Genomic DNA, 112,684 nt, shown 5'->3' with positions numbered 1-112,684 from the left:
ATATATTAAAAAATAATAATCTTAAATCACCATTTTTTTCTAAATTATTTACAAGTATGTAGTTTTCTCATTTTTGTCTGAAATAGATAGGTAGATATATTTTAATCTGACTATACCTATTGACATAAAAGCTCCATAAGTGAAAATGAATGTATGTTATTTTTTTAAATATATTTTTAATAATTTCAGAGAATAAGGGAGAGGGAGAGAGAGATAGAAACATCAATAATGAGAAAGAATCATTGATCGGCTGCCTCCTGCACCCCCCACACTGGGGATCGAGCCCGCAACCTCCTGGTTCATAGGTCAATGCTCAACCACTGAGCCACACCGGCCAGGCAAATGTATGTTATTTTAAACGTGCTTCCTTATAAAACATCGGGTTATTGAACTTCAGCTGTTTGCAATTAATGAAAAATAATTTTGAAACTTCCCATTAATATGCTTGTGCAAAAAAGAAACATGTACTGCAATGCAAGATGCCTGCCAAACGGGAAAAAATAAAGCTAAAGAATGTTCCATTGTTGTACAATTAGTAAGAGAGAGGGATAGAGAGTTAGAAACATAGATGAGAGAGAAACATCCATCAGCTGCCTCCTGCACACCCCCTACTGGGGATGTGCCAGCAACCAAGGTACATGCCCTCGACCCGAATCAAACCTGGGACCTTTCAGTCCGCAAGCCGACGCTCTATCCACTGAGCAACACCGGTTTCGGCTCAATTCAGACTTCTGCCTGCTCAGCAAATCTTTCTTAAATGCATTTGGTCATTTCCCGGAAGCCCTCTTCTACTACCTCCATTTGGGCCTTTATTCGTTCTGTCCTCCACAGTAATAAGTGGCTCCCTGCAGTTCATGCCCCACGGGCTTCGACAGTCATCTTTCCAGAATACAGTTCTAATGACATAACAACTCCCCTGCTACAGCTCTTCAGTGCCAATTGCCTACAGGAGGAAGTTCAAATGCTCTGTCTGGCTTCAACACTTTTCGCAAGCTGACCTGAGCCTTCTTTTTCTCACGCAGCTCCAATGAATCCTCCAAAGACACAGGATCTACCCCTGCTAAGTTTCTGCAAGGCTCATTCACACCATGGTTTTTCCCTACCCAGTGATGTTAAGAAAATTACCCAAAATTTGGGATTAAGATTTTTTTTTATCAAATAATAAAAGGATTACTCCATGCTCTTTCCTCGTTGTACTGGAATATTCTCAAATAAGTACTCCTATGTGACATAATGCAGAGCACTGATGTCCAATAGAGCCATATAAACAATTTTAAATTTTCTAGTAGCCACATTAAAAAATGAAATAAAAGCCCTGACCGGTTTAACTCAGTGGATAGAGCGTCAGCCTGTGGACTGAAAGGTCCCAGGTTCGATTCCGGTCAAGGGCATGTACCTTGGTTGCGGGCACATCCCCAGTACGAGGTGAGCAGGAGGCAGCCAATCAATGATTCTCTCTCATCATTGATGTTTCTCTCTCTCTCTCTCTCTCTCTCTCTCTCTCTCTCTCTCTCTCTCTCTCTCTCCTTCCTCTATGAAATCAATAAAAATATAAAAAAAGAACTAGATTTAAAAAATAAACAAATAAAAAATAAAAGAATTGATTTGACTTTGAAGCAAAACAGGTCAGTTTCAAAACCACATCTGTACAAGTTAAATTCACTAATTTAGTCAACTCAGTATTCTTAATGTTAATTCAAAGAAGCATTGTCTTATTTGAAAAGCATTTCTAGATTGATCACTATAAACAAAGCATTCTTCAAAGTTTACTTACAATATTTACAGCCAATATACCTAATGCCATCTATTATAATTAGTTTTCTGCATATTGTTTCATGTTAGAAAAATGTATAAAATCAATATTATTGATTTTATTTTATTTTTTTAAAATATATTTTATTGATTTTGTACAGAGAGGAAGGGAGAGAGATACAGAGTTAGAAACATCGATGAGAGTCATCAGTCAGCTGCCTCTTGCACACCCCCTACTAGGGATATGCCCGTAACCAAGGTACATGCCCTTGACCGGAATTGAACCCGGAACCTTTCAGTCCCCAAGCCGACGCTCTATCCATTGAGTCAAACCGGCCATCGGCCAATATTATTGATTTTTAAAAATATATTTTATTTATTTTTTACAGAGAGGAAAGGAGAGGGATAGTTAGAAACATCAGTCAGCTGCCTCCTGCACACCCCCTACTGGGGATGTGCCCACAACCAAGGTGTATACCCCTGACCAGAATCAAACCTGGGACCCTTCAGTCCGCAGGCTGACACTCCATCCACTGAGTCAAACCAGTTAGGGCTCAATATTATTGATTAAAATCATGCAATGTTTCAATTTCAACATAAACTCTTATGCCTGTCTAGCTAAATCATAAATATGCTTTTCCTTTCTGTATAGCTCACATCTATCTTTTTCATATGCAGTGTTCTATCCTTAAGAAAAGGTAAATCACATTACCAGCTTTTTAAATTAATGGGTATTTGGCAAGCACTCCTTTTGTTATTATTCACAGCATAGTCCAACTTTGTAAAGCTTTTTGTTTGGCAATAAACGAAAGATCATTACATTCACTGACTACTGCTTTCAACAGTTCCATAAATTGGTGATGAGTCATAAAATGTGTATATATACACTGACCAGTTTTAGCCATCATTTCCATGATACCTTTCAGAAAAGGGAGCACAAATGTTTTCAGTGTGTGTCACAAGCGGCACGAAGTCGCCAGAAAAACATCAGTCTCTTGTTTTTAACATTTCAACAGATCCAAAATCTTGACCTCACAGCTGGAGCACCATCTGTCAGGATATATTGTTTTATATCCAACGAAGGTTCTTCTTTGACAGATGTAAAATCTCTCACAGCATAGACTCCCACGTGCGGAGGGGGAAGGGTCCGCTCCTGTGAATAATATTTTGTTGTGCCTAAATTGTGAACAAACTGAGGACACCCCTTTCTTTCCAATCCGGGCCTGGCATAAAGGCTCCCTCAAAGGAGGGTGGTGATACAGAAGTGGGCCATTCTGCCATCAATGAGGTAGTGACCAGCTAACACACCATGATCATTCACAAGCGCATCCATAGAATGGGTTTCAAGAAGCGGGTGGTCAAAAAAGATCCCAACATTTGCCATAGAGAAGTTAGGAACTCTCGACATGGGCATTGATACCAAGCTCAACAAAGCTGTCTGGGCCAAAGGAATAGGGATGCCCCACACCATATCCAGGTGCAGTTGTTCAGAAAATGTACTGAAGAGGAAGAGTCACCGAACGAGCTCTATGTGTTGGTCACCTACGTACCTGTCACCACTTTCAAAAATCTACTAACAGTTTGTGTGGATGAGAACTAACTGCTGATGGTCAAATAAAGTCATTAAAACTGCAAAAAGCACTGACAATGCCTTATAAAGAGGATGAGAACAAACCCAGCGCATATTTCTCTCTATCTGTGCCTGCCACCCACCCTGAGTTTTAGAATTCATTGTGTATCCTTCTCTTTCCCTCTAGCCTGTGAGCCCTGGAAGCTAGAGCTGTTTTATTAACATCTGTGGTTCACTGCCTAGGATGAGACTGGCATAGGACAGGAAGAGTGGGCAGGCTACTATAAATATGTGAGGAATGAATGGGAATCCCGCCGAAACCGGTTTGGCTCAGTGGTAGAGCGTCGGCCTGTGGACTGAAAGGTCCCAGGTTCGATTCTGGTCAAGGGCATGAATATTGGCTGCGGGCACATCCCCGGTAGGGGGTGTGCAAGAGGCAGGTGGTCGATGTTTCTCTCTCATGGACATTTCTAGCTCTCTATCTCTCTCCCTTCCTCTTCTCTATAAAATATCAATAAAAAATATATTAAAAAAAAAAGAATGGGAATCCCATTTGATCTTTTCTTTTTTTCCATGCATGTACAGACTTAGGCCCCTGCTATGTGACATTTATCCTAGAACATCTATAAGCTTGGGATATAAGGGGACTATGACTTTATTGGATATCATGAAAGCAGAATTTAAAAGACATGGAAACCAAGAAGACAATCTAAACCAAACCAGCTATAGCCATACTGTAGTTATTTATATGATCCCCACGTACCGTATTTTTCGGACCATAAGACGCACTTTTTTCCCCCCAGAAGTCGGGGGAAAAAGTCCCTGCGTCTTATGGCCCAAATATAGCCTACACATATACTTTAAAAAAAAAGTTTTTTTACTTGCCTAGCTCTGTGTGGTCTCTGTGTGCTTGCCCGGCTCTAAAATGGTTCTAAATGCTGCTGTTTACTTTACAGGGTTGATTACATGTGTTTATGACCGTGATGTTGGGTTTTAATGCACATAAAATATTTTAGGACACTATTTGTTTCAGAATCTTTTTTTCTTCATTTCCCTTCTCTAAAAACTGGTGCGTCTTATGGTCCGGAGCGTCTTATGGTCCGAAAAATATGGTATATCATAGAATCCTCAGGGTTCATCCAGCCTAGTGTTTATTAAACTACTAGGGGCCCAGTGCACGAATTCGTGCACCTTGAAAGGAACTGTGGGCCGTGAGGCTGCGGTAGGCACTGGGGCAGATCTCAGTTTAGACCTGACTAGTTTTATACAGTGGGACATTCATCCTAACTATGAAACAATCACATTACTGTGAAATTGAGAAGCAGTGTCCTTAGTAGATTTCTTTCTCAGTGGGCACCGGATCCTAACTTCATCCGAAAAGCTTAAAAGAAAAAAACTGCTCTTTGCTTTTTTCTTTTTCCAAATCCCATGAGTTGAAGATCAGAATCACGAGTTGGCAAACCTACAGAGTTTGCAGCATTCTGTTTCAAGCAAAGATGCTGTTAAACTACAAATAGAAGCAAGTGTTTTCATCACAGCTGGGTTTCCAGCTTGCCTATCATCTGTGGAGCCCACCCGCTGGGTAATCAGCCAATAAGTGCTCACTTTCTCTCTGTATTCTTGTGGCATTAAGGCAGGTACTTCAATGGAGAAAATGTAACTCTGAAAAAAATCAATAAAATATATTTTTTTTGAACCTCGGAAGCAGGGTTCTTCTATTGTTGTTGCTATGGTGGGCTTAAGTTCATGTAGCAAGAGTCACTAAAGAAAGAAGATGAGCCCTAACCGGTTTGGCTCAGTGGATAGAGCATCGGCCTTTGGACGGAGGGGTCCCAGGTTCGATTCCGGTCGGGAGCATGTGCCTTGGTTGTGGGCACATCCCCAGTGCGGGGTGTGCAAGAGGCAGATGGTTGATGTTTGTCTCTCATCGATGTTTCTAACTCTCTATCCCTCTCCCTTCCTCTCTGTAAGAAAATAAATAAAATATATATTTTTAAAAAACAAACAAACCTGGATTCCATTATACACTATTTACTGATTTGCTTAATCCTAGAATGCATAGGAAGTAGTTTCAGGCTTGCAAACTCAAGCCTATGCAAAACAAGCGTTCTTACTGTAGTTCAATATTTAGTATTAGAATGCTTTAGCCTAAGGGCGTGCAGTCCAAATTCTGGGTATCAAATTACTTGGATTCATGCCGCCTCCCCAATGTGATTGTTATTTGAAAAAACTCTTCAGTTAATGTGTTGGTTTGTATTCAGTTGTAAGGTCCTCTCAATTGTTATTTTAAACCACTGAATTCTACAGTGGCTTATCATGCAGCAGTGGATAAGCCAGACCCCATGATATCACATCACAAGGCACTTGATGTCAGTTTGTCCCATTATCAGTGATGAAAAGTTGGATCATTTGCTTAAGGTTTTATCTATCAGGTCGCTCCATTATAATGAATAAATAATCTGTGAGGTGTCTCATCTTCAGTCGGCCTGGGGACTGAAAGGTCCCAGGTTCGATTCTGGTCAAGGGCATGTACATTGGTTGCGGGCATGTCTCCGGTAGGGGGTGTGCAAGAGGCAGCTGATCGATGATTCTCAATCATCGACGTTTTTAACTCTCTATCCCTCTCTCTTCCTCTCTGTAAAAAAATCAATAAAATATATTTTAAAAAAAGAAGAATATACTCAAGCTGGGTTGGCATGGCTCAGTGTTTGAGCATTGACTATGAACCAGGAGGTCATAGGTTTGACTCCCGGCCAGGGCACATGCTCGATCCCCAGTGGGGGGCATGCAGGAGGCAGCCAATCAATGATTCTCTCTCATCATTGATGTTTCTGTCTTTCCCTCTCCCTTCCTCTCTGAAGTCAATTAAAAAAAAAAACAACCCAAGAATATAGTGAAGTACCCTATATTCACAAAAAAGCAACCTCCCTTTTCTAATTCTTTGTTTTTAAGCCCAAGTTCCTCGAGGAAAGTGTGCTGAGTTGAGAGATGACAATTTTATAGACTCCATCAACGGTTTTCTTTGAAATATTTTACATATTTCAGATAAAAGATTCCTCACCATTAAAATAAAGAGATTAAACTAAGCCAGGGATTCTCAACCCGGCTTTAGGAAATCAGTGAACTTGAAAACCATTTCCTCTCCATTTTCACTGATCTCTAACAGAAACGTTTCCTGCCATTGCAAACGTAAGTATCAAACTACGGTTATGTTAGCAGGACCTATGCCGCCTTGTCACCAATAGAAATCACAAATACTTTCCTATCACATGACAAGTGTTGATACCTTGAAATATAATTCATATTCATTGTCACTTAAAAAGCATGGTAGTTATTAGACTGCTGCTAGATCTTGTTATTTAATAGATCAAATAGAGAAGTATGTGTATCACACATTTATATTTGATACCTTGGTAACCAGGTTTTCATGTAATTGATTTCCTTTGTACTCTTATTTATGATGTTTTATGTATTCAAAAACGATATTTTGAAAAGCCAAACGGAAAGGGCCCGTGGGCGCTTTAAAAAAAAAAAAGTGTTGAGCTCTTGGACTGAACACTATCACGTTGTCAGGGCTCACGCTGGTGAGTACACAGGATTTCTTTCCATCCCTCTGGCAAAACGGCTCACAGCTCAGATAATGATCTCTGTGACAAGGTTACGCTGACATTTTGATCTTTTCTTATCTGCCCTCAAGTACCACCACCTGGCCCACAGCTGAAACAGCCTTTCAACCTTTAACCTCAACCTTTCCAACAAGCCCTTCTTTAGAAATCACTCTTTAATAGTTTCACAGCAAAATGTAAGAAAAAGCACCAGGAACGGAACCAGGAACCCCATTTTACCCCAGCTCTGCCATCTGATCCTGGAAAAGTCATTTAACTTCTCTGAACCTCCTCTGCAAACACAGCTGGAGGATCTTTAAAATCTCAAAGTCCCCTTCTCGGTTGTAAAATGCTACCTTTCTGGAATGTTCTGCTCTCCTGCTGGCTGTGTCCTTTGGGATTCAGTTATTAGTATTTTAATTCACTCATTCAGTTGTCAGAGACTGAGGTGGGAATAACTAAACAACTAAGCTAGAAGGTTCTGGGAACATTTCCCAATGGGTCATGTTGGAATGGTTGTGAAGGCTGAATAGAACTTCACTAAGTAAGGAGAGGACAAGGCCCAGAATGCTCAGGGCCCACAGCACATGGAGGGGCTTAATATGGGTTCAGAGGGGACGAGATCAGCACCGAGTTTGAGCTCTTTGGCTTACAGGAAATGGAAGGAAGTTTATAAACAGAGTGACCTGGTCAAGTTTGTGTCTTGAGAGCAATGTGAACCAAAGGAAAACAAATGAGAGAGCTCAGTGAAAAAGGAACATAATGCAGCATTTGAGATGAGAGATTGTGGAGACGTGAGCCAAGTCTGGCAATGGGAATAGAGAAATGAATGGAAAGAATGGTAGGAGACGGCCTTTATGAGTAATTGGGCGTGGCGATGAAGGAAGAATCTTTGGGGACCCTAGTTTAGGACAACTGAGTGAAGGGTTATATTGAAGGGTGTGCAGTTATTAATAAGAACAGACAATACAAGAAAAAAGAAAAGAGCCCCGGCCCGTTTGGCTCAGTGGATAGAGCGTCAGCCTGAGGACTGAAGGGTCCCAGATTCTATTCCAGTCAAGGGCATGTTCCTTGGTTGCGGGCACATACCCGGTGGGGAGTGTGTGAGAGGCAGCTGATCGATGTCTCTCTCTCTCATCAATGTTTCTAGCTCTCTGTCTCTCTCCATTCCTCTCTCTAAAAAAATCAATAAAATATATTTAAAAAATAAAAATAAAAATAAAAAACTCTCTGGAGAAGAAAGCTGAGTTTTGAAATGTTGAGTTTGAGGGCTTGCTTGATCTACAGAGAGAAATTCTGGCCAGCCTTTAGAAATATGTCCCTGGAATTCTGGAGAAGGGTATGCCTGGAGATACAGAATTATAAACATCACACAAGGTACCTGAAGCCATTTCGTTAGCTTTCCCATTACCACCAATGTCACCACCATCTACCCGATCCTTCTGCACTGCTTCCTCTTACCTAGCCCCTCAAATCCTGACCCCTGACCTTGCTATTAAGGCTTGCAACAACTGCTTCCTCCTCACTCCCACCTTGCCAACTCACCTTTGTGTTACTCCATAACACCTCTGTGCATTAGTTAGGCTACAGGCAAAATTGTTGCAAAGGAACCCCAAAGTACAATAGTTTATATTCCAATATATGATTGGAGCTTCTCTCTTTTTTATGTAACTAGAGGCCTGGTGCACAAATTCGTGCACCAGTGGGGTCCTTTGGCCTGGGATTGGGCCGAAACTGGCTCTCTGACATCCCCCAAAGAATCCTAGATTGCGAGAGGGCACAGGCCAGCCCAAGGGACCCCACTGGTGCATGACTGGGGCCAGGGAGGGACTAAGGGATGGCTCCAGGGTGTGTCTGGCCTGTCAGTCCCGACTGGCTGGACCCCCACAGCAAGCTCACCTATCGGTCGGGGCATCTGCCCACTGGTGGTCAGTGTATGTCATAGTGACTGGTCAGCCAGTTGACTGTCTGCCCCCTGGTGGTCAGTGCACATCATAGTGAGCAGTTGAGCGGCCTTAGCATATCACTAGCATATTACCCTTTGATTGGTTGAATGGATGACCGGACGACCAGACAATTAGCATATTAGGCTTTTATTATATAGGATAGTCCAGGGGCTGCAGGGCAGCTCTGCTATCCTCAGCATCCCTGTTAGGGCCCAAGGAATTGTCCCAATTATTGCCATTTCCAAGCTGGTGGGGGGAAAAATCAAGGCAAACAGCTTCATCTTTAAGGAGATAAGTACACATCAATTCTATTAACATCCCTTTGGTCCAAACTTGATCATAAGACCACACCCACATTCAAGGGAGATTTACTCAGTATCTGGAGTCTGAGTCTGTTTTGTTGTTTATTTTTCCTAGTGGTTCTTGCTTATGGTTTTCTGTCTCTCATTAAGACTTAGTTAACATTGATTGTGTGCTGGACATTATATATGAAAAATATTTGTAGAAATAATTCAATGCCTAGGTTGATGTAATCTTTCTCTCGAGATGTTCTTTGTTTTTGTTTTTTCCAGGATTACTTTAGTCCAAGTTCAAGATTTGAAACTTTCTAAAGAAGCCATTTCTAGTCCACCCTTACTCCTGATAGGTATGTGTATATGAAACTTGGAATGGTTTACCGGGTCTCCGCCCTTGTCATGCCTTGATTTGACTTTTGTCTCCCTAATCTCATGAGGTTGCTAAAAAGACAGCTCACCCTGTCAATGATCTCTTCCAGATTAGCTCATGACTCCAAAGCAAAATGGTCCAGAGTGCCAGGCTCATCCCCTCTGGATTTCCACTCTGGATCTCATCCCAGTCATTTATCAGTTTTTCTGTTCGCTTTTGATACTTTAAAAAAAGATGTTTAATACATTATGTTCAGCAGAAAGGTTGATCTGAACTAGCCTTTACTAAATTGGAAGTGGTAATTCTTTATAGTTCCTAGAACAATGTTTCTCAACATTAGGTTCATGGACCATGTACACCAACATCACATCATACTTGTTAAACATTGGTTCAGTGGATAGAGCGTCAGCCTGCGGACTGAAAGGTCCCAGGTTCGATTCTGGTCAAGGGCATGTATCTTGGTCGCAGGCACATCCCCAGTAGGGGGTGTGCAACAGGCAGCTGGTTGATGTTTCTCTCTCATCGATGTTTCTAGCTCTCTATCCCTCTCCCTTCTTCTCTGTTAAAAAAAAATTAATAAAATATATTTAAAACGAAAACAAGAACATTGAGATTCCAGGGCTTCCGTCTCAGACTTCATTCAGAAACCACAGCACTAAATCCCAGAAATATGTACATTTGATAGGTTCTCAGCCTATAATTATGAAGACTTAAATTTGAGAATTTTTGCCCCAAAGTCTTTAAGGGAATTTGATTTGAATCTTGTCCAAAGGGCAGATGGAAACAGAACCTATGCCTCAGTCAGAATTTGGTCAATGTTTACATCTCCTGTCTCCTCTCCATTTGAAAACAAAAATCCTCCTTAAGAGAAAATTATCCTAACAAACCAAACCCCTATCTAAAGCCAAAGTCTAGCCCTGTCACAGTCACCAGTCTTAGGAGCAGCATTTGTTTTGATCAGTCATGGATGGCAGGTACTTCATGTGCCTGTTAGTCACTAATGAAAGATTTGATTAAAAAAATTGGGCTGAAACTGGTTTGGCTCAGTGGATAGAGCGTCGGCCTGCGGACTGAAAGGTCCCAGGTTTGATTCCGGTCAGGGGCATGTACCTTGGTTGAGGGCACATCCCCAGTGAGGAGTGTGCAGGAGGCAGCTGATCGATGTTTCTAACTCTCTATTCCTTTCCCTTCCTCTCTGTAAAAAAAAAAAAATCAATCAAATATATTAAAAAAAAAAAAAGAAATTAGGTTACTCAAAGGAATCTTGACCCCAAATCCACTGGTAAATCCAATTATGAATTATTTTAAACAAATATGTGAAGCTGGCCCTAACCTGTTTGGCTCAGTGGATAGAGAATCGGCCTGCAGATTGAGGGGGCCCAGGTTCGATTCCAGTCAAGGGCGTGTACCTTGGTTGCGGGCACATCCCCAGTAGGAGGTGTGCAGGAGGCAGCTGATCGATGTTTCTCGCTCATCAGTTTCTAACTCTCTATTCCTCTCCCTTCCTCTCTGTAAAAAACCAATAAAATGTAAAAAAAAAAAAAAAAGGTGAAGCTGTATCTTTTATAAAATGTTGGTTTCCTCCCAATATATATTATTTGGCAAAATAAAGATGCTAACACTCTGTTAGTCTTCAACATGATTTTGACACTTTACTGGTCTGAGAAATCTGTAGACTTCAGAATTATCGACTGCACAGCTACTCAAGCCACTCCAGATGCCAGAATTCAAAACATTCCGCCTGCCGGCTGAAGTCTCTGAAAATAGCTGGCTAATCTGCATTCCACACTGTCAGGGACATGATTAATTATCTATTTGGATTAGCCAACTGAAGCTATGTTCCCATGTTTCTGTGACACGGTTGCTTAAATTTCTTAGCTTTGGTCGAGAAAGCTACAATACTTTCCCGAATGTTTGTCTTTGCTTTCTTGCAGGGGGGAAAAAACGCAGCCAGGCCATGTGAGCAACACTTTTAGATTTCTCCTTCTGCACTCATCATGCAGGGTCTTAGATTTCTTCAACTTCTAAGGACAAGCTTCCTGTGAGTTCTGGTGTTTTCCAAGGCTGAATACCCTTAATGTGGAAACATGCTCATGTTACACAGCATAGACTTCAATAGAGAGGTTCAGAGAAGTGGACCGTTTAAATCAGATGCTCTTGCTCTCGACTCAGAAAATGAAATTCCACGGAGACACGGCTTGTCAGAGCAGGCTTTGTTCCTTTATAATATTCGTTTTCTTTGATTTCTCTCAAACCAAGAGGGTACTTCAAAAACCATTTGAATAGGGAGGATGGCATTACAAATGAGCTGTGATGATGAGATTTATAAAAAATCTGTCTTGGAAAGTACTGTCAGTTGGAAAGTGATTTCCATGCGGACGGTGCCAAATTCCTTAAACTTAAGCCAACCGAGTATGCCTTATCAATGAAATAATGTTTGTCACTGCAGTAACCAAATAGGCTAGGGTACATTTCATGGGTGATGGTAAACTATGTAACCTCTGACGACTGAAAAATAATTATCACATGCCTCTGTGGTTTCATTTAACCAGATTAATTTGCTTTAGTAATGGAATCATTTAGGCCTAATTAAACCTATCTAGATTATGATTCTAAGGAACAGGTATCTCGTGAGTAATAAATATCTCTAAAATCTGTAATTTTGGAACAACATCACAATTTTACATTTTTAAAGAGCCATTCTAGTCAAGGCCGGTTTGGCTCAGTGGATAGAGCGTCGGCCTGCAGACTGGAGGGTCCTGAGTTCGATTCCGGTCAAGGGCATGTACCTTGGTTGTGGGCACATCCCCAGTAGGGGGTGTGCAGGAGGCAGCTGGTCGATGTTTCTCTCTCATCGATGTTTCTAACTCTCTATCCCTCTCTCTTCCTCTCTGTAAAAAAATCAATAAAATAGCCGAAACCGGTTTGGCTCAGTGGTAGAGCGTTGGTCTGCGGACTGAAAGGTCCCAGGTTCGATTCCAGTCCAAGGGCATGTACATTGGTTGGGGGCACATCCCCGGTAGGGAGTGTACAAGAGGCAGCTGGTCGATGTTTCTCTCTCATCAACGTTTCTAGTTCTCTATATCTCTCCCTTCCTCCTCTTTGTAAAATATCACTAAAATATATTTTAAAAATAATAATAAAAAAATAAAGATATAATTTTAAAAATAAATAAATAAATAAATATATTTTTTAAAAAGAACCATTCTAAGGTAGAAACCAGGCCTTGCTTTAAATACTCTCTCTCTTATCTCCCTGGCCTTTTTCCATCACCAGCCTGGCTGTATGACTGTCAAGGTGGGTGGGATATATGCAATGTTTGACTATGGTAAGAAAAATTACCTAACGCTTGAAAACAAGGCAAAAGGGTGATTGCTTGTCCTTTCAACGTTGGACTAAACTTTATTAAAGGCCTTTATCTCACAGGCCCACCCAAGGATTCTTCGGCTCGCTAGGGGAATGCCCTGCTGCCTGATGAAGGCTCCGACATGTTAGCTTGTCCTGTGCAAGGGAAGGGCTAACCCCAGAGGTTCTGTTTTTTTTTTTTTTTTTTTTTTTTTTTTTTAAATATTTTATTGATTTTTTTTACAGAGAGGAAGAGAGAGGGATAGAGTTAGAAACATCAATGAGAGCCGAAACCGGTTTGGCTCAGTGGTGGAGCGTTGGTCTGCGGACTGAGGGGTCCCGGGTTTGATTCTGGTCAAGGGCATGTACCTTGGTTGCGGGCACATCCCCGGTAGGGGGTGTGCAAGAGGCAGCTGGTCGATGTTTCTCTCTCATCAACATTTCTAGCTCTCTATCTCTCTCCCTTTCTCTCTGTAAAAAATCAATAAAATATATTTTAAAAAAAGAAAAAGAAAAGAAACATCGATGAGAGAGAAACATCAATCAGCTGCCTCCTGCACGCCTCCCACTGGGGATGTGCCCTCAACCAAGGTACACGCCCTTGACCAGAATCAAACCTAGGATCCCTGAGTCGGCAGGCCGTTGCTCTATCCACTGAGCCAAACTGGTTAGAGCATGTGCTCCTCTTTTTGCCAAACACACTCAACAAATGCATCATTGCCTTTTGGTTTCACAAACAGCAGTACTTTTTTTGTGTGTGTGATTTCTGATCTCTGACACATCTGTATGCTTCTTATAAAACTTATGTCTAACAAGATCAAGATGGCTACAGACTCCAGTAGCAAGTATCAGAAGTACAACCACTTGGATTATAGATTTGTTTGTTTGTTTGTTTGTTTTAAATATATTTCATTGATTTTTTACAGAGAGGAAGAGAGAGGGATAGAGAGTTAGAAACATCGATGAGAGAGAACCTTGATCAGCTGCCTCCTGCACACATCCCTCCTACTGGGGATGTGCCCGCAACCAAGGTACACGCCTTTGACCAGAATCAAACCCGGGGCCCTTGAGTCCGCAGGCTGACGCTCTATCCACTGAGCCAAACCGGTTAGGGCAGTGGCTCATCTCTTTATATGTAGATGTTTTCTCATAGTAAAAAAAGTAGACAATTAGGTATTAAAGATAAAAAAACGTCAAGGTGAGAGGCAACAATTGTTTATTTGAGGTCCCAAAAAAATAACTATTCTGGAAGCACTGATTCAGACAGAAACACAAATAGTTTCCAATTAGAAAGTGAAGATGAGGGATATTTATGAGAAAGGAAGGGGAATAATTATATGAATAGAAGGAAGGAATTTCTGTGGGTATTAAGGAAGAATTTCTCTAAGTGCAGATAAGCTAATGGGGAGGAAAAATTATTTCACATACTCTTACCTTATAAGTTCTTCTGGTTAACTAGTAATCCATATCTCTACATATGAAAGGCTAATATGCTAAGTATCCCTCCGACCGTCCGACCATTAGCTATAATGTGCACTGACCACCAGGGAGCAGATGCTCAACGCAGGAGCTGCCATGACACATACTAGCCTTTTACAAAGAAACGGCACCTCAGACCTGGTGCTGACAAAGCAACACTCAGCTTCCCCCAAGGGGGTCACAGGCTCCATCACCACTCTGGAGCAACAGTCCACCAAATCGCAGCCAACGCTGCTGAGATACCATGGTGCAAAATGAGGCACATAGCCCAGCCCAGCCAGGAAACAGTTGCTGTGGGTGCCAGGTAATGATGTCATGTAGCAATGCCCAGCTTCCTCTCCCTAGAGCACATGTGTCAAACACAAGGCCCGCGGGCCAAATCCGTCCCGCCAGGCCTTGCAATGTGGCCCGCACCGCGCTGTCATCACTGCACTCCGCTGCGTTTCCATCACAATGACAGTTTATGACTGTTCAGTAAACCATTCGGCCCGCGATTTAGGCTGGATTTTAGATTTTGGCCCCTTCTCTGATTGAGTTCGACACCCCTACCCTAGAGACTAGCCTCCTTAGAGTTTCTTCAGCCCAGGAACATGACTTTCTTTACAGCCAGGTGCAAACATTTTACACTTTAACCAAATGTTTGTGAAGCATTTTGTGTCTCAAATGAGATGAGACACAAAAATGTTTGTGTCTCATCTCATTTGATCCTCACAGAAATCCTGGAGTAGGTAAATAAGAGACTTGGTAGAATCCTAGTTTCTTTTCATTAGCCGGAAAACGGAGATTTAGAAAGTTTAGAAATTTGACCCGAATGAAAAGAAGAAATGGAAGACCTTGAAAATGACTTCAGGTTTTCTCACTGCCCAGAATATAGTCAAACGCTGCTGCAGTTAAATATTTTACCCTTTGTTCTCCCTGCGTGATCTACAACAATAATCTGCTTTGTGTTGATATTTACTGCTGTGTGGATGACAATTACCTGGAAGAGAAGTTTGGGTGCTTCACTGGGCTGGAAAAAGTTTAGCTGCATCAGAAAGCAGGTCTAATTAAGCAAGTTTATTCTAGATCTATAAAAGGCTAAGTTGACTAGTGCATGTGTGATACATATAACGCTTTCACTGGTGCCAATTGCACACCTGTGTTTTGATTTGACATTGTCGATCGTGAATTTGGTTGACACTTCTATTACAGAAAAAGGGTGAATAGCAATATTAAAATATTTCTTCTAATTAATTTCCTTTCAATATGCATGCATCTGTGCACTGGGCCACTAGTTAATCTTCACTTGACAATATTTTTTCAACTGAGTTTTAGAGTGGAAGGGAAGGAGGGAGAGGGAGAGGGAGAGAGAGGGATCCATGTGAGAGAGACACACTGATTGGATGCCTCCTGTACTCACCCCAACTGTAGTAGGGATTGAACCTTTAACCCAGGTACAACCCTTGACCCTTCGGTGCGCAGGCCTATGCTCCAACCACTGGACCACACTGGCCAGGGCATATTCTTCTTTGTTTTAACAGAAATATTTTCCCATGTTATCATGTGTTCTGTAAAAGCATTTTAAAATGCTATTTATTTGTTTGTTTTTGTAAAAGCAATTTTTAATATTTTGGGCATAATACTGAGTAAAGTTAGTTTAATCTATCCATTCCACTATTTTGGTTGTTGGACAGTTAGGTAGTTTGCTGTTATTCAATAGGGTAAAATACTTTAGAAACATGTCTTTGTAGAAAGCCTAGTATATATTTAGAATGTTTACTTTAGGATAAATTCCCAGAAAATAAATTATGGCCTCAAAGGCCATGGAATTTTTGAGGTTAGTTGATAAAATATTGTAAAATTGCTTTCCAAACTAGTTATATCAATCTACAATGCAATGCGTCATGTCTTATCATGACAAATGATAGGCTATATTAGAACAGCCTCATGGACTGCAGAATAATCTTTTCTAGAGATCTTTAAAAAGAACATAAATTTCTTTCTCTATGTTCCAGGGCAGACTTTCAAAGACATAAAACAGGTTTGCCAACTCTCAATAAAAAGAGAAAAGACATTTAAATTACATACCCTAGCTCAGTGGTCAGCAAACTCATTAGTCAACAGAGCCAAATATCAACAGTACAACGATTGAAATTTCTTTTGAGAGCCACATTTTTTAAACTTAAACTTCTTCTAACGGCACTTCTTCAAAATAGACTCACCCAGGCTGTGGTATTTTGTGGAAGAGCCACACTCAAGGGGCAAAGAGCTGCATGTGGCTCGTGAGCTGCAGCTGGTTTGGCTCAGTGGATAGTGCTTTGGCTTGCGGACTGAAGGGTCCTGGGTTCGATTCAGGTCAAGGGCACATGCTCGGGTTGTGGGCTTGATCCCCAGTAATGGTTATGCAGGAGGCAGCTGATCAATGATTCTCTCTTATCATTGATGTTTCTCTCTCTCCCCCTCTCCCTTCCTCGCTGAAATTAATAAAAATATATTTTTAAAAATTACAAGTAACAGAAAGGTTAACCTGAACATTGTGGTCTTTACCTTCTATCTTAGATTTGGATGGTGACTTTCTTTCCAAGTCAAATGTTCTGACATTATCTCTACACACAAAGTAAGTGTCTATTCTATAGACAGGGAAATACTGAGGCACCAAACATTTTTTTAAGTGACTTTCTTATAGCCATATAATTTATATCAAACTCACATATATGATCCACACCTTGCAGAGAACTCTTTGCAATGTGAGTGAAGTTCAGATTCACCACTGGGGCAGGGACAAATTTTCCTCTACCTTTCTAGGTTCTTCTGGCTGGTCTAAAAATCAAATAGACATAAAAGAGATTAGCAAGAGAAAATTACCAAATTTAATTACATATGTATATATAGTGAACCACACATACATGAGAGGTTCATAGGTAGTAAGGAAAAATGAGGTTTATATGACATTCTCAACCAAAGAGGAGAAAGGTTGATACCGGGATGATATTAGATGTTCAATAATTAGAAGTTTTGCCTTCTGCCTGCCAGCCTGATCACCCCCTAACCACTCCCATGCCAGCCTAATTGATGTCTAACTGCTCCCCTGCCAGCCTGTTTGCCCCTAACTTCCCTCCTCTGCCGGCCTGGCCACCCCTAAGTGCCCTCCCCTGCAGAGTTGATCACCCCCAACTGCCCTCCCTTGCAGGCTTGGTGCCTCTCAACTGCCCTCTATCACTAGGTCATAAAATAATTTCTGGTGATAATGTTTATTACGGGTAAAGGTCCACTTTAAATTCTTTAAGGCAGGGGCAAGTTAATCTTGAGCTCACAGGGTCTTGATTCCCTTCAACTCAAATTAATTCACATGTCACAGTGCTATATCCTGGGGAAGCATGTTCTAAACTCCACCTTCAGACAAACCAAATTAATAAAAATTTTGAAAAATATATATTCCTGTTAATTTCAGAGAGGAAGGGAGAGGGAGACATAAAAACATCAATGATGAGAATCACTGATTGGCTGTCTCTTGCATGCCCCCTACTGGGGGATCAAGCCTGAAACCTGGGCATGTGCCCTGACCAAGAATTGAACCATGAACTCCTGGTTCATAGGTCAACACTTAATCACTGAGCCATGGCTGGGCTAAACAACAATTTTAAAAAATATATATTTTATTGATTTTTTTACAGAGAGGAAGGGAGAGAGATAGAGAGCTAGAAACATCGATGAGAGAGAAACATCGACCAGCTGCCTCTTGCACACCCCCTATTGGGGATGTGCCCACAACCAATGTACATGCCCTTGACCGGAATCAAACCTGGGACCTTTCAGTCCGCAGACCGATGCTCTACCGCTGAGCCAAACTGGTTTTGGCTAAACAACAATTTTTTAAAAAGGGAGTTCCAGGAAGCTACTCCATCTAAGTTCTGTCTTTGCATGAAAGAAAATAGTGTAACATTTAAAGAAGGAATTTCTGCCCTAGCTGGTTTGCTCAATGGATAGAGCGTCAGCCTGCAGACTGAGGAATCCCAGGTTCAATTCTGGCCAAGGGCACATGCCTAGGTTTCAGGCTCGATCCCCAGTAGGGGGCGTACAGGAGGCAGCTGATCAATAATTCTCTCTCATCATTGATGTTTCTCTCTCTCTCTTTCTCTCTCTCTCTTTCTCCCTCTCCTTTCCTCTAAAAATCAATAAAATATATATAAAAAATAAAGGATTTTCTAATAGAAAACAAATGATACATACAAGACAGACTTCAACCTAATACGTTGCAGTTTATAGGGATCAATGCTTCTCCTGAGAAATGGTTGAGATGACTTTAAAATGATAATGATCTGCCCTGAACAGTTTGGATCAGTGGATAGAGCGTCGGCCTGCAGACTGAAAGGTCCCAGGTTCGATTCCGGTCAAGGGCATGTACCTTGGTTGCGGGCAAGTTCCCAGTAGGAGGTGTGCAGGAGGCAGCTGATCGATGTTTCTCTCTCATTGATGTTTCTAGCTCTTTATCCCTCTTCCTTCCTCTCTGTGAGAAAAAAATCAATAAAATAAAAAAGTAAAAAACATGATAATGATCTAGTCTTTTCTTTTTATGCATTCTAACGAATGAAGGATCAGTTTGTATTATATTTTAAACATCAAGGTGCTCAGTGTGGATCAGTTTCTCAACCCTGGCACTATTGGCATTTTTCACCGGATCACTCTTTGTTTTGGGGGGCTACGCATTTAGGGATGATTAGTAGCACTGTCAGCCTTTAATTACTAGATGCCAGCGGCACCCCTGCTGTAACACTCACCAGTGTCTCTACTAGACATTGCCCAATGCTCCCTGGGGGATACAGCCATCCCAGTTGAGAACCACTGGTATGTTACATACGGTATGTTTACGGTCATTCTATTTTTAAAAAAATATTTTATTGATTTTTTTTACAGAGAGGAAGGGAGAGGGATAGAGAATTAGAAACATCAATGAGAGAGAAACATTAATCAGCTGCCTCCTGCACACCCCCTACTGGGGATGTGTCCGCCACCAAGGTACATGCCCTTGTCCGGAATCGAACCTGGGACCCCTGAGTCCATACACCCACCGTCTATCCACTGAGCCAAACTGGCCAGGGCTCGGTAATTCTATTTAATAAGCTCCGGTTATACCAAAATGAATGACAGATAGAAAAGAAGGAACACCTGGACACCAACATTCTTTAACATACACTTTTCATATTAATTTCATTTTTCAATAATATTGTAACATTTTGAGAAAAGTGTATTATCTCTGAAAATCAGTGGGAAAGTAAAATGGACATAAATTGCTAAGCACAGCATATCAAATCTGTAAACCAGATGTGTGACTTCCATATATACTGTAGTCAATATAAATTTTAATGATGAAAGTTTTCTAGCAAAACGGGTTTGTTCATTATGTAGTTACAAATAATAACTACAATATTCACTGAGCAGATAACTATATTTTATCACCAAATGGCCTTTTCTGTCTTAAGTAAAATGCAAGGTCACCAATCTGAGTTTTCTAAGGTATTACGGAAACAATTTCAAAGCTGCTTTGCTTATGAATTCTACTTTCAATCTGGAAGATTCACACAGCATTTCAAATAGGACAACTTAAAACCCTCATTACGATCAGAATGAATGCCACATTTGAATTAAAATTCTTAAGAAAAACCTTCACTAGTAAAGATTGGCAGTTTTATCTTTGCCCTTAAATTTAAGCAATTGCCCTGACCGGTTTGGCTCAATGGGTAGGGCGTCGGCCCGCAGACTGAAGGGTCCTTGGGTTCGATTCCGGTCAAGGGCATGTGGCCTGGTTGCGGGCACATCCCCAGTAGGTGGTGTGCAGGATGCAGCTGAATAGATGTTTCTCTCTCATCGATGTTTCTGGCTATCCCTCTCTCATCCTCTCTGTAAAAAAATCAATAAAATAAGCTTTTAAAAAATTTAAGCCAGTTATTTTTGGATTCTATTCTAATAATCATGTCAATAAATCTGTCTGAATCTTCCTCTACCCCCAACATGTATCTGCACTGTTACAGCATGTCCTTCTTACACAAAAATCAACTCTTTCCGACCTTTGGGGTTTTATCCTGGAGCCTCCATTTATCCCAATGTTATTAGGATTTTCTCATATGCTTCTGCTCAGTAACATGCCCTCCCAACACCTGAGGGAAAATCAGTAAATATTTGGCATAAAACAGTTTTCTCCTGGACTGTATTTAAAAATCTCCTTAGGTCAGTTAAGATACTTTTAGTTGTGAATAGCATTCAACTAAAATCAGGGAGTTTTATGGTCTTACTTTCTTTTTTTTAAAAATAAATTTTGATTTTTTTACAGAGAAGGGAGGGATAGAGAGTTAGAAACATGGATCAGCTGCCTCCTGCACACTCCCTACTGGGGATGTACCTGCAACCAAGGTATGTGTCCTTGATCGGAATCAAACCTAGGACCCTTCACTGCAGGCTGACGCTCTATCCACTGACCACACCGGTCAGGGCAGGAGTTTTATGCCGAACAAGAAGTTGAGAGGTAGGTGGTGATCCCTGGCTCACCAGTGGCATTGGTGAGCCAGACTCTTTTCATCCCTATATGTTGCCAGCCTCAACACACTCACCTTTGTCTGCCGCTTCATGGCTGCGATCAGGCCTCCGCAGCTCCCGGAGCCTATGGAAACGACAGGAAGGAAGAGGTGGGAAAGAAAATTCTTGAATAGCTTGCTTTCATGAGGATGGAAAATCTTTCTAGGAGTGTTGCTGAAAGGCTCATTGACCAGACCTGGGCCCAGGGCCAGCCTACATGCCAGGAGAGTGGGAGAGAGAGTATCTGTTTTTTTTAGCATCTGCTATGGGGAACAGACCTTGCTAGAAGGGAAAGGAGAAAGAGAAATGGCTTTTGGGTAGGTAAACCAAAAGTGCATGTCAACTGCTCCTCAGTCTAAAAATCTGTGGGATTACCAATGTGCTAAGAGCACGCTAATAGCTGCCTCTTCTCGGTATTTCCTGTTTTGATTTGAAAACTTTAAATGAGGTTTAAACTCAGCCAGTTTGGCTCAGTTGGTTAAGCATCATACTGTGCACTGAAAGGTTGCTGGTTCGATCCTATCAGGCCACACATGAAAGGCAATTGATTGATGTTTCTCTCTTACATTGATCTCTCTCCCTTCCTCTCTCTAAGCATGCCTTTGGGTGAGGATTAAAAATAAAATAAAATGAGCTTTAAGAAACCCAATTCAGTATGACAAAAATTTTATACTACATAAAACAAATAGGTTGAGGTTATTAAGTAAGTTGTTAAAATAAAAGCCGGCTTAATTTCTACTTAGTAGGGGTAATCTTTTATTTTTTATTTAAAAATATATATTTTATTGATGTTTTTTACAGAGGAAGGGAGAGGGAGAGTTAGAAACATCGATGAGAAACATCAATCAACTGATGTTTTATACGGAGACATAATTTGCCTAAACTCCCAAAAGCAGCTGTCTTTCAAATCCCTCATTCTTCCACTCATAGAAAGTTATGAAATAAAAAGGTTTTGAAATTGGAAATAGAATGAAATAGAAAATAAAGAAGGTGGAGACGACCAATAAATGCAGAAGCTGGTTCTTTTTTAAAAATCATTTTATTATGAAATAATGTCAAACAAAAGTTTCAAGAGTACAAAGAACTCCCTCAGACCTTTCATCCGGATTCAACAATTGGTACCATTTTGACATATCTGCTTTATTTTCTCTCTGAACCACCTGAGAATAAATTTCAAACATGTCTTTACTTTGTCAGAGAGAAAAAAAAAACAAAAAACTTTCCTCTACCCTCTTAAGTTAGCTCAACAAAAGACAGGTTAGCAAAGAGAAAAAACAGATTGAATTCCATACATGGGACAGAAGTTCACCAAGAAATGTGACTCTAGGAGACCTTAGTATTTGGGGCTTATCTACCATGCTAACAGGGGATGGGGAGAGATATGGTGTCCTTCTAACAGAACAAATGACTTCTTAGAAGGCGGGGAAGAAAGGGCACTTACGGGAAAGCAAATAACTGTGGGAAGATAAATGGGCCCTTCGAATAGGTAGGTGGGGAAATATACTCTTAAGGTTTTCTTCATTTTCTGAAGCTTTCTTTCTGTTTCTGCTTCCTTGTACCCCTTTTACCTAAATGCTGGTGTTCCTGAGAGCTCTATCCTAAGACACCTTCTCTTTCCTTTTAATTCATTTTTTTAAAAAAAATATATTTTATTGATCTTTTACAGAGAGGAAGGGAGAAGGATAGAGAGTTAGAAACATCCATGAGAGAGAATCATCGACCAGCTGCCTCTTGCACACCCCCTACTGGGGATGTGCCCGCAACCAAGGTACATGCCCTTGACCGGAATCGAACCCGGGACCCTTGAGTCTGCAGGCCGACGCTCTATCCACTATCCACTGAGCCAAACCAATTTTAGCTCCTTTTAATTCTTCTACATTCTCCCAAGACTACCTATCTATTCCATGAGTTCAATTATGTATTTGGGGTACATGAGCTCATACACCATATAGCCAACTAATTTCTCCCAGGTTTCATATGTCCAATGGCCCACTTGTCCTCCTAGGCATTCCAACTCAAGAGTTTAAAATGGAAATGCTCCTTTACTGATGTCCTCCGTTGATGACACTGCCATCATTTAATTGTCCACTCCTGAAACCGGAAGTCTTCTTGACTCCATCCTGAACAAAAACTACATGTAACCATCAAGTACAGAGGATTCTAATTTTGAGGTTTTCCTCTACTCCCTGTCGATCTCTACTCACTATCCTATTCTGTATCACCACCATTTCTTGCCAAGATAACTGAAATGGTCAGTCTACTAACCCATTTCATTGCCTCCAAACTTTCTCCAGGCTAATCCATTTTTACCCTTGGCCAAGGTGATCTACCCAAAATTCAAGTCTCATTGTGGCCCTCTCTCGCATGAAACGTTCAATGACTTCCTATTTGTGATTAGGCTTAAGTACACACTCTCTTTAATGTATTTCTTTTCTTTCTTTTTTTTTAAACATATATTTTATTGATTTTTTACAGAGAGGAAGGGAGAGGGATAAAGAGTTAGAAACATCAATGAGAAATATCGATCAGCTGCCTCCTGCACAACCCCTACTGGGGATGTGCCCACAACCAAGGTACATGCCCTTGACCGGATTCGAACCCGGGACCCTTCAGTCCACAGGCCAATGCTCTATCCATTGAGCCAAACCGGTTAGGGCTTTAATGTATTTCTAATATACTTGGCCTCTGCTAACATTAGCTTAACTTTTTGCCGCCTATGCCTGCAACACTAAGTAGTACTCAGTGTGTATTTATTATTTAAAAAATAAATGGTATGTTTTCTTTTTCTGATAAAATACAAGAGAAAAATTGTCTTACTTACTGCTATATCCTCAGAAGCCAAAACAGTGCCTGGAACATAGTAGGTATGCAACAAATATTTCTTAAATGAATGAAAAAAATACAAATCAGTTCCAATGACTGTATGGGGATGAGCAATACAATGGATCCTCTTAAATCCAATAAGCATCGCTTAGAGTAGCATATTTACAACAGTCATACGCTAGTATTTGGCAAATGTAAAAACTAACTACAGTGATTGCAGGAAAAAAAACATTTTACTAGTAAATGGGGAGAAAAACACGCTCAACCAACTTATTTGAAACTGATTACTATGAATAGAAAAAGTTGTTAACATTTTATAAGAAAAAATACAAGTTTATAGTACCCTCTTATTTTCATGATTTTAAATCATGAGTAAAAAAGGAATGCGTATATTTAAACAAATAATAAACAAGTACTCAGGGAATGCAGTGTTCCATATTTAATCACTATATAACTAAGAGATGAAGATACTTACTCTAGTCAGGACATCTATTTCAAAAACACTTTTTTTTTAACCTTTAAAGACTAATATTAGACAATACATAGAGAACTAAAGCTTGAAAATCTAGAGAAGCAAAAAAATATTTTAATTAAGATAAAACAGTACCTTTAGATAATGATATATATCAAGGATAATCTTCAGAATGCTCATCTATATTGTTTAGGAATGAGAAATACTATTTCAATAAAAATAAAAATACCTTAAAGAAAAAAATTGTAAGCACTTTTCCAATTAAAATGCATGAGATATAGTCTCAACTCATTGGATTACTGAATTGAAAAAGTAAAGTAATAGTTGCCTTTATAATAAATGTGATTTCTCAAATGAGAGAAATTTCACTTATTATATCTATTCTCCCCAAAGGATATAAATTTACGCCTTCTCCTGGCTTGTATGCAATATGCCTGGCCCTAGTCGGTTTGGCTCAGTGGATAGAGCCTTGGCCTGTGAACCAAAGGGTCCCAAGTTCAGTTCTGGTCAAGGGCATGTACCTTGGTTGCAGGACCTTCCCTGGCCTAGGCCCTGATCAGGGCTCATGCAGGAGGCAACCAATTAATGTGTTTCTCTGCTTTTCCCTCTCTTCTACTCTCCCTAAAAATCAATGGAAAAATATCCTTGGGTGAGGATTAAAAAAAAAAAAAAAAGTCTCTTTAGTTATTTGGAGATAACAAAACACAAGGTTATATCCCTGTTGTGTATCAACTTCAAAATATACTGCATGTAGGTAAAAAATTTGAATGTTTAAAAAATATGAAATCATAAAATTTTCATAAAGTTGTTTGTAAATATTTATAAAATCTTGAGACTTTAAAAATGTATCATCAAAGGCAAACATAAGGCAAAGATGGACAGACCATGATATATAAAAACATAAAAATAAGCATTATATTTAAATAAAGTTTTAATATATTCACATGTAACAAATCAAACAGTAGAGTTCAGAATGATAAAAAGCACTAAGAAGATAATAATCACTTGCATGACAAATGGGCAAAGGTAGGGGATTAACAAAAAGAATACAATGGCCAACACCTTTAAAAATGTTCAACCTTTTTTCTAATCAAAGAAATGCAAATTAAAATGAGATGCCATTTTAACTACCAGAAAAAAAACAGTGTAATGAAGCCATATGTATATAAAACTTTGTGCCCATTTCAAGATAGCAATTTTCCTTTTAGGATTATCTCAAGTATCTAGAATATGTTTTTAAAAATCATAATATACAAAAAATTAAGTTATATATTTCTTATAGCTTTGTTCATAATATTGTGAGATCAGAATAGAGGTTGATTAAAATATGCCATATTTAACACTGCAATATTATATAGCGATTAAATAACACAAGTATATTAATAACATTAAAAATGCTTATAATATATTGTCAAGTTTAAAAAGCAGCTTACCGTGCTGGCAGGTGCTTCTCAATCAGTCTGTGCACAGAAGGGTTGCAGGTTTGATTCCAGGTCAAGGGCACATACCTGGGTTGCAGATTTGATCCAACCCCCGGTGTGTGTGGGAGGCAACCAATCCATTTATCAGTGTGTGTGGGATCAATCCATTTGTCTCTCTCACATTGATGTTGCTGTCCCCCGCCACACTCCTAGTTTACCTAAAATTTGTTTAAACATGTTTTCTATAATAAAAGTATATTTCTTTTCTAGTAAGAATTATTTATCTATACAGGCCAAAAATTACATTATCTATCTCTTTCTGTTCCAATTATATACTTCCCAAGTAAACTTGTGACTACCAACCTTTCTCCTAGGTATCCATAACAGAAAAGGAGTGCCCTGAACTGCAGGTTTCTGGTGATAAAAACCTAGAAATAAAATTAGAAGCCATTTAAGATGGAAGCAAAGTGGTTGAAATGAAAGAAAAGATAAAACAAACAAGAAAGATAGGAATAAAGTATGAAAATCAGGGACCTATAAAAGAAGCCATGGTATGATCAAATACATTTGCAAACTGTAAAAATTATGGGTACTGGATGATGAAAAGATGATTATTACTGCAGGAAAGAATGGATAAAATATACTGATAAAAAGCTACAAAAGGACACATTAAAAAAAGTTTAGCTAAAAATGCAAATTAAAATAAGCATGTTAAAAAGCTTATTTTGAAATGTGATATTCTAAACCAGTGGTCAGCAAACCGCGGCTCTCGAGCCACATGCGGCTCTCTGGCCCCTTGAGTGTGGCTCTTCCACAAAATACCACGGCCTGGGCGAGTCTATTTTGAAGAAGTGGCATTAGGAGAAGTTTAAGTTTAAAACGTTTGGCTCTGTTGACTAGTTTGCTGACCACTGACCAAGACTGTACAGAGCAGAGAGCTTTGTATTGTCTGATTTCGTCCTGAAAGTCCATACTATCCTGAACTCTCTCCTATACTGGTTTGTCATAGTACCTCCCCCTAAATTACTGTTTGGGTCAGACCAGATTTAAATGCCTATATTACTATCAATGACAATACCTATGAACACAAGTTATTTTGAACAAAATCCTTAGCCAACATCTTCGATATTACGATTTTAAGTCCCTTTTGATCGGAGGGAAATGTTTAAAAGGACCAACGCCTGGGAAATCCTCTGGACAACCAGAGCCAGCCTGAAGGCCCAGAAGCCAAGAAGGTATACCAAGAGGAAGCACCATCTAACGAAGTGCAGACTGACATGTCAGGGCAAATTTATGTCATTATTCTGCATTCTGAAAATGTGTCATTTAAGTACATAATAACTAGAGAAAGTGAGTTTATGTTATTGATTTTTACAGAGAGGAAGGGAGGGGGATAGAGAGCTAGAAACATCAATGAGAAATAAACATTAATCAGCTGCCTCTTGCACACCCCCCACTGGGGATTGCCTGCAACCAAGGCTGATGCTCTATCCACTGAGCCTAACCGGTTTCAGCTAGTTTATATAAACTTTTGTTTATCAATCTTACACAGGAAAATACTTGTGTTTATTTTAAAGATCATTTATTCTACACAGAAAAAGGTACCTGGATTTCCTGCCTCTCACCATATAGAGGATGGGGCAAAATCAGGTTTATAGTTGTATGTGCAACAGAATTATTCTTTATTAATATTTATTAATTATTGTATTATTCTCCAAATGAACAACTGTAAACCTACTTTTGCCCCACCCTGTATTCTAGAAATTAGAGATCTCATTGTGGAAGTACAACTCTAAAGCAAATAGAAGAAAGTATAGAGTATTATTATGATTTTGGGACAGGGTAGGGCTTTTATAGTAACACTAGAGGCCCGGTGCACAAAATTCGTGCACTGGAAGTGGTCAGGGGAAGGGCCCTCTGCCCAGCCTGTGTCCTCTCGCAGACCAGGAGTCCTCGAGGGATGTCCGACTGATGTCTTAGGCCCCTTCCCCATGGGGAGTGGGTCTAAGCCCACAGTTGGACATCCTTAGTGCTGCCTTGGAGGTGGGAGAGGATCCTGCCACCACTGCTGCACTCACCAGCTGTGAGTCAGGCTCAGGGCTTCTGGCTGAGTGGTGCTCCCCTTGTATTATAGGAGCACACTGACCACCAGGGGGCAGGCACTCTGGCCCCAGCTTCACCCAGAAGGATGTCTGGTCTAATGAGCATATTATGTAATCATTATTATAAACAATGAAATTAGAAACTAATAGATTTGACTATATCAAACTAAACATATCCTTGTTCAAGAAAGGAAAATTTATAGTTGGATGATGGATTGGAAAAAATCACTTGCAACAGCCCTGGCCAGTTTTGCTCAATAGATAGAGCTTCAGCCTGTGGACTGAAGGGTCCCAGGTTCGATTCCAGCCAAGGGTATATGCCAGGGTTGCAAGTTCCATCCCCGGTGGTGGGCGTTCAGAAGGCAGCTGATCAATGATTCTCTCTCATCACTAATGTTTCTATCTCTCTCTCTCTCCTTTCCTCTCTGAAATCAATAAAGAAATATATTTTAAAAATTACTTGCAGCCGGGACCGGTTTGGCTCAGTGGATAGAGCGTCGGCCCGTGGACTAAAAGGTCCCGGGTTCGATTCCAGTCAAGGGCATGTACCTTGGTTGCGGGCACATCCCCAGTAGGGGGTGTGCAAGAGGCAACTGATCGATGATTCTCTCTCATCGATGTTTCTAACTCTCTATCCCTCTCTCTCTGTGAAAAATCAATAAAAAAAAATTACTTGCAACATCTTAAGTGGGTGAGATAGATATTTAGAACATGGGTTGTTCTGTAACCAGTTAATTAGTAAATATTTTAGGTTTGTGGGTCTCTGTTGTAACTGCTCAAATCTCGTGTTATAGCACAAAAGCAGCCATAGACAATACATAGATGAATGAAAGTGACTGGGTTCCAATAAAACCTTATTTACAAAACAGGTGGTGAGCAGGATTTGGCCTGCAGGCTATTGTTTGTTACCTCCTAATATAGTGTATACAACAAATTCCCATGGATCAGTAAGAGAAATTTGAAACACTCAATGGAAAACCAGGCAAAGGATATCAATAAGCAATTGGAAGGATAAAAAAATCCAATGGCTAAACAAGTTTATGGATGTGCAACTTTATTAATAGTCTGAGAAATGCAAATTAAACAATTCCAGTTTGCATTCAACAGATCTGTCAGAACATTGATGTCAGATAGCTTAGGCGGAGGGAAGGGTGTGGGGAAACATGAAATGCTTATGCCTTGCCAAGGAGTGTGTTATGGAGAGCCATCCTGGAGAGCAATCTGGAAGTGCTAAGTGAAATGAAATCTTTCCGTACTGCAACTTTAAAGCAACACACATACTTTTTTAAAAAAGTACATTTTTATTGATTTCAGAGAGGAAGGGAGGGGGGGAGAGAGAGAAAAACATTAATGATGAGAGAGGGTCAGAGATCAGCTGCCTCTTGCATGCCCTCCACTGGGGATTGAGCCCATAACCCAGGCATATGCCCTTGACCGGAATCGACCCTATGACCCTTCAGTCCACAGGCCGATGTTCTATCCACTAAACCAAGCCAGCTAGGGCACAACACACATACTTTAAAAAAAAATCTGTAATTAGAGACTATCTACATAAACTTTATTTTTCTCATTTCAATAATAAACAAAAACACTATCATAGACTGCCATTAGTCTACAGACCATATGTTATAGACTACTTTCTACCAATGTATTTTAAAAATGTAGAAAATCTTAATATAATTAGCATCTAATTCTTTTATCATTTAGTTTTCTATCTTTAAGAGAACTGGCTTTACAAAGCCTGATTAATGGCATGCAAAACTCACATGAATTAAAAAAAAAAAGAGAGACAGAGACCTACTTGGCCTGTGTGGTTCAGTGGTTGTGTCGACCTACAAACCAGGTCATGGTTCAATTCCCGGTCAGGGCACATGCCCGAGGTATAGGCTTGATCCCCAGAAGGGGTCGTGCAGGAAGCAGCCAATCAACTATTCTCTCTTATCGTTGATGCTTCTATCTCTCCCTCCCTTCCTCTCTGAAATCAACAAAAATATTTTAAAAAATAATAAAATAAAGTGTGACTTGAATTTTGTAGATGGAGAGCCAATTACAGGGTAATATTCTTAGCTCCTTCTGGGTTTTCCCTCCTCTAAAGCAGCGTTTTTCAACCGCTGTTCCGCGGCACACTAGTGTGCCGCGAGATGTTGCCTGGTGTGCCGTAGGTGCAGACAAGACAAGAATTTTATAATTTTTCACTATTTTGTTTACTTAATATTTCATAATAAAGTAATTATAAAATACTTTCTTTGTGTTTATTTGATTCCTATTCAAGAGAATTACTTTATATATAGTCAATATAGGCACAGAGTTAAATTTTTTAACATTTTCTAATGGTGGTGTGCCTCGTGATTTTTTTCATGAAACAAGTGTGCCTTTGCCCAAAAAAGGTTGAAAGACACTGCTCTAAAGTGTCAGGAACACCTCAGCAGAATTTGAGAAAACAGTTAACAAGCAGGGACAATTATTGAATACCTATCAATCTTTAGCTATTGTAAATAAAACTAAGGTATAAGGATGTTTTCCTCTCTCTTTAATGGAAAATTAAATTACACAAACCATATAACCTGCTTGCTAATTAGAAATTGCAACTTCCTTTAGCCATTTTTTTCTACCTCCACCCCGAGTATAATCTATTCTAGCCTTAGGTTCTGAAATTCAGGCTTTCCTTTCATTGAATTAATTTGCCATGGTCTGATAAAATACCATGAATTATTCAATTATTGTTTCAAAGTACATCACATACTTCACCTTAGAAATAAATTTGTTGGCCGGCTGGCATGGCTCAGTAGTTGAGTGTTGACCTATGAACCAGGAGGTCACAGTTCGACTCCCGGTCAGGGCACATGCCTGGGTTGTGTTTGCGGGTTTGATCCCCAGTAGGGGGCATGCAGAAGGCAGCCAATCAATGACTCTCTCTTATCATTGATGTCCCTATCTCTTTCTCCCTTTCCGTTCCTCTCTGAAATAAATAAAAATATATTAAAAAACAACAACTCCGTTTTTTAAAAAAAATAAATTTCTTATTTAAAAAATGCTAGTGCTTAAAATTACTTCAAAGTCGAAATAGCTGTGACATCACAAAAACATTTTTCTTTCCAGTCTTATTACATGTTCATTTAAAGGTTCAATTAGTCCTAACCAGTTTGGCTCAGTGGATAGAGCATTGGCCTGTGGACTGAAGGGTCCCGGGTTCGAATCCGATCAAGGGCCTGTACCTTGGTTGTGTGCACATCCCCAACAGGGGGTATACAGGAGGCAGCTGTTCCAAATGTTTCTAACTCATTATCCCTCTCCTTTTCTCTCTGTAAAAAAAAAAAAAAAAATCCATTACCCGCCCCCTCCACCCCCAAACAACTAAGATCAGCCCTGGCCAGTGTGGTACAATGGCTCAGAGGCAAGGAGGAGGAAAACGAGGCCAACCAATCAGGAATTGGGTTAAATTTTCAGTCTATTTTATCTGGCCCGAAAGAGAATGTGTGCATGCATGTGTGCATGTGTGTGTACATATGAAGTATGGGAGAGGGGTAGACTCTTCGGACAAGCAGAGGACAAAAGGTCAAGAAGAATCAAATGTCATAGTTGAAGCACTTTCCTTTCACGAATTCCTAAAAATATAGACTAATTTAAAAACTTCTGTCAGACACTAATGAAAACACGATAGCAGTCCTCTTTCTTCATCCATAAACAGGCCATTTCCAGAACAGTAGTGAGAGCGCAGGAATCTGAAAGATTTCTTTCCGTGCCTGCAAGGACTTTCACATACAGATCGCTGGAGTAAAAACTGAAGGCTGCTTTTAGAATCAAGCCCTGACTGGTGTTTCCAGTGGTTAGTGTCACCCCACGCACCTAAGGGTCTTGGGTTCAATTCCTGGTCAAGGGCACATATCTGGGTTCAGGTTCAATCCCAGCCCAGTAGGTGGACGTGCAAGGAGGCAACCAATCAATGTGGCTCTCTCATCGATGTTTTCCCCTCCTTCCCTTCCATTCTTTCTAAAAAAACAATGGGAAAAAATATCCTCAGGTGAGGATTAATAAATCAAATAAATTAATTAAAAAAAGAGAGAATTTGAAAACAAATAAGATCAGCCCTGACCAGTGTGGTGCATTTGGCTGCAGAGTCATCCCATATACCAAATTCAACTTACGTACCTAGGTTGTAAGTTGAATCTCTGGTTGGGGTACATGCAGGAGGCAACCGATCAATGTTGCTCTCTCCCCCCCATCCTCTCTCTAAATATAAAAAACATCAACACAACGGCTAAGTTCATACTGTATGTAAACAATTTTGATAGAAAAGAATACAAGTATTTTTTAAAAGAGAACACACAGATGATAAAATATAGACTGCTGATACACATTTATTCTTTTATTGCTAAACATCCAATGCCAGCAACTATGGTATCTTCAAGTTCAGTCCTATGAGTGAATTACAACACAGTCAAAAGATTTAGAGAAAGAAAATCTCTGTGCACCATTAGTATATAGACATTCAATAAATACCATAGGACAGACTGATGACTGAGTGCTACATATCCATGAAGTACAAGTTTACAATTTACTACTAGAACAGACAATGACCTACAAGAGTGATTATCAAAAGGTCAAGTTTAACTGCATATCTTTTCAAACTGAGATGCTGAAAGAAATATATACATTCTTTACAGATCATGGGTGATTTTTGAAGATCCTCAAAAATGTAAACAATGCAGAGGAGGAACACTGAAAATAAAATTTAATTGAACAAAATAACAACACAACAAAAAGTACACTTTTCTTCAAAGCCTCAAAACGAATCAATTTTCCTAATTGCTCTACAGAAATCAAAATGGATTATTTTCAGAGATGATAATCTTCCAGGGACACACAGACCTTCCGAGTTATTTTTTATGTTAACATATATTTACAGTAAATATTCAATAGTTTTTATAGCTTACTTAAATAGATACATGCTTCCCTAATCCATAAATAACACTAATTATCATCCACTCAACCATATTTATTGAGTGTTTATGATGTCACATGCACTGTGTTAGGGATGCAAAGAGGAGTATGACATGGTCCTTGCTCTATAAGTGCCACAATCAAGGTGAAGAGACAACACGTAACATTTCTTCCCTTTCTTACAGGATGAGGCCATTTCTATACAAACTGGGACTGATCTGCTCAGCACCCTAATAGAGCAGCTCCCCAATCCTGACCCTATGGAGCAACAGACCAAGGTGTTTAAAAGCTACAAGAAAGTAATGTGGGTGGGATTTTTTTTTTCCACCCAGAAAACAAAATTAATGGGAAGGATTTTTTTCTATTAAATTTTCTCCTCAGCTTTAAAAAAAACTGACCTGCACGTATACAATGTTTTCATTAGTAAATCGCTCAGCTCACGTGTTCAAATTAATTATGCAAGTATTTCATGGTATTCCCCAAGTGCTACCTGAACAGGTCTGAACATTACTCTGCTAATACATTTTGATTCTGAAATGATTGCGTACAAACGGAACAAATACGTTTTCCCTAGGATAGGCTAATAATTTGTATGGTTTTAGTAGTGCCAAGAACTGATAACCTGGAGTCATTGCTTAAAATACTAAAATCATACTCAATATGTAATTTGTTTAAGAAGGCAGGCAATTGTGTGATACAGTCTAAAGAGTTTGTTAAAAATGATTAAAAACTCGTTAATCTGAAAAAGGTGAACCCCCTGGGAAGAAGTTAGATACGGGACTGCTAGTGTTCCTGAGTGTATGAGAAAAGGACATATTTGTCATCATGTACAAGTGCTCATACACTTCTGAACTGGGCGGGGCTTTTTCGGCACAAGAGTAGGTTCCCGGCTCTGGCAAATCCACGTTGGTACTCATGTGAAGCTGTCCTCACTGTGCGACCAAGTGTTCTGTGGACCCAGTGAGGTAGCTCGGGGGAAAGATGGAAGGCCAGGATTAGATGTTTTATTGCCCAACAGAGAATCGTGGGAGCTGCTGGTGAGGACAGAGCATGGCTCGGAGCTTAAGGCAGTTGCTTCTCGAAGACAGGAACCGGGGAGCTGGGACTCAAATAGCCCCGGTAGCGTAAAAAAAAAGGTCTACCCTGGAAACGGTTCCAAGCATTGAAGCTCTGCAGAGAATGGTAATCAGGACCGCAGAGGTCCCGTGTCGTGGCTTGTGATGTCGAAAGATTCAGCTTAGTTCTGAGGTTCAACCCTAACTGCTCCAGCTCACGTGCTGCAAGTGGGAAACCCTTCCTGCAGCCGATTCTAAATGTCAAGGCCAAGTGCTTCTGTGAGGGAATAGGGGCACGTTAGCAAAGAGGTAACTTGTGGGGCAAAACCTGTGTCAAGGTATTATAGGCCCTACTTCTTAATTTGTTCAATTATTTGGCATCGTTTGACAAAGATTTTCCCTTTTGGGTCAGCAGATTCTCTTATAAAATGTTATGAACTGCAATCAGACCCCAGTTATCAGAGTATAAAATAATACGCCATTAAATTTTAAAATACTTTTCTAACAAGACAAAGGACAAGAAGTACAGGTTGAGAAAATGCTCACTCCTTCCACTTGGCCAAAGTCTGGTCTCCTTCAGCTATGGATTGATGATTTCTTAAGAAGTTTTCCTCAACTAATTTTACCCAATTTTGTTATCCTTTGAAACTATGAAGATTCTATAGTCTAACTCATTTTGTTGTCTAAGGATCTTCATATGAGACAATGTGAAGTCACACAAAAAGGTTTAACAAGAATCTGCACGTGTTGAGGAATTGTTCCACAAGCATGTGCAGATTGAGTTCAGTCTTTGAAACTAGAATGTAGTCAAGGACTAGACCTGGCTTTTCTTCTGTTAGCCCCATCCTAGCGTTTGGATTCTCTGGATATAGGAGGAGCTTAAAAGTTGATGGCTAAAATGTCATTTTAAGGGAACACTTGATATTTCACACCAGGTACTGGTTTTCAGTATTGCATATTGTAACTCACAGATTGTGTCGGGTGAGTGCCGACATTACCGTGCTGTCACCATCCAGAGTCCCAGAGTCACATTGGCAGCCAAAAGGACACTGCCGCCAAGCAAGATGAAAAATCCTATCAGATCTTTCACATCGTTGTCTCCGATCACTGAGGTAAGAGTGGCATCCAGGAAAGAGTTTAGAATCCACTGGCCGTCCAGAGCAAAGCAGGGCACTGCATTGACAATAGCCAGAGCTCCTGAGAGCGAGATCAGGTACCTGGTGAAAATCAGTTAAGGAGCCGATGGTGAGGTCTGAGCGGAAATCGCATAAAGAACATACTTTACCAAGACTGGATTTGAGATTACAGGTGACTTCCCTCCTTTGTCTGACTCTGTGCCTACCAGTACAGGCCATTCCTTCTTGGATCTCTACTACTGAAAACAAATGACATTATTCTAAGTTCAAAAACCTTGACTAGAAAACTAAAGGCCATTTGTAAACTAAGATATTCTATAATAAACCCCAGGAAAGACTGAGTCTTTTTAATTCTTTAATGATAAAAGGAATTTGGAAGGAATAAGAAATAAAATTATTTTTTGATCCTTATAAGTATTACATTCCATTAGGAAACAAAGGTTTTGGCCCCTTGAACTCTATTTTGCCATAATCTATAAGGTTATATTATAAATAATGTAAATATAACTCTATTTTACTATCATCTGCACATTTATAGTGCAAATCCCTGAGACAAAGCTACAATCTATAAGATACAATCTTGATTGTACACATTCTTTAGTAACTGCTCATTTGTTTTCCATTTCATTTTCCCCCAAATCACTGAGAAAAGGAGTTTAAAAAATTTGAAAGTGGCAAAAGGAAACCCTCCACACTGTTCAGTTTATTCAAATCCTACACAATAATTTTTTTTTAAAAAGTTCACCTTGTATATGCAAACATAATATGCTAAAGAATACAAGAGATTTTGTCCTCTGAATCCTATTTTCGTAGTGGAAATGAGTCTGCTGTCCCTTATGTATTCCTTCATTTGCTCAGAACTATCAGGCCCGGAAGAGGCAGAATTCATCACCTCACTAGTCACTGCAGTTTTCATCCTTTGTAACTCAACTCTCAATTTGTATTCTTTTTAAAAAATATATTTTAGTGTTTTTTCACAGAAAGGAAGGGAGAGAGATAGAGAGCTAGAAACATTGATCAGCTGCCTCTTGCACACCCCCCACTGGGGATGCACCCGCAGTCAAGGTACATGCCCTTGACTAGAATCAAACCTGGGACTCCCCATTCTGCAGGCTGACGCTCCATCCACTGAGTCAAACCGGTCAGGGCTCAATTTGTATTCTGTGTTCCTTTCCTTTCCTGTCCTTAAACTTTCTCTTTCCCTTTCAATTCCTCTCCTGCCTTGGACTTCTTTCCTCCTTAGTTGATGTTTTTCAACTTGAAGTCTCTACTTTAGTTGTTAACTGATATCTGTGAGGTTTACGAATGTTCTATGTAAGGTAAGAACGATCAAGTTCCACATAACACATTTTAAAACATTTTCACAACAGAAAGGATACTTGACAAATGTCTCCACAACTACAGGCAGATCAATGCTTAGAAAGTTAAAACGTGGGATAAAACTGGTGATGCTCACTAAAAGAAAAAAGAAAAAAGGAATAATGCATATTACTCATATAGATAAACATTATAAATTTTACCATATAATAAAAATTGGGCTAGCCTATTAAATTGGTTGAGAAAACCTTTTTCAATCATATGGGACAGGCTTTGTATCACATATAAAAATAATCAATTATTCTAAGAATATCTAATAATTTCTGGAATACAGAAACATACTTATATTTTGAGGTGAGAATAAGATAAACTATATACCAAATATGAATACCAAACACAAGAGACTGATTTAATAAATACAGAATTTACATCAAGAGTCCTTATCCTTTCAAAGAGGTATAACCTTAAAGTTACATTCACTACAACTATTATGACACTTAACCTTTTGGGTCTCGGTTTTTTCCTTCATTGCTGAAAGAAGGATTAAGACTAGAGAATTTAAAAAAAATATTTTATTGATTTTTTTACAGACAGGAAGGGAGAGGGATAAAGAGTTAGAAACATCGATCAGTTGCCTCCTGCACGACCCCCACTGGGGATGTGCCCGCAACCAAGGTACATGCCCTTGACCGGAATCTATTCTGGGACCTTTCAGTCCGAAGGCCGATACTCTATCCACTGAGCCAAACTGGTTAGGGCAAGACTAGAGAATTTTTAAGGTTTCTTCCATTATGTGGATTCCACAATCCGGTTTTTGTTCAAATATTTAAAAACTTCCTTGTAATTAAGTGGAACTTACAATATACACTTCTGCATTACCCTAAAAGGGGACCTTTTTTCATTTGTGGAGGATGTATTTAATATTTGTAATCTAGAATCACTTAGTATAAAATTAAAAAAAAATGATTCAGGTTGTACCTCAGGATATGACTGAAGCAATGAGAGCCTTTTCAAAAGTAACATAAACCCACATGCCCATCAACTGATTAATGAACAAAGAAAATGTGCTATGCCCATACAATGGAATATTATTTGGCCATAACAATGATGTACTGGAACAGGCTACAACTTAGTGAACTTTCAAAACATTATGCTAAGTGAAAGAAGCTGGTCACAAAATATTCCATGTATGTGAAATTCAAAGAACAGGCAAATTTATAGACACCGAAATTAGTCATTGCCAGAGGCTGGAGGATATTGGGGGGAAATGAGGAGTGCTTGCTTAATGGGAATGGGGTTCCTTTTTGAGGTGAAAATATTCTGGAACTAGATTTTTGGTGATAGTTGCACAATTCTGAATATATTAAAAATTATAAGTTGTGTACTTTAAAAGCATGAATTTGCCTGGCCAGTGTGGCTCAGTGGTTGAGCCTCTTCCTATGAAGCAGGAGGTCATGGTGCAATTCCTGTTCAGGGCACATGTCCAGGCTGTGAGCTCAACCCCCCGCAGTGCAGGAGGCAGCCAATCAATGATTCTCTCTCATTACTGTTGTTTCTATCTCTCTTCCCTTCCTCTCTAAAATCAGTAAAAAAAAAATATTTTAAAAGCATGAATTGTATGGAATGTAAATTATATTTCAGCTAAGTTATATCAAAAAGAAATACTAAAAAGCTTAGACAAGAGGAGTTAGACTATAGGATCTTCAGCCACATGAAGAAGCTCTATACTATTCAAATAATTATGCTGCCCAGTTTTGAAATTATGTTCACATAAAACTGACGTGTCATGTACAAATCAAATTATTGTCACATCCCTGGCATTCAGGGTATGCTGCGCTTGCCACTACTTTTGGGAGCTTGGATAAAATTTAATAAGCTTTCACAGGATATCTAAGAGGCCAGCTCTATGACTTGGGCATAAGTGGAAGAGAAGGAAAAGTGTATTACACTCCAAAGGCAGACATGGGATTCAGCTCCATCTTGCTTTTATAAATTCAGACTCTTTTCCTACTGCCTAAATTTTATTTAATACTTAAGTTAGCAACACCTGAAACTAATATAAAGTTGTATGCCAACTGTAACTGATAATTCTTTAAAATTAAAAACAAGAACAAGTTAACAAGACTTTGAAAAGTGAGCAAATTTACAACAAAAACAAATGCAATATGGCATCTGAATGATTTTCTGAGGGCCTACCACCATAATACTCACCTGTGTAGTGCAGGTGCAGAGGATGTCCTACGTACAACATATCGATCTGAGGTGGGTGTTTCACTTTTATTAAGCGGGTGTGAGTTTCCAGAGAAGGGGTTATGCAGAAACTTGAACTTGAGCCTTTTTTACAGTCTTTATTGGTTCTACACACTTGGGTGGCTTCAACTGCTTTCCGGGCAGGTAGACATGTATGCTATGGAAAAAATATTAATTAGTCAAAACTAAAAAATGATTTATTAAAAGAAAATCACCAAGTTACAAGTCCTTCAATATCTTTAAATGTCACCTAGCATATTAGGAAAGAATTTCATGTAAAAAATGCCATTTATGTGCACCGACTATAAATCAGCTTCAAGTATTTTACTTTGTCCAAATAAGAGATTACCAGTATACAATTTTAAAGATTCTCAGATGGAATGCGACACATTAAGTGCAGAGATTTTAATAAAATGATACAAAGTAAAAGGAAGAGAAGTTTTCATAGATCCCATTTTAGCTCTATCTGATTATATAATAATTCTATCCGATAAGCAAGACAGCTTCAGAGACAACTTACCAGACGCTTATTAAAATTATTTCTGTAGGAAAAGCACACATCGGTGAGACTTTGGTTGTTACAGCATTCGATTGAACCATCTAGCCGTTTGTATGCTGAAGAGAAATAGTTTATTAGAATCTATTACATAGAATTACATTTCTAATAAAAATTTTGTTTTTAAGACAACAGTAAGATGCATATGAATTCAGAAACTGGATAATTCAGAGCCCAGCTTGATGGCTACTCAGTGCAGAGTTTCATTTTATATTACAAAAGGATAGATATTCAGTTTGGAATCAAGAAGCAGCACTTACCCTAGGTTAGCTCTCTTCATATAAATTGACCCACTCGTGAAGCTGGAGCTCCAGTCTCAGTGGGCTTTATAACTCCAGCTGGTCAAGCACAAACCTTTAATGAGCCACTGTTAGCTGCCCTAATGCCACTGGTCCAGTATCACTAGAGCTCCTGCATAGTGGTGTTAGCGAACAAAATGGCGAAAGGATGGCCAAGACACTCTCACCCCTAAGGAAACCACTGTTATATCACACTAGAGGCCCCCTGCAGGAAGATTCCTGCAATAGGGCTTCCTGCTGTGGTCTCCGCTGCCCCACCTGCTTCCCTGCCTTCTCCCTGCCCCGCATACTTCCTTGCCTTCTCCCCCGCATAGCTTGCTTGCTTCTCCACAGCATCGCTCCCTTCTGCAGCGCTTGGCTTCCTTCTACACAGTCTTCTGTCTTTGCTCTGGCCTGGTTGGGTTAATTTGCATACTCACACTGATTGGCTGATAGGCGTGGCTTGTAGGTGTGGCAAAGGTACGGTCAATTAGCATTTTCCTCTTTTATTAGTGTAGATACCTATCTCACCTCCAGCCTTACCTTGGGGCTTTCCTTCAGGAACCAGGGCAGCCCAATTTGACCCCACAAATGTGTACACATTTGCCTGCACACCAATAATCCAGTTATCATTTTTGAATAACAGAAACTGTTTATTCCCACTATTCATTTATTGTTTTAAAGTTCTTCTTTTTTAAAAATATATTCTATTGATTTTTCACAAAGAGGAAGGGAGAGGGACAGAGAGCCAGAAATATCAATGAGAGAGAAACATCGACCAGCTGCCTCCTGCACCCCCCCACCGGGGATGTCAATGCAACCAATGCACATGCCCTTAACCGGAACCGAACCTGGGACCCTTCAGTCCGCAGACCGACGCTCTACCACTGAGCCAAACTGGCTTCGGCTGTTTTAAAGTTCTTTAGTACACTGCTTCTCTGGTATCTGGGGCAGAATAAGGAAAGTAAACTGATGCAGGTGGTATAAAAAATTATTTTCATGTATTTATTTTGGAAGGTTCTCGGCATTCAACACATCAGACTTGTGAAGCATAAATTGATGTATGGGAAGGACCAATGAAATTTAGAATCTTATATTCATACAGCCATATAACCATATGGACTGAGGAAGACATTCAAGAACAAAGTTACTATAGCACTGCAAAAAAAAAAAAGTTTGCTTTCCAGTACAAAAAAATTTTTTAAAAAAGGTTTTCATTACAAGAGTGTCTTCAGGAACACTGGCATGAAAATGTTAGTTGATATGCAATGTAATTTTATAAGGACACTGTATTTCAGCCAAAGGTTTTTGTTTGTTTTTAAATAGTTTTTTATTTCATTTATTTATTTTAAAAATATTTTATTGATTTTTTTACAGAGAGGAAGGGAGAGGGACAGAGAGTTAGAAATATCGATCCCTACTGGGGACGTGCCCGCATCCAAGGTACATGCCCTTGACCGGAATCGAACCTGGGACCATTCAGTCCACAGGCCGACACTCTATCCACTGAGCCAAATCAGTTTTGGCTAAATATTAGGTCTAGTAATAATTAATGTCGTTTTCTAATACCTTTTTTTAAATCGAATTTATTTAAACAATACAACAAAATTTAATCAACAATATAGTTGCCGTTGTTTTCTACTACTTGTGCCCAACGCTCAGGAAGCATTTTAATCCCTCTGTTGTAAAATTCTTGTGATTTTGATGCAAAAAATTCGTCAATGCATTTTTGAGGCATTCTTCATTATTAAATTTTTTTCCAAGAAGAAAGTTTTGCAAAGAACAAAACAAATGGTAATCGGAAGGGGCAATATCAGGAGAATATGCAGGTTGAGGGAGAACTTCCCATTCCAACTGGCGCAGTTTTTCAGCAGTGATTCTTGCAGTATGCGGTCTTGCGTTATCGTGGTGAAGAATTACGCCCTTCCGATTAATCAGCGCGGGTTCTTTTTCTCTTAAAGCTTGGGCTAACCTTTCCAATTGGGCACTATACACTGCACTTGTAATGGTTTGGTTAGATGGTAAAAGTTCATAATGAAGAATTCCTTTAAAATTCCACCAAACACACAACATCACTTTTTTCGCATGCAAGTCAGGTTTTGGTGGGGCTGCGGAGCCTCATTTTTGTCCAACCATTGAGGCCGCCTTTTCAAATTAACATACAGCACCCATTTTTCATCTCCGGTAACAATTTGCTCTAAAAATGGCAAACTGTTTTGACGAGAGAGGAGCGAACTGCAAATTGTGACTCTTTGATTATGGTTGTTGTCGGTCAACTCATGAGGAACCCATTTTCCAAACTTTTGGACTTTGCCAAGTGCACGCAATTGATTGGAAATTGTTTTTTGTGAACAATTTAAAGTTGTCGCAAGCTCTTGTTGGGTAATTTGAGGATTTTGCACCAAAAGAGCTTGAAGAGCTTCTTGATCAAAATTGGACACACGGCCCCGACCACTCTTGTAATCTAACGAAAAATTTCCCTCGCGAAATTTCTCAAACCAATGCTGGCATTTTCTGGCGCTAACTGCATCTTGACCAAGAGCACTACAGTTGTTTTTTGCAGCCTCACTTGCTTTTCTTCCTAATTGGAACTCGTAAAGCATGCAGTGCCGAATATGCTCTTCATCCGCCATCTTCTTAGCCCTAGTTTTGCAACAAAAACCAAACCAAACACAAACTTTTTCAAGCAAAACTTGTTAATTGCACTTCACACGTTCTGTAGATACCACGTGTTTGAAGGTTATGTCAATACAAGTCAACGCCAAGCAAGATTTTAAACGAATGTTTAAAAACGACATTAATTATTACTAGACCCGATAGTTTTTCAAACTAGATTATTTAAGAATGACATCTTGTACTGGCTACACTGGATCTTCCCTAGCCACTGCTGCTCTCTCTTCTTGGCCAACACAAAGTACAGAACAAAACAGGAAGCAATCTAACCAGTGCAACTACTTCTCCTCCGCAATGGCTGGCGACATGGGCAGTTTTGTTTTCTTAGCCATAACTGAATGGTATTTAAATCTCGAATTACAAATCATATTTGAAATATGAAAGCAGACTGTGAATATGTAATGGCACTGACAAACCCATGCCTACAATCACGCATCAGCACAATGATAAAGTATAAGGCAAAAAGTTATTAGAATTTAAAAAAAAAGCAATACAAGCTGTAAAACCCTCAGTGTTCATTTTGGTCAGTTGCCAAGTCCCACCAATATTTACCTCCTAATCATTTTTCTATCACCATCTGTTCGCACTTGAGTGTGGACTCCAATTCCTTCTCATCTTACCAATCTGAACAAAGTCCTAATGAGTTTTATTTCCCTAGCATCTAGCTCGCACATGCAAACCTGTCCTACATACCGAATGTTTCTCTTTTCTTTTCTTTAAAAAAAAAATGTTTTATTGATTTTTTTACAGAGAGGAAGAGAGAGGGATAGAGAGTTAGAAACATCGATGAGAGAGAATCATCGATCAGCTGCTCTTGCACACCCCCTACTGGGGATGTGCCCGCAACCAAGGTACATGCCCTTGACTGGAATCAAACCTGGGACCTTTCAGTTCGCAGGCCGATGCTCTATCCACTGAGCCAAACCGGTTTCGGCCAAATGTTTCAAATTAACCTGCCAAGGTAGAACTACAAGAATATGGCTCTTCTAACGGAATATTTCCAAACACTCTGCACTGCTCCCAAAAACAGTCCAAGTTTCATAGCCTAAAACTTAAACTTTCATTTTTTATCATCTTATCTCATACTCTTCTCTTGCTGAACCAAATTCCTAGCAGATCCTTGAGCATCTTCTAGTCTAGGGGTGTCTAACTCAATCAGAGAAGGGGCCAAAATCTAAAATCCAGCCTAAATCGCAGGCCGAATGGTTTACTGAACAGTCATAAACTGTTGTGATGGAAACGCAGCGGAGTGCAGTGATGACAGCGCGGTGCGGGCCACATTGCAAGGCCTGGCGGGACGGATTTGGCCCGCAGGCCTTGTGTTTAGCACATGTGTTCTAGTCTATTGGTACCACGGTTCATTTCTAGCTTGGCCTCCTGAAATTAAACTCACTGCTGAGGACCAACTCAGGATTGTTGCTATGGATTTTGTCCTGAACTTCTCAGTTGAGACTGACCATCATTGCTCCCACTACTCCCAATGCTTCTGGTCATTACTTACATTTAACCTTGAACTATAATAATATAGGCATACTCTGTTTTTTTATTTACTAGAAGCTCCTTGAGAAAAGGTTTCTCAGTATCATATATAAGGAAGATAAGTCAATATGCATCAAACACTTAAATGATGTTCTATACCCGTGGTCGGCAAACTGCGGCTTGCGAGCCACATAGGGATCTTTGGCCCCTTGAGTGTGGCTCTGCCACAAAATACCACAGCCTGAGCAAGTCTATTTTGAAGAAGTGGCATTAGAAGTTTAAGTTTAAAAAATTTGGCTCTCTAAAGAAATTTCAATCATTGTACTGTTGATATTTGGCTCTGTTGACTAGTGAGTTTGCCGACCACTGTTTTGTACCACTTGTCTTTGCTAGTAATTATTTTTTAAAATTTACATCTAATGCTTGATCACTAACTTTCCTTAGAGGATTGTACACACTATAGAATGAAAGTCAAGAATTTGGTATTACTACAGAATGTATTGATACAGCATGTGTGATAACCCAAATGCTTAAAGCGGGCAAGCAAATCCTATATAATAAAAGCCCAGCAACCAAAGGCAGAACAACCAGAATGACGGGTCAACCAGTTGCTATGACGCACACTGATCACCAGGGGCTAGACACTCAATGCAGGACCTGCCCCTTGGTGGTCAGTATGCTCCCACAGTGGGAGCACGGCTCGACTGACCAGGATGAATGGCTGCTCCTGAGATCGTTGTGTCCTTGCCCCAGGCTGCTCCTCCTCCTCCTCATTCCCTGACGCCTCTGGGCTTGTAGAGCTGACTCTGGAGGCTGGGAGGTGGGTTTGTGGCCACCGCAGGACTGAGGCCTACTCCACTACCTCTCAGTGCTACTGTCCCTGGGCCCAGCTCTGACCAGGTCCCCTGGACAGGTGAGTGCTCCGGCTCCACAGAAGATGCCGGACCAGGGAGCAGCCTCTCAGATGGCAGGTCCACAGCTGCTTGGCTGACCTGGATGAGTGGTGCTCCCACAGCAGGCTGCTCCCCACAGGCCACGCCCCCCACCAGTCCACAAATCCCAGGCATCGGGCCTCTGGTATCAAATAAATTAAGTGGATAATGGAAAAAGTAGCAAGTGACGGGGACTGTAATGAATTAGAAAAAATATATACTATTCTAAGGAGTTAGCAGCCAGACCACTCAACTTGGGGCCCAGATTTGATAGTTCCTCCATTTTATTCCAAGAGGAATCAGAAATCTGGACCTTCCTGTGAACCCTCTTGAATTTTAAATATTAGCAGCTGCATGAATTTTTTAAAATTACATTGCAAGCCAAACCAAATACATCTGCCAAGACTGCATTTGGCCTCTAAAAAGTCTACCACTAATTTTCAACCTCTGGGTAATGACTGCTTCTTATGGTGATTTTTCCAACCAAACATAAATCCATGGCTGTGGCTACTCTGACAAGATTAAGTATCCCTTGACATGCAGGATTTTCCACTAAAAAGTTAAATATTTTGTTACCAGGTAAGAAAGTAAACTTGATATTTGCATTTATCAATTTTTTGAAAGTTGTGGGTCTAAAATACCTAATTTTAGAATCTTTTCTACTGGATCATATTAAAGAACAAGTTGCTGAACCAATTTCTGGAACTCAATTCTTAACCTATAAAATAGAGAGGCCATGGAAAACTTTCACATTAAAGGTACTTCTATGAATCATGAGAAGCCAATCCAATTCTGCTTTGGAAAGAGTATTCAAGACTGCAACGGGAGGTCCCAGAGGCATTTATTGGTTCAATTTAATTTGAGTTAAAGATTAGAATTATTCCATATATCTCCCCAGTCTGGGAGACAATTAAGAAAATTTAAAACCAGATTAGTTTCAGAATTTCACTATCGGGAGAACCTGCATATTTGGAATGTACCCTAAGACGGGGCTTAAGATAGTCATAGACATCTCCTAGTCTTCAAAGAATAGTCTAGACCAGAGGCGATTCTGGAATAAGGTTGGAGAGAAACTTCTTCAATCTATAGTTTATAGTTCCTACTACTACTTTCTAGATCACTAAAATGAACCGAACAATTTTCTTAACCTAGCTCATTAAACACATACATGTATAATAGAGCTCCAACACAGGGAGAGCCAAGCCTATTTATCTTTAGTTCTACAGCATCCCTTAGTAATAAGTAGTTTAAAAATTATTTAAAACAGCCTAAACCGGTTTGGCTCAATGGATAGAGCGTCGGCTTGGGGACTGAAAGGTCTCGGGTTCGATTCCGGTCAAGGGCATGTACCTTGGTTGCGGGCATATCCCCAGTGGGGGGTGTGCAAGAGGCAGCTGATGGATGACTCTCTCTCATCGATGTTTCTAACTCTCTATCTCTCTCCCTTCCTCTCTGTACAAAATCAATAAAATATATTTTAAAAAATTATTTAAAACACACACACACTCTTCAATTTAGGATAGCAAAGAAGTCTTATAAAACATTACAGAAAATTTGGGCCTAAAAATGATCTGGGTATTGAAAATATGTGGAAAAGATCCCTGCAGTTTTCCTTTTATTACCTTAAAGATATGTAAGATAATAATATTCCTATTGCTAAGCAGTTATGGGCATACACCCTCACTTCTTCTGAGCAGGAATATAGGTTACTCAAGGGAATGTCTGAGTCCGGGCTCACAGCTTCATTTTAGGAAGCAGTTGCCTTCAGTGTTCAATATCTTTCGCCTTCAAATGCAGTTCAAACGCTGGCCTTGCTGAGTGTAGTCTTTCTTACTCAAGACAATGCTTTTAGAAAAATAAAAAAGAATTTTTGCTTTATGCATATATGATATAGAGTTTCCTCTCAAACTAAAGAGAGGAAAATAGTCCCTCCCCCAAAACAAACAAACAACAACAAAAAACCACCACAAAACAAAACACCACAAAGAGCCAGACTAGTTCTTGTCTGTACCTTTAGTTCTATTTAAATCACTAAGTGGCATACGAACACCCAACAATATTAAAAGAAAAGGCTTAAATGTGAAAGGAGGGGAAGTTTTTGTTTTCTGTTCCGACTGCAAATAAACCAGAGATCTATTACAGGTGCAAAGAACTCCAAGCCCTGAACCACTGTCCTTTTTTGGACCTCCAGGCAAGGCCCTTCAGTCTCCAAGGAGTGTCTGGAATAAACTCCTTAGGCTTACCTCATGCATCAAGGGCAGAGGTAAAATTAACCAGCCTTGGCTCTGCTGGTGACATTCATAGTTCAGCAGGTTAATGTTTAAAAATAAAAAGGAAAGGATTAATAGGAAAAAAAAGGTCTCAACAATTTAATAAAATACATAGTCATTTCAGGCAGATTAACCATTTTTTTAATCTGTAAAAAATGTTAGTATTTTAAGAATATCTAGTCTACTTAATATCTTAATGAATACCTTTTGTTAATTTTAATAATATACCAGGGCAAGTCAGGATACGAAGTAAGGAGACAGAAATGATTGGTTGGGACAACTTATGAGCACTCAGAGTCACACCTTTCCAAGGTGGCTTTATCAGACTGATTTTTTTATTAGTGTGGAAGAGTAATACCTGCCTTAGGTCTTTATTTAAAAATAAATATATATATTTTACTGATTTTTTTTTACAGAGAGGAAGAGGGATAGAGAGTTAGAAACATCAATGAGAGAGAAACATCATGAGAGAGAAACATCGACCAGCTGCCTCCTGCACACCCCCTACTGGGGATGTCTCCGCCACCACAGTACATGCCCTTGACCGGAATCGAACCGGGGACCTTTCAGTCTGCAGGCCGACGCTCTATCCACTGAGCCAAACCGGTTTCGGCTGCCTTAGATTTTTAAAGAAATACTTCAAGAATATAGCACATGACTTAGAATAGTGAAATATTCTAAAAGTTAATAAAGAAAGAGATTCAAGAGTATTTCAAGGAAAATTTTCATTTCCATTCTGACAGGGAAAGGACAAAACCTCAAACATCTGGAATGCAGATATCTTAAATTAAAAAAAAATTATACTGGAGAGAACTTTATTTGTCCACTGTGTCATTTTGGCTCTTGTAATTCAGTGCAGATTATACCAAATTTGGAAAAATTGGAGGAAAACAATAAAGAAGTTCAGAAGTAGGAAATAATGGGTTATTTCTCTTAGAGAAGAACACATTGTGGGTTATATACTACCTTCTGTCAACTGAACATTTGGGAAGATGGTAAGTGGCTCTTAAGAATAGGAAAAATTGCCGAATATTTCAACCTTAAAGAATCAGGCTATGCCGAAACTGGTTTGGCTTAATGGACAGAGCATCATCCTGTGGACTGAAAGGTCCCTGGTTTGATTCCGGTCAAGGGCATATACCTTGGTTGCAGGCACATCCCCAGTAGAAGGTGTGCAGGAGGCAGCTGGTCGATGTTTCTCTCATCGATGTTTCTAACTCTCTATCCCTCTCCCTTCCTCTCTGTAAAAAATCAATAAAATATATAAAAAAAAAAAAAAAAAAAAAAAAAAAAGAATCGGGCTAGCCTACTGAACAATCAACATAACCACGAGGGATGCAACAGGAAGTAATGAGTGGTACCTAGGAGTGTTTTTGCCCCCTCCCCACCCCCTACCATGGATCCTGAATATAACCAAGCCTGTAAAGGAAATATGGGAGACATCTGGATATATTAATGACATCATGAGAATAAGATATAGTCAGACAAATTCAGAATATGGGAAATTCAACAAAACAATTGACTCCGTTTTCTTCAACAACAGCAACAACAAAAAGGCCAGGAAGAATTGTTATGTTAAAAGAGACTTAAAAGACATACCATCCAACTGAAAAAAACCAACTATAAAAAAATGGTTATGGAAAAAAAAACCGAAGGGAAAACCAACTAGATATTAGGAATTATTGTTAATTTTGTTAGGTGTGATAATAGTACTGTGGTCATGTTTAAAAAGCCACCATCTGCTAAAGGCATGGTAAAGCTTATGGATGAAATGATAGGATGCCTAGGATATACTTTAAATATTCCCCGCAAAAGAGAGGTGATTGAATAAAGAAAATTGGCGAAATGTCAATAATTGCTGAAGCGGAAAGGATACATGAGTTAATTTACACTACTTTCTTGTTTTTTTATGCATGCATGAAAAAAATTTACAATAAGAAGTTATTTAAAATGGGTTATACATGCAAAATTATATTAAAACTTTAAAATAATTTCTTAGCTGAAACCGGTTTGGCTCAGCGGTAGAGCGTCGGTCTGTGGACTGAAAGGTCCCTGGTTCGATTCCAGTCAAGGGCATGTACGTTAGTTGCAGGCACATCCCCGGGTAGGGGGTGTGCAGGAGGCAGCTGGTCGATGTTTCTCTCTCACTGATGTTTCTGGCTCTCTATCTCTCTCCCTTCCTCTCTGTAAAAAAAATCAATAAAATATATTAAATAAATAAATAAAAAATAAAATCATTTCTTACTGCTTTGCCATTGTTGCACACAGCACTTTAGTAAAGTTATTCTTGATTATTAATCATATTTTCTAACTCCTGTAAATGTGGACAAACATCAGGGCATTCCTTGATTTAAAGATACAGTCTATGAGAATAATTTGTGTTTTCCAACACTTTTAATAATTTGGGACCTGATAATCCTATGTAATAAAAAGAGAATATGATAATTGACCATCACGCCCTCACAAAGACAGCGGTACCCACAGCCAATAAGAAGGGAGCCTCAGATGGCAGCTGCCCAGCCACCTAGGGCCGCCCACAGCTTGCAATGCCGGCAGTGGCAGCAGCAGAGGTCTAATGGGGGTGTTGCCTTCCCCTGATTGCCAGGTAGCCTCCTAACCTGAGGGCTCCCAGACTGTGAGAGGGGGCAGGCTGGGCTGAGGGACCCCCTTCCAGTGCATGAATTTTGTACACTGGGCCTCTAGTTTTACATAAAGAGTTGGGAGCCCTAGCTATTTTGGCTCAGTGGATAGAACATCAGCCTGTGGACCAAAGGGTCCCAGGTTTGATTCCGGTCAAGGACATATGCCTGGGTTGCAGGCTCAGTCCAATGTGCAGGAAACAACCAATCAATGATTCCCTTTTATCATTGATGTTTCTCTCTCTCTCTCTCCCTTCCTGTGAAATTAAAAAAAATAAATAAGTATAAAAAAAGAATTGGGAGACTGATTTTTCAGAGCTGAAAGAACTCAAAATAAATTTGGCAGCTTCTGAGAATAAACTTGTTTCACCCTGCCACCTGCTACACGGAACAACAGATCTGACTTCAGGGGATATTTTCGGAAGCCAAGATTACTTCCTTTGGATGCCTGCCACATAAAATAACTCTACCCCAAAGAGCTTTTTGGACATGCCACCATCCATGTAGTACAGAAATATTTAATTACTGGAATTTAGTTAATTGGTCATGGTTGAGCTGGAATGCTGAATTAACCCCAATTTTTTCCTTTAAAGAGTTTATTTAGAAAGTATCATGCTATAAACAAATTGATGGCAAAGAACATACACTTAGCTATCTCAAGGGAGCCTCGGCTTATTGTTGCTTATTTCTAAAGGTGATAGTAAAAATGGCATGAATTAGAAGGATGCTAGCATTGAAGGTAGGTAGCATGGCCTATTTTTTGCTCTGTCTCAGCCCTGCCTACTTCCTTCTTTGTTTTTTAGGCCAAGTTAATCCCACTATTTTTGGCAGAGTAGTTTTATTTTATTTATTTATAATGCATTTTATTGATTTTTTTACAGAGAGGAAGGGAGGGAGGATAGAGAGCTAAAACATTGACGAGAGAAACATCAATCAGCTGTCTCCTGCACACCTCTCACTGGGGATGTGCCTGCAACCAAGGTACATGCCCTTGACCGGAATCGAACCTGGGACCCTTCAGTCTGCAGGCCGATGCTCTATCCACGGAGCCACACAGGTCAGGGCAGATTCGTTTTATTTATCACGTATGTTAATACTGTATTTACTCAAAAATAATAATTTAATAAAAAATATAAAAAAAATAAAATAAAAACTAGTACTTTAAAAAAATACTGTATTTACTGCAAAACAGTCACAGAAGAGCAGGCAGCAGGCAGGGACTAGCAAGGCAGGGTTAGGCTAGCATCTAGCACACAGTAGTTGTTTAGTGAGGACTTGTCACTACTTCTGAAATGCCAACTTTTGGCACAGTAAACTGACAGTCACTTTTTTTTTTTTAATATATTTTATTGATTTTCTTACAGAGAGGAAGGGAGAGAGATAGAGAGCTAGAAACATCGATGAGAGAGAAACATCGACCAGCTGCCTCTTGCACACCCCCCACCGGGGATGTGCCCGCAACCAATGTACATGCCCTTGGCTGGAATCGAACCTGGGACCCTTCAGTCCGCAGACCGATGCTCTACCGCTGAGCCAAACAAGCTTTGGCTGACAGTCACTTTTTATGTAGATGCCTATTTTGGGTGCCACACTTCACTTTGAACAATTAAGGATTTTATTCCACTTTTGTTGTTTTTGTGACTTGCCTGAGTTAAAAGAATAGTCAAGACAAGCCTTGACTTAAAAAAAATTTTTTTTCTCCTCTCCCTAGTTACCTTTAGAAGTTAGGTGTGGGCCCCTCCCCCAGAGCAGAATAGTATTCTTATTAGAAGTTCCTAAGACAATCCAGCATGCAAGCTGATGGGACACAGCTAAGAGGCAGCCATGACCTAAGGGTAACATATCCCATAGCTGTTGCTCCTAGCAGCCTGCGGTCACCCCTTAGCTGCCCTCTCCATTAAGCCCATTAATAGGCAGGGTCCTCATGTGCTTCCCAGCAATGCTTTTACCGGATTCCCTGCGCCAGTAGCAGTGGACCTGCATGTTATTCTGCAGGTGCGACCAGATCTTTTTATTGGCCCTCGCCTTGGTCCTGGGTCTTACCGTTTCCGAGACAGCCCATGGCGGCGCGGGATGGAGGGGAGGGGAGACAGGAAGGTGGGGGAGGGGGAGACAGAAAGGAGGGGAAGGGGAGACAGGAAGATGGGTGAGGGGAGACAGGAAGGAGGGGGAGGGGGAGACAGGAAGATGGGTGAGGGGAGACAGGAAGGTGATGGAGGGGAGGGGAGACAGGAAGGTGGGGGAGGGGGAGACAGAAAGGAGGGGAAGGGGAGACAGGAAGATGGGTGAGGGGAGACAGGAAGGAGGGGGAGGGGGAGACAGGAAGATGGGTGAGGGGAGACAGGAAGGTGAAGGAGAGGGACAGGAAGATGGGGGAGGAGAGATGGTTTGGGGAGGGGGGATGGAGGAGGGGGGATGGGGAAAGAAGACAAGAGGGGAGGGCAGGGCTGGGGAGGGAAGAAAGGCGGGGTGGGGGCTGGGGAGACTTGACAGGGGCTCTGCACTTTGGGAAAGATAAAATATTACAAGGGGGGGGAGGGGGATGTACTGACGACTGCGGGCGGCCTGCGAGCAGCCCCGGAAGGGTAGTACCGGTGGGCCGGAGGGGAACGATCCGAGTGGCTCTCTGGAGCAGATGCCAAAGGGGCTGGGGCTGTCTGGGCAGAGGCAGGGCATAGCAGCTGCTCTGGTGCCGCTCTTCACGCAGGGGGCTCTTCACGCAGGGGCCGGCTCCGCCAAGGCCGGGGGTGCACAGTGAGCCTCTAAGGACTGCCCAGGACGGAACCGAAACTGCTTTCAGATAGGGCCTGCAGGGAGGCCGCAAGGCTCCCGGGGCGCCCACAGCAGGGCCTGGAGAAGCTTCTCCAGTCCTCTTACCCCAGAATCTCTCGATGAGTTAACAAAACAGTCACCACAAGCCTTTTGGACCTTCCTATGCCCGCGTTTTCCACGGGAGACCTCAAATCTTAAACATGGACTTAAACAGGTTAAAAATCGTTACATGGACCTGACTTCATATTAACCTAACTAAAGAAACCTTCCACTCATGAGAAATAAATAGAAGTCTCCCTTGAACAGTATTTGACAAATATCGACACCCATAAGATGATGGCATCAGCGCTATAAGGTGACCAGACGGCCCGATTTTTAACAATTTGTCCTGTGTCCCGCAGCGCTTTAAAAAAGTCCCGATTTTTGGAAAGATTAAAATCGGGACTTTTTAAAAATACATTTTATTTATTTTTTACAGAGAGGAAGAGAGAGAGATAGCTAGAAACATCGATGAGAAACATTGACCAGCTGCCTCTTGCACAGCCCCTACCGGGGATGTGCCCGCAACCAAGGTACATGCCCTTGACCGGAATCGAACCCGGGACCTTTCAGTCCGCAGGCCGACGCTCTATCCACTGAGCCAAAACGGTCTCGGCAAAATCGGGACTTTTTTAAAATGCCCCGGGATGCGGGACTGCCCCGCAAAAAGCGGGACGTCTGATCACCTTAGCATTATCTTACCAGGCACGGGTGAAGTACCATTGCTTTCAGCATGGCAAACCTCTCCTGGTGAGAGCAGAATTAACAGAAACAACATCCACGAGTGGCTATGAAAATATCTTCCAGAGGTATGGGGTTTCAGTGTTTTTAAAATCTTCCCCGAGCAACAGACTAACCACAGTATTAATAAGTCAATGTGACCTTCAGATCAGAGGAATATCAATACTGCCACACGGCTACCTTTCCAGACTGCTGCTTTTTGAGTATGCTTTCACCAGTGTCACTGAGGAGGCAAAAAGAGTCCAGCAATTTCATTTCCAACTCTACTGTAGTCTCAAAGAAAACCATTTCAATTTCATCAAGAAAGTGAAAGGAGGTGATTGCCACAGAAAAGAGTTTGCAAAAGGATCATGAGTTTCATTTTTAAAGAAACTTAATGAAGAATCTGTAGTGTGTTGGCAAAAAAAAAAAAATCACAAATTTAATATATTCACCTTTCTGAATAGCCACCACTTGAACCACAGTAATATCTGCATGATTTAGCTCCTGCCAAGGCCAGGCAGGATAGGAGACTCACGCCTGCATTTTTTTTTTTTTTAACTCTGTTTAAAAATATATTTTATTGCCGAAACCGGTTTGGCTCAGTGGATAGAGCGTCAGCCTGCGGACTGAGAGGTCCCGGGTTCAATTCCGGTCAAGGGCATGTACCTTGGTTGCAGGCACATCCCCAGTGGGGGGTGTGCAAGAGGCAGCTGATCGATGTCTCTCTCACATAGATATTTCTATCTCTCTCCCTTCCTCTCTGTAAAAAAAATCAATATTTTTAAAAATATAGTTTTAATTGGTTTTTAAAAAATAAATCAATAAAATATTAAATATATATATATTACTGAATTTTTTTTTTATTTTTTTTTTACAGAGAGGAAGGGAGAGGGATAGAGAGAAACATCGATCAGCTGCCTCCCGCACACCACCTAACTGGGGATGTGCCTGCAACCAAGGTACATTCCCTTGACTGGAATCAAACCCGGGACCCTTCAGTCCTCAGTAGTCGATGCTCTAACCCACATGTGTCAAACACAAGGCCCGCGGGCCAAATCCGTCCCGCCAGGCCTTGCAATGTGGCCCGCACCGCGCTGTCATCACTGCACTCCGCTGCATTTCCATCACAATGACAGTTTATGACTGTTCAGTAAACCATTAGGCCCGCGATTTAGGCTGGATTTTAGATTTTGGCCCCTTCTCTGATTGAGTTCGACACCCCTACTCTAACCACTCAGCAACACCAGTTAGGGCACTGCTCAACTTTTTTACTGCTGATGCCACATCCGGCTCCTGGGCCCTGGTGCCCCAGTGCCTGCCGCTACTATGGCCAAACAGCAGCAGCAGCAGGGTAGCCGGGTCCAGTGGCCTGGGCAGCGCTGGGAGGAGGTGCCCAAGGCCTGTGGGCATTTGGTGGGGCTGGCGCATTCTCACATGGCAGCGGGTCCCTTCAGTGGCACCCACTTACCACGGCGCAGAGCACACAAGTTTTTTTTTGTTTGTTTTTTTAAACACAGAGAATTAGATTCTAGAGTCCTGAAATGATGTAATGAAATTAGAGGTTCACTACCAATATTTATGATAAAAGAAACATCCGTAGTAGTATGCAATTCAGCAAGAATGTTTACTACTTCGGGCCTATCTAAGATTTGTGAGTGGCAAGTCCTGCTGCTTGAAGCATTACGTTATGCAGAGAGAAATATACGCACCTCTGACCGGGAAGCTTAGCTGCTGCAGTGTGGCCGCGCTTATGCAGTAACCAATCTGGGGCTCATAGGCGATGGTGTCTAGACATTCATTCCAATCCTGTACGTTAGTCACGGGACAATCCTGGAGATGGGTGACAAGGTCTCCCACAAAAAGACCTCTGGGGCCAACTGCAGGCGAGTCCTTGGGAAAAAGGCAAAAACAAACCAGATAATGTGTGAAAACAAGCTATGACTAATCTGAGCAAATAATCGTTAAGGACACTGAATTGAATAAGTGGACTGTTTGAATAATACACAAAACAATCCAGCTTTGACCCCAAGATGTAAAATACTACAAAATTAAAACAAAACACAACGATGATAGTTACTTTTCCTACTCCTACAAGATTTTGGATTTTTTGCAACTGAAAAAACAAAAACCCATTTGCCAACCGTTAAGGTTAAACTAGTAGTTTTTGGTAAACTGCTCATTATTTTTTTTGTGTGAAAGTAGTCATCAAAATGCCTTCATTTTCCTGTCTTCTGTGGATGAAATTGTAAAAATCCTTATTTGAACACAGTTCCAAACATGCAGATGATACTGTCAGCACAATGAATATGTGAGCCAGTTGCCCAGGATGGCAATTTCCCTCTTCCCTAAGTCTGAATAGAAGACTCCATGCTACCTCAGTAGTTATTAAATAAGGCCATAAAATACAGAATTGAAGACCTAAACTCCCGTGAAATGTTCTGGCAAGCTAGCTAGCCTAGGTTTCAAATGACAAGAGACCTTTTACCCAAAAAACAGAATGATAAAAATAAAACAGTAAAAGTAAAGGACATATTTTATCAACAAATGACAGGTAGAGAATCTTTATACAATCTTTGTAACTCAGAACAGAAACAATTTTTAGTGTTTCTAGAAAGATAACGTATTCCACAAAACCGTCTGTTCAATTTGAAAGGATTGGCAATGATTTCTCCAGGAGAGACGGAGCATTCTGTCTCTGAAGAGAACCTTGTTTTAGAGAGAGAACGGAGGGAGGGGGAAGTGACAGAGAGAAACACGTGTGTTAGAGAAACATCAACAGGTTGCCTCCAGCATACGCCCGGACCGGGGCTGGGGATTGAGCCTGCAACCAAGAACCAAAGTACGTGCCCTCGACTGGAATCAAACAGGGAACCCTTCAGTCTGCAGGCTGACACTCTACCCACTAAGCCATACTGGCTAGAGCTATGAGAAGTTGATTAAAAAAGCACCTGACATAAAATTGTTACATCACAAAATCCGGTTAAAAAAAAAAAAAAAAAAAGCCCAAGTAATCCATGATTTACCTCCGCAACTTCAGTGATAAGCACCCCAACTCCAGTGTAGTAAAAGGGCAAGAGGATCACAGGGAGGAGGACAAGAGCTAAAATACCCAAGAGCGCAAGGACAAAATTATGCCAGATACCTGAAACGAGAGAAAAAAGGAATAAGCGGAACCAGGGGCAGGAGGGACACAGGTATTGTACTTGGACTCATTAACACCTGGGCTTACGTAACCAGAAGAACAGCTTCTTGTAACAGATCTACTTATTGGTAGAGTAGACGGATGTTCAGTTAGACGTCTCTTCCAGTTCGTATATCAAAATGTAAAATAAGCATGTTAATACCATATTAAAAAGACCACATGCTAATATGATTTCACACCAATAAAATATACATCCTATTATACCTGATGTACATATATATATAACACAAACAGAATATCTACTATTTATTAAAGCCTCTTTTCAGAAAATGTATATATTAGTAATGTAAACATACTTGTGATATTTTAAAAATATATATTTTTTGATTTCAGAAAGGGAGGGAGAGGAAAAAAGAGGGAGAGAGAGAAACATAAATGATGAGAAAGAATCATTGATCGGTTGCCTCCTGCATGCCCCACACTGGGGATTGAACCCACAACCCAGGCATGTGCCCTGACAGGGAATCCAGCTGTCACCTCCTGGTTCATAGGTCGACGCTAACCACTGAGCCACGCTGGAGCGGCTCATACCTGTGATCTTTGAAAAAAATGTTAAACTATCCACATAAAAGCTAAGATGGAATAAACATTCCTGCTGAACTGGGGTATGGAAATCCAAGTGGTATTTGGAAAAAGAGATTGTTTTAAGAATAAAACTATTACGGAGAATATTACTGACGGGCCAAATAGAGTATGTATCTACCATCATGTCACAGGCTATAATAAGGTGACCAGACGTCCCGATTTTAAACAATCTGTCCCACGGCGTTTTAAAAAAGTCCCGATTTTTGGAAAGAATCTTTAAAAAAACTGGGACTTTTTTTTGAAAATGCCGCGGGACTCGGGACAAATTGTTCAAAATCGGGACGGTCCCGCCAAAAGCGGGATGTCTGGTCACCTTAGACTATAACTACCTCCAGCATATATAGAGATGGTTGGCTAAACCGAGTGGAGTGCTGGAGTCTGTTCCTACCAGCCTGCCACAGACAACTATGTGCATCCCTTCCCAATGAGGGACTTCAGGCAGGCACCTTGAACCGAGGACCGCACATTGACATGACGTAAACCAGCAGAAGCTACATACCAGAGCTCCCTCCCCTCCCCTTCAGAGCCAGGTGCTAACATACACTAGCACCCGGCTAGGTAACCCCTCCCTCCACACCTATCCTTCACTTCTGCTGGTTTTTGTCATAGCACGCTGAGGAGCATGATTGCTAGTGGAGCAAGTCTGTCCTTCACATTACAGGATATTTAGCATTCCTGTCTCCATCCTTTAAATACCGTTATTACTCCCCTGTCAGACAGCCAATGAATACCTTCCCCCCACACATTCCAAGCATTCTCAGGAGGGTGATCGCATGGTAGTAAAGAACCAATATTCTGTAATGACAGAATGTAATCTAAAGACATTTCCCAGACTCTCAGGAAGTTGAGTATCCTTATAGGACTGTTGCGCCCAAGAGGATCAGAGTGGAAACTATGGGAATATCCCTGTCCTACTGGCTGGAATACAGACATAAGAGGGAGCTAAACCTGAGTCCATAACAGCAGAGCTAATAAGACAGAAAAGGCCCGAATCCCTCAAATTACAAAATTATCATATCAGCTGTGATTTACTTACATTTGGAATGTTTTATGGGAGTTTAAACCCGTTATTTTTAGTTATTACAGCTGCCAGGTACCTAGCTAACATGTGTTTACTTCATTCACACTGTAAGATGCCCCCCCCCCTTTTTAAAATATATTTTATTCATTTTTTTACAGAGAAGAAGAGAGAAAGATAGAGAGTTAGAAACATCAATGAGAGAGAATCATGGATCAGCTGCCTCTTGCACACCCCCTACTGGGGATGTGCCCGCAACCAAGGTACATGCACTTGACCGGAATCGAACCTGGGACCTTTCAGTCCGCAGACCGACGCTCTTTCCACTGAGCTAAACCTGTTTCGACCCCCCTTTTATAAAAATACATTTTATTGATTTTTTTACAGAGAGGAACGAAGAGGGATAGAGAGTTAGAAACATCGATCAGCTGCCTCCTACACACCCCTTACTGGGGATGTGCGTGCAACCAAGGTACGTGCCCTTTGACTAGAATCAAACCCGGGACCTCTCAGTCCGCAGGCTGACGCTCTATCCACTGAGCCAAACCTGTTTCGGCTCCCCCCTTTTTTGAGTGTTATAAGCTAAGAAGACAGAAAAGGCCTGAGCTGCCCATATCATATTGTAGAATTATCATATAAGCGCTGAGCTACTTAAAAGATCTGGAATGTTTTATGAGAGTTTAAGCCTGCTATTTTTGGTTATTACAGCAGCCAGACACCTAGCTAATGTGTTCACACACCATATTCACTTTGTAAGATGGATCCCCTCCCCCTTTATGAATGCTTTAAGTTGTTACATTCTAAGAATACCCAGAGCGTCTAGTCCAGGACACGAGTAAACAATATTTTCTGATCTATCACAGTTCTTTTAAAAACTACCTTTGCTTTTTCATTTATCAATTTTGGACTTTTCCCTTATCTGCACATTCATAGCTATCCCATTTCTTATCCACCACAGAGTAACCCATTTTTTAAAACATACTGACTTATAAGGTTCCCTACTAACTTTTTTCCCCCTACTTTTTCACACAATGCTTCAACAGCTTTGCTAATATTATTATGTACCTAATTAAATATGCATCTGTGAGGGTATGGAAAATTACACAGAAATGAAATTGTTGGGTCAAAAAATATGTGCATTAAAGTCGATCTCCAATGAGTTTGTATTAATTTATGTTCTCGTAACTGGCATTTTCCCACTTTCGAAACATCACCAAATGCTATCATAATTTTAGACTTTGCCATCTGCTAGGTGAAAAGTAAAATCTTTGCTCTAATTTCTATTTTTTTTTTTTTAATCCTCACCGGAGGATAACTTCCCATTGATTTTTAGAGAGAGTGAAAGAGAGAGGGAAAAACAGAAATATCGATGTGAGAGAAACATCAATTGCTTGCCTCCTGCACAAGCCACAATCAGGGCCCGGGCTGGGAAGGAGCCTGAACTGAGATATGTGCCCTGGACAGGACTCGAACCTGGGACCCTTCACTCTATCCACTAAGCCAGTGGTCGGCAAACTGAGGCTCTCGAGCCACATGTGGCTCGCCAGCCACGGTTTGCCGCTGTTGACTGAGTTTGCTAGGGAAAAACACTTAAAAAACATTTTAATAATGTACTGTCTTTAACCTGAAGTCAAAACTTCTGGGTAAGGATAATGCCTTAGCAGTGGTTGGCAGACTCATTAGTCAACAGAGCAGCCAGTTGGCCGACCGCTGCACTAAGCCAAAACAGCTAGAACTTAATTTCTAGTTCTTTAATTATGCGTGACTTATAGTATTTTCATGTTTGTTAAAAGGCTATTTCTATTTCCTTTGTCTGAGAACTACATCCATTCCCTATTTACATTTTTTGACTTGGTTTGTGTTTTTATTTTAAACTAATTTATATATAGTATTGTTTGCAGTGTATATATTAAGAAATTTGGCCTTTTGTAAGAGGCATTTAAATTTTTTCATCCCGGGTATTGTTTGGCTTGGTTTATAGGTTGCCTATGCAGACATCTTATTATATTTTTAAAAATATGTATTTTTATTGATTTCAGAGATGAAGGGAGAGGGAGAGAGAGACAGAAACATAAATGGGAGAGAATCATCTATCGGCTGCCTCCTGCATGCCCTCGCTGGAGATCGAGCCCACAACCCGGCATGCCCCCCTACCGGAATTGAACCCGGGATCCCCCGCCAACTCCACAGGTCGAGGCTCCATCCACTGAGCCAAACCAGCTAAGGTACAGACATTTTAAATGTTGGTGTGGTCAAATTGCTCCTTTGTACTAAGCCTTTCCCAGTTCAATATTATAGAAGATATCTGTGTTTTCTTGTATTACTTTCATAGCGTCATTTAAAAAACACAATCGAAACAAACCAACCGAAAAAAACACTAATTCTCTGACACACTGAAATTTACTCTAATGAAACTAATTTTGGAATCCCGCTATAACCCAGCACTCACCAAGATGCAAGTCCCAACACAATTCCACAAAATACTCCATTCCCACTGATTAGCTTTATGATCATTACCATGCACTAAATTCAGCTCTTCCTTCCAATCCAGGATGAAAAAGTCTACCAGGATTACCCAGATGCTGGCATCCTCATTAACTCTCCCTCAGAACAAATCAGGGGCTAATTCAGCAGCTAATTTCCTGATTATTTTGGCAACCTCCTCTCTCTGGACAGGGACCCCTCTCGAGTCCCAATTTGCCCATAATGGTTAAGAAACAACAACGGTGGTTGAAAACATGCATTTCCTTTATTTAAACAACCTCTTATCCATTAATATTTACAAGTACATGAAAGGAATCCATAACAACTTAACTTTCTCTAAAGCAGGTTTTCTTACTATTGGCATTTTGGGGCAGATAACTCCTTATGCACTGCAGGATGTTTAGCTTCTACTCCCCAGATGCCAGTAGCATCCTTCCTATTTTCTAACTACAGTATTTATACAGGCAAGTTTTTTTCCTCTTTATTTAGAACTGGTATTTCACTTTTGCCTTTTCTACTACATAAGCTATACCTATCAAATATTTAAGAAGTCAATGTACAAACAATACAACTACTATTGAGCAGCACTTTCTAAGAGAAGCAAAGAAACTACACTAAATGATACTACTTGGCAGTATTAGGAATAAAATGACTAAAATGGGTTTAAATTGACTAAAACTATTAATCACATCTAATATTCAATACTACATATACATCATTCATGCAGCTAAAAGATAGTTATGCAAACTACGTTAATACAAAAGAATACAACCAAGATTAAGATAGCAAATAAAACCTATATAGCCTATTTTTAAACAAATAAAACCTACATGGCCTATTTTTAAACAAATAAAACCTATACAGCCTATTTTTAAACAAATAAAACCTACATAGCCTATTTTTAAACAAATAAAACCTATACAGCCTATTTTTAAACAAATAAAACCTATAGCCTATTTTTAAACAAATAAAACCTATACAGCCTATTTTTAAACAAATAAAACCTACATAGCCTATTTTTAAACAAATAAAACCTATACAGCCTATTTTTAAACAAATAAAACCTATAGCCTATTTTTAAACAAATAAAACCTATACAGCCTATTTTTAAACAAATAAAACCTATATAGCCTATTTTTAAACAAATAAAACCTACATAGCCCTCCTTCAAGCCTCTCTCATGTCTTCTTCACCAATCCTGTGGCCAAGTTATTGGACTGACAGGATGCCCTATGTTTTATTCCAATTGGAACTCCGAACTCTCCAACATGAGGCATCCACTTTCACCTGCTCCTGCCCTGTATTGATCCTTCCTTTTAGCTCTTATATTTTCGGTCCATCCCATGGGATTGGGAGTCTGGGAGTCAACGCCTTTTTATCCTTCAATAAAGTTTCTAAAGTGTCTGTAAAAAAACCCAAAAAAACCTACATAGCCTATTTTTAAACAAATAAAACCTATTAGCCTATTTTTAAACAAATAAAACCTATACAGCCTATTTTAAAACAAATAAAACCTATACAGCCTATTTTAAAACAAATAAAACCTATACAGCCTATTTTTAAAGAAATAAAACCTACATAGCCTATTTTTAAACAAATAAAACCTACATAGCCTATTTTTAAATAAGAAAATATAAGAAAGTACACGCATGACGGACGATTCACTCTCATCAACAAAATCCACCGTAAGCAAAGTTATCGACATCCAAAAAAATCCAAATCACCACACGTAAAATTATTAAACATATTCCCAAAAGCATAAACACGAGCATTTGGAAAAGACAGAACTTTAACAAAAGTCCCATTGTGAGCTCAGTCTCATAAAAAGTCTTTTGATGAATTAACGAAAGTCTACGCATTATCCTTTTGGAGGAATCAAACTTGACGAAACAGCATGCTTTTCGAATGACACTACAGAACATCATCGTACCTACAGCTGAACCTTTTTAACGTTAAACTTCTATTTTTCCTACTCTATCCGAACGTGACATCTTAACAGCGTAATCTTAGCCTTTGTACCCTTTGAATTTTTCTAAACGCATCTAGGAACACCTGGCCCCCGGGTCGCTCGGGAGCCAGCGAGGAGCTGTCTCCGTGTCCCCGGCTAGCCTTTCTTCTTGGTGTGCGTCAGGATGTGGGACTTGAGGTTGGTGGACTGCGCGAACTTCTTGTCGCAGCCCTCGAAGGGGCAGACGTAGGGCCGGTCGCCGGTGTGGATGCGCACGTGGGTGCGGAGGTTGAAATCGAGCGAGAAGCACTTGCCGCAGCCCTCGAACGTGCACCGGTAGGGCTTCTCGCCCGAATGCACGAGCTGGTGCCGCCGCAGCTTGGAGCTTTCCACGAAGCCCTTGCCGCACTCGGCGCAGATGTGGCCCTTGGGGCCGTGCGTGTGCAGGTGCTTCCTCATGGACGCCGTATCCCGGAACATCTTGCTGCAGCCTCTCTGCAGGCAGGCCACGGTTCTCGGGATGTCATCCAGGGGCCTTCTGGGCTTCATTCTGGTAAACTCGGCCAGCTGGACGGGATCGGACAAGTCAATGCCGGGTAGGCCGCCCGGGGGGAGTTTCTTCCCCGTCATGTACTCGGAGTAATCGGGAGAGAGGCTCGGCGGGCTCGCCGCGCTCTGCTTTTCCTCGGCCTCGTCTCCTTCGGCCGCGTCTCCTTCGGCCGCGTCTCCTTCGCCTACGGGAGACCACATGGCGACGGAGAACTCGCCCTCCAGGGTGCGGATCCGCACCCGCTTCTGCTCCCACTTCCTGCCGCCGCCCTCGGAGCCGCCGCCCGCTGCCCCGGCCGCGCCCTTGGCGGGACGCTTCTTACCTTGGCCGCCGGCTCTGTCAGTGCGGCGGCCGGCGGCGCTCGGCGGGCTGTGGCTGCGCTTTTTGGGCTTTTCGTCGTGGCCGCTGAGCTTCTGGACCTTCTTGCCGGCCGGGGCGGCGGAGGCTGACAGGGAAGCCAGAGTCCGCTGGAAGCAGACATAGTCCTCGTCCTCGTCGTCGTCGTCGTCGGAGGAGGACGAGGACGACGAGGATGTTGAGGACGACGAGGACGAGGACGACGACGATGATGATGATGACGACGACGACGACGACGACGACTCCTCTTCCTCCTCCTCGTCGTCGTCGTCCTCCTCCAAGACCAGCGGCGGCACCGGTACCTCATGGCAGCTAGCCTGCTCGTCGTCGTCGGAGCCGGAGTAGCCCACCACCTCCTCGCGGGTCTGCACCTCGACCTGGTCCCCTTCGTCGGCGTTCGCCACGAGCGGCTGCAGCGCGATCAGAGGGGAGCTGTGGTGGCCGCCGTGGACCCAGTTGCCGCTGAAATCGGGAATCGCGACGGTTTCCATCGCTGCGGGCTGCGCGGGGATGTTCTCCACGGCCATATTCTCCACAGCCCAATCCCCCACGACGATATTCTCCACAGCGATGTTCTCTGTGGCCATGTTCTCCACAGCGACGTTCTCGGCAGCGATGTTCTCTGTGGCCATGTTCTCCACAGCAATGTCCTCCATGGCCAGGTTCTCTAGGGCGATGTGTTCCAGAGGGATGTTCTCCACGGAGATGTTCTCCAGAGGGATTGCCTCCAAAGAGATGCTACTCAGGTCGAAATTCTCCAAAGAGATATTGTCCAGGGTGAGACCGTCCAGGGAGAGGCCCTCCAGGTGGACCCGGTGCATTTCCAGATACTTGGCAGCTTCCTCCACGTCCTCGCGGGTGATATAGATGAAGTTATTGGAAGCCATGGCTGGGCGCCCTGAAGAGGCTTTCGCTGAGGCGGCGGCTTTCGCTGAGGCGGCGGCGGAGGCGGCGCGGCAGGCGGCGGTGAAGCTGAGGAGGAGGAGCGCGAAGCTGAGGAGGAGGAGGAGCGCGGCGCGGCTCCGAGCGGCAAAAGGCGCGAAGAGCAGGGGACGCGCGGTTTTAGGCATTAGACGCAGGGGATTCTGGGCATCCTGGTACCCAGCGCATGCGCGTCCCGTCACCCTGGAAGCACCCGGCCGGCGCATGCGTGCAGTCTGCGGTCGCCGCTCGCTCGTTCCGGTACGAGACGCCTCCGGCCCCTTCGCTCTGCCGACCCGCTATTGCTGCTTCGATATTAATTCTCTAACCAGGTACTTTAATATTTCTATATTTCACTTCCGTTTATTTTATCCATCTGTCTCCTCGGTGTATAACACTATGGGGGGGCTTTTTAATATTTATACTCTTTTTTTCCCCTCTTAATTGCACGGACCCACACTTTATAGATCGTTTGATAGTATTCGTGATAGTTGACCGTGGGATTGCTTGTCTTGTCCTTTAAATAGGAATGCCAACGTGACCAGACGTCCCGATTTTTATCAATTTGTCCCGCGGCGTTTAAAAAAGTCCCGATTTTGGGGAAGAATCTTTTAAATCTTTCGGATTTTTTTTTAAAACGCCGCGGGACGCGGGACAAGTTGTTAAAAATAGAGACGAGACTGTCCCGCCAAAAGCGGGACCTCTGGTCACCTTATTCTAAGTGCTATCTCATTAGGAAGCACCCAGCTATTTCTACTCTTAGTAAAGATTTTTGGGTTTTAGCCATTAATAGATACTGGATTTTATTAAAGGTTTCAATATCTGCTGCGAATGAGGATTCCCCTCCCCCTTAATGTTTAATAGCGATTCCCACATTCAAATAGACTAATATTAAACTATCCTTGCTTTGTTTAGATATATCATGCGATTGCAGATATTTTTGATGCTTTTATCTGAGTTATATTGGCTTAAGAAAAAATCTTAGTTTTTCTATGTGCTCTGGAAAGTTTATACTAAATTGGAATTAAAAAGAAAAATCGTTTCCTGCAAGATTTGAAAGAATTCCACCTATGAAACTTTCAGAGGCATCCTTCCTCAACTTTCTTAATTTCTCCCATTGTAATTAACCTGTGTATATACTTTTTTCCTCTCTTCTGTGGGCTTTATTTAGACTATTATTTTCTTAGTAACTATCCAGGATTTTGAAAATTTCTTTACAGAGATGAACAAAGAACATTTTTATAATTGTTCTAATTTTCTATCAGCTGTCATTCCCCAATCTGACTGCTAACTCTGTCTATAGAAGCTTTCTCCCATTGTTTAATCTTTTTCTCCTTCAAAGAACTAATGCGTGGACTTAACAGTTATAGTTTTTTATTTTTTCCAATTTCTATTTTCAAATTATTATTTTCTGCCTATATCCTTACAAATTATAATAATTTCTGAACTATTTTATAGTTTCTCCTCTTCTTCAGTTGCTTATCTGATTTACTTTCACTTATTTCATAACTACCTAAGGCAATGAATTTTCCTTTTAAATGTACTGCAATTATTGTTTTGAATAAAAATGGACAATTTTTATATACTAAGAGCATTTAAAAATAAATTATGGTACAGATTTTGACATAATTATTTTTTTTCTTATTAACAGCTTTTATGATCAGACTTTTTCATATCTATGTGCCAAATATTAAGAGGTAGGAGTCTCGTTTGTTACACCTGTTTTTATCTTTGTGCTTTCTCCATTTTCGTTTTGATGGTTTGTTACTTGGTACAGTAAGATTTACAGCAATTACATTTTCATTGTGGATTATACTCCATATGATTAAGCGCTCCTGTCTCATTTAAGGCTTTAGTCATATTTTCTACTCACATGGTATTTTCTTTTTGTTTTTATTGATTTTAGAGAGGAAGGGAGAGGGATAGAGATAGAAACATCAATGATGAGAGAGAATCATTGATCAGCTGCCTCCTGCACACCCCCCACCAGGTATGGAGCCCGCAACCCAGGCATGTGCCTTTGGCTGGAATTGAACCCGGGACCCTTCAGTCCACAGGCTGACGCTCCATCCACTGAGCCAAACCAGCTAGGGTCACATGGTATTTTCTATTCAACTCAGTGTACTTTGTCTTTTTAAAATTATGTTGGTTTTAGTTATGTTTTTTAAAGAAAACATTTTTATTGATTTCAGAGAGGAAGGAGGAGAGGGGAAGAGGGGGAGGGAGAGGGAGAGGGAGAAGAAAAGAGGGAGAAAGGGGTGGAGAGAGAGAGAGAGAGAGAGAGAGAGAGAGAAGAGAGAGAGATCAATTATGAGAGAGAATCACTGACTGGCTGCCTCCTGCACATCCTCTTACTGGGGATGGAGCCCACAACCTGGGCATGTGTCCTTGTCCATAATCGAACCCGGAACCCCCCAGTCCGCAGGCCGACACCCTATCCACTGAGCCAAAACAGCTAGAGCAGTGGTCGGCAAACTGTGGCTCGCGAGCCACATGCAGCTCATGAGCTGCAGATTGCTGCTCTGTTGACTAATGAGTTTGCTGACCATTGCCTTAGGGAAAAACACTTAAAAAAACATTTTGATAATGTACTAATGTCTTTAACCTGAAGCCAAAACTTCTGAGTAAGGGTAATGCCTTACACAGTGGTCGGCAAACTCATTAGTCCATATGCGGCTCTTGAGCCGCAGTTTGCAGACTACTGCGCTAGGGCTTGTTCTACTACTTTTGACTGAGATTCTTATAAACTGAATTTAAATGCTTTCATTTGTGATTTGAGTATTTTCCATAAAACCACTAACAACACATAAAGAATAAAAAAAATTTAAATCTGTTACCTGCACAAAATATCCTTAGCTGCTGGACCGGTGATATAAGTTGCAAATGAGTGGTAAACAGATCAACAAATGCTCCAGGATAAATAATGAAGAGGAAAATTCCAAAGCCATTAAATCGAACTTGTTCTCTAAGAAATTACATAAGAAAAAGAAATTTAGCACTAGTATTCACTTGTAAAATAATTAATGTATGTAATTTTAGTACTTCCCACTATAGTTCAGATTCTTATAGAAAAACAAGACTCTCTGGACAGTCAAAAAGTTATGCCTACATATATGATTATCAAGCTATCATTTATCTACATCTCATAATTTTACAATAACATACATATTTGGTCATTGATGAAATTACATTTTATAAAACGGCATTCTGAAATATAGACTTTTAACTTGAAAATTCTTAGAAATCAATATGCTGAACAAATAGCTTAAAATTAGTCATATATATATATATAGTTTAATATTTCTATGAGAAACTAAATAAAAAACATTTTTATGGCCAAAACCGGTTTGGCTCAGTAGTAGAGCGTCGGTCTGCGGACTGGAAGGTCCCAGGTTCGATTCCGGTCAGGGGCATGTACCTTGGTTGCGGGCACATCCCCAGTAGGGGGTGTGCAAGAGGCAGCTGGTCGATGTTTCTCTCTCATCAACGTTTCTAGCTCTCTATCTCTCTCCCTTCCTCTCTGTGAAAAGTCAATAAAATATATTTTAAAAAAATAAATAAATAAAATAAAATAAAATATATTAAAAAAAAAAAAAAAAAAAAAGGGTGAGTCCCTGCTTTCATGCTGGCAGGTGTGGTCAGGGAACTGAGTCATCATGTTTTAAAAAAAAAAAATTTATGGTTTAGTCTGAATTATTTACAGAAGACACAGTAGAAAATATAATTCAAGTACATTATCTAAATATTCATATTTGTCTTAGCTTTTATATTATTATTATTCTGTTAATCCTCACCTGATATTTTTTTTATTGATTTTTAGGAGTAGAAGGGAGGTGGAGAGACAGAGAGAAAGAAACATCTATGCCAGAGAGACATATTGATTGGTTGCCTCCCACACACGCCCCAACCAAGTCCGAGGAATGAGCCTACAACCAAGGTATGTGCCTGTCCTTGATCAGAATCAGAACCCGGGACCCTTCAGTATGTGGGCTGACAGTCTATCCACTGAGCCGAACTTGCTAGGGCTGTCTCTGCTATTATAAATTAAGGTAGAGGTTTATCTAAGTTTATTCATGTTAAACTAAGTACTGTTAAAAATGTATTATGCTCAGACTTTCCTTAGGAGAACTATATATCAATTCATCCTCTAAAAATGGAATTCTACTTAGCCTCATAAGACCAAATAGTTACTCTGAAAAAAGCATTATCTAAATACACTGTGCTATCACTTAGTACTAAATATATCAGAGGACTGTATAATTCACTTTATCTTGGCAGTTGTGATTTTATTTTAAAAAAAAATTAACCACATTATACTGTGAATTATTAAACTGTTAATAACAATGCTTTTATATGTAAAACCCTAAGGGCTGCAAGGCTAAAAAATGTGGAAGCAAAGGTGAAAGAGATTTTTAGTTTTTTTTAAATATATTTTATTGATTTTTTACAGAGAGGAAGGGAGAAGAAGAGGGACAGAGAGCTAGAAACATCGATGAGAGAGAAACATCGACCAGCTGCCTCCTGCATACCCCCTAACAGGATGTGCCCACAACCAATGTACATGCCCTTGACCGGAATCGAACCTGGGACCTTTCAGTCTGCAGGCTGATGCTCTATCCACTGAGCCAAACCGGTGTTGGTGAAAGAGATTTTTAAAAAGGTAGCCACCCACTTAAACCACTACACAGCACATCTGTGTGGCAGTATGTGCTCTGTGACAATGAGGATTATTGCCAATCTATAGACTCTTGTTCATAAGCAAGTGGAAAGTAATAAGAAGTGATTAAATCTTCTCCTCAAAAACCTTTAACCAGGTCTATATACCGAAGGGAGTATTTTAATACGTTTCTGTAAATACATCATTACAAAATAATTATTTTGTATTTTACTAAAAAATATTATTTACTAAATAAATTAAATGTATTAAATGTATTTAAAATGTATTAAACAACACATTCCCATTAGCATGTGTACTCCTTAGGCAGTAATTATCAGCGGGAGTGACTTGCCCATCATGATTTTATAGGTTTAGGAACCTTTAAAATAGCCAGCTATAATTACAATACATTTGGGTAGTCACAACAAAAGGAGGGCATGATACTTGAAGGAAGTCCTAGTTCTCATCCTCCCTTATCTTGTTTGGTGTTTTGATAGGCTGTGAAATTTGTTAACAAGCCCAGAGCTTGCTAATGTTCTTGCTCTAGTTAGCAGAGGCCAGGAGTTGAAGCAGGAAAGTATTTCAACTGATAAGCCAGAGAGAGTACTAAGAAGGCAATGCAAAGGTATCAGTCTGACCCAATGATGAACAGAAAGATTAGATTTCAGGATTAGATGAAAATCATGAAGCACCCTGAGGATAGAACTGTGCTGGTAGAGGGCAATGGACAGAAAGACCCGGATTATATTGTAGTTATACATACGATTAACGGAGCAGATTCATCACTATATAACTCTCCTCTGCGAAAGAGAGGCACCTCAAAATAATAATTACAGATATACACTGGGTAGCATGCACAGAAAGAAAATTATCAAATGTTAGCAGATTTTAGTAATAAAATCTCCGAAATGCAAGCTGCTTTGCATGTAGTAGGAATAAAAAGGTAAATAGCATTACCTAATGGCTGCTATCCCGTGTCCAATTTCATGTACGACACCGCTAATGAGGACTGCAGCGAAGAAATAGGTCAGTTGGTTGACGGGTAAATTTATACCGGGAACCTATAAATTTCATAGACACAATGATAAGCACACACTTGGATACCAAGAGAACATGATGTTCACTTTGTATTAAAAGCTTAAACTTCAAAGCTGATAGTTCTAAAAACTAAAAATAATGTGAATATCAATGGTTCATTTTTTTCATTTCTATCATAATAAAAGTAAAAACACCAGTCATTTTTTTTGAAGCAGGCCGCTTTTGAATTAAGCAAAATACCAATCTAAAGAGAACAGGAAACATCAGATTAAAAAGCTGAAACTTTAGCTTCCTGCAGTTTTCACCACCGGAAAGAATGAGAGAGCCTGGCAAAGTGCTAGGGGCCAGGGAGTGTGAAGTGACATTGCAGTCGGCTGGATGCCTGATGTGGGAATTCTTGTTACAGTTCCTAGTTCTTCCTCTGTTCCTCTTCAGTGTTTCCCAACGTGAGGTACGAGTACCCCCAGGGGCATGGGAAGAGTTTGGTGGGGGTACCCGTTGCACCGGAGTTTGGTGGGGATATGCACTGCACCGTGCTTAGCTGTGCCTAATTCTACGTTCTCATGAGTACGAGGGGTACTCGGTGTTACGAAAATTATAGAAGGGGTATACATATGTCAAAAGTTTGGGAAACACTGCATATTGTTATTGCAGGGTTCGAAGTACTTATGTGAATAATATAGGATATCATCACCCCCATCAGTGGATTTCCTTTTAGTATTCTCAAGTTATATGAGAGTTGTAAATTAAAGGTAGTGTAATAAAGCGCCTTGTTGGTGTAGGACTACTATACCCTCCATTACTTTGATTGCATCGGTTTGTCCAGTACATGGGTAGGAGCAAATATTGTATTAAAATTGTATTAAAATTGATATTCAATGCAGAAGGTATAGCATTTGGAACATTCATACATATTAAGGACCTGTGAAGAATGAGTTGTCTTGTGCCCTAACCGGCTTGGCTCAGTGACTAGATCGTCGGCCTGCAGACCAAAGGGTCCTGGGTTCGAATCCAGCAAGGGCATGAACCTTGGTTGCAGGCTCCTCCCGGCCTGGGCCCTGGTTGGGGCTCCTGCAGGAGGCAATCTATCAATGTGTTTCTCTCACATCGATGTTTCTCTCTGTCTTTCCCGCTTCCTTTCACTCTCCCTAAAATTCAATAGAAAAATATCCTCGGGTGAGGATTAACAACAACAAAAAGTTGCCTTTTTTTTTTTACAAAAAGTTGTCTTGCAAACATTTGCTCCTAAGATGTTGTATAGGTATTCAGCATTACATACACAAGGGAAGTTTGTGATTTAAAGGCTGCATGACAAATTATTTTATTTTTTAAAATATATATATTTTTTATTGATTTTTACAGAGAGGAAGGGAGAGGAGGAGCTAGAAACATTGATGAGAGAGAAACATCAATGAGCTGCCTCCTGCACACCCCCTTCAGGGGATGTACCCGAAACCAAGGTACATGCCCTTGACTGGAATCGAACATGGACCCTTCAGACCGCAGGCCGATGCTCTATCCACTGAGCCAAACCAGTTAGGGCTTATTTTATTTTTTAAACATACTTTTCATTGTTGATAGCATTACAGATATTTCCCATTTTCCCCTCCTTTACTGCCCTCTAAATTATTATTTTTTTAGATACCCAAGAATCTGCTCATAAGATAAATAATCACTCCCAAGTTATGTCAATTGTTGAGAGATTCTATAAATTAGGCTAAGTGGGGCCCTCCAGGGATTAATACTATACTGAGCTTCTATTTCTCACAGTCCAGGAGTTGGGACCCTGAAGGTATCCTTCTGGAGGAAATTCCTCCTTTCTATTAACTATTGTTTTAAATTAATAGACATAATAAAGTATGTCTAAAGCAGGAAAACATGAAAACTCAAAAGATAAAGAGAAGCCTTTAATCTTGTTCCCAGAACACAAAAACATTCTCAATGTTTTGATGCATGTCTATCTTTTCATATACACTTATTTTTTAAAATTGGGCTTTTATTATGAATACTAGAGCCCTGGTGCACGAAATTTGTGCACTGGTGGGAGTGGGGGGTTGCGGGGCGGGAAGGGGGTTCTCAGCCCGGCCTGTGCCCTGGCCCCATGATCGATCACCCACAGAAGGAGGCCCCGCCCACCTGCCGCAGCCTGCCAGCTGGTGGCCTGGGCCTCCCTCTGCAGGGCAATTGTGGGGTGATGGTGCTCCCCCTCCCCCCGCCCCCAGACCAATCGAATCGCACTGGCCTTGGCTGGCCTGGGACCAGTGCGTGTCACAGCATGGTTGTCCAGATAGTCATTTTGCTGTTCGGCTGTTTGGCCGGCTTACATATTACTCGGTTATTATTATAGATGGTTTTAAAATCTGACCCTTTCATTTAGTAGTTCCACAAAAATTTTCCCATGAGTATTTTCTGATTTAACATGTTTTTAGAGCTGCATTTTAACCTATGGAATAGATTGTTGGGCATTTAATTGTCTTTAAAAATTCTGCTTGTTTTGTTTTGTTTTGTTAATCCTCACCAGAGGATATTTTTCCATTGATTTATAGAGAAAGTGAAAGGGAAAGGGAGAGACAGAGAGAAACATCTATGTGAGAGAGATACATCCATTGGCTGCCTAATACACACAATGGGACGAGGGCCAGGGAACTTGCACCAAGGTACATGTCCTTGACGGGAATTGAACCCAGGACCATTCAGTCTGCAGGCTGATGCTTTCTATCCACTAAGCTAAACTGGCTAGGGCTAAGTTTCTACTCTCATAAACACTATCATAAACATAATTTGACACATATATCCAAATATTTTGGGGAGATAAATTATTAGACAAGCATGGTTGGTCAGGCTCCAGAGAAATATCACTTGAGTTAGACCAGTGGTCGGCAAACTGGGGCTTGCAAGCCACATTCGGCTCTTTGGCCTCTTGAGTGTGGCTCTTCCACAAAATACCACGGCCTGGCCAAAACCGGTTTTGCTCAGTGGACAGAGTGTTGGCCTGCGGACTGAAGAGTCCCAGGTTCGTTTCCGGTCAAGGGCATGTACCTTGGTTGCGGGCACATCCCCAGTTGGGGGTGTGTGCAGGAGGCAGCTGATTGATGATTCTCTCTCATCAATGTTTCTAATTCTCTATCCCTCTCTCTTCCTCTCTGTAAAAAATCAATAAAATATATTTAAAAACAAACAAACAACAACAAAAAATATTACAGCCTGGGCGAATCTATTTTGAAGAAGTGGCGTTAGAAGTTTAAATTTTAAAAATTTGGCTCTCAAAAGAAATTTCAATCATTGTACTGTTGATATTTGCCTCTGTTAACTAATGAGTTTGCCGACCACTGAGTTAAACAGTTTGCCTCTATCACTAAATAGCTAAGTGACCTGGAGAAAATTCAATTATTTCCCCACTTCAATTTCCTCATCTTTAAAATGGAAACAACCAAATTTAATAAGAGAGTAATTTTAAGGATTACATGAGATAATCCTTGTCCAATGTTTAAAATTATGCCTCACAGAAAGGGTAAACAAATGCTATTACACAAAATCTAAAGGACCTTCATACATACCAAACTGCTAACAGCAGACACTTCCATAACTTGGGCAAGCTCATTTTATTCAAATTGGCAATTTAAAAAAAATAATATATTTTATTGATTTTTTACAGAGAGGAAGGGAGAGGGAGAGAGAGCTAGAAACATCGATCAGTTGCCTCCCACATCCCCCCCACTGGGGATGTGCCTGCAACCAAGGTACATGCCCTTGACTGGAATTAAACATGGGACTTTTCAGTCCGCAGGCCAAAGCTCCATCCACTGAGCCAAACCGGTTTCTGCTCAAATCAGCAATTTGAGAGAAATACAAAGCATCCCGCCCTAGCCGGTCTGGCTCAGTGAATAGAGCATTGGCCTGCGGACCAAAAGGTTTCAAGTTTGATTCCAGTCAAGGGCACAAATCTCAGTTGTAGGCTCCTCCCCAGCCCAGGCCTTGGTTGGGGCACATGCAGGAGGCAACCACTCAATGTATTTCTCTTACATCGATGTTTCTCTCTGTCTTTCCTTCTCTTCTACTCTCCCTAAAAAAAAAAAAAAAAATCAATGAAAAAATATCCTTGGGTTAGGGGAAAAAAAAAAAAGAAAAAAGCATCTCATTGTTTTGATGTATATTTCATTATTAAAGCTGCACTTACCCCTACTTTTGACCCGATAGGTCTTTTGAGAGTAGCCTATTCATGATTTGCCTATTTTATTCTTTTAGAGTATTCATATTTTTCTTATTGATCTGTAAGATAACTTTGAATATTAATTATCAGTCCTCCCTAACACATCACAAATGTATTTACAAGTTTCTTTGCCGTTAGTTTTTTTAATATATAAAAATGTTATGTAATCAAATCTATTAATATTCCTGTTTTCTGCCATTAGTTTTATGGTTATGTCTTCCTTATTCTGTGTTCATATAAACAGAAACCGGTTTTTTTTTCTTTTCAAGATCTTTTATGATTTCATGTTTTAATTTTAATTCATTCAATTTTAGTTTATTTTTGTGTTCAACGGAGGAATTTCACTTTTTAAGTCCCCTTTAGTAACTGAAGAGGAGATTCAAACCATGCTGCATGGACAGCTTTCTAAATTCATTAGTAATTCCAAGTGTCTTTTCCTTAGTTTTCATAATTATCATTTTTGACGTATACATAAAATTTCACTGACAATCCCATAACTTATCCATTTGTATATTATATATTGTGGTTGTTTCCAGTTCTTCGTAGTAATAAATAATATTAGGGAAATACTACTTTTTAAAAAATATATATTTTATTTTTTGAGAGAGAATGGAAGGAAGGAAGACAGAGAAACATCGATGTGAGAGAGACACATCGATTGGTTGCCTCCAGCCAACACACTGACTAGGGATGGAGCCTACAACCAAGGTATGTGCCCTTGACTGGAATCAAACCTGGGACCCTTCAGTCCACCGCCTGATGCTCTATCCACTGAGCTACACCATCTAGGATGGGGAAAATACTACTTTTGATTAATGCTACTTTTCCCCTAAATTTAGACCACTTATGATGCTGATTATATAGTCCTCTTTACCCAGTCCCTACTCAACACCTCTTTTCAAGTACATCAGTGGATCTTTTTCTACATACCAGTTTCATTCCCATGTTGTGAGGCATCTTTCTGTTCGAATTAGTAGTTTCCTTTTCTCTGACCCCTTTCTAAATTTATGTACTGAAGATTAATTCTCAAACATTCCCACTATATCACAAAGTATCCTGGTTACTTTGCCTTTATGTCAAATAAATCAGTAGGCTTGATCTAATATAATAGGACAGCAGTTTTCAACTGGTGTGCTACAAGAATTTTTAAAACATGCAGTACCTGAGTATTTAATCAGGGGCACTGACCTCCTCCCTTAGATCGCCAAATAAAAAATGACAACAGCCGCCCTAGCCAGTTTGGCTCAGTCGATTGAGTGTTGGCCTGCGGACTGAAGGGTCCCGGGTTCGATTCCAGTTAAAGGCAGGTACCTCAGTTGCAGGCTGTATCCCCAGTCTTGGTTGAGGTACATGTGGGAGGCAACCAATCGATGTGTCTCTCTCACATTAATGTTTCTCTCTGTCTCTCCCCGACCCTTCCACTCTCCCTGAAAATCAATGGAAAAATATCCTCAGATGAGGATTAACAACAAAAAAAAATTACAACAGCCAACACAACAAAAGCTGCCTGGTGTGAATGCCTTGCCCTGAACCATATAAATAGGTCATCTTATTAGTCATGTCACATAATAATGTTGAGTCTGACTGGTTAATTCTTGGCATGAGAAATCCTATATAATAAAGAGTTAATATGCAAATTAATGCTCACACCCTTACAAGATGGCTGCCTATGACCAGGCCAGCAGGAGGATTAGTTAGAGGACCAAACACTGAACAAGCAGGCTGCATGGGTGACCTGGCCAGCAGGGGTAGTGAGGGATGAACACATGACCAGCAGTGGGCTGTGTGGGGCGACCAGGTCAGCAGGGGGGTGAGTGAGGTAGACCAAACAACTGAACAAGCAGGCTGTGTGGGGCAACCAGGCCGGCAAGGGGGTTAATGAGGTACGACCAAATGACTGAGCAGCAGGCTATGTGGGGCGACCAGGCCAGCAGGGGGGTTAGTGAGGTACGACCAAACAACTGAACAAGCAGGTTATGTGGGGCGACCAGGCCAGCAGGGGGGTTAGTGAGGTACGACCAAACAACTGAACAAGCAGGCTGTGTGGGGCGACCAGGCCAGCAGGGGGGTTAGTGAGGAATGACCTAGCGACTGATTATTTCAATAAAGGGGTGGGGTGATTAGGCTGGCAGGGGGCATTGGGAGGTGACTAGTCCGGGGGGTGGGGCAGTGAGGGACGACTAGGCTGGCAGGGAGGGACAGTTGGGGGGGACCAGGCCAGCAGGAGGGGGCAATTAGGGGCAACCAGGCTGGCAAAGGGGGGCAGTAAGGGGTGACCAGGTCGGTGGGGAGGGGGGCAGTTAAGAGCAACCAGGCCAGCAGGGAGGGGGCAGCTGGGGGCGACCTGACCAGCAGGGGGACAGTTAGGGTCGATCAGGCTGGTAGGGGAGGCAGTTATGGGGTACTAGGCAGGCAGGCAGATGAGTGATTAGGAGCTAGCAGTCCAGGATTGTGAGAGGGCAGTCAGACATCCCCCATAAGGTCCTGGATTGAGAGGGTGTAGGCTGGGCTGAGGGGACCCTCCCCCCATGTACAAATTTCGTGCACTAGACCTCTAGTATTTATATACAAGTATAAGCATCTGATTTTTTTTAACAGTTACTTCGGAGCAAAAGGGTAATTATTATTATTATTTTGGTAAATCAATCAAAATTATACTTACTTCTTTGTCAAACTGTCAAAAAATATTTTTTGGGTATGCCGCAGAATTTTAGTAATCATTGGTGTGTGCCACGAGATGAAAAAGATTGAAAATTGCTGCAATAGGACATTGGTTCTTTCTCTTTATTATTTTATAGATGTAACAATGAGGTAAGGTAAGGATCTGAGCATGTGATTATACCAACAGATGGTACGTCTTATTTGCTAGCAATAGTACGCGACTGCCCATCTGTCTTGGCCGTGATCAAATAGGGTATTAGATGTACCAGAATACTGATCTCTCAACAGCAGAGTGCCAGGTTTTGGGGAATGAATACTGAACCAGACTGTACGGAATTATAAGGTGAACAGAATGTTCTCTAAGCTACCAGAGCTCATATCAGAGTCAGGAGTTAACATTCTTAAACGTATATATAAATATGCACGGCGAACTACAGAGGGCAGTTGACTTCTTGCTTGTTCCAAAGCATGACTCTGAGCTCTATGGATAAAATGAGGAGCAAAAAGAAGAATTTATTTCTTTGCATAACATTTTGTCATTCTAATCCTAGCAAGCAGAAAGGATAATGGTCATATTTTCTCCAAATCTGCTTATTCCTATACTATTCTCTTCTTGGCAAACAATAACTAATTGAATATCCCCAGAGTTATCCTAAACTCTCTCTTCATTAGCCTCACATTCAATTAATGGTCAAGGCCTGAGAACTCCACTCCAATAGATACCTTGAATCTACCCCCTTCATTCTACTCAACACTAATTTAGTTTAGATCTTTATCACTTCTCACATGAATATTCCAACTGCCCTCTTAAATGGTTTCCCCATCTCACCTGCTTTGGTTCACTGTGCATAGACCTGTTATCTATAGGTAAAATCAAAACTTCTTAGAATGGCCTTTCATAACCCAGACCCTACCAGTGTCCCCCATCTTATCTCCTGTACCATACACCTTCCGCCATATACCTCCTAGACATAAGTCAAAGTTATTTTATAGCTGCTTGAAGAATTGCTGGTCTTTCTTAAGGGAGTAGGATGGCTCTGAGGTCAATGGTAGATGAGTGATGGGAACCCCCCCCCCCCCCCCAATTTACTAGCTGTGGCCATAGGCAAGTGACTTAACATCTCTGTGCCTTGGTTTTCTCATGTGTGTAATGTATCTCCAGATTGTTATAAGAATAAAATAAAATGGGCACAGAAACCTCACACAGGAAGCCCTGCACATTAATTAGGTTTTATTATTTTAAAAATATATATATTTTATTGGTTTCTTACAGAGAGGAAGAGAGAGGGACAGAGAGCTAGAAACATCAATGAGATAGAATCATCGACCAGCTGCCTCCTGCACACACCCCACTGGGGATGTGCCCGCAACCTTGACCAGAATTGAACCTGGGACCCTTCAGTCTGCAGGCCGATGCTCTATCCACTAAGCCAAACTGGTTTTGGCTAGGTTTTATTATTATTATTATTATTATTATTATTATTTCCTTCACATTTCCATGTTACATGGTTTCCTCTGTTACTGAGACACTCAGTTGCCATCTTCTTTTCCCAGGCTATGTGGATTCTCTTCACTCTTCCCTTGAAGCACTCCTCTACTCTCCCCCCAGTGGCAGGGCCATCTCAGCATGCCTTCTCTCTGTCCCACAGCACCTTCCGCTCTGTCCAACCATAACATAAGCATAGCAGCTCTCCCTCTGAACTAAAACCTCCATGACTGCTAGGAATGGATTCTGTTCCCTGTATAAGCAGGACTCAACACAGGCCCAAGAGGCAGAATGCACATATTAAATGTTTGCTGAGAAACAACTCATCTCTTCCAAGGCCTCACCTGGAAAATTAACTTCTTTTAACCTCTAAGAAAGAGCTATTATCATAGGGGAGTTTCTTTTTCTTAAATATATTTTTAGTGATTTCAATAACTCAATAAAGGGAAGAGGGAGAGAAAGACAGAAACATCAATGAGAGAGAATCATTGATCTGTTGCCTTCTGCACGCCCCCCATTGGGGATTGAGCCTGAAACCCGGGCATGTGTCATTGACTAGAATCGAACCTGAGACCTTTTAGTCCACAGGTCGCACTATCCACTGAACCAAACCGGCTAGGGTGCAGTGGAGATTCTTTATCATTCTCTATAAATGACTTCTAAATTTTCCCATAGTGATCCAGCCTATAGAAGCCACAAAGAGATGAGTTTAAAAAAAAATCTATCACTAACTCTTAAACAGTCTATTCTGTTAATAAGAATATGATTAAACCCTAACCGGTTTGGCTCAATGGATCGAGCGTCGGCCTGGGGACTTAAGGGTCCCAGGTTCGATTCCGGTTAAGGGCATGTACCTTGGTTGCGGGAACATCCCCAGTAGGGGGTGTGCAGGAGGCAGCTAATTGATGTTTCTCTTTCATTGATGTTTCTAACTCTATCCCTCTCCCTTCCTCTCTGTAAAAGAATCAATAAAATATATATTTAAAAAAAAGAATATGAGTAAAAATATAACATACCTGACTCATGGAAATGAAAACTACAAATTAAAAAATTTGAAATAAAAGTTAGCCAATGGAAAATCACTCTTCCAAACTCTAGAGCAGGAATTAATAAGGTATATAGGTTTACACAAGTGCTTTAAAATGAGAATTATTATAGAGTTCTTAAATCACCATGCTTAGTCTTTTATATTAACAATCATTTAACATCTCAAGACAACACATATTAAAACCCATGTAATCTTGATAGTCTTAATGATGGTCCATTTGTTCTGTTACCTCTATTATTGCTACTACTACATATTGCAGCAATTATTTGCTATATTCTTACTAATATTTTTGCTTAGGGAGATAATTTGAGAAATCATGCAACTTTTAATTTATTTTCATATTTAAATTACAGATTAGGAGTTATGTTATCCAAAAGAAATAGCTTATATCTATGTTTCAAAAGTTACTTTAAGCAAAAAGGTACTTACCACAACTTGTAGCACTTGTTCGTTGTGAAATGAGGAGGAGGAGGAAGAGGAAGAAGAAGAGGAGGAAGAGGAAGAAGAGGAGGAAGAAGAGGAAGAAGAGGAGGAAGAATAAGAAGTGGAAGAGTCAGCCATCATTTGTGCTAAAGTCTGCATCAGTGTTTTCCCCAGGAGAAAAAAGGAGCTAAACATGGCAATTACGCCAAACACCATTCCAAAATTGAACCTGTTAAAAGGAAAAAATTGCGTAAGCGTACAATTCTCTGTAATTCATGGGCTAAAAAATTCATTGACCAGGCACATTTCATAGCTTCAAAATGTGTAAAAAACTCCAGTACCCCTATCTTTTTTCTTTTATAAATTTTATTGATTTTTTACAGAGAGGAAGGGAGGGAGAGAGCTAGAAACATAGATGAGAGAGAAACATTGATCAGCTGCCTCTTGCACACCCCCTACTGGGGATGTGCCCACAACTAAGGTACATGCCCTTGACTGGAATCGAACCCGGGACCTTTCAGTCCGCAGACTGACAAACCGGTTTCGGCCCTATCTTTTTTTTCTTTTTTCTAAATGTAGTCAATTTTATTTCCTTACACCACAAACATCACTAGTTAGTCGTGCCAGGAGGTCCCGGCTGGGGAGGGAGCGGTTAGTCGCGGCCAGAACTCCTGGGGGGGTCTCTAAAACGCTAGGGCCAGGTTAAAAGATTTGGGGCCGGTCTGGTGGTGCTGGCAGGCCCCACCCCAAGTCCGGGGAAGGGACGGCCCTTAAGGAGGGCACCGGGCCCAGGCTGGCGGGGCGGCAGCTGCTACACAGGGCCCTGTCCTCAGGGCCCAAGGCGTGGGGCAAGGGCCTGCCCAGGAGCACCAGGGCCACCTCTCCGTCCTCCTCCTGCAGGCCGGGGCTGGGAGCTGGCTCCTGGCACCGCAGCTCCAACGCGAAGTCCGGGGACAGGTGTCCCGCGGAGCTGCCGGCCAGCGGGCTGTCTTCCAGGGGGGTGGGCGCGGGCGAGGGGCCCTGCTTGCGGCGGCCGTCCTGCTCCAGGGACTTCATCCTGGCCGCCCTCCGCAGCGCTGGCTTCTCGGCCTCCAGCGTGGGGACAGGGCCCGCTCGGGCGCCGGCAGCTCCGGGCTCCGCACGCGCAGCCGCTCCTGATGGCACCGCTCTGCCTTGGCCGTTCGCACCGGGGCGCTGCCTCCCAGGGGTGCCGGGGACGCGGGGAGCAGGCCTACAGCGGGGGCGCCGGTCCACGGAGGCTCGTCCTCCTGCTTCTCACTGTCCCGGGCCTTCCGGTCCGCGAGCCCCAAGGCGCTTCCGGGCTTCCTCCTCCTGCACCTTCCATAGGTCATCGGCGCCCACCAGGGACACGCGCTTGGGGGGGCCCTTGGCCTGGGGCACCCGCACCTCCAGCTCAAAGTACTTCTGCCCCTTTGGGAAGGAAGGCAGGCCGTGCGGTGCAGCTGGCATACAGGGTCGGGCAGCTGGGTCCTGGGGCGGGGACAGGGCTGCGGCAAAGGTCCGGTAGGCTCCTTTCACATCGAGGGCAGCTCGCAGACCCTATCTCTTTTTTCTTATCTGAACTCCAAATCTGTGATTGAAGCACAGGCCCTTGTCTATCTAAGCTGTTCTAATACCTGTTTCCCCGAAAATAAGACATCCTCCGAAAATAAGACCTACTTACAGGTTTCCTTCTGAGTGAAATATAAGGCATCCCCCGAAAATAAGCCCCCCCCAGGCTAAACATGAGAGATTTGGTCCACTGATTCTGAAAGAAATGGAGTCACAAGAAATTCACCAGGAAATTCAGGAATTGGATTGTTGTGATGATGTTCCAGAAGATGATGACATGATTGTCATTGAATAAATGAGTAAATTCTTGATACTGTAGGATTCACAGTTTGTCTGGTTTGTGTTGACAACTACCGTACTACCGTACCGTATATAGGTAATACATTTCCTTTATTTTCATTTAACAATAAATGTGTACCGTATTCTTCTTCATGGAAAAATAAGACATCCCCTGAAAATAAGACCTAGTGCATCTTTGGGAGCAAAAATTAATATAAGACACTGTCTTATTTTCGGGGAAACAGTGTAACTTAGATTTCTCTCATAACTGAAGCGGCTGAATATTCTTTCCAATAAAAAGTTTTGTCTCCTGTCTTTTGCTCATTTACATGACACTATTTTGCTCTTTTTCTCATATAGTTATGAAAGTTCTTTTGACATTATATAGACATTCTTTTTTATTTACTGATTCTATTATTTGCATCTTATTTTAGCTATATTTTGTGTTGAGCTTAAATACTAACATGGTAAAATTTAATGATAGTTTTTTTCTTTAACTGTTTTAATAATTAGAAGTTACCCTTGTATCTATTACATTTTCTAACTTGTTGATAAGTTGTATTTTTCAAGGAACTTGTCTATTTCATCTAAATAGTTAAATTTATAGACATAGAATTGTTCAAAATAATTTCATTTTTTAAAATGTCTACAGGATCTGTACTAATGTTCCATTTTTCAATTCTGATCTTTAGTTATGTGTATGAACTTTTTTTCTTGATCAGTCATGGTAGGGGGTTTATCAATTTTATTAATCTTTTCAAAGAATCAATTTTTGCTTTTACTGATTTTATCTATGATATACTTTTTATTTCACTTATTTCTGCTCTTTATTACTTCCTGCTTTTTGTTTTCTTTGCTTTGATTTGCTGGCACATTTACCGCTTTTCGATGATCTATTTACATTTGGAGCTAAATTTTTAACAAAAAGCAATTTAGACAATTGCCCCCAAACTCCCGTATTAGAAATTCTCTCAATTACAAAACCTGTCTGTCTCTAGGGTATTAGAGATTATCCGAAACCCCTTAACCATAAACGCTATATGTCCCATGATTTTTTAAATTTTTTTTTAACTAAAGGAATATGCTTGGATTGCAAGGACCCAACACTGCATTCTGGCTAGCCATTTCCCCACGTGGTTTGTGCATATGCCTTACTGGTTGTTAAATGTTTTTAAAACATTTGGAGGAATATCACACAAAAAAGTATAAGGGAAAACATGCAGACTTCTGGGTGACCTATGACTCCCAGGCCCCACGTTGCTCTGTGTGATGATGGGGGAGAGAATTCTCCAGAATTACTTTCCTGATGAAAAATGCTCCATAGGTTTTTTGCTTTTCTATTAGTGTACAATGTACAGAATAAAGTGAGCAAGTCTAAGGTGTATGGCTCACTGAATTTTTACATATGTGCACCCATGTACCTGCCATCCAGATGAAGATATAGAACGTTGCCCTGGCTGGGTAGCTCACTTGCACGGAGCAGTGTTCCATGCACCAAAAGATTGTGGGTTTGATTCCCAGTTGGGGCACATATATAGGTTGCAGGTTTAATCACTGGTTAGGGCATAGACTGAGTGGCCAGATTATTATGATCTCTGAATGCATAATAATCTGGCCACTCAGTGTATATAGAAGACAATCGATAGTTTTCTCTCACATCTATGTATGTTTCTCTCTCTCTCTCTCTCTCTCTCTCTCTCTCTCTCTCTCAATCTCTCCCATCCTCTCTCTAAAATCAGTAAAGCCATATCTCTGGGTAAGGATTAAAAAGAAAAAGAAAAATAGAGAATCTTGATTTTTAATGTATGCAAAAACACGATGATGCAATCTCATAAGTTTATATAAAACCAGAAAATGTCTACATTCTCAACATTTTTAAAACTCAGGAGTTTGGAATATGATGGAAATAGTTCCATTAACAAGCATTTCTCATGATCACAATGACTCATTTAAACCAAAAAAAAAGAAAAGAAAAAAAAGAAGCATACCATTGGTAAAGCATCCTCGCTTTCCGCCGGCCCCAGCTGTAAAAGGCACGATTGAACACAGCAGTTTGCCATCTGATGTGAAAAGGGGAGATGCTCAGGCCGTTGTTTTCCAGCCAGTCTTCGTAAGAATGCTTGAAATACACAGATGACTGAAAGAGAGAGAAACGGTCCACACCATTCAGTTTTGAAGAACAATTTATAATGTTTAAGAAAATAACAAATGGCTCTTTTCTATAGGAAAGCAAAAGACTGCCTGCTCAAATGCTAATAATGTTAAAGCTTCACGTTCATGCCTCAGTTAAAGGAAAGGCCTCACAGTAGCTGGTCTGCTGAAGTTAGGGTCTGGCAAACTAGAGCCCGGGGGCCAAATCTGGCCTACAGCCAATGAACGAAGGATGGTTTTTATCTTTCAGCGATTGTACAAAGACAGCAACAACTGCCAAATAAGACTATGCAACACCCCGTGTGGCCCACAACGCCTGAAACAGTATCTGACCCTTTACAGTAGGGGTGTCGAACTCAATCAGAGAAGGGGCCAAAATCTAAAATCCAGCCTAAATCGAGGGCCGAATGGTTTACTGAACAGTCATAAACTGTCATTGTGATGGAAACGCAGTGGAGTGCAGTGATGACAGCGCGGTGCGGGCCACACTGCAAGGCCTGGCGGGATGGATTTGGCCCGCGGGCCTTGTGTTTGACACATGTGCTTTACAGAGAAAGCTTGCTGACCTCTGCCTAGAACATGGGTCTTCAAACTTCTCTCATTATGAGAATCACCTGGTGGAGTTGTTAAAACACAGATTCCTGGATCCCAACTATAAGAAGTGCTATCAGGAATCTGTGTTTTAACACCTCCACCAGGTGATTCTCATAATGAGAGAAGTTTGAAGACCCCTGGCCTAGAAGGATGGCCCAAATATTATAGAAGTATGTGAGCCACGAATGCCAGCCACAATTCAATTTATGTAATTTTATATTTCCTTGTAGCCAATATTGAAAAGGTTGTAATTAATTTAAATACATTTTCAACTCAAATCAATATAAAAAAGTGTACTGGGTCAGTGGTCGGCAAATTCATTAGTCAACGGGGCCAAATATCAACAGTACAATGATTAACAGTTCTTTTGAGAGCCACATTTTTTAAACTTAAACTTCTTCTAACGTCACTTCTTCAGAACAGACTCGTCCAGGCCGTGGTATTTTGTGGAAGGGCCACACTCCAGGGGCCAAAGAGCCTCAGTTTGCCGACCACGGTACTGAGTGACATCAGAGGAATGGTGGCATGAGAGATCCCTTTGGTCTTTCCCCTTGAAGCTTCAACAATTTCAACAAAGGACTCCCTGCTCAAGGCACAAACATGCCTGAGAACCACACCCTGAGCATCTACAGGTGGGCAAGTGGGAGCAAACTGTGAAGGCTGGAAGGGAAAAGCGGAGACTAGCCCCAGACACGGCCCTGCAGCTGGGAACTCACAAAGGGCTCAGCGTGGAGAGGGAAGGAAGCAGAGATCCAATGAGCGTTCCTGCAGGTGCGGACAGTACAAGCTGCAGCTGAGCCCAGTGACCTACCTGGGCAGGACAAAGCACAGAGGTGGGCCCTCGGTTGTCTGGCAATCGGCATTCCAGGCAGAAAAAGCCACAGGGTCCAGTGGAGAAGGAGAGGGGGAGGGGATGGTGTGGGGTAGTGTGTGTGTGTGGGGGTGGGGTGATGGTGGATGGGGGGGCAGGGATGTCAGGGGGCGCGGAACAATGCAAAGGTCCACTGGTTGGCACTGACAGGAGGGCAAAGCAACAAAAGAGGTGGCCGGGTTCCCCATCACCCCACTGCCATGCACTTGGCTACATCGCCAGCAGCATATGGCTGCAGGGAACATCATATGGCTGCAGGGAACAGCATGTGGCTACAGGGAACAGCATTGTGGCTGCAGGGAACAGCATGTGGCTACAGAGAACAGCATGTGGCTGCAGGGAACAGCATGTGGTTACAGGGAACAGCATTATGGCTGCAGGGAACAGCATGTGGCTACAGAGAACAGCATGTGGCTGCAGGGAACAGCATGTGGCTACAGGGAACAGCATTATGGCTGCAGGGAACAGCATTATGGCTGCAGGGAACAGCATGTGGCTACAGGGAACAGCATTATGGCTGCAGGGATCAGCATTATGGCTGCAGGGAACAGCTATGGCTGCAGGGAACAGCATGTGGCTACAGAGAACAGCATGTGGCTGCAGGGAACAGCATTATGGCTGCAGGGAACAGCATTATGGCTACAGGGAACAGCATGTGGCTGCAGGGAACAGCATGTGGATGCAGGGAACAGCACTGGGAATAAATGAATATATAAATTCCTACATATATGTAACTTTCCTAGACTGAATCATGAAGAATTAGGAAACTTAAATAGATCAGTCAACTGTGAGGAAATTGAAAAATTACCAAAGCCTCCCCAAAAATAATAGTCTAGGACCAGGTGGCTTTGTTTTGAATTCTACCAAACATTTAAAGATTTGATACCTATCCTTCTCAAACGCCTCAAAAAAATTGGAGACAATACTTCCTAACACATTTTATAAGGCCAACATAACCCTGATATCAAAACTTGGCAAGGATAACACAAAAACAGAAAATTACAACATCTCTGATGAATACAGATGCAAAAATCCTAAATAAAACACTAGCAAATTGCATACAACAAAACATAAAAATAACAAAACATCATGATCAAGTAGGGTTCACTCCAGGGCACAAGGATGGTCCAACATATGCAAATCAATCAATGTAATACAGCACACTAACGAATCAAAGGATAAAAATCATATGATCTTATCAATAGATGCAGGAAAAGCATTTGATAAGATACAGCATCAATTTATGACTAAAACACTCAATAAAATCAGTATGAAAAGAAAGTACCAGATACCGAGTGGCCAGATTATAATGATCTTTGAATGCATAATAATCTGGCCACTCGGTGTAGACTGACCAGAGTTGGGGTTTTAAAATAACGTTTTTCCATGTATAAGAACTGCATTGTGGGTAGTTAGAAAGAAGCAGAGGACTTACTAGCCAGAGGCTGGGGGCTACTATCTCAGGGTCCCTTGACATATCAAGATTTGCAAGCTTTCCCTTATACATAAGTACTCGAAGTGGCCAGATTATCATGCGTTCAGAGATCATCATAATCTGGCCACTCAGTGTTTACGACAAACCCTCTGCTAATATAGTCAATGGTGAAAAACTGAAAGCTTTTCCTCTAAAATTAGGAACAAGACAAGGATGTCCATTCTCACTATTTATTCAACACAAAACTTCAAAATAAACAAAAATAAAAACAAATTATTACAGCCCAGGCAGCATGGGTCAGTGGTTGAGCATCGACCTATGAACCAAGAGGTCAAGGTTCAATTCCCAGGCAGGGCACATGGCCAAGTTGCAGGCTCCATTCCCAGTGTAGGATGTGCAGGAGGCAGCCAATCAATGATTCTCTCTCATCATTGCTGTTTCTATCTCTCTCTCCCTCTCCCTTCCTCTCTGAAATCAATAAAAATATTTAAAAAACTTGCCGAAACCGGTTTGTCTCAGTGGATAGAGCATTGGCCTGAGGACTGAAAGGTCCCGGATTTGATTCCGGTCAAGGGCATGTACCTTAGTTGCGGGCAAATCCCCAGTAGGGGGTGTGCAAGAGGCAGCTGATCGATGATTCTCTCATCGATGTTTCTAATTCTATTCCTCTCTCTTCCTCTCTGTAAAAAAATCAAAATATATTTTAAAAATTTAAAAAACTATTAGAAACAATAAATATAGTAACGTTACAGGATACAAAAATCACTGTATTCCTATATACTAACAATGAAAATTCAGAAAAAGAAATGAGAAAAAATTCCTTTTGCAATTGCAACAGAAGGAATAAAATACCTAGGAATAAATTCAACAGAGGACGTGAAGGAATTATATACTTAAAATTACAATGCATTATTAATATTTTATTTTATTGATTTTTTTACAGAGAGGAAGGGAGAGGGAGAGATAGAAACAGCAATGATGAGAAACATCAATTAGCTGCCTCCTGCACGCCCCCTACTAGGGATGTGCCGCAACCAAGGTACATGCCCTTGACTGGAATCAAACCTGGGATCCTTCAGTCCGCAGGCAGATGCTCTATCCACTGAGCCAAACCGGTTAGGGCTACAATGCATTATTAAAGATTGAAAAAGACACAATAAAATGAAAAGATATTTCATGTTCATAGATTGAAAGAATCAACAGTTAAAATTATATATATATATATATATATATATATATATATATCCCCAAAGCATTATATATAGATTTAATGTAATCCCCATCAAAATTCAAATGTCATTTTTTAAAGAAATAAAACAAAAAATAATCAGATTTGTCTGTAACAACAAAAGACCGGGAATAGTGAAAGCAGTCCTGAGATAAAAGAACGAACCTCGCCCTAGTTGGTTTGGCTCAGTGGATAGAGGGTCGGCCTGTGGACTGAAGGGCACATGCGGGGCCCAATCCCCAGTAGGGGGCGTGCAAGAGACAGCCAATTAATGATTCTCATCATTGCTGTTTCTATCTCTCTCCCTTCCTATCTGAAATCAATAGAAATATAGCAAAACAAAACAAAACAAAAATAATGAACCTGGAGGTATCACACAATCTGACTTCAAATTATACTTCCTGACAAAGATAATCAAAAGACAGCATGATCCTGGCAGAAAAACAGAAACAGACCAGTGGAACAGAATTGAAGGCCAATAACTAAAACCACATGTACATGGGCAAATGACTGTTTACAAAGGAGCCAAAAATACACAAGGAAAAGAAAGCCTCTTCTATAAATGGTGCTGGGAAAACTCGAAAGCCACATGCAAAAGGAAGAAACTAGACAGCTTATCCCCATGTGCAAAAGTTAATTCAGAATGAATCAAAGGCCTAAATATAAGATCTGAAACAATAAATTACATAGAAGAGAACATAGGTTCTAAACTCAGGGACGTTGGTCTTAGAGAAGATTTTATGAGTTTGAACACCAAAGGCAAGGGAAATAAAGGCAAAAATAAATGAATGGGACTACATAAAACTAAAGAAAGAAAAAGGCAATCAATTGAATGGGAGATAGTATTTACAAACAGTAGCTCCGATGTGGGTTAATATCCAAAATATATACAGAGCTCATACAACTTAACACCAAACAACACAATATATATATATATATATATATATATATATATATATATATATATATATACACACACACACACACACACACACACACACACACACACACACATCTATATCTATATCTATATCTATATCTATATCTATATCTATATCTATATCTATATCTATATCTATATCTATATATATGAAGAGCCCAGCCCTAGCTGGCTTGGCTTAGTGGATAGAGCTTTGGCCCGAGGACTTAAGGATCTCAGGTTTGATTCTGTCAGGGGCATATGCCTGAGCTTTGGGCTCGATCCCCAGTAGGGGGCGTGCAGGAGGCAGCTGATCAATGATTCTCATCATTGATGTTTCTCCCTCTTCCTCTCTGAAATCAATAAAAATATACTTTTTTAAAAATGAGCCCAGCAGTGGTTGAGCATAGACCCAGGAACCAAGAGATCCTGGGTTTGCTCGCCGTCAGAGCACACGCCTGGGTTGCAGCGGGCTCAGTCCCTGGGGGGGCATGCAGGAGGCAGCCAGAAGATGTCGCTCTCTCATCCATGTTTCTATCTCTCTATCCCTCTCCCTTCCTCTCTCTCTAATTAATAAAAACATTTTTTAAAAAATAGGCAGAGGACCTGAGCAGACACTTCTCTCAAGAAGATATACAAAGGCCAACAGATATATGAAAAGGTGTCCAACATCACTAGCTATTGGGGAAATGCAAGTCAAAACTACGAGATACTACCCTCTGCCCGTTAGAATGGCTATTTATCAGCAAGACAACTAATAACAAGCGTTGGAGAGGCCGTGGAGGAAAAGGAACTGGCTGTCCCTGCTGGGGTGAGTGTAAACTGGTATAGCCACTACGGAAAATAGTACGGAGGTTCATAAAAAAATTAATAGATACAAATGACCCAGAAATCCCTCTTCTGGATAACAATCCAAAAAATTTGAAAACATTTATTTGCATAGATATATGCACCCCTGTGTTCACTGCAACACTAATCACGGTGGCGGAGATATGGAAACAACCAAAGTGTCCTCTGATAAATGATTGGATAAATAACATCTGACACGTATATAATATGGAATACTACTCAGCCTGAAGAAAAGATGAGCTACTGCCATTTGCCACGTGGATTGAGATTATGCTATAACCCAAATAAATCATACAGGAAATAAGATAAGAACCATATGATTTCATTCATACGTAGGATATGAAACAGCACCATGGTTACCAGAGGGAAGGGGGTGAGGGTAATAAAAAGTAAAGCAAGCTGCAGAAACCGGTTTGGCTCAGTGGATAGAGCATCAGCTTGTGGACTGAAAGGTCCCAGGTTTGATTCCAGTCAAGGGCATGTACCTTGGTTGCGGGCACATCCCCAGTAGGGGGTGTGCAAGAGGCAGCTGATTGATGATTCTCTCTCATCGATGTTTCTAACTATCTCTCTCTCCTCCTCTCTATAAAAAAAATCAATAAAATATATATATTTTTAAAAACTCTTTAAAAAAAAAAAGTAAAGCAAGCCGAATATATGGTGATGGAAGATGATTTGACTTTGGGTGGTGGGCACAATGCAATATACAGTTTATGCATCATAAAAATCTACACCTGAGCCGAAACCGGTTTGGCTCAGTGGATAGAGCGTCAGCCTATGAACTGAAAGGTCCCAGGTTCGATTCCGGTCAAGGGCACATACCTTGGTTGCAAGCACATCCCCAGTAAGGGGTGTGCAAGAGGCAAGTGATCGATGTTTCTCTCTCATCGATGTTTCTAACTCTCTTTCCCTCTCTCTTCCTCTCTGTAAACAAATCAATATATATTTTTAAAAAATCTACACCTGAAACCTAGATCATCTCATTAACCAGTCACCCCAATAAATTTAATAAAAATTTAAATATTGTAATAATTTACAATTCTATTTTTTTATGCACCAAGACTTTGAAATCTGAAATCTGGTTTCAACTTTATACCTACAGCCCATCTCAATTCAGACCAGCTCCATTTCAAATGCCTGATGGCCACCTGTAGTTAGTGGCTACAGTTGCTACCATAGAAAGAGGTCTTGTGTTATAATTTAAATAGACCCCAACCAGTCAAACAAGAAACAGGTTAGTTGGAGTCAGCTTTCTATTCTTTTCTGAGCAACCTTAGGAATTTAAGCCTACTTTGATTATGTAAAAGAAAAAAAAAATTATCTAAAGCCAACTTGAGCTCAGTAACTTCTCTTATATTTTTTTAGAGTTGCCAAGACAGCTGCTTAACTACAGCCTCACAAGAGTTTTACTTTTAGAAAAGTTTGAAGTCCTTCAGTGCAGATTTTGGATAATTTTAGTCTATTTTATATACACAGACCCCTATTACTTCAGTTACAGAAAGTACAGTTAGTATTTTGTCCTATCAATGCCCATCCATTTGAGAAACTTATCTGTCTCTAGACGAATATTTCACCCCTATCACAGTCATAAAAAATGACCAGAGTCTGAATATAGGCATCTATTTGCCTTTGGATCTGGAATGCTCTCTGCTCTCAATCTTCAGGTGAAGTTTCTGAAACCTGCTTGTTTTCCAAGACTTTTAAAGGAGACTGACACCCCTCAAGGAGAGGTCCACAGAGGAAATCCTAAAAGAACCCAGAGTGGAACAGCAGAATAACTCCCTGGAACAGAGGAGCTGAAGGTTCAGACTCCAAAAGCTCTCAGGCCTTTGCATTCCCCGGGCAGATACGCTGAATAAGACGTTCTTTAGCTCAAGGAATGGTGGTCTTTTAAGCCAGGGGCTGTTCCTGAAACTCAAACGCCATCCTGATCACCTCACACCCTTGACCAAGGACTACACATGCAGCATGAAGAAACCCTGTGGCTTTGCTTTTTTCTAAACAACAAAACCACGGTTTAAAGAAGCAGTAGTCTGTATTGCTTATGACATGCTAAGCACTATGCCAAGCATGTGCAGAGGAAGCACCTAGGGCAGTGGTCGGCAAACTCATGAGTCAACAGAGCCAAATATCAACAGTACAACGATTGAAATGTCTTTGGAGAGGCACATGGTTTAAACTTAAACTTCTCCTAAAGCCACTTCTTCAACATAGACTCGCCCAGGCCATGGTATTTTGTGGAAGAGCCACACCCAAGGGGCCAAAGAGCCGCAGGTGGCTCGCGAGCCGAAGTTTGCAGACCACAGACCTAGGGAATCCCGTGAAGATGCAGAGTCTGATTCTATAGTCCAGAGATGAGCACTGAGATTCTCTATTTCTGAGAAGCTTCTAGATAATATAGGTGCTGCTGGTCCTTGAACCTCAGGTTGAGGAGCGAGGCTTTCTGTGGATGTACTAATGCACATGTGTCAAACACAAGGCCCGCGGGCCAAATCCATCCCGCCAGGCCTTGCAATGTGGCCCGCACCGCGCTGTCATCACTGCACTCCGCTGCGTTTCCATCACAATGACAGTTTATGACTGTTCAGTAAACCATTCGGCCCGCGATTTAGGCTGGATTTTAGATTTTGGCCCCTTCTCTGATTGAGTTCGACACCCCTATACTAATGCAACCTTCTCTACTACGTCAGGAAATCTTTGCTATTATCCCCCCCTACTTTAAAGATGAAGAATCTGAAGCCCAACAGTCTCACAACCACTGGGAAGCAGAAGAGCCCAATCCTGGATCTGAAGGACTCCACTGTGTAACCTTTGCAAGTTCAAATCCAACAAAGTAGACCAAGTATTTCATTTTACTCTTAAGCCTAAAACACAAACAAAACTATTTGAGACGATCTTCATGGCATGGTTTTACCAGTCGTAATGAACATTTTGATTAAACATTTGAGAATTTATATGCTTTGATTCCCCCACCCTCCGATATTCAATTCCAAAAAGATTGCTCAAAGCACATGGTCAATGGTCATAACTTTTGCTACCCTTTTCAAATAACTGGAGAATGGACCATGTACGCAGAGTGTGTGTGTGTGGGGGGGAATATAGTCAATGTGAAAAAGAGGGTGCATGATGCAAATTAGAATACGGTTAGTCAGGATTCTAAATCCTTGCTTCTAACTTAAGGTGACCAGATCGTCCCGCTTTCCAACAACTTTTCCCGCGTCCCGCGGGAAAAATTCTTAAAAAAGCGGGACGATCTGGTCACCTTATGCTAAATACTTATTACTTTAAAGTATAGGCTGCAGCCTGGGAAACACAGAACCTTAGGCCCCGCCCCAGAGCGGATGAATCAGAATATACATTGTAACCGGAACCCCCGAGGACCAGGTGCACTTGGACGTTTTCGACGTAAATCACAACTTGATTTCCATTCACCCCAACACCGGCTCTCCAGGGGGGTCGTGGCCTCGGAGACAAAGAGGGGGAACCATGCCTTTCCCACGCGGACATTTTCAGCCCTGGGGCACCGCCGCCGATGAAGGCAGCGCCCCGTCCCTCCGGAGACCACCGCCATCGCCTGCAGGACTGGCCCCCAAGGCTGCGGGGTACCGCCCCGCCATGCGACCTCGGCGGCAGCGCCGCCCGCCACACCCCTCCCGCCGCCCGCCAAAATGCGCTCCGCCGGCCCGGGCAGCACGCGGGAGGCCGCACGTGGACGCCCGCCCGCGGCTTCCCGCCCAGGAACCGCAAGGGAGAGGACAAAAAGCCTCGGGTCGTGCGCCCCAGTCCCGGGTGCCATGGACGCGGGCAGCGGCCCGGAGGCCCTCACCTTCAGCACCAAATCGGTCAGGTAGACGGCGGTCCAGCCGCCCACCACCACCACCACCAGCGACACCGGAATCATGGCAGCGACGGGGGCCGCGGAGGGCAGGCGAGCCCCAGCGTCGTCCTCCCCGCGAGCCGCGCCTGGAAGCGTATGCGCGACGCCTATAAGCGCACCATCTGCGCAGGAACGAGCCGGCCGCCGGCTCCTTTCTCGCGATGGTGCCGTTTCCCCCCGGCCTCTTCCGGTTCGACACGGGCCGACGCATGCGCGCCGGAAAAGGAGGCGGGGGCTTGTTTTGGTGGGACACTGGCGCGCTGACGTCCAGGCAGCTGTTAGGCTGCGGCTACTGCCGGCCCTCCAAGCGATTTCTTAGGCTTTGTCCCTCCCTGCTGTCTGCTCGTGTTCTGTTCTCTGGTTTCCTGTTGCTTTTTAGTCTAGTGAGAGTTTGGGGTCACCGCCACCTCCCAGACCTTGTTCTAGGTCTCCAGATTTAAGTTATTGCTTTTAGTTGTTCTTTTTATTGAAGTGGCATTTGCATTTGGTGAAATCACAATACAAAAGACAGCTGTCCCTTTCAGTGAGTTCTAATAAGTTTTATTGGTGTACCCTCATAAAAATAAAGAACATTTACATCAGGAATTTCCTTCCTGGTCAATCCCTCCTCTCTATGTAAACAGAATCATACAATAGGCATTCTTTGTGTCTGGCTTAATTTTGCTCAACAAAATACAGGGAGGGACAAAAGTAGGTTTACAGTTGTTGGTACGAAAAAATAAAACACTTGCCCTAGATCATTTGGCTCAGTGGATAGTGTCAGCCTGTGGACTGAAGGTTCCCAAGTTCGATTCCGGTCATGGGCACATGCCTGGGTTGCGGGCTCAATACCCAGTGGGGCGTGCAGGAGGGAGCTGATAAACGATTCTCTCTCATCATTGATGTTTCTATCTATCTCTCCCTCTCTCTTCCTCTCTGAAATCAATAAAAATGTTTTAAAATAAAACAATAAGTAGCAATACAAGAATAAACTATGTTTCACATACTCGCAACTGTAAACCTACTTTTGTTAAACAATGCATTTGAGAGCTGCGGCGGAAGGAGGAGAATTTGAGACCCCAATATATGCCTTTTTGGTATATTATTTTAAACTGGTTATTAAAAACAGACAAGAGAAGCTCTAGAAACCAATTAGAAGTTACCCGTTGGTAAGAGGCATTTACATTTTTAAAGGGAATCTTCATCTGCAAAGGTGTGGCCCTCTCAGTTCCAGGAAGGGTAGCAGGAACACTATCACTTTATCAATGGGGAGGGCAAACACCTTAATCCTGCATAACCATTATCCTTATTTACTGTGCTTTTCTGGTCACCGCCCCTACTGGCCTCCTCCCAAACCCCAATATCCTGTCTTCAGCTGGAGATAATACTACAGGTGGTGGCTTTAGCCATTTTGGAGATATACTCAGTTTTCCTGAATCTACAGGTTATTAAACTTTTATTTTTATTTTTAAAAAACAGTATATGATTATATTTAATACACAAGTTTGATACAACCAAAAAGTAAAACACCAGCCGAGACCTGTTTGGCTCAGTGGACAGAGTGTAGGCCTGCGGACTGAAGGGTCCCGGGTTCGATTCCGGACAAGGGCATGTACCTTGATTGCGGGCACATCCCCAGTAGGGGGTGTGCAGGAGGCAGCTGATCGATGATTCTCTCTCATTGATGTTTCTAACTCTCTATCCCTCTCCCTCTCTGTAAAAAATCAATAAAGTATATTAAAAAAAAAAAAAAGTAAAACACCAGAGTAAAATAGTAACAAAAACATGGTATTTCATTTGCAATGCATGAGAAATGGTGAACATCTTTAGTGATAAACAAGCTCTTAAAAAACAGTGACACTACAATAATGCAAGGAAACTGGGAAAATGAAATGAAGAGGTGATGAGGAAGCAGTGAGTTAAACTTAAAAAATCCTCACCCAAGGATGTTTTTATTGATTTTTAGAGAGAGAGGGAGGGAAGGAGAGAAACTTCAGTGTGATTGGTTTTCTCCCATACATGCTGGGGATCATACCCAAAACCTGGGTATGTGCCTTACCGGGGAATGGAACCCAGCACCTTTGGGTGCATAGGATGATGCTCCAACCGGGACTGGTTTTGTTGTTGTTGTTTTAAATCCCATAGGAGCTGCTGTTAAGCCCTGTCACTATAGGTCCTACATTTGGCATTAGAAAAAATATCTCGTCCCAGTATTTCATATTTATTCCTATTAATGTCCATTTAAAATTCCTTTTTAAAGTTATGTATTATGATTTGACATCAACATCATTATTGAAATTTTTACCATTCAAGGAGTTTTGTAAAGATCGAAACAAAAAGTAATCAGATGGTGCAAGGTCAGGACTATATGGTGGATGTGGCAAAACATCCCAACCAAGCTCCATTAATTTTTGCCGAGTGACCAAAGATGTGTGTGGCCTTGCATTGTCATGATGGAATACAACACCTTTTCGATTTGTCGGGCCGCTTTTCTTCAACTGCATTGTTTAATTTCGTTAGTTGTTCAATGTAGACATCAGAATTGATCGTTCGGTTGGGTGGTAAGAGTTCAAAGTAGACAATTCCTTTGTAATCCCACCAAACTGATAACAAAACCTTCTTTTGATGAATATCAGCTTTTGATGTTGTTTGAGTTGGTTCACCTGGCCTGCTCCACGATCTTTTCCGCTTGATATTGTTGTAAACAACCCATTTTTCATCGCCAGTTATCAGTCGTTTTAAAAATGGATCATTTTCATTACGTTTCTTTAGCAAATCGCAGCTGCTAATGCGTTGCGTTAACTGTGATTCTTTCAGTTCGTGAGGAACCCATGTATCGAGTTTTTGAACATAGCCAAGTTGTTTTAAGTGACTTTCAATGCATGTATGTGATACATGAAGCTTCTCTGCAATCTCACGTGTTGTACTGTGACAGTCCGAATTGATTATTGCTTTGATTAGGGCGTCATCAACTTCAACTGGACGACCAGAGCGTTTTTCATCTTTGAGTGAAAAATCACCAGAACGAAATTTGGCAAACCAATTTTGACACTGCCGTTCTTTTAAGGCTTCGTCACTATAAACAGCACATAACTTTTTATGAGCTTGCGATGCGTTTTTCCCTTTGCGGAAATAAAAAAGCAAAATATGACAAAAATGTTCCTTTTGATTTTCCATTTTTCAACGAACGCCAAACGAAAACTACAAAACAGATCAAAAAACTTTTTTTACTGATTAACAGCTGAATAGCCAACTATCAAATAACAAAATGTGTTTTACATTTGTACTACGTCTGCAAACCTAAAAATTCAACTGAAGCCATATATGTGTGAAGCCCGCAATTACTTAGTTGCCGACCCAATAGCTTAGAGCAATTGAATCAGAATCTCATCATGGAATACAAGCATTAGTATTTTTTAAAATATATTTTATTATTTTACAGAGAGGAAGGGAAAGAGAGAGTTAGAAACATCAATGAGAGTCATCGATCAGCTGCCTCCTGCACACACCCCCACTGGGGATGTGCCCGCAACCAAGGTACATGCCCTTGACCGGAATCGAACCTGGGACCCTTCTGAGCCAAACCAGTTTCGGCAAACATTAGTATTTTTTTTTTAAGTTCCTTAAGTCATTCCACTGTGCAGCCAAGACAGAACCACTGAACTAGATGGGAAGGAAAATGAAGATTTATGGAGTGTTTTCCTGCATTCTCTTACTGTTCAAGCCTTTAAAGGTTATTTGTTCTACCTTTTCTGGAAAAGCATCATCAATAAAAATACTAATACCGGCCCTGGCTGGGTTGTTCAGTGGGGTAACTCTGTGTGGAATAAAATCATATAAATTCTCAAATGCTTAATAAAAATGTTAATTATGAATAGTAAAACCATGTCATGAATATCATCTTAAATAGTTTCGTTTGTGTTTTAGGTTTAATAGTAAAATGAAATACTTGTTCTACTTAGTTGCATTTGAACTTGCAAAGAGAGGAGATTACACAGTGGAGGAGTCCTTAGATCCAGGATTGGGCGCACTCTCTCTCTCTCTCTCTCTCTCTCTCTCTCTCTCTCTCTCTCTCTCTCTCTCAAAAAACAAAAAAAACAAAAACAAAAAAAACTAATACCCAAATATCAAGGACATAATACTATCTTAAGAACAATTATCCCAAATAGAAACACACCTCTGAAGCATCCTCTAGAGCAGTGGCTCTCAACCTTTCTAATGCAGTTTCTCATGTTGTGGTGACCCCCAACCATAAAATTATTTTCGTTGCTACTTCATAACTGTAATTTTGCTACTGTTATGAATCGTAATGTAAATATATGTTTTCGGATGGTCTTAGGCTCTACAGCAGCAGTTCTCAACCTGTGGGTCGCGACATTAACTGAAAAAAGGAAATTGAAATACGTTTACTGTTCAAAAAATTTTAAGATCAAATAAGCATGAAGGAGATTGAAATAATTTTACTTTCAAATGATGTTTTGTGTACGTTTGCAGAATTTGTACTTCTGAAGTTATTAAAACCTAAAATTGCATTAACACTACTGGTGCACAATAGCATTTGAGCTGACCTTTGCTCTTAAACACTGAGTGGCCAGATTATTATTTATTATGATCTCTGAACACATAATAATCTGGCCACCCAGTGTGTGTGTGTGTGTGTGTGTGTGTGTGTGTGTTTAGAGGCCCAGTGCATGAATGCATGAATTCGTGCATGGGTGGGGTCCCACCAGCCTGGCCAGGGGGAGGGGACATGGGCGGTTGGCCGGCCTGCCTGCTGGTCAAACTCCTGGTGGAGGAGACAATGTGCAGATTAGCCTTTTATTATATAGGATATACACTGAATGGCCAGATTATTATGCATTCAGAGATCATAATAATCTGCCACTCAGTGTATAACTCCCTGGGAGAAGAATATTAACTTAAGAATGGAAATGTCTTCTCTTTTGTTAGCCTGCAGCCTTGTCTGGACCACTTGCTGGGACACGTACCAGCTGCTGTGGAGCTATCTGATTACCCCAAATATGAAGTAAATAAGTTGATTGTGTTTTTCTGTTCCAAACCTAAAAATTTGCTTATTCAACTGACTTAGTGTTCTCATCAGGGACCCAGCAGTCAAAACAAAACATTGAACTGAATCCTGCTGGTTTTGGGAATTTATCAGTAGTGGAAGCCAGCTGGTGGCAGCAGAAGAGACAAGATAGAGGATGCAAGATGGCAGTAAAAAAATGCCTAAATTCCAGAAGATAAAGGTATTCTTCCTTAGAATAAATTTGTGACCTAATTACAAGTCATTTCAGGTTTCTGTCAATTAACTTTTAAGTAAAGGGCACATAACCAAGCTTTTATTCATATTCTTCTGTTTAATATTTTTTAGAGGGGCACCAAATATACATTTTGGCTGAATACAAAATAGTTGCATGTTAAAATCATTATTTGCATGAAGCAGACGATCACCATTTATATATAGAAAACCCTAATATGCAAATAACCAAATGGTGGAACAACTAAACAACCGGGCACTATGACATGAGCTAATCACCAGGGGCGTACATGGAACATGGCAGGCATTGGCAGCAGGTGGCAGAGTGCAGAACATGGTGGGCATCGACTGTGGCAGGATAGTGGAGCAGGTGAGCGGGGATGCCAGACCAAGGTGGGGAGCTGGGCACTGTCATCGGGGTGAGCCTCTGGTGGTTACTGAAAATTTTTTGCTCCTGGCACCAGTCCTGATCTCTCAGCACTGTCAGCAGATGCAAGTGGCAGCTGCTGGCCCTGATCGCCCCTGAGGGCTTCTCCACCTCCCCCTGCTCCTGAAGGGTGATCAGGGCAGCAGCCACTGCTCACACCTGCTGACAGCACCAGCCCCACTTGCATCTGCTGATAGTGCTAGCCCAAATTGCTCTGTACGGCCAGCAGGTGTGAGTGGGGCCAGCGCCATCAGTGCATGGGAGCAGTGGCAGTGGGAAAGGGGCTACAGGCAGACAGGGAACCAGGAGCCATGGCTGAAGGACTCAGCAGGGATGTGGAGGATGGGCCGAGACCGGCCCCTGTACCCATCACAGCCTCACAGCCCACAGTTCCTTTCAAGGTGCACAAATTCGTACACTGGGCCCCTAGTCTTAATAATAAAAGCCCAGAATTGTAACAATTGCTCATGACCGAAAACTGACCATCCAGAAGTCAGCAATGGGTTGCCCAGCTACAGCTTGGAGACCCAGCACTGACTGCCTAGGTGGCTGAGACCCAGAAAGTGAGTCAGGGTCTGATCTGTAGCCTCAGTGGAAGCTGTTGATCAATATACTTACCTCTTGCTTTATCTCCCTCTTTCTTTCTGATCTTCGCCAATAGCAAGGCCCAGAGATAGGCTGGGAGATGCTGACTGGGATAGAAACTGACCAATCAGAACCAAAGGGTAGTGCTGTGGGGAGCCAACAGTGGTCTAGGAGGTGGAGCTTTTAATGCTGGCATAGGAACTGATCAATCAGAACCAAACTGGCCAGCAGAGGAAGGCAGTTGGGGCAACATCAGGCCTGCAGGGGAGGGCAGTTAGGGGTGATCAGGCTGGCAGGCAGGTGAGCAGTTAGGAGCCAGTGGTCCCAGATTGTGAGACGGATGTCTGACTGATGGTTTAGGCCCGATCCCTGGGATCAGGCCTAAAATGGTAGTCAGTCATCCCGTAAGGGGTCCCCAATTGGAGAGGGTGCAGGCTGAGTTGAGGGATTCCCTTTCCACCATCATGCGTGAATTCCATGCACTGGGCCTCTAGTATATATATAAAAGGCTAATATGTCCCCTTGGGAGTTTGACCAGGAGTTTGATCACTTGCTGACATGTGCTGACCACTAGGGGGCGGCATGGAATGAAGGAAGGCCCTAGCCAGCAGCCAGCAGCTGGAAAGGCAGGCCCTGGCTGGAGCCACAAGGCCCCGATAGGCCCTGATTGCTGGCCAGGCCTAGGGACCCCACCCATTTACGAATTTTTTGCACTGGGTCTCTAGTGGAACTATAAGGAATTCTCTTATTAAAGCCACCTCATAAAGTCTAATATTCTAAAGGTTGATAAGTGAGAATAAAATTTTCATACCTTGTTTTGCTGTGACACTTTAATCTTAACCTTTACATTCATTAATATATCTAAATTGAAGATGAGTTATCAAGGATGCTGTTGGACAGAATTTTGGAATTTTTCCTGCTTATGAAATTTTTAGGTGATGACCTGACTTTCTGCCATTAATTAACTCTTGCAAGATGTGAAGAATTCCCTAGTGAGACTTTTTCTTATAAAGCTTATGGCTTAAATGGAAGTAAATAATAAAAAATTAAATATAGGTCTTTATTTTAGAGTTTGTTGCAGCAGTATAACCAAAGAAAAGGCATGCAGTGCAGATTCTTAATAATTGGCTTTTTACATAAACTTACTAGTTTTAAAAATCATAATTATTGCGCCATTTTACTCTTCAGTAAGGGACACACATTTGCTATTCAAGTGATGTATTTATACTTAGAAATCAAGCAAAAAAATTTCAGCCTAAGTTACTTGAATATATGAAAATATTTTCAATACATTAAAATGACATACTTTATTCATATTATTGTCATTGTTTCATTAATCCTATATCTTGATACCTACTGCGTCATACGTTCAATCATGCAAATTTTCAGGGACTTCAGAAATGATGTTGAAGTAGGCATTTGACCATGTGAAGGAGAAAACATAATTTCCCCTCTATCTTTTTGGGTTCTTGACTAAGACCTCATTGTGATAAAAAGACATTATTAAGAGGAAAACAAACAAAAAATGAATAAAATTTATACGTCCTATGTACCTGGGAGACACCCAGAAAGACAGTAATTCTCCTGATGGCCCAAGCCACTATCTTAAATACCATCTCCAGCCAAAGACAAAAGATGCTGGGTTGGGAGGGAAGCCAGTTATTGAGGTTACCAGGGAAAGCACAGTAAAAACAGTAAGGCTGTTACACAGATTGAAGTCATTGCCTTGTGCATTGTTAAGAGTTTCTAGAGATTTATAGTCATCCTCTTCTTCCTGGTACAGAGAGGAAAACACCCTTACAAAATGGAGATTTCCTTTTTAAATATAAACATTTCTTACAAAGGGGTAACTTTTACTCAGTTTTCAGAGCTTCGCCTGTGTCTACTGTTTCTTAAAAATGACCAACTTAACATAATCCTTATGCCAGAGGGCATATTTTGGGTTGGCAAATTTTGCTCCCCTTTGGCCACTTGGACTCCAAAGGCAAGGCTCAGGGATAAACTGAAATCCCAAATTCCAAGTCCAAATCCCAAATTCCAAGGTCTTAATTAAACTTCAGTGCATCTCTCTTATTTAACTCAGTAGGCTCTAACATGAATCTCTTAACCACTTGTCTGAAAATATCTTGATTTGCTTCTCATTTGTAGATGATAGTTTCATGGGGTGTATAATTCCGGGGCAAAAGCTGTTTAATCTAAGCATTTTGAGAATGTTACCCTACTTATTTTCTGGCTTCCATTGTTGCTGTTGAGAAAGCTGTTGTGAATTTGTCTTCTTCTTAGCTTCTTTCTAGTATTCTGGGTTTGATTTTGGTGTGTCTAGATGTGGATTTGTTTTTTATTACATATTCTTGTTTGTTGGAACTCTATCTGCCTAAGCTTAAGGTGAGTTTCTCCAGAGAGGTTTGGCATTTATTTTTTCTAAGTACCTAAGGGCCTCACTTAAATCAGAATCAGTAATGTTGGGTATTTTAGGTCACAATTTTAGGTTCTGGATTAAAAGTGTAGTGTCCAGTTGTGGTAGGCTGCTTCTGAAATGGCTCCCAATGATCCCTACCTCTTGGTAATCATGCCTTGTTCAATCCCCTCCCTTTGTGTGCGGACTGGATCTAGTGACATGCTTTTAACAAACTGAATATGGCAAAAAAGATGGGATGTCTCTTTCATGATTAGATTATAAAAGACACACACACTCTCTCTCTCTTCTCACTTGCTTGCTCTGATGAAGCAGGCTATTATGTTGTGAGCCCATGTATCAAGGAACAAACAGTAGCCTTCGGCCAAGAGCCAATGAGGAACTAAGGCCCTTAGACCAATAGTGTGAAGAAACTGAATCCTACCCATAACCACATGAGTGTGCTTGGAAGCAGATACTTTTCCAACTTGAGCCTTGAGATGAGTACTGCTCTAGAGGACAACTTTACCACTACCTTGTGAGAGACCCTGAACCAGAGGACCCAGTTAGCTGGCTAAGCTATATGTGCCCAGGTTCCTGACTCATAGAAACAGTGAGATCATAAATTTCGGGATAATTTGTTATTCAGTAGTATATAACTAATATTTCAACCATGAGTGGTAACAGTCCCATTCTATTCTGTACAGATTGAGTCAAATTTGTGTTACTATTTCCCATTATAGTTGTCACTCTTTTAAAAAAAAATATTTTTATTATGTTTTTAGAAACACCCATCAGCTGCCTCCTGCACACTCCCACTGGGGATGTGCCAGCAACCAAGGTACATGCCCTTGACTGGAATTGAACCTGGGACCCTTGAGTCTGTAGGTCTATGCTTTATCCACTGAGCCAAACCAGTTAGGGCTGGTTGTCACTCTTTTTTTTAATATATATATATTTTATTGATTTTTCACAGAGAGGAAGAGAGAGGGATAGAGAGTTAGAAACATCAATGAGAGAGAATCATTGATCAGCTGCCTCTTGCACACCCCCTACTGGGGATGCGCCCGCAACCAAGGTACATGCCCTTGACCAGAATCGAACCCGGGACCCTTCAGTCCCCAGGCCGATGCTCTATCCACTGAGCCAAACTGGTCCGGGCTGGTTGTCACTCTTTAAGAAGATATTGGGACAAGCCAGAAAATAGCCAAAGGAAGATTATTGGGAATGGGGTAAGAGGTAAAAAAAAAAAATGTAATATGAGGAATAGGTAAATGAATTATGTGTGTTCTATTTGAAAAATTGATCTATGGTGATTTTTCAATTTTTTTAAAAAGATGATGGAAAAGAAGTCTGTTCTAATAGCAATAGAAATTACCAAGACTTAATGGCTTTAAGCCAACATACTCAGAACATTTCATGGAAGACATTTTTTTTCCTCCTCCGTCTACTAGTATAGCCAAAGCAAAGAGAGGCAAGTTTTGTGAAGGTCACACTCTGGGAGTGTTTGGTCTGTTTTACTTCACTCATTGAAGGTTAAATTTCCAAGTCTCTAGGCTTTGTTTTCTGTTCCTACTGAGGCCCATTAAAATAGGTAAGGCCTTGCCAGGACCAGTTTGGCTCAATGGATAGAGCATCGGCTTGGGGACTGAAGGGCCCCAGGTTCGATTCCGGTCAAGAGCATGTACCTTGGTTGCGGGCATAACCCAAGTAGGGGGTGTGCAAGAGGCAGCTGATTTATGACTCTCTCTCATTGATATTTCTAACATTCTATCTCTCTCCCTTCCTCTCTGTACAAAAATCAATAAAATATATATATTTTAAAAATAGGTAAGGCCCGCAGATGACATCAGGGCAGTACCAGCTTGAGAGATCACTCACCTCTTTGGATTTATGTTTTCTCATCCTGCATTTTTATTTTATTTTTAAACATTTTTATTGATTTCAGAGAGGAAGGGAGGGAGAGAGAGAGAGAGAGAGAGAGAGAGAGAGAGAGAGAGAGAGAGAGAGAGAGAGGGAGAGAGAGGAACATCAATGGTGAGAGAGAATCATTGATCGGCTACATCCTGCATGCCCCACACTGGGGATGGAGCCTGAAACCCAGGCATGTGCCCCGACTGTGAATTGAACAGTCATCTTCTGTTTCAGTGGTCAGCAAACTCATTAGTCAACAGAGCCAAATATCAACAATACAATGATTGAAATTTCTTTTGAGAGCCACATTTTAAAACAAACTTCTTCTAATGCCACTTCTTCAAAATAGACTCGCTCAGGCCGCGGTATTTTGTGGAAGAGCCACACTCAAGGGGCCAAAGAGCCGCATGTGGCTCACGAGCCACAGTTTGCTGACCACTGTCCTGGTTCATAGGTTAACGCTCAACCATTGAGCCATGCTTACCAGGCTCATCCTGCATGTTTAAAAACTCTGGATATTCCTCTTGCTTTGTACTACCTCAAATATGTATTTGTAATTAAAAAAAAAATAATTTATCTATTATTTGATGTATTTTTGTCTAGAATTCCACCCCCCACCCCACAAGATGTCTGGAAATGGAAATCTCTATGGACTTACTTTTTTAAACTGTGGAAATTATAGGTAACATACAAATTACCATTTTAAATTCTACAACTCAGTGGTATTAAGTACATTCCCAGTGGTGTGTAACCATCACAACTATTTCCAGAACCTTTTCATCATCCCAAAGAGAAACTCTGAATCCATTAAATAATAACTTCGAAGTTAAAAAAAATAATAATAATAACTTCGTATTCTCTCGCCCCTGCGCCCAGACTCTGGTAACCTCCATGGGCCTCTTCTAAAAGGATGTTACTATAGATCTTTGAGAGTATATCTGCTGAACCCAAAATATTTTCAGATCCCAGGTTGAGAAAAATGGCCAAAGACTATAAATTTAACACTGGGGACTTGCTTCAGGGAAGTGCTATTGATTACCTCCATGCTCTGTGCCCATGACCAGTTCCTTTTAAAGTTGACATGAGCTGCCAATATTCATATTTTAGGAAACTGCAATTTGGCTCTTCTGCCATTCTCTAGAAGCCATGCTGCTTCCCAAGTTTATTTTTACCATCTTCAGCAAAAAAACATGCTGCGTGGAATTCCTGATATAGGCTAGTCCAGTGGTCGGCAAACTGCGGCTCGCGAGCCACATGCGGCTATTTGGCCCCTTGAGTGTGGCTCTTCCACAAAATCCCACGTGTGGGCACGCACATACAGTGCAATTGAAACTTCGTAGCCCATGCGCAGAAGTCGGTTTTTGGCTCTCAAAAGAAATTTCAATCATTGTACTGTTGATATTTTGCTCTGTTGACTGATGAGTTTGTTGACCACTGGGCTAGTAGATATTGCTAAGAAGAGAAAAGACAAAAGTTTATTGCATTCTAGGTGAGAAGTCAGTTCTTTGTGCTGGTACTCACTGTCAATAAAAAGAAGTAACTACTCAGTGGCATCTTTTCCCTAGGAAAGTTCAATTAACTTCATAACTGAGGGTGAGTGAGAGGACAAGATACATTGCTGTCTGAGCATTCTATGCATCTGTCCCTGCAACTTTAATAATGAGAATTTTGTCTTTGCTATCCTATTCAAGATCTTTCAGGATGCAGGTTTGGGAGAATGAGATAGACTTAGAAAGAGGTGGACCTGCTGAAACTGGTTTGGCTCAGTGGTAGAGCATCGGTCTGCAGACTGAAGGGTCCCAGGTTCGATTCAGGTCAGGGGCATGTACATTGGTTGCGGGCACATCCCCGGTAAGGGGTGTGCAAGAGGCAGCTGGTCAATGTTCCTCTCTCATTGACGTTTCTAGCTCTCTATCTCTCTCCCTTCCTCTCTGTAAAAAATCAATAAAATATATTTTTTTAAAAAAGAGGTTGACCTGAGAGGTGTTGGGTAAGAAGAAAGAATTTAGTAAAAAGCAAAGTCAAACGTGGGGTTACGGTTGAAATAAATGAGCGATAAAGGACAATGCAGTGCACAGATCTTAAGGATGGGGCTTGAGGAATGTTTTATATATGTCTACACCTATGGAACTACCACCCAGATCAAGATACAGAACATAATATCACCCCATTACCCCATATGTTTTCTTCATCCTCTTCCTCGTCCAACCCTCCAGAAGTAACTACTTTTCTGGTTTCTGTCACCATAGATTTGTTTTCATTTGTTTACTTAACTTTATAAAAATGGAATCATGATATATACTCTTGTGTCTGCCTTCTTTCACTCAACATTACATCTGTAAGATTAATCAATATTGTTGTAGTGTAGCAAAAACAGATTTTTTTTAACCACTGCATAGTATTTTACAAATTATTTATCTGTTCTATACTTGACATTCAGGTGTTTCCAGTGTTTAACTTTGATGAATAACAATGCCATGAACATCCTTGTATATATACTCCGGTGTACATAATCATTCATTTATGTCGAGTATATGTCCAGGTGTGGAATTACTGGGGCATAAACATGTCTACCTCTAACTTCAGTGATTGCTGCCAAGTAGTTTTCCAAAGGGGCTGTACCAATGCATATTCCCACCAGCAATGCAAGAGAGTTTGTGTTGTGCTACATCCTTAGCTAGACTTGATATTTTAAAAAAGTTTTCCAGCCGAAACCGGTTTGGCTCAATGGATTGCGCGTCAGCTTGGGGATGGAAAGGTCCCGGGTTGGATTCCTGTCAAGGGCATGTACCTTGGTTGTGGGCATATCCCCAGTAGGGGGTGTGCAAGAGGCAGCTGATCAATGACTCTCTCTCATTGATGTTTCTAACTCTCTATCTCTCTCCCTTCCTCTCTGTACAAAATCAATAAAATATATTTTTAAAAAAGTTTTCCAGCTTTATTGAGATACTAGTAGCTCCGTGCATGAATCCGTGCACCAGTAGCTCTCTGTGGGGCCTGGCTGCTCTGTACCCGCTGCCCAGAGGCTCTCTGCGGCCCAGAGGCCCATCTGTGACCCGGCGTGGAACACTTACCTTGTTGCCATGGTGACAAAGCAAGCATTCCACCAGGCTTCACACTGCCCGTTCTCAGAGGCCGCTCCCCTGGGACTGAAGGACTTTTGTGGGGCTGAGAGGACTGGGCACTGCCACTTGTGGGTATGGGCCCTGTCATATTTGTGATGGAGTGACAGGTAACTTGCATATTACCCTTTTATTAGATAGTATTATTGACATACAAAGATTTTCATCCCTTTAATTTTAGTCACCTTTAATGCTCTTTGAGGTGTATAAACAGAGATTAGGTCTTCTTTTAAATTGTTTTTGTTGTTAAACTCTGCTTCAGTATAAGGGATTCTGTGCAGAGACTGAGTATATGAGACCTTGGAAATTATTAGGGTCACAGGAGATCTGAGGTTTTGGATTTGTGCAGATCCAGTTTAGCTGTTGAAGGAAGTACATATTTGAGAAGCATTGAAGATTACTGTGCTTTTGAAGGTAAAACTTGATTCTGCAAAGAGAGTAGTTCTTAAAAGATGGATGGTTCAATAGCGACTGTATAAAGTTGGCAAAATTGTCAGAAGCCTGGGTGAAATGCATCTTCTGTTAGACTCCAGAGTGTAGATATAGGCATTAAACTGGTGTTAGGTTCCCTCAGAGGCCTTGTTAAAACATAGCTCACTAGTCCTAACCCAAACCTTTCTGAGTCAGCAGGTCTGGGACTTGGGGGACAGAGAATCTGCATTTTTTTAAAAATATATATATTTTATTGATTTTTTACAGAGAGGAGGAGAGAGGGATAGAGAGCTAGAAATGTCGATGAGAGAGAAACATCGGCCAGCTGCCTCCTGCACACCCGCTACCGGGGATGTGCCCGCAACCAATGTACATGCCCTTGACCGGAATCGAACCTGGGACCCTTCAGTCCACAGACCGATGCTCTACCACTGAGCCAACCGGTTTCGGCTAAAATTTGATTTTAATCATTATAATTTTAGAATGTTTCTTAGGTAAGTTTCTTGTGTGTATGGCTTTGCTTTTCAGTTTTTTTAATGTGTCATGCAGTTTTGTAGTTAAAAATAGACTCTAGCCCTAATCAGTTTGGCTCAGTGGATAGAGTGTCGGCCTGTGGACTGAAAGGTCCCAGGTTTGATTCTGGTCAGGGGCATGTACCCTGGTTGTGGGCATATCCCCAGTAGGGGGTGTGCAGGAGGCAGCTGATGGATGTTTCTTTCTATCCCTCTCCCTTCCTCTCTGTAAAAATTTAATAAAATATATTTTAAAAAATAGACTCTAGAGTCAGATGGCCTGGGTTCAAATTACAACTCTACTATCTATCTTTCAAATTCATTTCTCATTTGTAAAATGTGGAATCGGGGGCTTCTTGCAAGGAATAAATGACTTACCTCATATAAAACACTTATGTCCTAGCCGGTTTGGCTCAGTGGATACAGCGTCAGTCTGTGGACCAAAGAATCCTGGGCTCGATTCCAGTCAAGGACACATACCTTGGTTGCAGGCTCCTCTCTGGCCTGGGCTTTCACTCTTCCACTCTCTGAAAGATCAATGGAAAAATATCTTGGGTGATGAATAAAATAAGTAAATAAATAAAACACTTATTATGGTTCATGAAATATGGATTTCTGATTGGTTCAATTTGGGACAAGTGCACACTGTTTAGATATGATACATCATAAGGAAGTACATATTTGAGAAGCATTGAAGATCACTGTGCTTTTGAAGGTAAAACTTGATTCTGCAAAGAGAGTAGTTCTTAAAAGATGGATGGTTCAATAGCGACTGTATAAAGTTGGCAAAATTGTCAGAAGCCTGGGTGAAATGCATCTTCTGTTAGACTCCAGAGTGTAGATATAGGCATTAAACTGGTGTTAGGTTCCCTCAGAGGCCTTGTTAAAACATAGCTCACTAGTCCTAACCCAAACCTTTCTGAGTCAGCAGGTCTGGGACTTGGGGGACAGAGAATCTGCATTTTTTAAAAATATATATATTTTATTGATTTTTGAGAATTGTCAAAATAAAATAACTAAGAAGAAAATTCTGCATTTATTTTCTAATATTTTTGATAACCCCAAATTTTAATTTTTATTACTTTTACACAAAACATAATTTGTGTCAACAATAATTATGACTATGACTTGAAAAATATAGTTTGCACCATCTATACAAATTCTGTACAACAGGCTGTATAATATTCACAATGAATAGTTTACCCATTTGGATTTCATGGGTTTTGGAGAGAATTGCAAACTAGATGGCAGCTGTACTTGGTACTTGGAAGTTTTCATCTACTTAATTTGGTTATCTTATCAGTGACATAATTATAAATTGCTGAATTATTATCCAGTCAGCTAAAAAGCTGCCAAAGGTCAAAATCTCTCATACCAGTTTTCAGCATATTGCCGGGCCAAAGCAAATGATGCAAAAGTTTTAAAACGTTTTCAGAGCCCAGCAAAATTGTGGCCAAGGGAAGTTTTCATGTAGGAGACATGATGCAAACATAGATTTTTTCCCCTTATACTTTCAGAAAATGGAATTGTCTACTATATACTAACACATAATTCCAACAAACTTTTCTGCATTCAACTAACTAGAAAAAGAACCAACCATCAAAATGCAACCATCTGTAGCAAAGGCATTTTATCTTTATAGAATGCCAATAAATATTTCACTTCTTTTTAAGAATAGGCAAAGATTAATTTCTTGGAAAATATAAAGTCTCCTTGCATGATATAACGATCCAGGCTTTTTATTTGAGGGGAGGGCCGGTGGGGAGTATCTTCAAAATAACTGCCCTCGGCTGCATGCAAGGCTGAGATTATCTGAGGCTGGAATGCAGACATGCCCATGTTTATATGCTCCCTAGGCTTTGCTAGAACTTCTGTTCGGGCCGTACAGCAGTGTGGATAACCTGAACGTCCTTCTGCTATAGAACACCCAAAAGTGCTGGGTAAAATAAGGCGAGCATTGTTTAAACTCCATCATTAGCCGAGACCGGTTTGGCTCAGTGGATAGAGCGTCAGCCTGCGGACTGGAAGGTCCCGGGTTCGATTCTGGTCAAGGGCATATACCTTGGTTGCGGGCACATCCCTGGTGGGGGGTGTGCAGGAGGAAGCTGGTCGATGTTTCTCTCTCATTGACATTTATAGCTCACTTTCCCTCTCCCTTCCTCTCTGTGAAAATCAATAAAATATATTAAAAAAAAACACCCATCATTAGGATAGTAGGGGAAGTACATCAGGGCCAACATCAGAGCAGCACCTACTGCTCCACATGGTAAGCAGTTGATAAAGCATTGTTTCCCCTGGAGGAGGAAGAGAGTACTCCGATCTTCGTAACCAAGTGCTCCTATCTCTGGGCTTCGTTTTAACTGCTTTGGGGGGTCCGGAGAAAAGGCTTTGGGTACAGCGAAGATGGGGAATTGGAACTAAGAATCTTGTTTTTTTAAATATATTTTATTGATTTTTTACAGAGAGGAAGGGAGAGGGATAGAGAGTTAGAAACATAGATGAGAGAGAAACATCAATCAGCTGCTTCCTGTACACTCCCCACTGGGGATGTGCCCGCAACCAAGGTACATGTCCCTGACCTGAATCGAACCTGGGACCCTTCAGTCCGCAGGCCGACGCTCTATCCACTGAGCCAAACCGGTTTGGGCTGGAACTAAGAATCTTGAATAAACTTGGGACCCTGATTGGGCTACAGTGGAGTGAAAGCAAAGCCATCCAACCAGCTGAGGTAAAACAAAACAATATATCAAAATATATATCCTTTGGAACGAATAACCACCACCTTCCCTCAGGTGGTTTTTCAGTCTGAATTTAAATTCCCTAGGTAGTCTGGCAGTCTCGAGCTGATAAATTACTGAAAGAAATGGTCCCAGGCTGGGACATTTCCCAGGGTCCTGGCAACAGTAACTGCAGGATTCTCTTGAGGAAAACACATTCTCAAACCAGACCAAACTGGTTGCAGCGGGCGATGGGGGTAACTTAAATAGAAGCCGGGTGCTCCTGAAGGGCAGAGTGGCTGAAGACAGGGTGGAATGCCAGACCGCGAGCAATCACCCTGCTCCCTGCAGACCCTCATAGCGGATGGAGACTGCCTTCTCCAAGGGCGGCTTCTCTCTGTGGTTCAAAGTACCTAACCCAAGAATGTGCTCAGTGGGATGCAGTCAACAGGTGACTCTTTCACCATCCTGTCCTTAGCACCTGATATGGCTGGTGCCTTGCATGAGGACTTGCATATTGGGAGCACTTTTCACTGCTTCTCTTGAACTTTGGAATTGACCTAGATATGGGCTGGCCTTCAGCCAATACCTATAGATATCATGAGGCCAAGTAGCCTGTACCTTCATGGGAATAGGAGTTCAGAGACCAAAAGAACGAGATAGCTGAGATGACAGATACCTCAAAGGAAAAATGCAAACCATGTACCTATTGCAGTAGAAATACTAACAAGCTGTTCAACCAAAGCCCAATATGCAAATAGACCGAAAGGCAAAACAACCAGGGCCAGATGCTCAATGCAGGAGCTGTTCCCAGCCCACAAACCCCAGACCAGCCAAGGTAGGTGCCAGTGGGGAGCCCCCTAACCACCCTGCCAGTTGCCCCAAAGACCAGTCCTGATGCCTGGTCAGGCCTAGGGACCCTAATGGTGCATGGATTTCATGCACCAGGCCTCTAGTTTTAAATAAATAGGGAAGGACTTCCCCTTTTAGTTAGGAAATAGAAATATTATACTTACAGGTTTCCTTCTGAGTGAAATATAAGGCATCCCCCCAAAAATAAGCCCCCCCCCCCCCCGGGCTAAACATGAGAGATTTGGTCCACTGATTCTGAAAGAAATGGAGTCACAAGAAATTCACCAGGAAATTCAGGAATTGGATTGTTATGATGATGTTCCAGAAGATGATGACATGATTGTCATTGAATAAATGAGTAAATTCTTGATACTGTAGGATTCACAGTTTGTCTGGTTTGTGTGACAACTACCGTACTACCCTACCGTATACAGGTAATAAATTTCCTTTATTTTCATTTAACAATAAATGTGTACCGTTAAGACATCCCCTGAAAATAAGACCTAGCGCATCTTTGGGAGCAAAAATTAATATAAGACACTGTCTTATTTTCGGGGAAACAGGGTACAAAGGTGGGTACATTATAGTCAACACTTAACCTCATAAAAATAACAATGAGGGGATTTATAGTCAGCTCTGATGCAAGAGTTGTGCCCAAAGGGGTCTGGGAAAAGGGAAGTTACGTGACATTCCAAAGATATGTTATCTTAGATGCTAAAGACAATAGATGGGCTCAGTTATGGTAAAGATAGACCTTTTCCTGTTAAGATTCTACCTAGGACTTGACTTCCTGCCATAAACTGCTTTTAGTTAAAAAGTTTTAACTTTAGACCTTCCTTTGTGGTTACTGTAGGCTTCTGAGTTTGCAAGGCCACCACGCAGGCCTTCCCTGAGCTTGCTGGGTTAGCATGTGGCCCTTTTTCTTCCACAGAAGTGACATGGTCATAGTTTAAGGTGACCAGACATCCCGCTTTTGGCGGGACAGTCCCGATTTTTAACAATTTGTCTCGTGTTTTAAAAAAGTTCCAATTTTTGGAAAGACTGCACGACAAGCTAGGGAACGGTGGGAGAACGAGAAGGAAATATACGGTTTTCGGTGGCCATGTGACTGTTTAGCAAGGATATGAGTTTTATATTATTTTTAATTTTATAATGTTAAACTTTAATAATAACAAATAATTGTTGAGAACTGATTATAGATAACTGCTTATCAAAGTTTGCATTGGTGATCAGTTGTTAGAATTCAACCAAATTGTTTGGACTTAATGAACAATGACATTTTTTGGGATTGGCAATGACGAAAACATTTTGTAACTGTCTCTCAGATGATACACAT

At 41.2% G+C, this 112,684-nt stretch overlaps 2 protein-coding genes and 1 long non-coding RNA gene across 3 annotated transcripts; all 3 read right to left on the bottom strand.

The window, feature by feature from the left end:
* Positions 1 to 4,926: 4,926 nt before the first annotated feature.
* LOC118719815 lies at positions 4,927 to 17,311 on the bottom strand. Its single transcript, XR_004988280.1, has 4 exons — positions 17,053 to 17,311; positions 15,763 to 15,866; positions 5,020 to 5,083; positions 4,927 to 4,982 (listed from the first exon to the last, which is right to left on the bottom strand). It is a non-coding gene; the product is annotated as an uncharacterized LOC118719815 (long non-coding RNA).
* Positions 17,312 to 32,058: 14,747 nt separating this feature from the next.
* MBTPS2 (membrane bound transcription factor peptidase, site 2) lies at positions 32,059 to 93,327 on the bottom strand. Its single transcript, XM_036439612.2, has 11 exons — positions 93,103 to 93,327; positions 83,218 to 83,366; positions 79,385 to 79,607; positions 69,470 to 69,573; positions 66,693 to 66,820; positions 55,814 to 55,932; positions 54,500 to 54,680; positions 38,950 to 39,044; positions 38,391 to 38,586; positions 36,242 to 36,317; positions 32,059 to 34,943 (listed from the first exon to the last, which is right to left on the bottom strand). Exons 1-11 carry the CDS (start codon positions 93,175 to 93,177, stop codon positions 34,721 to 34,723), a joined length of 1,569 nt encoding a protein of 522 aa, XP_036295505.1. The 5' UTR covers positions 93,178 to 93,327; the 3' UTR covers positions 32,059 to 34,720.
* On the bottom strand, positions 61,774 to 64,082 carry YY2 (YY2 transcription factor). The gene has a single exon (XM_045582440.1). The coding sequence runs from the start codon at positions 64,080 to 64,082 to the stop codon at positions 62,184 to 62,186; it is 1,899 nt and encodes a 632-aa protein (XP_045438396.1). The 3' UTR covers positions 61,774 to 62,183.
* Positions 93,328 to 112,684: the final 19,357 nt, after the last annotated feature.

The sequence above is a fragment of the Pipistrellus kuhlii genome, unplaced genomic scaffold, assembly GCF_014108245.1.
Source record: "Pipistrellus kuhlii isolate mPipKuh1 unplaced genomic scaffold, mPipKuh1.p scaffold_m20_p_16, whole genome shotgun sequence".
In the NCBI taxonomy this organism is placed as follows: Eukaryota; Metazoa; Chordata; class Mammalia; order Chiroptera; family Vespertilionidae; genus Pipistrellus; species Pipistrellus kuhlii.
This window is presented reverse-complemented; position numbering and strand designations above follow the sequence as displayed.

Excerpts from the sequence above, each read along its gene's own strand:
- YY2 (XM_045582440.1), bottom strand. The coding sequence starts at position 64,082 with ATGCGCCGGCCGGGTGCTTCCAGGGTGACGGGACGCGCATGCGCTGGG.
- MBTPS2 (XM_036439612.2), bottom strand. The coding sequence starts at position 93,177 with ATGATTCCGGTGTCGCTGGTGGTGGTGGTGGTGGGCGGCTGGACCGCC. Across the intron at positions 79,608-83,217 it reads GCGAGGATGCTTTACCAATG|GTTCAATTTTGGAATGGTGT; the intron begins GTATGCTTCTTT and ends TCCTTTTAACAG. Across the intron at positions 66,821-69,469 it reads CACGGGATAGCAGCCATTAG|AGAACAAGTTCGATTTAATG; the intron begins GTAATGCTATTT and ends GTAATTTCTTAG.